We start from the raw sequence: 126,765 nt of genomic DNA, 5'->3' as shown, positions 1-126,765 counted from the left end.
GAGAGGGAGAGCCAAGCAGGCTCCATTCACTCAGCACAGAGCCCAATGTAGGGCTTGATTGCACAACCCCAGGATCATGACCTGAGCCAAAATCAAGAGGCGGATGCTCAACTGACTGAGCCACCCAGGTGCCCCTAAAATCGATTACTGACGTAAATGTAGAGCTAAAAATATGAAACTCTTAGAAGAAAATGCAGGGTAAGTATTTATAACCTTGAGTTAGGTAATGCTTTCTTAGCTGCAATGTAATAAAAGAGAAGATTAATAAATTGGCCTGAAGTCATTAACACATTAAACACTTCTGTGGTTCAAAGGACATCACCAAGAAAGCAAAAAGATAACTCACAAAATAGGAGAAAATATTTACAAATCATATATTCAATAAAGGATTGTATCTACAGTATGTGAAAGTTTTTTCTTTTTTTTTTTTACATGAAAAAATTTCTTATAACTCAATAGTAAGAAGACAAATGGGGCGCCTGGGTGGCTTAGTCGGTTAAGCGTCCGACTTCGGCTTAGGTCATGATCTCGCGGTTCGTGGGTTCGAGCCCTGCGTCGGGCTCTGTGCTGACTGCCAGCTCAGAGCCTGGAGCGTTTCAGTCTGTGACTCCCTCTCTCTCTGACCCTCCCCTGCTCACGCTGTCTCTCTCTCTCTCTCTCTCTCCTAGAAATAAATAAAACATTTAAAAAAAATAGTAAGAAGACAACTCAGTTTTTAAAAGGGCAAAAAATGTGAACAGACATTATTTTTATTTTTATTCTTATTTATTTATTTTTCAGACATTATTTTTAAAAAGATTTACAGGTGGTTAGTAAGTACAGGATAATAAGCTCAACATTATTAGTCAGAAATGCAAATCAAAACTACAGTGAGATACCACTTTGCCACCTACTAGAATGACTAAAATTAAAAAGACAGTAACCAGTGTTGATAAACATATGAAGAAACTGTACACTTTATATACTGCTAGTAAGGTTGTCAATGGTACAGTCACTTTGGAATACAGTTTGACAGTTCATCAATCGATTAAACATATAGTTACCATATGTCCCAGCAATTCTACTCCTCGTCATAGATCCAAGAAAAATAAAAACATATATCCACATACAAATGTGTATATTTATTTTTATTTTTTAAAAGATTTTATTTTTAAGTAATCTCTACACCCAACATGGGGCTTGAACCTACACCCCCAAGATCAAGAGTCACATATTCTACTGAGTCAGCCAGCCCCCTCCCCCCAAAATGTGTACATTTATGCTAAGTGAACGAAGCCAGTCACAAAAGACCACTTATTGTATGATTTGATTTGTATGAAATGTCCAGACTGTGCAAATCTACAGGTTAATATTTGCCTAGGGCAAGAGGTAGGGAGGAGAAGGGGAGGATAGAGAGTGATTCCTAATGGTACAAGATTTTTTTTTGAGATGACAAAAATGTTCTAAAATTAGGTTCTGGTGATGGTTGCGTAGCCCTGTGAATGGGCTTAAAACCACTGAACTGTACACTTTAGACAGGTGAAACTTGTGGTATATATACAAATCTGGCTTCTGACACCTACCTAAAGGAACCCAATAGCCATGCACGGGCAAGTTGGCTTAGGCCTGTGTACAATGCAAACCACCTAGCTTAGTGCTGTCCGCCATTTTTTTCTTCTTCCCCTTTTTTAAAAAAATTTATTTTTGAGACAGAGAGAGACAGAGCACGAGTGGGGGAAGGGCAGAGAGAGAGGGAGACACAGAATCTGAAACAGGTTCCAGGCTCTAGGCTGTCAGCACAGAACCCGATGCAGGGTGGAACCCACGAATTGTGAGATCATGACTTGAACCGAAGTCGGATGCTTAACCAACTGAGCCACCCAGGTACCCCATCTTCCTTTTTTTTTTAAGCGATGAATTAAAAAAATTTTTTTAATGTTTATTTATTTTTGAGAGAGAGAGAGAGAGAGAGAAAGAGACACAGTGCAAGCAGAGGAAGGACAGAGAGAGAGGGAGACACAAAATCTAAAGCAGGCCCCAGGCTCTGACCTGTCAGCATAGAGCCTGATGCGGGCCTCGATCATGACCTGAGCCGAAGTTGGATGTTAACCGACTGAGCCATCAGGCACCCCTGATGATTCATTTCTGATGATTCTTTTGTCTCTTGACTGTGACCCTTAGAAAGGAAAAGATGGTGTGTTATATTTTGTCATCTGGCCACCTCTGATACATTCAACACGTCACAAAAAGTGACAGAACCAGAAGAATTCTTTGTCAAAGTAAAGCTTTCTGTGCAAGTCTGTTGCAGGCTTTGTCACCTGCTATTAAACACGCTAGGGGGCATGACTACTCTCTTGACTCACAGCAACATCTTTCTCTTCGCTTGGTAGCAGCCACAGAGAAGGGAGAAAGCTCCTCAGCAATGGAGGTGGCTTCCTCTCTGGTTATAGATTATCTGTTATAGAATTCCCTATCCTCCGCTGGGAACTCCCCGTGGCTTCTGCGAAGAAAAAAAAGTTAACATAGCAGTCCTGAGATTGCATCCCCTGATGCTTGTAGATGCAGCAGTAGAAAGACCTGCTGACAAGATTGGCCCTTGGCTGGGAATTGGATTTGGGGAGAGTTTATTTATTCCCAGGATTGATGAGACTGGTCCACTGTGCCTAAATTGTAGAAACAATGTAGTTTACACTGAATACCTGTTTTTCCTTCTGGGAGTCCGGAATTCTGGCACATGCTAGGCAAACAGTGCTCATGTGACCAGTGTTCAAGAAATAGTCTGGGTCCAGAGTCTCTAATGAGCTTCCCTTGGAGATGACATTTTCACAGAGGTTGTCACAGCTTGTTACTGGTGGAATGAGCATACCCTGTGTGACTCCCTGGGGGAGGACCCCTAAAAGCCTGTGCCTGGTTGCCACTGGACTTCATCCCATGTGTCTTTTCCCTTTGTTGAGCTAGCTTTTGATCCTTTCATTGTAATACATCATAGCCATGAGGACAATATACCAAGTCCTGTGAGATTTCCTAGAGAGTCACTGAACCAGGGGTGGGGGGTGGGTCTTGGGGACACCTGACACAGCTTTGCCTTGCCCGTCTGGACTCTACTCCCCTCTTCCCTGAAATCTTCCTACCTGAGAGCCATCCCTCCCTATGCCCAGTGAAGCTGTATGTGCAGGCCTTGGAAATAGGGGACTTGGGTCAAGTCCTGCTTCTGTTTGGCATGATGTGGGCCCTGGCAAATGGCCTCTGGTGTACAAAGTGTTTAATCTTCTTGGCCGGTACTTAATCTGGTGCTGCCTGAGAGCACAGGCTTAGGTAGACATGGGTTTGAATCCTAGTGCTTGACTCTCTTATCTTCTGGGAGCTTGTTTCTTCATCTGTGAAATGAGTTGAATTGGGTGTAATTTGATGGATTCATGCAAAATATTATACATAGTAACTGGAGCAAATGCGAACTTTTTTTTTTTTGCTGATTTTTTAAAAGTAATCTCTGCACCTAATACAAGGCTCAAACTCATCATCCCAAGATCAAGAGTCACATGGTCTACTGACTGAGCCAACTAGTCTCCCCGGCAAATGGGAACTTTTATTATTGTTTTGATTATTGGTATAATCCCCAAATAAACAGGAAGCATCTGTTTATGCATTTCTTCCAGGGCTGAACATTCTCTTGCACAAAGTAGGTGCTTGAAACTCTGCTAAAAGGGTATTGTTTACTCTGATGTGGAAAGACATGACTTTGTTGCCAAAGTAAAAATAAAAACAGTCATTATAATTCTATTTATTCATTTATTTTTGTTTATTTAATTTTGAGAGAGAGACAGAGTGAGCACAGGGGAGGGGCAGAGAGAGAGGGAGACAAAGAATCTGAAGCAGGCTCCAGGCTCTGAGCTGTCAGCACAGAGCCCAACACGGGGCTAGAACTCACAGACTGCGAGATCATGACCCTGAGCTAGCCGGTTACCTAACTAACAGCCACCCAGGTGCCCCAGTAGGTATTATAATTTTAAAAATCGCATTTGAGTGCTTTCCGTGTGCCATGCGCTGGGCTAAGCAATTTGTTTAGATAATGTACTTCATTTGATACTTACAACAACTCTGTGAAATAGGTATTATTATTATTAGCATTATAAAGATAGAAAATGAAGCTTAGCATAATTGTGGACTCACGTAAATGGGTGGCAGAGCTAGGATTCAAATCCAGGTGTGTCAGTCAGGCCAGGCCGCCATAACAAAATACCACAGGCTGGGTGACTTCAACAATAGAAGTTAACTTTCTCATGGTCTGGAGGCTGGAAACCCAAGATCAAGGTGGCAGCCTGGTTAGTTTCTATTTCCGGTGAGGAGTCTGTTCCCGGCTGTCTTCCCTCTGGCTTTCTCACAAGATTTTTCCCTAGTGCATAAGTGTAGTGAGGAAGTGTCTTTTCTCATAAGGACATGAATCCTGCCTGATGAGAGCCTTATCCTTATGACCTCATTTAACCTTAATTCCTTAGAGGTACCATCTTTGAGTATAGCCACACTAGGGGTTAGGGCTTTACCATATGAATTTTGGGGAAGACCCATCCAATCTATAAGATCGGGACTGTCTGAACAGCAGAGTCTGAGAAGAAATATTCACAAATTAATCAAAACCTCTTGTTTGTTCTGATAAATTTTTTCTATACTGGAAACAATGTGGGGAGGAAGGTGAGTGCTTCATTTGCTTCACTTGGTCAGAAACTTTAATACAGGGGCAGCTGGCTGGTTCAGTCAGAAGAGTATGTGACTCGTCGTCTTGGGGTCATGAGTTCTAGCCCCACATTGGGTGCTATTACTTAAATAAATAACCTTAAAAAAAAGGGAGGCACCTGGGTGGCTTAGTCAGTCAGTTAAGTGTCTGACTTTATCTCAGGTCATTATCTCATGGTCTGTGAGTTTGAGCCCCATGTCAGGCTCTGTGCTGACAGCTCGGAGCCTGGAGCCTGCTTCAGATTCTGTCTCCATCTCTCTCTGCCCTTCCCCCGCTTGTACTCTGTCTCTCTCTCTCTCTCAAATATAAATAAACATTAAAAAAATTAAAAAAAAAAAAAGAAAATTTAATCCAAATAGGGCTACTAAACTTGCAGATGTCTGGAAGTATACTTCCCATTGGGCTTTGTCAGGGAATATGTGCAAGGGTTCCTGGATTTAGAAGTCCTGCTAAACTTGGACTTTACACTAACAGGGAAAGAATTTGGAAGAGTGAAGGGAAAAAAAAGTAATCCTACTGACCCAGAAATAAAATCTTTTTTCTTTTAATTTAGCCCCTAAGTCAGAAGTGGTTTATTGGGAGGCACAGTGGTCTTTCTAGCTAATGGCAACAGGTAAGGGAAAAGTTTCTTTGAAGTTCCTCCAAAGATGTTTATCTGGTTTCTTTTTGTGGTCAGATTGTTTTGGTCCTGATCATTGTTCTGAAGAAGGAATGAAGACTGTCTGCAGAAGTATTTCAAACACTACTTTCATCTCCTATTTCTTTGGAGAAGCACCTAACTTAATCAGCACATTTGCTTGCATTGTAATTGTTTACGTAAAGACTCCCTGTGTGTTTTTAGACAAGTAACTCATTCTCCTTTTTTTTTTTTTTTTAAATTTTTTTTTAATGTTTTATTTATTTCTAGGAGAGAGAGAGAGAGAGAGAGAGAGACAGCGTGAGCAGGGAGGGTCAGAGAGAGAGGGAGTCACAGACTGAAACAGGCTCCAGGCTCTGAGCTGGCAGTCAGCACAGAGCCTGACGTGGGGCTCGAACCCACGAACCGCGAGATCATGACCCAAGCGAAAGTCGGACGCTTAACCGACTAAGCCACCCAGGCGCCCCTCATTCTCCTTCTAAAATGTGAGACGGTTGGTGATTGTACTGATATTCCTAAATACCATTAAGCCAGACAGCTGCTATGGTTAATTTGCCTTCAGAAGGTCCATAAATCCTAAAATGTTAACAAACTCAGTATAACAGGATTAGGATTCATGAGATACAAATTCTTGGACAAGGATGAGGGGGAATGCAAAGAAGCCACAGTTTTAAGCTCTAGGAGTTAAACCTTGGTTCTGACTTTTCAATTATAAACAAGTAATTCTCTCCAAGAGTTGTCATTTCTTTTTTTTTTTTTTAAATGTTTTTATTCATTTCTAGGAGAGAGAGAGAGAGACAGCGTGAGCAGGGGAGGGTCAGAGAGAGAGGGAGTCACAGACTGAAACAGGCTCCAGGCTCTGAGCTGGCAGTCAGCACAGAGCCCGACGCGGGGCTCGAACCCACAAACCGCGAGATCATGACCTAAGCGAAAGTCGGACGCTTAACTGACTAAGCCACCCAGGCGCCCCAAGAGTTGTCATTTCTTGAGATTCCTTACTTCCTTTCTTTTTCTTTCCTTCTCTCCTCCCCTCCCCTCCCCTCCTCCTCTCCTTTTCTGTCTTTCAAGTTTATTTTTTAGTAATCTCTATACCCAATGTGGGCCTCAAACTCATAACTCTGAGATCGAGAGTCACATGCCCCTCTGACTGAGACAGCCAGGTGCCTATCTTGGAATTTCTTTTTTATTTCTTCTTCTTATTTTTATTTGAGAGAGAGAGAGAGAGAGAGAGCGAGCGCACGAGCACACCAGTGGGGACAAAGGCAGAGGGAGAGAGAGAGAAAATCTTAAGCAGGCTCCAGGCTCAGTGCAGAGCCCGATGTGGGGCTTGATCCCATGATCCTGGGATCATGATCTAGGCCAAAATCAAGAGTCAAATGCTGGGGCGCCTGGGTGGCTCAATTGGTTAAGTTTCTGATTTCAGCTTAGGTCATGATCTCGCGGTTTGTGGGTTTGAGCCCTGCGTTGGGCTCTGTGCTACCAGCTCAGAGCCTGAAGCCTGCTTTGGATTCTGTGTCTCCCTCTTTCTATGCCCTTACCCTGCTAGTGTTCTGTCTCTCTGTCTTTCAAAAATGAATAAAAATGTTAAAAAAAAAAAAAAAAAAAAGAGAGTCAGATGCTTAAATGACTGAGCCACCCAGTCAGTTCCTCTTGGATTTTTTTAAACAAAATTATCTATTTTAATCTTCCTTAATCCAGAGACTTAAAAAAGGGGTGGTGGCGGCATTTTTTTCCTTCTGGAAATGAATCAAGAACTTAATCTGAATTTCCAAGGATCCAAAAGGGTAAGCAGGAGTTGTTCTTGGGGCTGGAATAGAGGAGCAAGGAAATCGAGAAGAGAGTGTCAACTATCCAGAGAGACACTGAAAGTGCTCTAACCGCACCAAGGTGGGGCTGGAAATGGGGTTGGTGTAAAATACCAGACTAATTCTTAATAAGCATAATCTACATTCTGAAATGTAGGCCTATTTCTTAGGCAGCTCTGCATGGTTACCAAACTGAGAGCCCTGAAGACTCCACTAACAAGGGCACTACTAGTGAAGGGCACGCCGTTAGAAAGAGATGTGGTTCTAGGGCAGAAGTTGGGAAACCTTGGGCCAAATCTAACTCCCTGCCTGTTTTGTAGACAAAAAGCAATAATGACAGAGTTGAGTACTTATAACAGAGGCCGTATAGGCCACAAAGCCTACAGTATTTGCTACCTGGCCCTTTGCAGTAAAAATGTGCTGACCCCTTCTCTAGGGCCTCACGCTGGCCACATCCCTACTTCCCCACTTACCGGCCTAGATGGGAAGCATGCGTTTCAAGTATCACACAAAGAATGGACCACCCAAGCTCTGGCTACACTGTTTCCTCCCGCATGACAAACTTTGACATTCAGTGATGTTTGAGCCACAGGTTTAACTAAGATGCTATAAGCCGTGAAAGCATTTCTAGTCTCAATTAGCAGAAGCCAGAAAAGAAATATACAAGAACTTTATTTTGAAAACTTTTAAACTAGTAATCATTTGAGAGGAATCTTCTTTAACTTGATCTTTTCTTCTACATTTGAAAAGTATCTCATCTTTGTTAAAATTTCCTTGGCTTTTTCAAAATCATCTGAAATAGACAGAGACACTGATGTGAGCCTTCATTTCAAAGAAGAATAAAACCAACTCTGTTGATGAGGGTAGCCGGTCTGACTTACAGATAAAATTTAAAAATGAAAACTGTAAGATCTGTATTTGTGTCTGTCTGTATGTTTATGTATGTATGATATATATATATATATACATACTTTTTTACATGTATAAGATATATATATATGAATTCTATTTCTCTATTTACAGATAGGATTACCAAATTAACTTATAAAATCCCTTAAGGGAGTTGTATCTTAATTGTCCTAGAGAAATAATTTCTTATGTAAACGAAGTCTTCTAAAACTTCCAGAAATATAGGGACCAACTCAAATACTTTTCATTGCCATGTAATTTGTGTAAGTCTTTGGCAAATAAGACTAACCTAATATTGTTGGGCTTAATCAAATAGGCATGTTTATAGAGATGTTAACATTAAATTATAATGCAAACACATATATTAATTCTACTTGGATTTGCTAGTCAAATAACAGTATTATATTCACTAGATGTTTAAGATTACAGAGATGGTAAACTTGATATTACTCAAGTCATTCTGATAAGCTTTATCTCACAAAAAAATATATTTTATAATATGCTGCCTAAAATAATTTCCAAAACCTTTCTGGCAACTTGAAACCTTAGAGTCTTGCTAAGCTAAGTTAAATAATGGATATTCAATGGGGTGCCTGAGTGGCTCAGTCGGTTAAGCGTCCGACTTCGGCTCAGGTCATGATCTCATGGTTCGTTGGTTGGAGTCCCGCGTCAGGTTCCGTGCTGACAGCTCCGAGCCTGGAGCCTGCTTCAGATTCTGTGTCTCCCTCTCTCTCTGACCCTCCCCTGTTCATGGTATCTCTTTCTCTCTCAGAAATAAATTAAAAAAAAAGAAAAAAGAATGGATATTAAATATCCAAATAATTTCTAGGTAAGATAAAGTGATAAAACATTTATTATTTTTAAACATTTATTTTTGAGAGAGAAAGAGAGTAGAGGAGGAGCAGAGAGAGGGGGACAGAGGATTGCAAGCAGGCTCTGCACTGACAGCAGAGAGCCAATGCGTGGGACTCGAACTCACCAACTCTGAGATCATGAGCCAAAGTCTGATGCTTAACTGTCTGAACCACCCAGGAGCCACTAAAACCTTTGCTATTAAGCAAAAGGTTTAAGTTTATACACTTTTTTAAAAAGTTTATTTATTTATTTTGAGAGAGAGATAGAGGGGGGAGGGGCAGAGAAACAGGCAGAATCTCAAGCAGGCTCTCTGCTGTCGGCACCGAGCCCATGCCTGGCTCACAAAATTGAAAACTGAAACTGTGAGATCATGACCTGACCTGAAATCAAGAGTTGGATGCTTAACTGACTGAGCCACCTAGATGCCCTGAAGTTTATATACTTTTGGCTATTTATTTATTTATATATTTAAATGTTTATTTATTTTGAAAGAGAGAGAGAAAGTGTGTGAGGTGGAGAGGGGCAGAGAGAGAGACAGAATCCCAAGCAGGCTCCATGCTGTCAGTGCAGAGCCCAACTTGGGGCTCAATCCCATGACCTGAGTGGAAATCAAGAGTTGGATGCCCGGGGCGCCTGGGTGGCTTAGTCGGTTAGGCGTCCGACTTTCGCTTAGGTCATGATCTCGCGGGTCGTGGGTTCGAGCCCCGCGTCGGGCTCTGTGCTGACTGCCAGCTCGGAGCCTGGAGCCTGTTTCAGTCTGTGACTCCCTCTCTCTCTGACCCTCCCCTGCGCACGCTCTCTCTCTCTCTCTCTCCTAGAAATAAATAAAACATTAAAAAAAAATGAAAAAAAAAAAAGAGTTGGATGCCTAACTGAGCCACCCAGGTGCTCCTTGGCTATTTATTTTTACATGGTCCACAGAGGCCAAGCATTTTGAGTCTTAATAAACATTCTTGCCATATTAAAAAAATGTATTATAGGAAGCATATACCTCTACAGCTTATGAGATGGTATAGTCATAAAATTTGCTTATCTACTACAGAATACTGGCATATTGTAATTCTCAATTGTCTACTTTCTAGTAAAATAAAGCTTACTAATGGTTAAAATTTATAATCAATATATAAAAAAATAAGACTACAACTAAGAGGACTGCAGGATACAAAGACTGGAAGAAAAGTAGGGTATGATTTTATATGAAAAGTACACAAAGAATGAAGATTGTTTCTGTTAAGATAAAAAAGAGTAATTTTGTCCTAAAGGAGAATGTGAAAGAGGGAAAGAATAGAACAAAGTATGAATGGATATTGAAAGTTGTAGAAGGTTTGTGGAAAAGGAATTTTATGCTGTGAGGTCAAAGCTGCTGAAGATTAAGTGGACTTAAACATTATTTCTTTTTTTAAATAATTTTATTTTTTTAGTTTTTTAAAAAGATTTTATTACTACTATTTTTTTTTTATTACTACTATTTTTCTTAAGTAATCTCTACACCCAATGTGGGGCTCAAACTCACAGCCCTAAGATCAAGAGTCACACACTCTACTGACTGAGCCAGCCAGGCGGTCCTTGAAATGAACTTTAACATCAATAGTGTACTGATAGAAAACCAGAGTTTGGTTTTTGTTCTGTTAAAATGACAAAGTTTCTTGGGTCATTGGTCTGCACTTAATAAAAGACTGAAAAAGATTTTTCTTTACCTTTTGAGTAATCTTGGCTAGGAAACATACATTCTGTGTCTTATCAAAGACATTTCTGGGGCACCAGGGTGGCTTAGTTGGTTAAGCGTCTGACCTTGACTCAGGTCATGACCTCGCGGTCCGTGAGTTTGAGCCTCGTGTCAGGCTCTGTGCTGACAGCCTGGAGCCTGGAGCCTGCTTTGGATTCTGTGTCTCCCCTTTCTCTGCCCTTCCCTGACTTGTGCTCTGTCTCTCTCTTAAAAATAAGTAAACATTAAAAGAATGAAAAAAAAAAGTAATTTCCAGTATTTGTCTTCATCACATCCTTCATTACTTCAGAGAATAGAATCTTCTCCCTATTTGGAGCTAAGGTTCTTTATTTTTCATGTTACTGCTTAGATTTACCTTAGAAATATTTTATCATCACATTGTTAAATGGGTAACTAAGTATTGTTTCACAATGACCTATGATCCTAAAATATTTGAAGCATTTGACATTTTAGACAACTTCCCCAAATCAAATTCTAAATAAAGTCTTCCTGATCTAAAATTAAGTTTGAATTTTCTGAGGGTCCTTGGAGAACCTCAAAGGATTTGTTCTCTCACCTTCTAAAAGGAGAGATGTTAAATTAATTAGGTTTATTTGATGAAATTATATTACATGGGAAGCACTGTCAAAGAAGTGATACTTTACCTTCTGGAGGTTATATTTGTTTGGGTAAAATGTTATTATTTCTGAAATTTTATAAAGTTCCCAGAAATTTGTCAATACTCTATCTATAATATGTTCTTGCATAAGGTGATCAGTCTAGTTATTTTATTTATTTACTTATAATTTTTTAATGTTTATTTTTGAGAGACAGAGAGAGAGAGAGAGAGAGAGAGAGAGAGAGCGCGAGCGAGGATGAGTGGGGGAGGGGCAGAGCGAAAGAGAGACACAGAATCTGAAGCAGGCTCCATCAGCACAGAGCCCGATGTGGGGCTCGAAACCATAAGCTGTGAGATCATGACCTGACCTGAAGTCAGATGCTTAACCGACTGAGCCATCTAGGCGTCCCTCTAGTTATTATTTTAAAATGTTCTGGGGCGCCTGGGTGGCTTAGTCGGTTAAGCGTCTGACTTTCGCTTAGGTCATGATCTCGTGGTTCATGGGTTCGAGCCCCACGTCGGGCTCTTGCTGACTGCCAGCTTGGAGCCTGGAGCCTGTTTCAGAGTCTGTGACTCCCTCTCTCTCTGACCCTCCCCTGCTCACGCTGTCTCTCTCTCTCTCTCCTAGAAATAAATAAAAACATTTAAAAAAAAATTAAAATGTTCTGTGTTACAGAAACAACCACATTTCCTTGTCAACTGTAGTATTTTAATAAGATCTTTCATCAGGTCTTTAACTGTGGTCACGTTTAGTCTTCTGCTATCCAGAGAGTTGTTGCTTTACTCTGATGCTTTCCTGCAAGCTCCTGCAACCACTACATGGCAGACTACTCGCGGTTAACAAAAAGGGACTGTCTCAGAGATCCTTGAAAAAGGATTATATCAGGCAGTCCCAAGGTACGGCCTTCTGATGGCATTGCTTAAATAACCCTAAGATTAAAACGATAAACTAGGTTAGGATTTCCAAAACTCTAATGAAAAAGCCACCGGGGGTATGTGTCTGGGTGGCTCGGTTGGTTGAGCGACTGACTTGATTTTGGCTCAGGTTGTGATCCTGGGGTCACGGGATCGGGCCCTGTGTTGGGCTCCATACTTATGGTGGAGCCTGCTTAAGATTCCCTCTCTCTGCTTCTCTTCCCACTCGTGCTCTCTCTAAAATAAAAATACATACATACATACATATATAAGTAATAAAAAAAAAACCCCAAAAGCCCATGGGTTTATGACATAACAAGCTAGGAAGTTTTACTTTTGTTTTTTAAAAAATATTTAGGGGCGCCTGGGTGGCTCAGTTGATTGAGTACAGACTCTTGATGTTGGCTCAGGCCATGATCTCATGGTTCGTGGGTTAGAGCCCCACATGGAGCTTTGTGCTGACAGCAAGCTTGCTTGGGATTCTCTGTCTCCCTTTCCCTCTGCTCCTCCCCTGCTTGTGTACATGGTCTGTCAAAAATAAATAAATGAGCATTTAAAAAGCATTTATGTATTTATTTAAGCTTTTATTTAAATTCCGGGACACCTGGGAATTGGTTAAGCGTCTGACTCTTGATCTTGGCCCAGGTCATGATTTCACGGTTTGTGAATTTGAGTCCCACATCGGCCTCTGTAATGACGGCATGGAGCCTGCTTGGAATTCTCTTACTCTGTCTCTCCTCAGCTCGTTCTCTCTCTCTCTCAAAAAGTAAACTTTTTTTTTTTTTTTTTTAAATGTTTTATTTATTTCTAGGAGAGAGACAGCGTGAGCAGGGGAAGGTCAAAGAGAGAGGGAGTCACAGACTGAAACAGGCTCCAGGCTCTGAGCTGGCAGCCAGCACAGAGCCCGACGCGGGGCTCGAACCCACAAACCGCGAGATCATGACCTAAGCGAAAGTCGGACGCTCAACCGACTAAGCCACCCAGGCGCCCCTCAAAAAGTAAACTTTAATAAAAAAAAAAATTCCAGTTAGCTAACATACATGTCATATTAGTTTTAGGTGTACAATTTAGTGATTCAACACTTGAATAAAACACCCAGTGCTCATTTCCTTAATCCCCATCACCTATTTAACCCATCTGCCCACCTACCTTCCCTTTGGTAACCATCAGTTTGTTCTTTATAGTTAGGAGTGTGTTTCTTGATTTGTCTCCCTCTTTTTTTTCCCCAAATGATAATTTATTCCATCTATTAAAAATATTCTTTAATGTTGATTAATTTATTATTTTTTTAATGTTTATTTTACTTTTGTGAGAGACAGAGACAGAGCCTGAGCAGGGGAGGGGCAGAGAGAGAGGGAGACACAGAATCAGAAGCAGGCTCTAGATTCTGAGCTGTCAGCACAGAGCCCGACAGTTTGTGAGGCTCAAACTCATGAACTCACGAACCGTGAGATCATGACCTGAGCTGAAGTAAGACGTTCAACCGACTGAGCCACCTAGTCGCCCTACGTTTATTTTTGAGACAGTGCATGTACCCACACACAAATGTGCAAGCAGTGGAGGGGCAGAGAGTGGGGGAACAGAGGATCCCAAATGGGCTCTGCTCTGAACCTCTCTCTGGGGTTCAAACTCAGGAACCATGAAATCATGAACTGAGCTGAAGTCAGATGCTTAACTGACTGAGCCCCCCAGATACGCCTCATTTGTTTTGTTTCTTAAATGCAAACTGGTGCAGCTACCCTGGAAAACAGTATGGAGGCTCCTCAAAAAGTTAAAAATAGAACTACCTAATGGACCCAGCAATTGCACACTACAAGGTATTAACCCAAAGAATACAAAAATACTAATTCGAAGGGAGACATCCACCCTGATGTTTATAGCAGTATTATCTACATAATAGCCAAATTATGGAAAATGCCACAGAGTCCATTGGCTGATGAATGGGTAAATAAGTGGTATACATATCATATATACACAATGGGATATTACTCAGCCATAAAAAAATAATGAAATCTTGACTTTGCAACAACATGGATAGAGCTAGTGAGTATAATGCAAAGCAAAATAAGTCAGAGAAAGACAAATACCATGTGATTTCACTCATATGTAGAATTTAAGAAATAAGTTTTACTTTTGTAAACAAAAATATTTATCTTTTCTCCTTGCCTGATTCTTCAAAAAATTATGAAACTATTATTGAATATTCTTATTTTCATGATACTGTAAGTGTTAGCTAGGCTCAATCAATAGAATAGGACATAATTTAAAACACTAGTTTTATGACCAAAGCTTTGATTGGAATGTCACATTTGAAAATGATGCATAAAATCAGACAGAATGGACAATTTAAAGGAGGTAAGGTTGACTTTATGGAGCCAAGGTTTACAAAGCTCTCTAGGAAAAAACTGGGCTTACATGGTTCCCAGCCTTACAGTAGGTCAGTAAAGTAGGTTACTTCCCACTAGGCCCAGGAAACTTAGGATGTTTTGGGAAACCTCGAGAAAAGAGGAATTCACCCAAATCCATAGGTAGTGCAGGTGATGTCTGACAGTGAATTCTCTTGAATTCCTAGGATTGAGAGGCTTTTAAAGTCCAATCTGAGATTCCTTATAACGAGTTCAATAAAGTAAACTTAAAAATATCTGTAAGGGGGTGCCTGGTTGGCTCAGTTAGTTAAGTGTCCGACTTCAGTTCAGGTCATGATCTCACGGTCCATCAGTTCGAGCCCCACATCGGGGTCTGTGCTGACAGTTCAGAGCCTGAAGCCTGCTTCGGATTCTGCGTCTCCCTCTGTCTGCCTCTCCCAGCTTACACTCTGTCTCTCTCTCTTTCTCAAAAATAAACAAACATTAAAAAAAATTAAAGAAAAATGTCTGTATGGTTGATTACCATTCTCATTGCACTCACGTAAATAATGAAGCCAACTTTAATGAAACTAAAATTATTTTGTTAACAAAATTATTCTTATTTTGATAACCTTTTTTTTTTAAAGTTTATTTATTTATTTTAGGGGGGAGGGGCAGAGAACGAGGGAGAGAGAGAATTCCAAGCAGTCTTCACACTGCCAGCACAGAGCCCAATGTGGGAGTTGAACTCACAAACAGCGAGATCATGACCTGAGCTGAAATCAAGAATCAGGAGCTTAACTGAGCCACCCAGGTACCCCATTGATAACCTTTGATTAAAAAGGGGGGATGACTGTAGACAGAAATTTTATGACAACGAAAAAGTATATCACACCCAGAATCTACTCCTCATTGTCTCTGAGGTTTTATTATCTTCCTGAAAACCAAACTGGATCCTGCCATCTTACATATTTGTCAGCCTTAGCAAACTCTTTCTTTCTTTTTTTCAGCCCTTAGCAAAGCTTAATTCCCCTAGTTTCCTTCAATATCTGCCTACAGCTCTCCAAATTGCTGTTTCCCATTTTTCTCCTTCTCTCCTAACTTGGCATCACTGAGAACTAAAACCTGACTGCCCTTCTTGGTCCTTACTGGGACTCAGCTTGTCCTGTGGTTGCCCTTTCCTCCAGGATCTGAAAAAGCCCTGTAAGCTGATGCCTGACAACTTGATGTAAACGTCAAAGAACTTGTCAGTACAAATCACGTGTGGGTCACCATTGCTGTCACTTGGGCCACCCAGAAGACCCACCAGAACTCCTGCGTCTTCCATGCTCTGCTCTGGGAAGTAGCCATGACTGTGACATTGATGTCTATGGCATCACTACCAACATTCGAACTATAAACCAAGATATCTATCAGACTGTCACTGCCATCCTCAAACTACCGTGTAAAGATGCTTAAGAGTTTTGTGTCTTAAGTGATCTTCTACCCTCTGGACTCAGAAACTAGCTTTATAGTCTGCTCCCACCATTAATCCTTGTTTTCTTTCTGTTTCCATAGAGATGCACCTCACTAAATGCCTGACTGCTCATGTCATCCAGTAAATACCTTCTCCTACCAAGTAGCAACAGATGGTTCAGTTAGTCCTTAATTAACAGAGGGAGATCGAATGAGAAATGGACTTCCATTGCTCCAAGAAAGAAGAATGTCTCTTACTGTCTCTTTCTTACTGTTTGTGGCAGCCAACACCGGAAGACAGGGCCTGTCTCCTAGTGTGTGAGCCCCAGTTTTATAAAGCCCCAGTTAGCAACCCAGATCAGTTTCACATGGACCAACCCCCACTACCTTCCCATTTTTGTAATTTCTGTTTCCCAGATTCTACTGAGATCATGCTCATCTCACTCCCTCCTCCCTCAGTCTCCCTTTAAAACACGCAGTAACCTCTGTACAAATTGGAGTTCAGTTACATCACACTCATTTCCCTACAGCAAGTTATTGATTAAAACCTATCCTTACTACTTTAACTAGTACATGGCTTTATTTTTGACAATATGCAAGTACTTCTGAGTCCCTGCTGTTAATTCTTCAGGTGTATACTCAGAAGTGAAATTGCTGGGAGCGCCTGGGTGGCTCAGTTAAGCCTCTAACTCTTGATTTTGGCTCAGGTCATGATCTCACAGTTGGTGAGTTCGACCTCTGCATCGGGCTCTGTGCAGAGCCTTCTTTGGATTTTCTCTCTCTCCCCTCCATCCCCCCAAAAAAAGTGGAATTGCTGGATTGTATACTAATTCTATTTTTAACTTTTTGAGGAAATACCACACTGTTTTCCACGGTGGCTGCATCCCCTCCAGCAGTGCATACGGGTTTCAATGTCTCCAGACCGTCACCAATACTTGTTATTTTCTGGGTTTTCTAATAGTAGCCATCCTAATGAGTAGGATGAAGTAGCATCTCACTGTGGTTTTGATTTCCATCTGCCTAATCATTACTGATGTTGCACATCTTCCCATGTGCTTATTGACCATTTGCATATCTTCTGTGCATGTTCTATTTCTTAAGCTGAGTGGTGGGGACACGGGTATTTTTCTGGCTTTATTCCTTAACTTGTACTTATGTAGTATGTATTCTTCTTAAAAATTATATTTCATAATTAAAAACATAAAAATCTTCCAGTGTGTGCTAGGAGATGGTGGGATACCTGAACATCTTAGCCAGTGGGTTGGGTTCATGGATTTCAGGTAGATGTATCAGGCTAGGTTCCAGTCTTTTCTGCTGTTAATCTAGATTTCTGACATCTTTTTAGAGACATTCCCTCTGCCTAACCTCAGAATGGGCTCCTACAGTCCCTGCAAACTGGGCGGCACACTGTGTAAGCCTATGCCCTCAGCACTAGCTGGACTGGAGTGGACATCTGACTCCATCAAATCCCCTCTCTCAGGAATCTAGAGTTGGGTCTAGGGGACTCTAATCAGATGGTCCAAGTCTTTGTTCTTAGAAGTTAATAGCCCAAGGAGGACGAAGGAGTCATCCCATGGGGGAGGGCATTTTGGAGTACTGTACACTAATAAGGAAGCCGATGAAACTGGCTTACAGATGGAATGGAATTGCCAGAGGCAATGAGTCTATGAGCACAGCTTTGGTTCCAGACTGCTTTCTGGTCCCCAGGCTTTGCCCCAGAAGAGCTCTTATCACACTATGTACTGTAATCATCACAGGGACTTTCTCTTTGGATTCTGGGAGATAGGCCCAATTCCTTATAATAATCTCCTTTAGATCTGGGCTAGCTTGAGTGGCCTTTTGCTTCCCACAATCAAATGATCTCTCAGGTAAAGGGCTATATTCTCTTATTTAAGGGGTAGCACAAGTCTGGGATGGAGAGTAAGACTGTTCTTGCTTCAAAATAGCTAGAAATAGACTCCATCTCTTCAACCTGAGAGCCAGGAGCAATGGGGAACAGGATGAACAGCCCACATTTGTCATTTGGGCACAGCTCTGCCACAGGCTTCTGCTCCTAAGCTTTGCAGAGGAAAGGGGTGGGCAGGCTTTTCCAAATGTTGACTTTGCAGCCTTGCCCTCAGGATTTGTCTCTGTTGGCTTCAGCCTATATCCCTCACCTTAATTTCTCCTACTTGCTAAAGGGGAATAGAAGCAATTTCATCTCATCTTTCTCTGGCATATCACTGTTTTGGGAACACAGCTTGTTTCTTCAGCAAGGCTGTGCATCCTTGAAGGGAGAAATGTAGACTTGCCTATATTTTATAGCTCTTCACGTACCTATCCTAGGATGGATATGAAATAGCTACTTATTGAATGGATAGTTATATCTCAGTGCTTACAATTTCTTTCCATATTTAAGAAAGAAATGAAGAAAGTACCTTGTTCAAAAGCTCTGCTCACACTGTCAGTCAATTCCTTCTGTTTAGCTGAAAGAGAAAATCACTATCTTAATTTTCCTATTCAAATAAACTAATGATATCAGGGTAACATTTTGTAGCTGGTTACAACACAATACAACACGTTATACCACACAATACTACACAACATAACACTACACAACATGGGGCTTAGATTCCAGGGTAAGGCCTCATAAGCTCTGTCTCCACATGTCCCATGACGGCAGCTCCTGTTTGGTGCGGCTCACCCTAGTTACATTATGGTTTTCCACTTATGAAGGGCCTGAGAGGTGCGGTGCCTTGGTGGCTCACTTGGTTAAGCAACAGACTTTGGCTTAGGTCATGATCTCACAGTTCATGAGTTCAAGCACCACACTGGGTTCCCTGCTGTCAGCGTGGAGTCCTCTAGGGGATCCTCTGTCTTCCTTTCTCTGTCCCCGCCTCCACTCAAAAATAAATAAACATTAAAAAAAAAAAAAGTTCTGAGGGGCAATCACCAAGTCTTGTAAAATGGCTATAGAATCTTAAATAAAGTAAAATAAAATAAAATAGAACAAGGAAATGCTTTGATTACCTCCATCAAGTAGGATGAATTTTCCAGATTTCAAGCAGGAGAAAATGAACAAGCTGGGATTGCCTACGGGCAGGGCATTGGGCAGGGCATTACAGTGTTTCAAGCAACCACTCGCAACTTCTACAGCCTCCCAGGAAACTGAAACATTTAGATAATATTGTACCACAGTAGAGAAGATGCCAATCGAGGTAGAGAAGTAGCCACCTTATGTTTCTGCTGGTTCTTCATTAGAAAATGAAGAATTTTACTGTGTGTTTCCCAGATATAAATAGTATTGATCATTTATATGGTGCCTGCTTTCAAAGCATTTTCAAATATGTTACATTCAGATTGTAGGCACTTACAGGTATTGGGAGATGGCTTTATTGTCACATAGTTGGTTGAGTGGAGGAGCTGGGAACAGACCCCATGTGTCCAGACTCTTAGGCAGTGGCAGAAAACTGGCAATGTGGTATTGACAAAAGAACACTGGAGTAGAAGTCTAGAGGTTCTGAAGTCCTGCCCCAAATCTAACTAGCCCTATGCCCTTGAATACTCACTCACTTACCTTGGGCCTTAGCAGGTGCCTATAGGGAAAGAAGCCTAGGAATTAATCTAAATGAAGGTCAGTGACCTGTTCAAAACCAGACATTTACTATAGGGCTAGAATAACCCCCACCAATGACTGAGCACCTGCTGTGGTCTGAGCACTGTTAAGTGTTTTACATGTTTTACTTCATTTACTTTAATCCTTGCAACAACCAGTGCTAATGTCATCTCCGTTTTACAGATAAGGAATCTGAGGCTCAGAGGGGTGAAGTCACTGGCTCAAGGTCACAAATAAATTCAATGACAGTGTTGACAGTGCACCCAAGACCCCTTACAGTACAGTGTCATTCCTTCCAAAGCCGTGCAGATGGGGCTTCTGATTGTATGCGCTGAGTTCTTCTTCCAACACCCAGCCGTAAGGCCATTGGTACACACCTGGCTGATAGACCCTCCCTTCACCAATTGCCATTTTGTTGCTTTTAACTTCTTAAAAGTTAAAAGTTCATTATTTATTCACTCAATATTTATTGAGCCCCTGTTATATATCAAATAATATTCCATGGGCAGAGCATATGAGGGGACCAAAAAGCAGACACAATTTCTGCCTCTGCAGAACTTCTAGTCCAAGGAGGGAGGGGGGCTGAGATTGGTCAAATAATCTCACATAGAACAGTAAGGTTATAACTGTGATTGGTCCTACAAGGGAGGCATGCCCACTGCCAAATGGTATAGATAAAGAGGTTCTCTGAGGGTTCTCTGAGGAAGTGATGATTGCCCCCAGATCTGGAGGGGGAAGAGTTAACTGGAAGTAGAAGAGGGTTTTAAGCAAAAGAACAGCTTGTGCAAAGGCCCTAGGGTAGAATGCTTGGTACAGATGAAGAACTAGAAATCGCCTGTGTGCCTAAGGTAGAGGGGCAACTGGGAGGAGGCAGAGGTCAGATCATACAGGTCCCTATAATCCCATAAGACACTGATCTTTAACCTGAGAGCAGTGAGAAGCCAGTTAAAGTTGTAAAGCAAGACCAAGGGTAATATGATTAGATTTGGGTTTCAAAAGATCATACAAATCACAGTGTAGGAATGTATTTGATTGAGGGTACAGCTAGACCAGTCTAGAGGTATCACACTTGTCCCAGTGAGAAAGAATGGTAGCTTGGAATAGGGTGCCGGCAGTGAAACCTCAGATATGGGTCACTTTTAGAAGGGTGGCATTTCAAGATTTGGTGATGACTGTCTATGGGGGTAAGGGAGGATAAGTTAAGAATGCCTCCTCAGTGCTTTTCTTTTTTTTTTTTAATGTTTCTTTATTTTCGAGAGACAGGGAGAGCATTAACAGGAGAGGAGCAGAGAGAGAAGGAGACACAGAATCTGAAGCAGGCTGCAGGCTCTGAGCTAGCTGTCAGCACAGAGCCCAATGCGGGGCTCATTCTCATGAACTGCGAGACCATGACCTGAGCTGAAGTTGGCCGCCTGAGGCCCCAGGCGCCCCAGCCTCCTCAGTGCTTTGGACTTGTGCAACTGGATTTACCTAGGGAACATCAGCAGTAGTTTGTTTTTTTAGGAGGTCGGGGAGAGGCTCATGAACTCCATTTTGGACACGGTGAGTTGAAATACATAAACTCCATGAAGACACGGGGCGCGTCTTTCTTGTTCACTGTGTCATGCACAATGCTTGATACATAGTAGGCATGCCACAAACATTTGTCAGAGTACATACGTGCATACAATTGGAGAATTTGGAACTTTTTGTACATGGCATGGTTACCTTTGTGTTACCTTGGTTGGGCTATGGCCCAGTCGTTTGGTCAAATGCTAGTCTAGATGTTGCTGTGAAGGTATTTTGTAGATGTGATTAACATTAATAGCCAGTTGACTTTAAGTAAAGATTAGCTTCGATAATGTGGGCATAGAGGTCCTGCCTGAGTTTCCAGCCATAGAGGTCTGCCCTACATATTTCAGACTTGCTAGCTCTCACAATTATGTGAGTCAATTCCTTAAAATAGGTTTCTCTCTCTTGCTCTCCATGTGTATATATATATTATTGGTTTTATTTCTCTGGAGACCTGACTGATACACTATGCAATAAAGTGGAAAGCAAACCAATTTGTGATCAGAAGTCAGTTTTTCAATCTTTGCTCTGCAAGGTGACTTTGGGCATTTCCATGAACTTTTAAGGCCTATTTCTTCTTCTTCTTCTTTTTTTTTAAATGTTTATTTATTTTTGAGAGAGAGAGAGAAAGAGAGAGGGAAAGCACGCAAGTAAGCACAAGCTGGGAGGAGGCAGAGAGAGAGGGAGACACAGAATCTGAAGCAGGCTCCAGGCTCTGAGTTGTCATTGTAGAGCCTGACACAGGGCTCGAACCCACGAACCATGAGATCATGACCTGAGCAGAAGTTGGACGTTTAACTAACTGAGCCACCCAGGCTCTCTCTCTCTCTCTTTTTTTTTTAAATTTTTATTTATTTATTTTGGATGGGGGAAGGAGAAGAGAGGGAGAGAAAGAGAATCCCAAGCAGGTTCCGTGCTGTCAGTGCACAGAAAGCTCTATTTTTGTCAGAGACAATAATAACATCTAAATGATGTCACGGGTAGGAAGGAGGCTTGCAATCTGCAAAATACTATTACATTCTTGGTTTAAGGCTGCCTTCCAGCAAGCTAGGGATGTTGCAAGTCTAAACTCCAGACAAAATTGCTTTCAGTATTATCGAGAAAAAAAAAACTCTCCCTGAATCATTATGACAACCAATATGTAGTCTTCATACTCGCTTTTCACTTAACCTTGGACATGTACTCATAACAGCTATAAAATGTGTTCAGTGGTATTTTATCTTTTACCTCTGACAATAGATTCAATCTCTTTCATAGCAGCTTCACTTTCAGCTTCTGCAAGTTTTTCGTTGATTTCCATTATTTCCATGAGGAATTGCTGGTCCATTTCATAATCTGTCCCTTCGGGAATCTCTACTCCATGGAGCTTTAGCTATTGGGACATGACGCAGAGAAAGTAAGGTTGGTTGAAGAAACTGTGGCCAGAGTCATAAATCCTACTCATCCTTCAGAACAGAATATGATTCATAAAAAACTGTCTTAATAGTGAGAGTGTGAAGGTAGGGTATGAGCAAGTCAGACTGATATAGGGTAGCTGGGACAGGATTCCTCTCTGCTACCTGGGACTGCGTAGCCCTGGGGGAGTCGTTCTTCCACTCAGGAGACTGAACTAGGTATTTGTAAAGGTTCTATTAAATCCTAAAATTCTAAGGTGCTAAACTCTTCCCTCCACCTCCCCCCCCAACCCCAAATTACTCTTCTGTAAATGCAATCACCATCCAATGGTTGAAATTTAGAGAAAAATGATAAAAACAAACATGCAGTCAGGCAAGCAGATTTACAAGTATTCAGAGAAAACTATCTTCACTCAGTATCTTTGAGGCTAAAAAATATTTTTGGGTCCCTAGACTAGCTCAGGTCTCAAGCACTCTTCTGCTGAATACAGGGGAGCAGCTGTCCCACAGCACAATGAACACCATGTGGCCACGCATAGAAGGGTTGGGAAATCACCTTACAAGGTATAGTCCCCTGCTCAGTGGGGCCAGAAGGGTCTTATAGGCATCATTCACCAGGGTCGAATGCTTCTCTGAGAAGTCTTTTTCAGTCTGTTAGTGGAGATGAAGAAAATCTTATTATTGTCCAGATCAGCCACATTACATTCACAAACTGTTTCATGAAATACTGATGGGGGGCACCTAAGGAAGCCACAAAGGAGAACCGGTGTGGGATGGGCTGTCTTTATTTTCAACAGATGGGTTCTAACTCTTCTGGGAAATCAGGTAAAAGCTGTGAGTGCAGGGTAGATCCAGGGCCTGGCAATCCGGGGTCAGGCTGTCCTTGGGCAGAGCTGGCTGTTTAGCTCGGTCTCTGATAATCACATCACCCCAAGGCCACTGTTACCCGCCCCACCATGCACTCATGTTTGGGTGTGATTAGGGGTGGCCCACAGGCTACCTGGGACCTCTGGCTGAAGAAATCCGGGTGGACCAGGCGCTGTAGTTGCTGGTACCTGTTCTGGAGCTTTGCCGTGTCCACTCTGAAGGCACGGTTGCTGTAAGGAATTTGGGAGATAAAATGCATGCGTCAAATATTTTTAGATTTTTATACTGTGGGCCTGGTTCCTGCTTTCATGGGGGAAGATGAAAATAAACACGTAGAGAGAGAGATAACTTTAAAAAGTGGTAGGTGCTATTAAAGAGAAGAGAATAGGGTCAGAGAAAGTGGTAGATGTGGTGGACAAAGAGATGACCTTTGAGCTGAGACCTGAATGATGATGAAAAATAATCAGGGGCACCTGCTTGGCACAGTTAGGTGACCCGCTCTGGTCATTATCTGAGGGTTCATGAGTTTGAGCCCTGTGTTCTGGAGCCTGTTTGGGATCCTCTATCTCTGCCCACCCCCCCCCCCCAAATAAATAAATACACTTATAATAATCAAAGATGAGAGGAAAAACTTATGCTGAGGCAGAAGGAAGATGCAAAGGCTCTGAGGTAGGAATGAGTTGGACGCGCTCCAAGAACTTATAGGATAGTGTTACTGCAGCTCATCATAAGCGCGCAGTGCCTGGCAGGGGGCACATCCCAGAGTTAAGGGGACCGACCATTTCGAATCCCACCCGAGCTTTTGAAGGCCCAGGTCCCTCCATCTTCGTCTCCCACTGTATTTTAACCCAGTCTCTTTCACTTTCTATTGGTGGGCGTCTGCTCTGTCATAACAGGTTTGCTCTGCCCAAACTTCACCACCTCTCCAACCTCCTCGACCATCGGAGGAAAACAGGAAAAACAGTCATTTCTCAGCCTCTCTCCTTCCAGTCCTCACTTCTCCCTTAGACTCAGCCCACGGTGTTGAGGTTTTTGGTGCTTTTACACCCTATTTTGCTTGTTTTTTTTCCTAGATTACCCATTTATTATAAAGGGGTGTAACTCAGGAAGAGCCAGATGGCAGAGACGCATAGGTGAAAAGTGCCTCAGTATCCCTTTCTGAAAATACTCAGTCCAACTTTAACCATTCTGACCCTGTCCCTCAAGTCTCCTTTCTCCCGCACCCCAGTACACTTCCCTCAGGCCCCGCCCCTCGGCTTCCCTTCTCGGGTCCCACCCCTCGCGTCTCCATCCACAGAGCCTCCTTCAATTCCCCCTAACTTCCTTCCCCGCCCTTCCAGGGCTCGCTCCGTTCCGGTCGCTGTCCGTCAAAGGCCCTATCCTCAGGCCCACCCCTCAATTTCCTCTCTCACCGGCCACAATCCCACCCTCCCTGGCCCCACTCCCAGTTCTCTAGGGCCCCGCCTTCTCCTTCCCAAGCATGAGCGGCCCTCCCCGCTAGTTCGCCAGCCCCGGACGTGTCTCTGCCGCCGCATTTCCTGAAACCGCCTTTCGTACCAGTCCATGAGGCTGAAGTAATCTCGAGTGGGGTCAGGTGGCTGCAGCGCGCGGCACTGTGGGCAAAAGAACCCGTCTCCCCGCATGAGGCCCCCTGGGCCGCCGCACTTCCAACACTTGGGAGAATTGTTTCCTGCCACAGACGCAGCACTGCAGCCTAGCGGTCTCCGCCCGAGGACCCCTGCGGGCCACAGCCCCCGCACGCGGGGCAAGACGCTGGTCTTCCCGACCCACATCTGGCGCCGCCTGTTTCGCCGCGGTCACCTGTGGGGGGAAACCGGGAGAGAGCGCTCGACCAGACTAGTGCTGCTGATTGGCTGGGGAGCTGAGGAGGCGGGATAACTCGGGGGAAACCTGGATTCTGGGAGTCCCGCTCTGCATTTTAAACTACAACTCCCAGAAAACATTGAGGCTACGCGTAGAAGACCACATCGGCTGCTCTTCATTGGTCTGGCGGAGGCGGAGGGGTGTTTTGATTGGCTGAGGGAGGAGTTCGTATGTGCTTGTTTAGCGCCACAGTGCTGGCTGCGGCTTGCTGTGTGTTGTGTGGCTACAGGTGGGCTCACGCGGTGAGTCGTAGCGGGGAACTTTCTCTTGGGTGTTTAGGGGGTTCGATTCCCATCCTTGGGGTCTTAATGCGAGCTGAATCTCCCAGATTTTCACTTTGGTTTTTCAGCTTTGTTTGGGGGAAGAGAGGAACGCGTGGGCAACTTGTCTTCCTTAGCAGATGAACTTCGAGGTGAAGTTCACTTCCCCTGTTACTTACAAGCTGAAACTGGCCTAGACGTGCATGGTAAGAAAGAACAAAATTGTGTTCTTCAAAATCAGAGGCAAATTGCTTTGTAAAGAGTTACATAAATGTTACTAATTATTACCATATTTTAGATTCAGTTTAAAAAAAAAAGCCTGTTGAGAACCCCACTCTTAGCTGCTAGGCGATGTAGAAACAGGAAACACATTGACCTGTGTGAAGGATGCCCTGCGAGTGTCCATAAGTGTGCGGGATGGCGTGGCGAGGAGAAGGTAGGAGGGCACCAGTCCACCTTGGGACTCAGTTTCTCAATTTGAAAAAAAAATGTTGCACTTGAAAGCCCTTTTCTGATCGTTTGATTGTTTGGAACTGGAGTTCTGTTCTGTCAATTATCATGCATTGCTGGGAATGGAACGTTCATGTATCATCTCATTTAATCCTCAAGATCTATCTACTCAGGTTGTGATCCGCTTGAAGGTCATGCAACGATTTGACTCAGGCATCTGACTCCAGATCTTTTGCCTCTAACCTTTCCATATACTTCCTCCTCATGGCTGAGAGTAATGTGTTTTCTGTCTGGTGGACCTTTACTGTAAGCAAGGATAGCAGCCACTTCTTGACACAGTCTTTCCCCAGTTTTCAGGACAGAGAAGTCTTGCTCAAAAAGCTGAAACGGTTGCAGCCTTGATCTAGATAGCAGCTGCTGTATTCAGCTCTGGCATCATCTTACTGGTGTGGCTTAAGTAGAAGTCATCAGGATCTTTGAATTTGGAAAGCTATATAAATGCAGTCAGTGTGAGTGATGTTTACTATGTTTTCCTGGAGGAATACCTGAGTATGGGTATCTGGGGAGAAGAGAGAATGCTTCTCCTCCCCCTTTATAAAAATCAGATTAGGGATTTAAAGTTAGGGATTGATTTTATTGTAGTTTCTGTTATCAGAGTTTAACTGTCCATTGAGTTAATTCTAAACAAGGGTGGGAACCTTTTAAGGTCTCCTGTGACTCAGAATGGTTTCTGGAGGATTCTGTTGGGCTGGAAGGCCTTTTAGGATGCTGAAAAGATGAGCCCTTCATAGTAACTTAGCATCACAAAGTGCTAGGTGGAGTTGTTTAGAGCAGTCTTTTTTGTGATTTGTCTCATTAAGTAGTCTGGCCCTTAGTTAGGAGTCAGAGTATCTAGAATGAACAAACAGGATGTGGTCTTCACGGGCTAGGGGCAAGTTTGGTGGGGGAGGGGCTTCAGTGACATTTTATGTAGATGGTCACCCCTGGAGTGGTGTGGTGAGTTAGTATAGTTTCTTTTTGCTCATAGAAGATTCTAATCTTCCTAATCCATGAACATTCCCTTTCTTGTTCCAAAATATGAAATTTAAGTTTAGTGTTGATTATATTAATGAATACCTTTTAGGTTATATTTCTAATTTTTAAAACAAAAATTTAAAAAAATTTTTAAAAATTAGATGAATGTAAGCTGTTATGAGTTTTCCCTCCCACCCCCAATTTAGTTAATTGCTTTTAACTTATTTACAACCTTCAAACAATTCTCTTCTTTCTTTTCCCTGTGGTTTGTGGGTGTTTATACAAAATACTGATCTGGTGAAAGTGATCTGATGACAACCTCAGCCCAGAAGAACTATAGATCTATCTAGATTGTGAAAAAAATTTTTTTAAGTTTGTTTATTTAAAACATTTTTAATGTTTATTTTTGAGAGAGACAGAATGCAAGGGGGGAGGGGCAGAGAGAGAGGGAGACACAGAATCTGAAGCAGGCTCCAGGCTCTGAGCTGTCAGCACAGAGCTCGATGTGGGGCTCGAACCTACCAACCGCCAGATCATGACCTGAGCTGAAGTTGGACACTTAACAGACTGAGCCACCCAGGTGCCCCTTAAGTTTATGTATTTATTTTGAGAGACAGAGGGAGTATGTGTACTCGTGCGTGGAGGGGGAGGGGCAGAGAGAGAGAAGGAGAGAGAGCCAAGCAGTCTCCTCCATGTCAGCACAGAGCACAACTGGGGCTTCATCTCACAAACTGTGAGTTCATGACCTAACCCGAAATCAAGTGTCGCAAGCCCAACTGACTGAGCCACACAGGCTCAGACTGTTAGAATTTTAACACCTGTAGAACATACTCCTTGCTCCGGAGTCCCCCCCCCCCCCCCGATGTAAATATGTTCATCCTTCACCCTTGAATTTCAAGCCTTGTTCCTTGAAACTTACCTTATTACTGGCCACTTATTTTTGAGGTCATAATGTCTCGGGAGACGGATGTGGAGGGTCAACCGTCCCATGGCAGCGGTGCCTGTTCACAGTCCCAAGGTGGCTTCTCGCAGTCTCCAGGCATCTCCTCCCAGACACATGGCTCCTCCTCACACTCGCAGGGCACGTCCAGCTCTTCCACCAACACAGCACCCACGTCCAGCCAGTCCTCTCATTCCAGCTCGGGGACGCTGAGCTCCTTAGACACGGTGTCCACCCAGGAGCTCTGTTCCATTCCTGAGGACCAAGAACCAGAGGAGCCTGTCCCTGCCCCCTGGGCTCGATTATGGGCCCTTCAGGATGGATTCCCCAATCTTGGTAAGATCCTTTGTTATATTGTGTAATATTTTAATTGTTCACAGAAACAGTTGCTGAGAGTTGTAGCAGAAAGCTTAGACACTTCTGGAATGATTTTGGAGTTTGAAGGTGATGAAAGATCGGACCAAGGATGCAGTTTGGGGGGAGTTTACTGACTCTCACCTGCTGCGGATCTCCCTTCATTTATTCTTTCTGCAAGTATTAATCGGGCATCTGTAATGTTCTGTGTGTCTGAGCATCTGAAGAAAGCAGTGGGCCCTTTCTCTAAAAAAATGCTGATTCACGCAAACTTGCAAATGGCTTTGGACTCCTCACAGAAACCTCACCACTCAACCCCTTCTGTGGCAGCTTTAGAACATCCCTCTTACAGTTTCACAATAGGGAAGGCTGTTTATTGACTGTTATTTGATTTTATCTCACAATAGCCAACCCTGCAATTTAAATACATTCATCCTCCCTGACACTTCCTGATTCCAGTAGGAAGGCCTTGCTATGTGTGTGTTTGAAATAGCAGTTTAATATTAAAAATGAATGATTAATGTAGTATTTGTACCTTATCACTCTTTATCTCATGTCCAACTTTGATGACCTGAAAAACAGTAGAAAATGGAGAAATGATATAGGAATGTTTATAGGTACAACTTTGAATTTTGAAGTAAGTACTTGAAACTATTTTGTACTCATTTAAGCCATAGTTTTAAGATAGGCTTAGGGCTGATGTATGGTGAGTGGGAAACAGAGATAAGGGGAGAAAGGGTGAAATGGGCTGCATTGCTTTTATTTTATTTATTTTTTATTTTTATTTTTCTAATTAGTTAATTAAGTAATTTTTAAATTTACACCCAAGTTAGTTAGCATGTAGTGCAACAATGATTTCAGGAGTTGATTCCTTAATGCCCTTTTCCCATTTAGCCCGTCCCCCTCCCTCCACATCCCCTCCAGTAACTGTTTGTTTATTCTCTATATTTAAGAGTCTCTTATTTATTTATTTTTTAAATGTTCTATTTCTTTCTGAGAGAGAGAGAGACAGAGACAGTGTGAGCAGGGGAGGGTCAGAGAGAGAGGGAAACACAGAATCTGAAGAATATATATATATACTTCAGGTGTGTGTGTATACACATATGGATAGACATAGTGTAGGTTTTCAGCTCTAACATACTAGTTAGGTAACCTTGAACAAGTTACTTAACCTCTCTGAGCCTCAGATTCCTTGTCAGTAAAATGAGACTCAAGTAATTTTTTTTATTCTATTTTATTTTATTATTTTTTAAATGTTTTTATTTATTTCTGAGAGAGACAGCATGAGCGGGGGAGGGTCAGAGAGATGGAGATACAGAATCTGAAACAGGCTCCAGGCTCTGAGCTGGCCGTCTGCGCAGAGCCCGACATGGGGCTCGAGCCCACAAACCATGAGATCATGACCTGAGCCGAAGTTGGATGCTCACCCCACTGAGCCACCCAGGCGCCCCTGAGTCTCTTATGTTTTGTCCCCCTCCCTGTTCTTGTATTCTTATTGTTTACTTTCCCTTATGTTCATCTGTTTTGTGTCTTAAATTCCTCATATGAGTGAAGGCATATGATATTTGTCTTTCTCTGACTATTTTCACTTAGCATAATACCCTCTAATTCCATCCACGTAGTTGCAAATGTCCATCACTTTTAGAAGCGAGAGTACATATATCTGAGGATCCTGATAGGATGAACAGTGTAAAGTATATGATGCTTAATAAGGAAGCTATCGTTATTAGTTATTGATTCACACCTGCTTTCTTCTAAATGTTTTATATGTTTAGACTTTAATCTGTTCCATTTTGAGTTGATTTTTGTTTATGTTATGAGATAGAGGTCCACATTTATTCTTTTGCATGTGAATATCCTGGTTGTTTGAGAATTTCCTTTTTTTAAATCTTATTTTGTTTCTTATTTTGAGAGAGAGAGAGACTGTGAGCAGGGTGGTGGCAAAGAGAAAGGGGGAGAGAATTCCAAGCAGGCTTCTCACTGTCAGCACAGAGCCTGACATAGGGATCGAACTCACAAACCGTGAGATCCTGACCTGAGCCAAGATCAAGAGTCAGTTGCCCAACCGACTGAGCCACCCAGGCACCCCCTGTTTGAGCACTTTCTTGAAGAGACTATTCTTTTTCTGTTGAATGATCTTGGCACCCTTGTCAAAATTATTTGGCCATAAATCTGAGGGTCTATTTCTGGACTTTCAATAACATTTTATTGGTCTATGTGTCTATCCTTTTCTGCAAGTGCCGCAAAAATCTTGATTACTGTAGCTTTGTAGTAAGTTGTGAAATCCGGAGTGTGAACCCTGATTTGTTCCTCTTTTTCAAGATTGTTTTGACTATTCTGGTTCCCTTTCATTTCCATATGAATTTTAGGACAAACTTGTCACTTCCTGCAGAGAAGGTAGCTTGGATTTTGATAGCGATTACATTGAATTTATAGATTAATTTGGGGAGTATTGACATCTAATATTAAGTCTTCCAATCCACGAACACGCGATGTTTTTCCATTTATGTAGGTATTCTTTAATTTCTCTCAATGATGTTTTATAGTTTTCAGTATCAAGTCTTGTACTTAAAAAAAGTACTCCTAAGTATTTTTAATATTGCTTATTATTATTATTGTTATTATTAAAGTGAGCTCTGTGCTCAATATGGGGCTTGAACTCATGGCCTGATGTCAAGAGTTGCATGCTTTACTGATAGAGCCAGTGAGCACCTGGTGCCTTATTTTTATTGTGGGAAAATAGATACAACAAAAAGTTTTGTCACTGTAACCATTAAGTATACATTTTAATGGCATTAAGTACATTCATAAAATGTTGTGCAACTTTCACCATTATCTATTTATAAAATTGTTCCTCTGGTAATTGTCCTCTTCCCCTCCCCTATCCAAACTTTATATATAATTGACATATAACATTGTGTAGATTTAAGGTGTACAATGTGCTAATTTGATATACTTATAAATTGCACAATGATTACCACCATCGTGTTTACTAACACTTCCATCAGATCTCATAATTACCATTTCTTTTTTGTGGTGAGAGCATTTAAGAACTATGCTCTTAGCAAGTTTCAAGTATATATTATTTTTAACTTAATACTAATCATGTAATCAGTATGCTGTACATTAGATCCCCAGAACTTATCCATCTGATAGTTGGAAGTTTGTACTCTGTCATGAATATCTCCCCATTTCCCATACTCTCCATTCCCTGGTAACCACCACTCTGTTTATATGAGTTTAGGCTTTTTATTTTTATTTTATTTATTTAAAAAATTTTAATGTTTATTTTTGAGACACACACACATACACACACACACACACACACACACACACACACACACACAGAGCATGAGCAGGGGAGGGGCAGAGAGAGAGGGAGACAGAATCGGAAGCAGGCTCCAGGCTCTGAGCTGTCAGCAAAGAGCCCTATGTGGGGCTTGAACTCATGAGCCTTCAAGCTGTGAGATCATGACCTGAGCTGAAGTTGGCCACTCAACTGACTGAGCCACCCAGGAACCCCAAGTTTAGTTTTTTTTAGATTCTACATAAAAGGCATGTAAGTGAGATTATACTGTGTTTGTCTTTCTTCGACTTACTTCACTTAACAGTGCCTTCAAAGTCCATCCATGTTGTTGCAAATGGCAAGATATCATACTTTTTTAATGGCTAAGTAATGTTCCATTGTGTGTATTTGTGTGTGTGTGTGTATGTGTGTGCGTATACACACTTAACTGACTGAGCCACCTGGGCGCCCCCCTGAATTTTATCTTTTTTTTTTTATGTTTATTTTATTTTATTTTATTTTTTAATGTTTTTTATTTATTTATTTATTTATTTATTTATTTATTTTAATTTCTAGGAGAGAGAGAGAGAGACAGCGTGAGCAGGGGAGGGTCAGAGAGAGAGGGAGTCACAGACTAAAACAGGCTCCAGGCTCTGAGCTGGCAGTCAGCACAGAGCCCGACGCGGGGCTCGAACCCACGAACCGCGAGATCATGACCTAAGTGAAAGTCGGACGCTTAACCGACTAAGCCACCCAGGCGCCCCGCTGTTTATTTTATTTTTGTGTGAGAGAGAGAGACAGAGCACGAATGGGGTAGGAGCAGAGAGAGAGGGAGACACAGAATTCAAAGCGGGCTGCAGGCTCTGAGCTGTCAGCACAGAGCCTGACGCGGGGCTTGAACCCATGAACTGTGAGATTGTGACCTGAGCCAAAGTCGGACACTTAACCAACTGAGCCACCTAGGCACCCCTGATTTTAATCAATAAACAGGAGAACCTTGGTTTGCGAGCCTAATTCGTACCAGAAGCATGCTTGTAACCCAGAGCACTCATTTATCAAAGCAAATTTCAAGAACCATTGGCTCAGTTGTTATCATGTGACATTTGGTGTCAACATACTACTCATATTGCAAGACATCACTCATTTATCAAGTTTAAATTTATTAGAAATGTTGGCTCGTTTTGCGGAACACTCAGAACAAGTTACTTGCAATTCAAGATTTTACTGTACTTAATTTTACTGCTTTTGTACTTCCTACTTTTCTTACTGCTGCTTATGATCTTTCCTTTCTACTCAGAGTTCTTCAACTTTTCTTGGGGCTCATTTAATGGTCATGTATTCCTTTAACTTTTGTTTGAGAAACTCTTTATTTCTTCTTCTATTCTGAATCCTAGCCTTGTTGGAGAGAATATTCTTTGCTGCAGGTGTTCTTCTTTTAGCACTTTGAATATGTCATGGCATTCCCCTCTGGCCTGTGAGGTTTCTGGTGAAAAATCAACTGTTAGCCTTACGGGGTTTCTGTTGTATGTAACTGTTTTCTTCTTTCTTACTGCTTTTAAAATTCTCTGGTTGGGGCGCCTGGGTGGCTCAGTCCGTTAAGCGTCCGACTTCAGCTCAGGTCATGATCTCGCAGTTCATGGGTTCGAGCCCCACGTCGGGCTCTGTGCTGACAGCTAGCTTAGAGCCTGGTGCCTGTCTTCAAATTCTGTGTCTCCCTCTCTCTCTGACCCTGCCCTGCTCATACACATACACACTCTCTCTCAATCTCTCTCAAAAATAAATAAAACATAAAAAAAATTCTCTGGGTATCACTACTTCTTGCCATTTATTTTTTTAAATGTTTATTTATTTATTTTGAGAGAGAAAGAGCTTGTGTGCACAAGTGGGTAAGGGGCAGAGGGAGAGGGAGAGAATCCCAAGCAGGTTTTGCTGTGTCAGCTCACAGCCTGACATAGTGCTCGATCTCATAAACCATGAAATCATGACCTGAGCTAAAATTAAGAGTTGGATGCTTAATCTACTGAGCCATCCGTGTGCCCCACTACTTTTCGTCCTTATAGTTGCTGTGTCTTGGTGAGGATGTCCATGGGTTGATTTTATTGGTGGATCTTTGTGCCTCCTTCATCTGGGTGTCTGTTTCCTTCCCCGGATTAGAGAAGTTTTCAGCTATTAATTTTTCAAATAAATTTTCTGCCCTGTTTCCTCTCTCTTGTACTTCTGGGATCCCTATAACATGAATGTTATTACACTTGATTGTCTTGCTGAGTTCCTTAAGTCATTTTTCATTTATTATTTTTCTCTCTCCTGTGCAGCTTGATTGCTTTCCATTACACTGTCCTCCAAGTCGCTGATCCATTTTTCTGCTTCCTCTAGTCTGCTATTCATTCCCTCTAGTGTATTCTTAATTTCAGTTATTGAGGTATTCATCTCTGATTGGATCTTTTTTTAATATTTTCTATATCTTTGTTAAGGGTCGCATGAGGTCCTCCACTCTTTTCTTACGTCCAGTGAGTATCTCTTTGATCATTATCTTATTATTATTTTCTTTTAGGTTTATTTATTCTGAGAGAGTGTGTGTAAGCAGGGCAAGTGCAGAGAGAGAGGGAGAGAGAGAATTCCCCAGCAGGCTCCATGCTGTCAGCACAGAGCCCTATGTGGGGCTCAACCTCATTAACCATGAGATCTTGACCTGAGCTGAAATCAAGAGGCAGATGCTTAATCGACTGAGCCACCCAAGTGCCCCGATCATTCCTTTAAATTCTCTATTAAGCATATTACTTATCTTTGTTGCAGTTAGCTCTTTTGCTGTGAATTTGTCCTATTATTTCATTTGGAAAGTATTCATCAGTCTCCTCATTTTGTTTGACTCTGTGTTTCTATGTATTAGGAAAGTCAAATACAATTACTTCTGCTCTTGGAAGTAATGGGTTTAGGAAGAAGAGGTCATGTAGTGCTCTGCAAAACAGTGTTCCTTGTTCACCAGAACCTGGAGCTTCAGGGTGTCTCAAATTTGTGTTTCCTGTACCCTACTGTTGTGGTTGAGCTAATTTTTCCTTCACTCCAGTCATCTGTATGTAATGGCGGTCTTTGCCTGTTGTGGGCAGGGATTGGTCCCTGTGTTGTTAGTGGGCCAATTTGAGGGCTTCAGTTGAGTCAGACCAGCCGCTTGCCAGAAATGAGGTAGCATCAGACTGCAGGGCACATTCTGTGTGTTGTCTCCGGAGAATCTTTCATTGGTGGGTGGGGCCTGCAGTCAGACCAGATGTCTGCTCCTCGCCCACTGCTGAGGCCCTAGTTGGACTGGTGTGTATGGTTATTATCTTTCCCTCCCCACAGTGCGGGGAGTCACTTTGGAGTGGCGCTGGCCCTTGTCAGGGCCGCTTGCACACTGCTAGGCTTGTGGCACCACTTTGAATGGGCTCCAGCCAAGGCCTATTAGAGGGTGGCAGGTGTACAGGGGAACATGGGTGCATGGTGTTAGCAAATCGTAGGTCTGCTATGGGAGGGGACCTCGAGCCTGGACCTGGCTGGAGCAGGCGCATCCACAGGAGAACTTGGGGCAGTGTGGTGCTGTTAATAACTAGGTACCAAGTGTCGGTGCTGCACGGATTCCTGTAGGTGTAGATGTTTTTGTGTGTAGGCTGAGGGGTGGGGGAGGAAAGTGGTGCCTGTCAGTTCCTCTCTTCCCGGAGAGAAGGCTTCCAAACATCCCTGCCCCTCCAGTGTTTGCTCTGAGATTAGTAGAAGTCCTTCCTGTGTGACTCAGGGACTTTTCAGTTTGCTGCTTCTGCGCCATATCTCTGCGGTGCTCTTTGTTGTACTGTCTCCTTAAGGGTAAGGACTCAGTTTCCTCTCAACCCTCCCAGCAAGACTGCTGAGTTTTAAAGTTCCAGGTGTTAATCCCTACTGATTGTAACAACTTGGGAAATTACACCCCTCTGTTTTCAAAGCCATATGTTAGAGGGATTCGTCTTCCCTATGCATGCTCCCCAGTGTGAAGGTCTGTTTCTTTCCTTTCTTTGTGCCACAGTGTCCCTACCTTGTGGACAGTCCTGTGAGTCTGGCTCCCTTCCGCATCTCTGCCCTTCCTCCTCTCATTGATATGACTTCTTTTCTACATTTAGCTGGGGAGGGTCTGTTCTGCCAATCTTTGGGCTGTTTTCTGAGTTATTTACACTAATGTGGGTTATCTAGTTGTATCTGCTATGAGGGAAGCTTAGGGGACTCCTACTTCAGCAGCTTCCCATGGAAGTCTCTATGATTAATGTTTTAAGGAGCCACTAAACTGTTTTCCTCAGCAGCTGCATCGTTCTGTATTCCCACCAGCAATGTGTGAAGGTTCCAACTTCTCTACATTTTGCCCTGACTTAATACGTGTCATTTTAATTATAGTCATTCTAGTAAGTGTGAAATGATATCTCATTGTTGGTTTTTTAAAATTTGTTTTTGTTTTTAAGTGTTTATTTTTAAGAGAGAGATTGTGTGTGTGCACGAGTGGGTAAAGGGGCAGAGAGGGAGAGAGGCAGAGGATCTGAAATGGACTCTGCACTGCTATCACAAAGCCCCATGCGGGGCTTGAACTCATGAACCATGAGATCATGACCTGCGCTGAAGTCAAATCTTTAACCGAGTCACCCAGGCAACCCCTCATTGTGGTTTTGATTTGCATTTTTCTGATGACTAATGATAATTAAAAAAAATTTTTTTTAATGTTTATTTTTGAGAGGGAGAGAGACAGAATGTGAGTGGGGGAGGGGCAGAGAGAGAGGGAGACAGAATCCAAAGCAGGCTCCGGGCTCTGAGCTGTCAGACCAGAGCCCAACGTGGGGCTCGAACTCATAGACTGCGAGATCATGACCTGAGCTGAAGTCAGACACTTAACTGACTGAGCCACCCAGACGCCCCTGACTAATGATAACTGAACATCTTTTCATGAGTTTATTGGCTATTTTATATCATCTTTGGGGAAATTTCTATTCAGAGCCTTTGTTAATTTTAATTGGATTGTTTATCTTTATAGCTGATCTGTAAGTATTCTTTATATATTCTAGATATAAGTGCCTTATCAGATACATGTTTTGCAAATATTACTTCCATTCTTTGAGTTTCTTTTTTGCTTTCTTTTTTTCTTTGTCTTTTAAAAAAAATTTTTTTTTAATGTTTTATTTATTTCTAGGAGAGAGAGAGACAGCGTGAGCAGGGGAGGGTCAGAGAGAGAGGGAGTCACAGACTGAAACAGGCTCCAGGCTCTGAGCTGGCAGTCAGCACAGAGCCCGATGCAGGGCTCGAACCCACGAACTGCTAGATCATGACCCAAACGAAAGTCGGACGCTTAACCGACTAAGCCACCCAGGCACCCCTTTCTTTGTCTTTTTTAAAGTTTATTTATTTTAAGAGAGAGAGAGAATTTCAAGTAGACTCTGCACAGTGCAGAGTCTGATGTGGGGCTTGAACTCATGAACTGCGAGATCATGACCTGAGCTGAAACCAAGAGCCAGGCACTCAACTGACTGAGCCACCCAGGTGCTCTTCTTTTTCATTTTCTTGGTGATGTTCTTTGATACACTACTTTAAACTTGAATTGTGGCCAATTTCTCTCTTGTCACTTGCGCTTTTAGTATCATATCTAAGAAGGCATTGCTTAACTCAAGATTACAAGGCTGCATTATTCTTCTTTCTACTTTGAGTTTTATAATTATGCTTCCTACTATAGTTAGCCTTTGATTATGGGTGAGTTTATTTATTTTTTTTACTATTTTTATTTATTTCTAAGGGAGAGAGAGAGAGAGAGACAGCATGAGCCGGGGAGGGTCAGAGAGAGAGAGGGAGATACAGACTCTGAAATAGGCTCCAGGCTCTGAGCTGGCAGTCAGCACAGAGCCCGACGCGGGGCTCGAACCCACGAACCGCGAGATCATGACCTAAGCGAAAGTCAGACGCTTAACCGACTAAGCCACTCTGGCACCTCTGAGTTGATTTTTGTATATGGTGTTAAGTAAGAGTTCTAACTATTGTTTTGAATGTGGATATCTACTTGTCCTAATACCATTTCTTGAAAGACTATTCTTTTCCCAGTGAATTGTGTTGGCACTCTTTTTCAAAATTAGTTGACTGTAAATCTGATTTATTTTTGCTCCTTCCTTTCTTCCCCATTCATCTATTGTTTGTCCTTATGCTAGTACCATAACACCTTGATGATGGTAGCTTTGGAGTAAGTTTTTCTTTTTCTTTTTTAAAATGTTTTTTATTTATTTTTGAGAGTCAGAGATAGCATGAGCAGGGGAAGGTCAGAGAGAGAGGGAGATACAGAATCTGAAGAGAGGCTCCAGGCTCTGAGCTAGCTGTCAGCACAGAGCCCGATGTGGGGCTCGAATCCATGAACTGTGAGATCATGACCTGAGCCAAGGTTGGACGCTTAATGGACTGAGCCACCCAGGTGCCCCTGGAGTAAGTTTTGAAGTTGCAAAAAATTAGTAAGTCTTTTAACTTTGTACTTCATTTTCGCGATTATTTTGGATATTCTCATCTTCATATTAACATAAGAATTTTAGTTTCAGCTTGTTAATTTCTTCAAAGAAGGCAGCTGGGATTTTGACAGGGATTGTTGTGTACATCAATAGTTTGGGCATTTTGCTATCTTTGCAACAGTATGATTTATTTATTTAATTAAAAAATATTTTTAATGTTTAATTTTGAGAGAGAGAGTGCAAGCGAGAGAGAGCCAGAGAGGGAGACACAGAATCTGAAGCAAGGTCCAGGCTCTGAGCTGTCAGCACAGAGTCCAACGTGGGGCTTGAACTCATGAACTATGAGATCATGACCTGAGCCAAAGTCATCGCTTAACTGTCTGAGCCACCTGGGTGCGCCATCTGTGAACATTTATAAAAGTCTTTCAAATTCTTTCTCAGCAATATTTTATAGTTTTTAGAGTATTAGACTTGTACTTTTCTTTGTTAAATTTATTCCTAAGTATTTTATTCTTTTTATGCTATCATAAATGTACTTATTATTATTTTTAAATAATTTAAATATGTTTTTCAACTCTACATCCAATATGGGGTTTGAACTCATGACCCCACATCTAAAGAGTCACATGCTCTACTGACTAAGCCAGTTAGCTACCCCAAAAGGAAATATTTTTAGATTTCATTTTAGGTTTGTTCATTGCTTGTGTATAGAAGTACAAGTGGGTTTTTTTGTTTTTTGTTTTTTTTATATTGATCGTGTATTCTCTAATGTTGCTGAACTTGTTAATTAGATCCAATAGTTTTTAGTGGGTTATTTATTTATTTATTTAATTTCTGAGAGAGAGACACACACACACACACACAATGTGAGCAGGGGAGGGTCAGAGAGAGAGGGAGACGCAGAATCTGAAACAGGCTTCAGGCTCTAAGCTGGCAACTCAGAACCCGACGTGGGGCTCGAACCCACGAACCGTGAGATCATGACCTGAGCCGAAGTTGGACGCTTAATCGACTGAGCCACCCAGGTGCCCCAGTGGGTTCTTTAGTATTTTCTGCGTAATTTGTTATTTGTGAATAGAGATAAACTTGCTCCTTCTTTCCTTTCAGTGCCCTGATTTGAACCTCTAATACAATGAAATGAGGCAGCTGGATTGCTCAATTGGTTAAGCATCTGACCCTTGGTTTCGGCTCATGTCATGATCTCTTGGTTCATGGGATTGAGCCCCCATGTTGGGCTCTGTGCTGACAGTTTGAATCCTGCTTGGGATTTTCTCCCTCTCTCTCTGTCTCTCCCCCATGCTCTCTCTCAAAAATAAATAAATAAACATTTAAATAAACATTGTAAGAGCAGATATTCTTGTCTTGTTTCTAATGTTAGGGGAAAGCTTTCACTATGATTTTAGCTGTGAGTAGTTCAATGAATGCTTTTTCTCAGGGTGAAGAAAGAAGTTCCCTCCTATTCCCAGTTTATTGAACGGTTGTCATTGTGGTTTTTAATTGTGAAGGATATTGGATTTTGTCAAAACCTTTTTCTGTCTACTGAGATGGTCTTGTGGTTTTTCTGTATTGTACTGTGATTGTGTGTTACATTCATTATTTTTCAGATGCTAACCCAACCATATTTTCCTGGGTTAATTCTCACTTGGTCATATCTAACCCTTTTTACATGTTGCTGGATTTGGTTTGCTGAGACACGTCGGTCTATAGTTGTCTTCTGATATCTTTGCTTTTGGTGTAAGAGTATTGTATTGGTAGCCTCAGAATGAGTTGAGAAGGTTCCCACCTCCTGTATTTCTTGGAAGAGTTTAGAAATTGATGTTCTTTTTTTTTTTTTCAAAAATTTTAATGTTTATTTAATTTTGAGAGAGAGAGAAGGAGAGACAGAGCATGAGCGGGGGAGGGGCAGAGAGATAGGGAGACAGAATCCAAAATAGGATCCAGGCTCTGAGCTGTCAGCACAGAGCCCGACTCGGAACTCAAGAACTGTGAGATCGTGACCTGATCCTAAGTTGGACACCCAACCGACTGAGCCACCCAGGTGCCCTGGTATTAGTTCTTTAAATGTTTGGTAGAATTTAAAATGAAGCTATCTTTTAGACTGCCTGGCTCAGTTGGTGGAGCATGTGACTCTTGATCTTAGGATTGTGGGTTCCAGCCCCACACTTGGTGCAGAGATTACTTAAAAATAAAATATTAAAAAAAAAAACCCAGCTTTTGGTTTCATTCTTTTTTTTTTTAATTAAAGTTTATGTATTTATTTTGAGAGAGCGTGAGTGGGGAGAGGAGCAGAGAGAGAAGGAGAGAATCCAAGCAGGTTCTGCTCAGTGTGGAGCCTGACACAGGGCTCAATCCTCTGATTGTGAGATCATGACCTGAGCTGAAACCAAGAATTGGACACTCAACTGACTGAGCCACCCAGGCACCCTAGTTTCATTGATTTTCTTAATTTTCTTTGTATTTTCTTTTTTTTTAGTTTTTAAAAATGTTTTATTTATTTCTGAGAGAAAGAGAGGCAGCTTGAGCAGGGAAGGGCCAAAGAGAGAGGGAGACACAGAATCCGAAGCAGGCTCCAGGCTCCGAGCTAGCTGTCAGCACAGAGCCCGACATGGGGCTCAAGCCCACAAACCGTGAGATCATAACATGAGCTGAAGTCGGACGCTTAACCGACTGAGCCACCCAGACGCCCCAGTATTTTCTATTTCATTTACTTTTGCTCTGATGTTTTAGAGAGGGAGAGTGTGCAAATGTGCATGGGGCAGAGGGGAGAGAATCTTAAGCAGAATCCACAGACTGTACAATCAGTGTACAGTCTGATGCGGAGCTCAGTCTCAACAACTGTGAGATCATGACCTGAGCTGAAATTAAAAATTGGATGCTTAACCTACTGAGCCACTCAGGTGCCCCTCTGCTTTGACTTTTATTATTTTTCCCTCTGTTTTAGATTTTATTTGCTTCTCTTTTCCAGTATCTTAAGGAAGGTTAGTGTATTGACATAAAATCTTTATTTTGTAACTTAGACATTAACAACTATAAATTTCCCTAAGAAATGCTTAAGCTGCATCTCATAAGTTTTGGTATGTTGTTTTCTCATTTCATTCATTTCAAAGTATTTCCTAATTTTCCTTAATGATTTTTTTCTTTGTCCCTTTGGTGTTTTTAGTTAATTCTGCTTAAATGGGAATTTACTAAATTTCTTTGTATTTTTGAGCTCTAATTTCATTACATTGTTATTGAAGAACATACTTTGTGTGATTTCTGTATTTTTATGTTCATTAAGTGGGTTTCTTGCTCTAGTTTATGTTCTGTCTTGGAGAATATTTTTCATGTGCATTTGAGAAGAATGCATATTTTCTTTTTGTTGGCTGGAGTGTTGGGACTATATTTAAATTTCAAAATAATCCTCTTGGAGACTATTTTTATTCTTACCCCCATTTTACAGAAGAGCAAGGCTCTAAGCCTCAGTTGATTGATTAACTTGTCTACAGTCTTATATAGCCCAGAGTTGGCAGAGACAAGATTTAATCCTACACCTTTTCAGACTTTAAACCTATGTTCTTAACCTGCCATTGAGAAAGAAGTTAAGTGTGCAGTAAGAAAAGTGATGAAAGCTAGCAACCAAAGGAAACTGTGGAGCCCAAGGGAAGCTTGTTCCTGTTTGAACTGAGTGTGAGAGAAATTGGTAGAGGTAGAGATTAAAAATACTTGAGTAGGAAGAAAATAAGGGCGAGAGTGTAGCTTAAGGGCTGGGGCTGGGAAAGTGAGAGTGCTGTAGTCAGAAAGACATGGATGGGTTCAAGTCCTAGCTCTGTCGCTATCTAGTGGTGTGACCTCAGGCAAGTGATGCTACCTATCTGAGCCTCACCATCCTCATCTGTAAAATGGGGAGGCAGGGGAAATATTAAAGCAAAGGTGAAGATGAGAGGCCAAAGATCAGAACTGAATGGGGATCAAAGGGAGAGATGGGTTAACTTTTCCAGATGGCTTTAATTTTCTTGTCTGTGATATAGGATCCTCTGAGAGGGAAGACAGGGAATTTGAACTTCAGAGAGATCTAGAATCCCTAGTAAAAGAAAAACACTTACCTAAATTTTCTTTTTCTTTCTTTCTTTCTTTCTTTTTTTTTTTAAACTTGCCTAATTTTCAGTTCACTTGCCAAAACCGATGTATCTGTTGCTCTCCCTACACACTCTCTCGCCTGCACCCCTTTCTTCTCTCCTGGGAAGATGGACTCGTCCTTCCCTGGGTTCATACCCCTCATTACCTTACTGAGAGATTCTGGTCCCCTCGCCTCCTCCCTTGTTCTCCCTGCCCTCCTCCTGGAGGGCACACATCTGCCTGGGGGTCTCCTGATCAGCAAAGGTCAGAACAGGCCCTTCTGTAGGTGGCCACTTCTTAGAGTCTCTGTCCGCCATCCTTGGACTGTTAGTGTCCTGGTGAATTCTCCATGCCTTTCCTTTTCCCAGCTGGTGCAGAAGTTCCACACATCTAGTAGAAATACGTGGTTCATTTATTCCTTCCCCTATTAACAGATACTTAGGTTGTTGCCAGTTTTTGTTCCTGTAAGCAAGACTCCAGTGAACATCCTGGTGGTTATCTCTTGGGTCAATTGGCAAACCAGCCTCTAGAGTAGAGACTGAGTTGAATTGCTGGGTCTTCGAGTCGGCATGGCTTTATTCTGTAATGGGTAATGCCATATTGCAAAGTGTCTATATATTCTTTTCCTTTTATTTTTATATTAATTGTAATTCACAACACATTACTTGCAACTTGCTTTTCATACTAAGCATTGTATCTTAGATATACTTATCTCAGAATGTAAAGATTCTCATTCCTTTTTATAGATATGTAAGTTGTTTTTAAAGTTATCCCTTACTAATGGGGATTTAAGATGTTTGTAATCTTTTGCTATAAAAATAATGCTAAAGTGAATAACCTGTTAGTTTTTTCCTTTTATCTTTTCATAATACAGATGCTTCTATCAATGGGATAAATCCCTAGGAGTGGAGTTTCTGGGCTAGTATGTGTGTTTATGTAATTTTTAAAAATAGATGTGTGGCATGCCTGGGTGGCTCAGTAGGTTAGGCGTTCAAGTCTTGATTTCAGCTCAGGTTATGATCTCACAGTTCGTAAGTGTGTGTGCATACTCTCTCAAAATAAATAAAGAAATAAAAAAAAAAAACATATATTATGGTGAAATGCACATGACATAAAATTAACCACTTTATTTTTCTTTAACTTTTTTTTCTGAGTTTATTTATTTGATTGATCTCTGCACCCAGTGTGGAGCTCAAATTCGTGAGCCTTCAGTCAAGAATTACACGCTCTTCTGACTGAGCCAGCCAGGTGCCCCAAATTAACCATTTTAAAGTGAACAGTTCAGTGCCATCACAACTTTGTCTAGTTCTGAAATACCTCTATTACTCCAAAATAAAATCCTGTACGTATTAAGCAGTTACTTACCTTTCCTTTCTCTTCCTGCCCTTGGCAACCAGCAATCTGTATTTCATTTCTATGGATTTAACAATTCTGAATATTTCATATAAATGGAATCATACAACTCATGTTTTTTTTGTGTGTGTGTCTCGCTTCTTCTAATGTTTTCAAGGTTTATACATATTGTGGCATATATGAGTTGTAGCATTTTTTTAATGGCTGAATAATATTCCATTATTGGGGCACCTAGTTAACTCAGTCAGTAGAGCATGAGACTCTTGATATCAGGGTCGTGAGTTCAATCTCCGCGTCAGGTTTGGAGCCTACTTAAATATATATATATGTATGTATGTATGTATGTATATATTTTTAGAATATACGTATTCTATTGTATGTAAATACAATTGTTTAATCCGTTCATCCATCAAGAGACATTTGGGTTGTTTCTATGACTTGGCTATTGTGAATGGTACTGGTATGTACCTGGTGTGTACAAGGATTTATTAGGGTACCTGTTTTCAGTTCTTTTGGGTATATACTGAGGAGTGGAAATGCTGAGTTGTAAGGCAATTCTATGTTTAACTTTTTAAGGAACCACAAACTGTTTTCCACAGTGGCTGTATCGTTTTACATTCTCACCAGCAGTGTAATTCTCACCAGCAGTGTATGAGGGTTCTGATTTCCTTGCGTCCCTGCCAACACTTACTATTTTCTTTCTTTCTTTCTTTCTTTCTTTCTTTTTTTTTTTTTAAGGTAGGCTCCACACTCATCGCAGAGCTCAATGCAGGGCCTGAACCCATGACCCTAAAATCAAGACCTGAACTGAGATTGAGAGTCAGATGCTCAACCGATTGAGCCATCCACGCACCCCTATTTTCCTTTTTTAAAAATATATAGCCATCTTCATCCATGTGACGTGGTTGCATATGTAATTTTGATAGATCTTGCCAAATTATCATCCTTGGACTACAAATTATATTTGGTATATAAATTACATTCTTACTGGCAATGTAACAGTTTCTTCATAACTCTTGCCAACATAGAATAATATGTAACTCTTTGATTTTTGTTAATCTGATAGTTGGAACACGAAATCTTTTGTGTGTGTGTTTATTTTGAGAGAGAGAGAAAGCACAAGCAGGGGAGGGTCTTCTCGGCCCTACTCCACTTGTGCTCTGTCCATCACTCTCTCAAAAAATAAACATTAAAAAAAAATAGTTGCATGCTCTACCAGGTGCCCCTGGTTTTTAAAGTTTAAAAAAATTTTTTACCTTGGCCATTTTTTCTTATGTTTGAACCATTTCTATTTCTGTCTCTTGTAAATTGTCTCTTCATATCCTTTACCCATTTTTACTGGATTATCTTTTTTTTTTAATTTGTAGGAACTTGACACATTTCTGGGAAATTAGTACTTTGTGATATGAGTTGCTTATACTTTGCCTGGTCTGTCTTTATCAATCTTTACTTGCCTACTATATTCATTGTCCTCGGTGCTCGAACCCTAGCACAGGAGACCCAAGGCTGCCCTCCTGGAGTTTGTTCTGCAAGGGGTGTGCGGGGAGAAGATATGTAAATAATCAAGATAACTTCTGATTACGGTCTATACTTAGAGGGAAACAAAACCAGATGTCATTATGATATTGGGTGATGTGGTAGGAGGCTGCTAATACAGAAAGCCGAGTGGAAGATGATAGTTTGACTCCAGACACAAAGGCAAGATAGCTATACAAGTAGCTGGGAACAGAGAATGCAAAGGCCACAGGGTGGGGGGTTGAACCCGACATATTTGGGCAGTGGAAGGCGCCAGAGGGACTAAGTAGGGTGATCAAGGGGAGAGGTGCAAGGTGAGGCTGGGAGGGGAGCAGGGGCTAGATCCTGAGCATCTAGCCTGGCATAGGGAGGAGTGCACATTTTATACTAAGTACCATGGGAAGCCTCAGGAGGGTCATGAGTAGGAAGTTACTCGATTTTAAGTGTTTTTTGAAATCATTAATAATTGCTTGAGAACTTTTAATGACTGCTCGTTATTTCATAGGTATGTATAAGTCACGGTTTATTGAACTCATTGGAAAATTGTTCTTTTCCTCCTCCCTCATTTTTATTCCTATACCATTTTGGTAAAGGTATCTGTAAGCTTGATTGCTTTCTTAGGTTATTGTCCTACAATTACATTTTATGGGCAGTTTTTGAAGGTGTTTGGTGCATGAAATTTGACAGCACTCCAGTGTGTACTTTTGTGTTACAGAGTGTGTTAATGACAGCTACTGGTTTGGGAGAGACAGAAGCTGCGAATACTGCTTTGATGAGCCACTGCTGAGAAGAACGGATAAATACCGGACTTATAGCAAGAAGCACTTTCGGATTTTCAGAGTAGGTGACAGAAATCCGTCTGTTTGGGAGAATTGGTAATCTCGTCCTTAACCCTGAGATATCTTAGCACTGTCACTCCCCACTGTTAAAACTTTGAAATAAAATGTTCTCTATTTTAGGAAATGGGTCCCAAAAACTCTTACATCGCATACATAGAAGATCACAGTGGGAATGGAACCTTTGTAAATAGAGAGCTTGTAGGGAAAGGAAGACGCCTTCCTTTGAATAACAATTCTGAAATTGCACTTTCAGTGTGGAGTAATAAAGGTAACATTACTCTCTTCTGGTTACTGGATCTTTCTTTCCTCTCACGTAAAGAGAAGGTTGACATTGTGCCCTTTGCCAAGTATGTTTTAGGTAAATAAAGAAGGATGGTTAGTATTCAGGATTCAACTCAGTCTGGATGCATTCTTAAATTTGGAAAGATTTCTATCAAGACTAACTTTTTAAAGTGTAACTGCTTTGATAAATTTTATTTAAGGGTATATGTTGTCAATGGGATGATATTGCTTAAGATGGTTCATTGTTCACTGATTGATGCAGTTTGTACCACATCAGTCTTAGATGTGAGTGAGCTGTTCTAGGCCATTAATTCTTCTCCCTCCCTCCCTCTTTCCTTCTTCCCTTCCTTTCTTCATTCTTCTCTTTCATTCTTTCCATTCATTAATTGCGTATGTATTTATTGAAGTTTGTTTATATGCCAGGCATTAATTAGGGTTTTTCTGTAAGAATCTCAGTTTAAACCTTCTGGCTTCATGGGGCGCCTGGGTGGCTCAGTTGGTTGAGTGTCTGACACTCCATTTTGGCTCAGGTCATCATCTCACTGCTAGTGAGATGGAGCCCCGTGTCGGGCTCTGTGCTGACAGCACAGAGCTTGGGATTCTCTCTCTCCCTGTCTCTCTGCCCCTTCCCTTTGTGCACATATGTGCTCTCTCTCTCTCAAAATAAATAAACGTTTAAAAAAACCCAAATGATTGATTGTCTGAAAGTTTTTATGTTTATTATCATCATCGGGCAGCATTTTATGAACAGCCACTCCTAAAACTTTACTAATATCACATCTAAAATGAGCAGTTGTCATTCAGCACAGAAAGAATTAAAGCCACTTGAAGAGTTAAATGTAATCTCACAGTAATTTTAAATCTTGGACAAAAGGAATACTTTTGTTTCTCTGATTAAAAAAAGACCAAACAAACCTGCAGAACTTCACAAAACTATCTGAGGGTTGAATGAATGGGAAGAAAGTGTGTGTGTGGGTAATACCTTAAAAATAATAGATGTCTACGGGGTGCCAAGGTGGCTCAGTTGGTTAAGTGTCCGACTTCGGCTCAGGTCACGATCTGGTTTGTGGGTTCAAGTCCCACTTTGGGCTCTGCACTGACAGTGTGGAGCCTGCCTTGGATTCTCTTTCCCTCTCTCTCTGCCCCTCTCCCGCTCATGTGTGTGTGCTTTCTCCCTTTCTCAAAAAAAAAAAAAAAAAAATGATGTCCACAAATGCTGTCCCACAGATCCTGGTCCCGTGGTTCCAGAGATTTAAAAAATCTTGCCTAGGGGAGCCTGGGTGGCTCAGTCGGTTAAGTGTCTGACTTTAGCTCAGGTCATGATCTCACGGTTCGTGGGTTCGAGCCCTGCGTCGGGGTCTGTGCTGACAGCCAGTTCAGAGCCTGGAGCCCGTTTTGGATTCTGTGTCTCCCTCTCTCTCTGACCTTCCCCTGCTCACGCTGTCTCTCTCTCTGTCTCTCAGAAATAAATAAAAAACATTAAAAAAATTTTTAAAAATTTTGCTTAGGCATTTCTTATGCAGTCTTCAGACTGGCATCTGGGAATGATGGCCATACTGGACATCCTAAAGTGCATTTTATGACAGTTTTCCCTGTTTCTATTTTGTTTTCAATCTGATAATTGTAGTCAGGGCAGCTGCATAGGGTTTTGCTGTTTGAGAGCACCTTGTGCAGGCGACATCTGAATGCTGAAATTTGGCCCGTCTTACTTGACAAGCTGTGTGCCACCTTTTCCTAGTTGGTCTATCTACAGGGCAACTTTTCTGCTTTGAACAGATGTGTTGTATGGGCTAAAGGAGGCCTTCATTGAAATAGATCAGACTCGCACTCTGCAGATGGCATTCAGTTTATTGACATTTTATTAGGCATTTGCTATTTGTACTTTAATGTAAAAATCCAGATTGCTTTGAAAAAGGTGGACTGTCTGGCCATACTGAGCCTAATTCCATAACTGGAGGACTTGCCAGTGCTCAGTAGAGCCCGTCTGTTTTAGATGGGCAGTGTGTTTTCCCCATTCAGGTGCTCACTGCTCCATGTTGTCTTACATCCAACCCAGCCTTCCCTGTGTATGTGACCTTGGCTTATGTGGATAACTGGGTTTGCAGCTCTTGAAGTAGACCTTGACGTTTGCGTGATGTAGCCTTCCAGAGCCCCTCAAATTCCTGGGTTCTCAGATGCCACGGGAACATCTAGGTTCATAAATATCCCTGAACATAGAGAAACTGTTGAGTCTTGGTTTGCTGGCAGGTTTCATTAAGCACGCATGTGTCTGTCTTGAGCGGACCAGCCTGGAATGAAGCACACTCAGGCGGCTCAGATTTGTGCCAGAGACTGGAACTCTGGGTCACTCCAGGGAGGTCAAAACCTGTCGCCTGAATTCTGAGAAACTCAAGGGTCTTAACAAATTTCACTTTCAGGATATTGCAGGCAGCTGCAAATTTACAATTGATTTTGTATAGAATTGAAATACTGATAATTGATTGCAGCCTTGGCTCACGTGGATGGCTAAATTTTTAAATGAGTGGGGTTACTTTTTTCTTTTTTTGTCTGGAATACAGCCCAGATAATGGAGGAAAAGGGGATTTGGGGGAAAACACTATTTATTTAACTTTACAAGCAGTTTCAAGATGGTTTGCATTATAAAATGCCAGACATGTAAAGAGAAAATAATGCTCGTATGATGACGTATGGTCTAATTTTGGGGGGATGTTTATATGCCTAGAACATTTTTTTCTAAGCTCAAACTGATTGGTTTTTGGTTCTGGGTTTATGCTAATCTGCATGGATATTTTGTATTAGTTGAAATTGATGAATGTTCTGAGGCTGAGAAATAGGAGTAGCATATATATATGGATTTCCTATACTAACATGAGATGATGCTGTGTATTTCTACTGAAGAATGAGATTTGACTGTCATCGTCCATGGGTTTCATAATGTGTGATAGCCTGGCTAACTAATTCCTTTATGGTTAGGTGTTAAATGTAATCGAAAACAGTTGTCTTATGTTCTATATGTTTACTAAATTTTAGGACCATTTTATCTTTAGCAAATGAATTAATGAGACCTATTTCTGCCCTTTTCCTCTTAGTTTTTGTATTTTTTGACCTGACTGTAGATGATCAGTCAGTTTATCCTAAGGAATTAAGAGATGAATACATCATGTCAAAGACTCTTGGAAGGTAAATTGTTTTTTGTTGTTATGGAAATTGCAGTTCATTTTATTCTAAACATTTGTCATTGATTAGGTTCTTGTTCCTGGTTTTATAACATTCATATTTGTAGAACAACTGTTTGTGATAGGCATGTTATTGATTTATTTGATTATGATCAATTGAAATGAATAGTTTTCCTTATAAATTTTATCTTTGATAGCTCAATAAAGTGGCTTTAAAAAACTTGGTATTCACAGGGGTGCCTGGCTTTTACTCAGTTGGAAGAGCATGCAACTTGATCTCAGGGTTGTGAATTGGAGCCCCATGTTGGGTGTAGAGTTACTTAAAAATAAATAATAACATTTAAAAAAGTTATTACTCACATACCATACAATTCACCCATATAAAGGTGTACAATTTAGTGATTTTTAATTTTTTTAATGTTTATTATTTTTTAGAGAGAGAGAGAAAGAGAGAGTGGGAAAGGGGCAGAGAGAGAGGGAGACACAGAATCTGAAGCAGGCTCCAGGCTCTGAGCCCTCAGCCCAGAGCCAGATGTGGGGCTCAAACTCCTGAACCGCGAGATCATGCCCTGAGCCAAAGTCGGATGTTAAACCGACTGCGCCACCCAGGTGCCCCAAAATAAATAATGTTTTTAATGCAGAATAATTATTTAAGTAAAGATTAGTGAGAAGAGAGGTGCTGTTTCACATTTTTGCATATCTCTTTGATATCTGGCTTACTAGAAAATGGCTAGATCCTGATATTTGCTTCTTTGTTCAGTCTCTTGTAATGTCACATGTCATGGAGCCTTTGGAAAACTCTGTATGCTCGTGAGAGAATAAGGATGAAAAAGGCAATTAGTGTCTTAGTATTACTCTGCACATAGTTTGACTTTGTGAACACCCTGAAAGTGTCCTGGGGTTCCTTAGTGGTTACCTGATCCTACTTTGAGAACCACATCCTTAGGGACACCTTTACTGCATTGCACCACGTCCTTCACTCTCCCACCCCTCCCCCACTCCCAGGGGCCTTTCTCTATTGACATTTTTGGAAACATCAAAGTACAAATTAATAGAAGGAAATAGTCACCCATAAACTCAGACTCAAACACAGTGTACTCTTTATAACCATCTATGGGTGATATTTTAGTTTATGGATATTAAATTCAGTAACTCACTCTGTTTTCACATTTGCATTGGTGCTTGGAAGTTTATAGCCAGATTTGTGCCCACCCCTAAGAAATGTATAGGACTCTGATTTTTTCTAAGGGAGGATTCAACACAAATCTAACTTCTATCAGGTGACAGAAACAACTCACATGAGTCAGGTAAGAAGAGAAATTTACTGGCTCTTGTAACTAGGAGACACATGGGCATGGCTGATTTCAGGTGCGACTGGACCAGGTGGACTTTAGGGCTTTCTGTCATTGAATTCTGATGACCTGTGTGGCTGTATCTGTGGCTGGATTTAAGGGTCCTCCAGTGTTGCCAGGGCACTGGCTTCATCTTTTAATTTAGCTACTATCAATTGTCTTCCTATAGATTTGCTTTCTCCATGTGGCAGAAAAAATGGCTTCCAGAAGCCCCACATTCATATTTTCTACCTTGTAGAAACCACTGCAGAGAGAACTTCCCCAACATTAGCATTTGATTCCAGGGGAAACGTTGTTTGGCTCCATTTTGGTTACATGGTCCATCCCGTGGTACTCTTATAGGCTCTCCATTAGAGCTATATTGATTCAGGGAAGGTTTCTCAGGCAAAAGGTGACTGTTTTAGAAGGGGAATTAGAAAGTGTTTTGAACAGATTTTAAAAAATAATAGTTACAGGGACCATTATGTCACACCATATACAAAAATTAACTCAAAAGGAAAAATAAAACTAAGTGTAAGAGATAAAGCTATAAAGCTGTAAAAAGAAAACAGGGGTAACTCTGATCATGAGGTGAAGTCGAACATTTAACTGACTGAGCCACCCAGGTGCCCTGGCAGTGGTTTTTTAATTATGGCATCAGAGGCACAAGCAACAAAGGGAAGAAAAATAGATAAATTAGACTCCATCAAATTTAAAAACTTTAGTGCATCAAGACATCATCAGAGGAGTGAAATACAACCCATGGAATGAGAGAAAATATTTGCAGATCATTTATCTGATAAGGATCTAGTACTCATAAAAAAGAACTATTATAACTCAACAATAAAAACAACCCAATTTACAAATGGGCACAGGATTTAAATAGACTTCTCCAAAGATCTACAAATGAGCAAAAACCATGTGAGAAGATGCTCAGCATCATTTATCATGAGGGAAATGCAAATCAGAACCACAGAGGATACTACTTCACAGCCCCTAGGATGACCATGGTAAAGAAGTGCAAGGTAGCAAGTGTTTGTGAGGATGTAGAGAAATCAGATCCCCTATACACTACTGGTGGGAAGGTAAGATGGTGTAGCCACTGTGGAAAATAGTTTCTTGGTTTCTCGAAAAGTTAAGCATAGAATTACCCTATGACCCATGATTCCCCTTGTGGGTATATAATACCCCTCCCCAGGTTGACAATAGGTGTTCAAGTAAAAATTTATGCATATATGTTCACAGCATGTACCCAAAAGGTGGAAACACCCCAAATAAATAGGTAAACAACATGTGATTTATTCATACAATGAGATATTACTTAGTTATAAAAAAGAATGAACTACCGACCCACGCATGGGTAAACCTTGAAAACATGCTGAGTGGAAGGAGCCAGATACAAAGGGCCACATATTGTGTGATTTCATTGATATGGGATATTCAGAACAGGCAAATCTATTGAGACAAAGCAGATTAGTGGCTCCTAGCATCTGGGGGAAGAGTAGAATGGGGGTGGGGTTTCCATTTAGTCTCATGAAAAAATTCTGGAGCAAGATGAGGGTGATGTTGCATAGCACTGTGGATGGACTTAATGCTACCAGTTAATCTACCCCAGTTGTAGATTTTAAAATGATAACAGTGATAAATTTTACGTATATACAAAATACACGATAAAAAGGATGTCTTGACGAACTCATCGTCCCACCCCAAACTCCCAAATAGTTATAGTCTACTTGGGACATGTAATGAATGGTTGATACTTGAGTAGCCATTGGGCTGACCCAAGCTTTGGAGAGCAGAGCCCATTGGGTTACCTGTATCCTGGATATTATTCCTCTTCCATTATGGTGTCCCAATTAATTGCAAGTCTTTAAGAGTTTGCTGCAATTAGGTTAATTGTGTAATACTTTTGGTTCTTAGTTATTGTGATTTTATTTAGGGTGCAGTTCATGGCATCAACTATGACACTTCGTTTGAATAAGAAAGAACGTATCAATGAAAATAATTCATTTGCAGTTACAGCTATCTGCTGTAACTTGTGTCAGGCACTCATTTTTTTTCTAGGACTTTGTTCTATGTGATGTTTCTCTACTTCTAGGATAAGTAACTTCCGTCTTATTTGTTCTTAGTGTCTTTCTGAGGATTTCACATTCTGGGGTGCCAGTAGTACTTAAGTCTGTATCACTCAGCTCAAAAAGTGGAATTTGGAGCTGACTCAGTGCTTTTGGATGGTCCATGTTCACTTATGCCCTTGACATTTTACATTGGTGAGGTTTCATTGTGTTGTTTGAAAACAGGGACAATGGAAGGGTTGTATGTGGACAGTGTTTAACTTATAAACTGATCTGGGCTAAAGTGTTAAGCCCAGTTCAGGAGTGATGAACCATTCTGACAACTGATCATTTCATGTTTCTGTCTGTAGTGGTGCCTGTGGTGAGGTGAAGCTAGCTTTTGAAAGGAAAACATGTAAGAAAGTAGCCATAAAAATCATCAGCAAGAGGAAGTTTGCTGTTGGCCCTGAGAGAGAGGCAGTAAGTACCCGTGTTTGTGATGCTCACCTGATTTTTAACACTTCTGAACTTACCCAAATAATTTTACGGTGGTGCTTTTCTTTTTTCTTTTTTTAATTAAGTTTTTATTTATTTTGAGAAAAAGGGAGAGCAAGCAGGGGAGGGGCAGAGAGAGAGGGAAAGAGGGAAATCCCAAGCAAGCTTTGCACTGTGCAGAGCCTGATGCCAGGCTCAAATGCACAAACAGTGAGATCACAACCTGAGCTGAAGTCAAATGCTTAACTGACTGAGCCACCAACGTGCCCCTAGAATGGTGATTTTCAGTGTCAGGAAGGATTCATTGTTTACGTATGTGAATTTGTATTAAATAGCATTGAAATATTTTGAATATATTCAGTTAACCTAGAAAGTTACTTATCCATAGTTTGGTTCGAAAAATATATTGTTGTACATAATAATGTACCAGCAGGAAGTTTTTTTTTTTTCCCCCCAGGTTGTTAGAAGTTTTTACAGTACATGAAAGGAAATTGGGGGATGTCTGGGTGGCTCCGTCAGTTAAGTGTCCGACTCTTGATTTCAGCTCAGGCCATGAGTTCGAGCCCCATGTGGGGCTCTGCACTGGTAGCACAGAACCTGCTTGGGATTCTCTCTTTCCTCTCTCTGCCCCTCCCCTGCTCGTTCTCTCTCTTTCTCTCTCTCTCTCCCTCTTGCTCTCTATTTCTCTCAAAAAAAAAAAATTAAAAAAAAAAGAAAGGAAACGTAGGGGAAAAAACAACCCAGCTATAGCCCACCATTGTAACTCCACAGCTGTTTCCAGTTTTCTTTTTCCTCCTAGTCCTTGTTCATACAAATTTGCATTTTTAGATGGTTGAAATCATACTGTATATACAATTTTGTGTTCTACTTTTCCACATAAGCATTAATGCATAAACTTTCCCCAAATTGATGCTTTTGGATAATTAAGCCTCTATTTCATGAACTTTATTGTAATTCACCCTTTTCTCTGTTTGATCATTTATGTAATTTCTAATCCTTTGTTCTTTCCAATAATGAAGCGGTGAATACCTTGGCATCAATAGATTTTTAAAAATCCTAATTATTTAATAGTCTCTGTATAGTAGCTGTTCATTATATTGCATTCTCTGTAATATACATTTAGCGCATTGGTGAAATAGTCAAATGTGTTGGTCTTTCAACACCCCCGCCCAACAGAGTAATGTAAAATGAGGTCTCTAATCACATTTTCCTTTGTGGCCAGCTGTTTCTGGCCATTATACTCTAACATTCTTTAAAGATCAATTCCCCCTGCCCCCAAGACAATGCCATTTTCACATGGCAAGAGGAATTTCCTTTCTGTGTTCACTTTGCTACAGATCTTTTTCCCCTGTGATTCTGGATTTGTTTCCTGTTGGGGAGGGGGGTGTGGTGGGGAAGAAAATACCTACCATTCTTGAAGACTTGGAGCAAAATTTTACCTCTTAATTTCATCTTTCAAATCAGATTGGACTCTTTTAGACCTCTCTATCATCAGAGTATGCCCTGACTAATGAGTTTAACAGCTTACAGGAAGAGGCAGGCTTTTAAAATTAAACATCTGGGTTTCTTAGCCGAAGTCCATTTTACATAAATATGTAATTCTATATCCTCTTTGCTTTGGAGGGTGTAGCCCTTGAGGTTGAGTAACTTGATTCATCCTTTTCGAATTGGAACAGAGAGCAACATCGGTCCCCTGATGCTTCCTCTTGTTGGTGTCTCCGTAGATATGTTAGCCTGCAGTAAATTGGAACCTGTGTCTGCTCTATTATTAGAAATTTGGCTTGACATTTTCTTTATATAATTTAATTAAATACCTCTTGTCTGTGGTGTTTATTGTTGTATCACTTTTACGAGTATAAATTCCACAGCCAGAGAGACCGAGCTTACAACTAATATTACACTGTATGTTAACTAATCGGAATTCCAATAAAAACTTAAAAAAAAGAAGAGAGAGGCAGAGACAGAACTTACCAGGTTTAAGCATGAGAACAGTGGAAACACACTTGTTTCTGGCTGTGAGAACTAGAGCAAGTGGCTTCCTTTCTCTGAGCCTCAGTTACTCCATCTGTGAAATGGGGATAATTCTAGAACCCAGTTCACTTTGAGACTATGAGACTTATTAAGTAAAATGATTTTTTTTCTTTTTTAAATGATAAGTTTATTTATTTATTTTGAGAGAGAGCATGAGAAGGGGAGGGGAGAGAGAGGGGGAGAGAGAGAGAGAGAGAGAGAGAGAGAGCATCCCAAGCAGGCTCTGCAGGGTTTGTGCAGAGCCCGACGTGGGGCTCAGACTCACAAACCATGAGATGATGACCTGAGCCAAAATCAAGAGTCTGATGCTTAACTGACTGAGCCACCCAGGTGCACCCCAAAATGACTCTTAAATAAAGACGTTGACATAGGGCCTTGTTGTTTACTGAATGCTTACTATTTGCCAAGCACTTTTCAGTGATTTTATAGGGGGAGTTATTTAATTGATCGACCTCTAATCCTTGATTAGTAGGGCTGAGTGTGGAACTCAGACAGCTTTTACTCTAATAAGTTTTAAATAAGTATTTTCCAAGTATTGACTATTATAATATGTAGTAAACTTTAATGTTATTTTTTTTATCAAAGGATCCAGCTCTCAATGTTGAAACAGAAATAGAAATTTTGAAAAAACTAAATCATGTAAGTATTGCTGTAAAATATGACCCAGACTTACTTACATTCATTCCTCTCAAAATATGGGTGGAGTACAAAGTATTTCAGTGTAATCAAGTTAATCAAGTTAGTTATTAACTTGGGTTACTTAAATGTATGTGTGTGTGTGTACATGTGTACACATGTGTGGGTACACATGTATGGGTGTATGTGCTTATCTATAATTTAGCTGGGAAAAGCTTTGCCCTGAAATTTGAGAGGACAATACTGTATAAAGATTTCATGATTAAATAACTATTGTATTTCCACTGAGTGATTTTTTTTTTGTCTCAAACACATGGTAAATTTCCTTAATATTTTATCTCATATTGTTTATGGGAAGACAGTATCAATTTGGTAAATTTGGTTTAATTATACTGGAAGTTTCAGTACCTCTAGATACCTTTTGGTTGTGCTGATTTCTGTTTACCTCAGTGGGTGTAAATAGTTCCTATCTTTTTTGTGCAATGATGACCTTGTCTCACTGGAAAGTGAGTCTGCCTTTTTTTTTTTTTTTTTTTTTTGGTAATGTTTATTTTTGAGAGAGAGAGAGAATAAGTGGGGTCGGTAGGGACAGAGAGAGAAGGAGACACAGAATTCAAAGCAAGCTCCAGGCTATGAGCTGTCAGCACAGGGCCAGATGTGGGGTTCAAACCCATGAACCATGAGATCATGACCTGAGCTGAAGTTGGATGCTCACTGACTGAGACACCCATGCACCCCCTGAATTAGCCTTCCTGTCCCCCCAAGGGATCTGGAATCTTTTGTTAAAGAGAGGAGCCCTCTAATTTTCTGGGGTGGGGTTGCTTCAAACATACTCCTAAGATAAACACTTAGAATCCTCAGAGAGTTTTTTTCTGATATCAGAGGATCCCCAAACATAACATTTACACAAATCCAATGTCCAGTGCAGTCGAGAGGAATTGAGAACCCTCAAAAAAGATCTCTGGAGCTAATTTCTTGGCAGTTTACAAGGGCATGTGGAAAGCTCTTGGAAATGAAATACAGGCTTATGAGTGCATTTGAGGGATAATGAGTAGAGCCTGGTAGCCTAGCAGAGCCTGGCATTTGGAGCCAGGCATTGATTCAGTCTGTTGTTAAACATGTACCGTGCCAGCCTGTCTTCTAGCCCGGGGGGGAGAAGGGGAATGGCGAGCACAAATGGACTTGGCCATCCCTCCCCTCCTCCAGTTTCAGCCTAATGGGGAGACAGACCTGGGTTCCCATGCCCATCTTGCTGGCCTCCTGGCTCTAAGAAAGTCATTTCACTTTTCAACATCTCTGTTTCCTTATCTGTGCAGTGGAGACAATACAGATACATACCTTAAAGGTCAGTGTGGGAATTCGATGAGATGTGCTTGCCAAGCCTTGCACATGGAGAACATGCTTGGGGGAATGTTTTGCGGTCTGGAGAGATCACTGTCATTCCCTAAACTTCTCCCTGTATGATCTAAGTGGAGGGCTTAGGGTAGTAGCCTCTCATTCATGAGAGACCCCTTCAGCTGCAATGCTGCAGCCAATGAACGGCCCTAGAGATGGTGGCGTCTTAGAGGAGGCAGCTCCCGCAGGCTCTGACTGTTGGGTACCTCCTCATGCTCTGCCAGCTCCCAGACCAGGCCATGCCCAAGTGGGCACCGGCCCTGTCTCATGATGCCAGACAGAACCAAGCAGCTCTCATCTGTTGCTCTGATCTCCTATTCCTTTTCCATGTGTGCCTTTTTTTCTGCTTCTTTATTATATGAAGATATCACATGCATATGATCTAGAGAGAATCCCAAGCAGGCTCAAACTCACGAACCATGGGATCATAACCTGAGCTGAAATTGGACTCTTAACTGACTGAGCATCCCAGGACCCCCTATCAATGTTAGATAGGCTGTAGCCTTCTTGTGACAGTATATGAGAATTTTAGTTCCCCTTTGCATTCCTTTTAATGTAATATTACAGCGCATATCCAGTGTCTTCATTCTTGTGGCAGGAACAACTAGTGATGCAGAGCCAAGTATGTTATGATCTTAGGTAAGGAGTGGTGTTGCTGGTTTGCTCTCAGCCTCACTCTCACGGTGTGTGTGCCACAACTAAAATGTGGTGGCAGAGTCCACCCTCAGTGGGTCATGTTTCTATTAGTGCTGCTGTTCGTATTAGTCTGTGCAGCACATGAATGTCTCCTGTGTGCCAGCTGCTGCGCTCAATGTTGGTGTTAGAAAGAGAAATAAGACTTGACTCAGCCTGCCAAGGACCTGATGAAAGGAGACCCATGGTGGGAGTTAGTTTCCCGTTTCTGCGTTCCTGGAGCTCGCAGTCTGATGGGGAGACAGATCTTGAAGATGCAGCATGAGGCCACAAAGATGAGAACCAATGCGGGGCACTGTGGATGCATTCCAAGGGTGACATTTGAGCGAGGGCCTGATGCTGGAGGCCAGGTGTGCCGAGAGGGCTGGATCAGCAGGTGGGAGCGCAGCAACCACAGGTGTGACATTGGGAAAGAACACAGGGAGTCTGGGGCAGGCGGGGTGTTTTATGGCCTGGAGAGGAGGATGCCTGGGCCCAGGTGCAGGAGATCTGGCCGTGGTGGGGGGCAGGGGCAGGACATGGCTGGGTCTCCAGGGTTTGCTAATCCTGCTGAAAGTTAGTTTTCCAAAGGTTTTCTTTCCTCTTGTCTTACTTTCTGCCTTTCTTATCTTTCCTTCCATCTCCCCCTCCTGATTGGTTTCCTTTCCTTCCTTTAAATATGTTTAAATTATATAACATTTGGCACATGTAAAACAATAAATTATGAAGCAAAATGATGAAACAAATACCTTAGAACTCACCATTCAACTTAAGAATGAAAACTTGAGGGGCACCTGGGTGGCTCAGTTGGTTAAGTGTCCAACTCTTCATTTTGCCTTAGGCCATGATCTCACTGTTAGTGGGTTTGAGCCCCACTCTGGGCTCTGAGCTGTCACTGCTGAGCCTGCTTGGGATTCTCTCTCTCTCTGTTCCTCCCCTGCTCATGCTTTCTCTCTCCCTCTCTCTCTCTCTCTCTCTCTCTCTCAAAAAAAAAAGTAAAATAAAATAAAAAATATAAAAGAATGAAAACTTGACCATGCAATTGAAGCTACTTCCTATACTCTGAAGTATTTCCTGACTTGTCTTTTCCACTTGGCATTATGTTTCCAGGATCCCTTGTGCTGGAGGAAGCAGTGGGGCATCTGTTCACTGTTGTTTAATGGTTCATTATGGGAAGCTACTACTTGGAAGATTTTAACGTTTATTTATTTTAAGAGATAGAGAGCAGGGGAGGGGCAGAGAGAGAGGGAGAGAGAGAATCTTAAGCAACTTTATGTTGTCAGAACAGATGGATGCAGGGCTCAATCGCATGAACCATGAGATCATGACCTGAGCTGAAAGCAACAATTGGATGCTTAACAGACTTAGCCACCCAGGTACCGCATACTACTTGGAGGATTTTAACCAGAGCAGTGGATGTGATGAAATTTGCTTTGTAGGACAGTCACTCTGGCCAGTTTTGCTACTCTTTTTACTGTAAAATCTAGAAATCGTGTAACTCTCTTCCCTTTACTAAAAAAAATTTTTTTTTCTCCTGGGTGGCTCAGTAGGTTAAGCTTCTGACTTTGGCTCAGGTCATGATCTCATTGTTTGTGGGTTTGAGCCCCATGTCGGGCTCTGTGCTGACAGCCAGCTCAGAGCCTGGAGCCTGCTCTGGATTCTGTGACTCCCTCTCTCTCTGACCCTCTCCTGCTCACGTTCTCTCTCTCTTTCAGAAATAAATAAAACATTAAAAAAATTTTTTTTTAATGTTTATTCATTTTTGAGAGAAAGAGTATGAGCAGGGGAGGGACAGAGAGAGGGGGAGACACAGAATCCAAAGCAGGCTCCAGGCTCTGAGCTGTCAGCACAGATCCTGACTCAGGGCTCGAACTCATGAACCATGAACCGCGAGATCATGACCTGAGGTTAGGCCCTTAACCGACTGAGCCACCCAGGTGTCCCTTCCCTTTAATTTTGATAAACTACAAGCCTTCTCTCTGCTTGGGGGTGGGGTATGTCCCTGATAGATACTTACCACATCTTTGACCACTCAACTCTACTGTCTATTCTTCATATTGTAAAAACAATAAGTGTGCTTTCTAAGTATAAAATCATATTAGGGGTACCTGGGTGGCTCATTTGGCTAAGTGTCCAACTCTTGATTTTGGCTCAGGTCATGATCTCAGGGATCATGAGTTTGAGCTCTTCATCAGGCTCTGTGCAGACAGGCTGTTTTGCCTTTTCTGCTATGTGAACTTCAGAGTGCCTTGAGGCAGGGGGCAAATGCCTCCATTCTGCTCCTGGGTTTTCCTCTTGGGACTTTGTTGCTACTTTTCTTCTTTTTTTCCCCTCTTAGCCTTGTATCATCAAGATCAAAGACTTTTTTGAGGCTGAAGATTATTACATTGTTTTGGAATTGTAAGTAATAAACTTTTCTATTTGTTTCCATTCAAGTGGTTGTAAACCACCAAAGAATCTAATGCTGGATCGCATTTCTCATCGTGGGGACCCTCGTCATATGTATGGGGGGGTGGGGCCCACAAAGTGTGCGTGTGGGGTTAGTACTGATTCTAAAATCCCTCCAGTGTTTAAGGCACATGGCGTAGAGGTTCCAGGCCCTGGGTCTGAGGCCTGGGTTTGAATCCCACTTGCAGGTGACTGTGAGTTAGTTTACTTCATGTTCCCCAGTCTTATTTTTGTAGTGTTGGTGGCGGGAGGGGAGTGGTGGTGATGGTAATAATAATACCCCCATATGCAGAGTCATAAGGATTAAATACTATGAAGGATGGAAAGTGCCCAGCAGAGTACCTGGCACACAAAGTTGTTCAACCACTGGTGGATATTATACTTTGACATACCTGCCTGGGTGGATATCTCTGCTCTCGATCACAGTGCTTAGCGGCATGGTGACACCTGATTATCTTTTCGCTGCTGGTTTACTTGCTAGTTTTCTCGGTAACCACAAAGTCCTGTCTTCTGTGGTGTGACCAAAATAATTTCCTGGCTCATTTCTGGAAGGGGCCTGTCTTGATGTTCATTCCTGCATAAATATATAGTGGCTGTTGAAGCAGACCAGCAAGGCTTTGCTCCTGAGTGGTACCAGGCTAAAGAGGATGACCAGTAAGATTTTATAGTAAACAGCTTCAATCATAGCACTAGGAAAGACTGGATGGTCCCTGTGGTGCTTAAGGAAATATTTGTTGCTGTCTAACTGGATGTAGTTTTTTTTTTATTAAACTTTTTAATGTTTATTTTTGAGAGACAGAGACAGATTGTGAGTGGGGGAGGAGCAGAGAGAGAGAAAGACACAGAATCTGAAGCAGGCTCCAGGCTCTGAGCTGTCAGCACAGAACCCGACATAGGGCTTGAACTCATGAACCATGAGATCATGACCTGAGCCGAAGTCGACCGCTTAACCAACTGAGCCACCCAGGTGCCCCTAACTGGGCCTAGTTAAAAGAGTAACAGTACAATAATAGTCACTGATTACTAATTACTTACTATGAGCCAATTGCTGCTCTAAACATTTCACATGGATTGACCCATTTACCCTTCATAACAGTCATCCATGTTACTTACAGGTTACTGATGGGTGAGGGTCTTTAGCCCCACTTTACAGAAAAGGAAACTGAAATTCAGAGGGATTGGATAACCCCACCAAGCAGCCACTTATGCCTTACCTACCTGAATTCTCTTAATTTTTACCACAGCCATCAAGGTAGGGGAAGGATTGTCCCTATTTTTTTTAGGAGGCAGAAACAAGCTCTGAGAGGGTATGTAACTTGCCCAAAGCTACAGAGCTAGGAATGGGGGGTGGGGGACTGGGGTCTGTTGTCTGTGGGCTCCTGTTTGCTGCTCTGTCCCAGTCTCAGAATCACCTGGGGTGTGTGATGAAAATGCAGACTCTTAGGCTCCACCTCCCCTCTACTGAGTCAGATTCTTTTTTTTTTTTTTAAATTTATTCCTTGGAGAGAGACAGAGAGACAGCGCCAGCAGGGGAGGGTCAGAGAGAGAGGGAGTCACAGACTGAAACAGGCTCCAGGCTCTGAGCTGGCAGTCAGCACAGAGCCCGACGCGGGGCCCGAACCCACGAACCGCGAGATCATGACCTAAGCGAAAGTCGGACGCTCAACCGACTAAGCCACCCAGGCGCCCCTACTGAGTCAGATTCTTAAAAGCTTCCAAGTGCCTACCGCCCACTGCCCATTCCTTCCATCTTTCCCCATTCCTTAGTTTCCAATGAGGACATCTTCATTGTGGAGAGGAGACTTACTACCTCATTGCTTGTCCTCATGAGTGAATAAAAAAGGCAGCTCTTTGCCTGTCTGCATGAGTTTGCTTTGTTTGTGTTATTATCTTCCCTCCAAGTGAGTTTCCATCCAGGAACCACCCCCCTGCTTTGCCTGTTTGTTTCAGGATGGAAGGAGGAGAGCTGTTTGACAGGGTGGTGGGGAATAAACGCCTGAAAGAAGCTACGTGCAAGCTCTATTTTTATCAGATGCTCCTGGCTGTACAGGTAAGAGAAGCCCTCACTCAGTTCTTTTTTTTTTTTTTTTAAGTTTATTTATTTTGAGAGAGAGCAAAAGCAAGCACATGTGCAGGGAGGGACAGAGAGAGAAGGAGAAGGAATCGTAAGCAGACTCCATGCTGTCAGCACAGAGCCTGACATGGGGCTCAGTCTCACAAAATATGAGATCTGGGTGCCTGGTGGCTCAGTTGGTTGAGCGTCCGACTTTGACTCAGGTCATGATCTCATAGCGTGTGAGTTTAAGCCCCGTGTTCGGCTCTGCACTGAAAGCTCAGAGCCTGGAGCCTCTTTTGGGTTCTGTGTCTCCCTCTCTCTCTGCCCCTTCCCTGCTCACGCTCTGTCTCTGTCTCTCTATTTTTATTTATTAAAAATAAATAAACATTAATTTTTTTTTTAAATTCTCAGGAAGAGAATGATCAAATACATTATTTCAGTGGAATTTTTATGGTTTACTTTAATAAATTCTCAAAATACTTTAATCACCCATTTACATTTTTATTATTGATATTGACACCTTAGATTTCTGCCTTTGCAAAGGGATATTTATTATTCTGAAGAGTGAAATGGTCTGTTGTCATAAGCTGCAGTTTTCATTTTTCCTACTTTTTAAAGATTTAAAAAAAAATAGTCTCCAATGTGGGGCTCAAGCTCACAACCCCAAGATCAAGAGTGGTATGATCTACTACTGACTGAGCCAGCCAGGTGCCCCCAAAGATTTTCCTGAAAACAAATTTATAAACACTAAGCCTATTACTCAGTAGTTTCCTATGATTTGGCGTAATATGGTTGTGAGTAACCTGGCTTATACAATTTCAATCTAGCTGTAAGGGGTGTTTGTGTGTGTGTGTGGGGGGGGGTGTCTTGTCTGTCTGTCTTTACTCACATACCTACTCCATAAACCCGTGGGTCATGCCTTCCTTTCTGTACAGTATCTTCATGAAAATGGCATTATACATCGGGACTTAAAGCCAGAGAATGTTTTACTCTCATCTCAAAAAGAGGACTGTCTTATAAAGGTAAGAAAATTCTTTTTGGCCAGCCCAGATATCTGTTCATAAACTTTAAAAATTCATCAAGTAAAAAGTGGGAACATAAAAAGGTAGAGAATTTGACCTTTCCATTATTAGCAGTTATTTTAGAGATCAGGTGGTATTGCTCTGATCCAGATTCTAATGGGCATTTGCTGAGCTCCACTGTATATGAGCCACTTTTGTTCAGAAAATGGAAGGAGGGGTCTAGATGGATGAGAGAATCATATCTCCTAGCTTCCCCTGCTTTCTAAGGTGGTGCTTCCCAATCCTGGCTTCACTATAGAATCTCCTATTGATTGAAAGAATAAAGAAAAGTCACAACACCCAGGCTTCATCTCAACCACTGAAGGTGGCATCCAGGTACCAAGTATTTTTTCCAAGCTCCTTAGGTAATTCAATGTTGGAATATTGAAGAAAAATCATGAATAACTCATTAGGACCCTAGAGTCTGTGATAAGGGTTACAAACTTTTTATAAGATTACAGAGAACCACAGATAAATTGGAGAAAAAGCCTTGAGCATCCTTGGCTTGGAAATTTTAGTTTAAACAAAATTCCGGAATAACAATAGGCATGGACTGTCTAGGATAGGAACTGATCTAGCCTGCATGGCTTTTGGGACTGGCAGACTATGCTAATCTTTAAATTTATTTCACCATTAAAAATGATTCCCTTTTGTCCTTAATTTTAGATTACTGATTTTGGGCAGTCTAAGATTTTGGGGGAGACCTCTCTCATGAGAACATTATGTGGTACCCCTACCTACCTGGCTCCTGAGGTTCTTAATTCCTTTGGGACTGCCGGATATAACCGAGCTGTGGATTGCTGGAGTTTAGGAGTTATTCTTTTTATTTGGTAAGAAAAGTTTCATTGCTTCAGAGTCTGGTTGGAGGTAATTAGGTGAAATCAGAAACGTGTCCAGGTAGATAGCTTGTGTTTAATTTGGGTGACTTTTTTTGACCATTGATTTAAAGAAAAATCTAATCTATATGTCCAAATCGCCACTGAGAATGCTACTTGATTTCTTTTCCCTTCTCTCTCTACCAATGTTAAGCCTTAGTGGGTATCCACCTTTCTCGGAGCATAAGACTCAAGTGTCCTTGAAGGATCAGATCACCAGTGGAAAATTCAACTTCATTCCTGAAGTCTGGGCAGAGGTCTCAGAGAAGGGTATGGATATGAAAAGGTTACAAATTTGTCATTTGGTAAAATATGTGTGTACCATGGTGGGAATTTCTTTTCAAATTATTATGTTTCTCCTGTTACTTCTTATTTTCTGTTGTTTGTTTTGCACCTTTGGAGGGGCAAAGGAAGTTATTGGAACATGGGCTCCACAAGCAAGCTGAGTGAGGCTCATGTTTTGGGTTGGCTACTTCCTAGCTATGTGACCTTAGGCAAGATACATAACCTCTCTGAGTCACCCTTTCCTTTATATGTAAAGCGGGTACATTAAACTCTTAAAGGGTTTTTGTGGGGGTAAATGGAATACAAGGAAGTGCCTGGTACCTATTTAAACATACAAAATCATAAGTTACAAAGTCTCCTGTGAGTGAGCATGTAAGAGCTAAAGTAATTACTCTGTGTTTTAGGATGTAAAAGTGTAACTTTGTAATTCTCAAAAGGAAAAGTAGAAAACTGAAGCTAAATGTCAAGTAATACAGGTGATTCTATTAAATCTTAGAATGTCAAAGGAATAATATTGTTGCAATATAAAAGCCAGCCCTGGTATGTTGCTTGCCGTCAGGCTTTGTTTTTGCCAAGCCTGCAGTTGCAAGGAACCTGCTGCTGGCTGAGAAACTCTCACTGTCAGTCCATGGGAGGAGAGTTGGCCGAATGTCCTGGGCATCTTAGAACTAGGTAGAAGTTCAGATTTAATTAGCTTGAACTGGAATCCAGCAACGAGTTGCGGGAACAGGGGGTGAAGAGGTCGTGATGTGCAAGCAAGGAGAGATGGGGGGCATCAAGGTCATTCCTGGTGTTCTCTGAGAGCTCTGAATACAGAGAATGGGGTGGCCTGGGGGCCCTGCCCACCACACCTGCTGGCTTACAATGACCTTGGCCCCCCTCTCTCTTTCTGAATGTTGGCCTGTGATTCTGGCGTACTTTAATTTTGCTGATTTACTGGATCTACCTTTTTCACTGTGATGTGATAAATGATCCTATTGCTTTAGCTCTGGACCTTGTCAAGAAGTTGTTGATAGTGGATCCAAAGGTGCGTTTTACGACGGAAGAAGCTTTAAGACACCCGTGGCTTCAGGTGGGTATAGGGCAGTGCTTGCTAGCATAAACTATATAGGCAGCTCTCAGCTGTGCCTGAGGGACGAGGAAGAAGATGGAAACAGATTTGCTTTGTTGAGTCTGTTTAATGCGCTTGCTTGAGATTGAGTTTTAAGTGTGTCGGGTATGTTTATGTGTGCATATGGGCTGTGAGTATAGGTGTGTCTTTGGGTACAACCTTCTCAACCTAACTTGTGGCTCTTGGGTTGGACAGGCTCACTTTAGGGTCTGTCCTAGTTCGGGTTCCCTGAATGTGCAGTTTGGCTGTGGTACTTTGAGAGGTTGTTCTAAAGCTGGAAACCTCCAACCCCCACCCCCACCCCCCTGGGGTTTTCCAACCTCTTTCCTCAAACCTCCCACCCTGAACAGGTGGGATTGGCCGCATTCCAGCTGCCTTACCTCATGGGAACAGGGGAGGGAGGAGCAGGAGGGCAAATTCTCTGGGGGAGGATCTGGCTATTTGTTTAAGCCTAAGTAATTGGGCATACAGGGTCCCATTTCTTTTTTGGGGGGGGTAGGGGAGGGGCGGGAGGGGCAAGAGGAGCATCTTAAGCAGTCATGAGACTGTGAGGTCATGACCTGAGCCAAAATCAAGTGTCGGATGCTCGACAGACTGAGCCACCCAGGTGCCACTAAGGGTCCCGCTTCTTAGTCATGGTGAATAAACGTGCCATTACTGAAAAGTCACCTGCACCTTTGAAGTCTTTATTACCTAGGTGTCCCTCCAAGGGGTTGTGGCTGCTGTTAGATTATACCCCAACCTCATTCTAGCTGCCAGACGTGGAAGTCCTTTGTGGCTTTGCTGGACTAATCTTTGGTTTTAGAGTTAGCTCCAGCGTGGGGCAGGTTTTCTGATGGATGTCAGACCTTCTGTTAAGTGCGTTCCATTCAAGCGCAGCCATACCCATTTTTGTTAACTTCCATTTGGTCTGTTTCCCATGGGGATGGGGGACTTGACCAGCTAGCCTGAGCTAGAGGCTCAAGTACTGTGGGGATCTCCTGGTGCAAAGAGATCCTTGGGACCATCGATCCTCAGCACTGTGCTTCCGGAACTCCAGGAAGACTGCCTCTATTCTTGCTCTGTTCCAGCCCTCCGCACCTAACAATTTTGCTCAGGCTAGCTCAGGTTGAGAACAACAAAATCCTTAAAAGAAAAAAAAAAGTAGATACATTTGTTTGGGCGATTGCCCTGGAAACAGCAGTCTCCCCCCCCCCCCCCCAGAAGAAATCTGTCAGATGATTTAGCACTTAATAGACCACACAGATTTGAAACAGCAGGACCCTGGAGAAAAGGAATTTGGAAACAAAGGGTGCCTTTGCATGTGGGGATTTAATTTTGATGAAAAAGAGAAACATGCCTCTTGGCTCTTTTTATGTGCCCTAATAGGGAAACTCTTGGGGCCAGATGTGGAGGTGGAGGGGCTGTGTTTGCCTTGAAGCAAATGGAGCTTGCCAGTTAGGCCAGGGAACAGGGTCTGTAGCCGCCTGAAATTTACGAATGAGCATAGCCTATTTTTTCTTGTTTGTCTCCAAAGAAAACTGTGACCAACAACTGAGGACAAGGTGAAGTTCAGTCCTGCCACAGGGTCTCACTTGAATACTCTCTTGTCCACATTGTGTTTCTGCTGCAAAAGGTAGAACGAACACTGAGTGAGGACCAGAGTGCAGATACTGCCCACATAAATCATCTGCTAGTGTTAGTGTAGGTTTTATTTTGGGAAAATCCAGTGTTTTTGAAGAAGCCAAATGGTTTTGTGGGTCTGGCCCTGGACCGAGTGTTTGGAATGTGAGTTCCAGTCTCTCTTGTTACTAACAGTTCAGTTTGTGGAACATCCTTTACATCCATTTTCTTGGCCTCCTATTTACTTCTTGAAATAGAGAATTCCTTCCTCCTTGTCTTTGAGGCATATTACAGTAATATTTTTGAATAGATTGTAGAGGTCTCAAAGGAAGGGTATTTACAGTACAGATAGCCCATTATTACCTGTCATCTTTAATGAGCTCCTTTTCCATGTTATTGTTAATTGATGACTTGTTTAAGTACAGGCCAAAATAGGCTTGTGGTCAGTTCTGTTTGTCTGTACTGAAGGGCTGTCATCTGGGGCATTGGGGTGTGACTTCATCTCCTCATGCATGCATTCTTTCAGAGGATAGTTAATGAGTTCATGTGCCAGCACTTACTGGGGATGCAGAGAAGAGTAAGTTAGGTCCTTGACTTGGGGAGCTGATGGTCTGGGTGGGGGCCCACCCCGACTGCAGTCACAACAGAGCAGTGGGATACAAGGGTAGGTGCAGAGTGTGGGGGGATCCTCAGGATGAAACAGGGCCACCGTCTGTGGGGCTTCAGGTGCTCACAGGTTCACACAATATGAAGAGCATCTAAAGGCCCACTGGCCTGGGGATGACATGGGTGTATCAGTTTGCTGAGGCTGCTGTAACAAAATAACACAGACTGGGTGGCTTCCACGACAGGAATTCATATCCTCACAGTTCAAGAGGCTAGAAGACCCAATTTCAAGGTGTTGGCAGATCTGGTTTCTCCTGAGGCCTCTCTCCTTGCCTTGTAGGTGGCTGTCTTCTCTCTGTCCTCACATGGTCTTTTTTCTGTGCTTAAATCCCTGGTGTCTCTTTCTCTTCTTTTTTTATAAATTTTTTAAAAATTTATTTGTTTTTAAATGTTTTATTTCTGAGAGAGAGAGAGACAGAGAGAGAGACAGTGTGAGCAGGGGAGGGACAGAGAGGGAGACAGATTCTGAAGCAGGCTCCAAGACTCTGAGCTAGCTGTCAGCACAGAGCCTGAGGCGGGGCTTGAACCATGAACCGTGAGATCATGACCTGAGCCAAAGTCGGACACTTAACTGACTGAGCCACCCAGGTGCCTCCAAAATTTATTTATTTTTGAGAGAGAGAGAGACACCAAAAGCGCGAGAGCGCACGCAAGCACGAGCAGGGGAGGGGCAGAGAGAGAGAGAGGGAGACACAGAATCTCCCAGGAGATTCTTCTCCCTGGAGAAGCAGCTCCAGGCTTTGAGTTGTCAGCACAGAGCCCTATGCGGGGCTCGAACCCACGAACCGCGAGATCATGCTCTGAGCCAAGGTCAGGTGCTTTAACCGACAGAGCCACCCAGGCGCCCCTCATTCTCTTATGAGGACATCAATCATATTGGATTGTGACCCCACTCTAATGGCCTCATTTTAACTTAATTACCTTTTTAAAGGTCCTGTCTCCAAATAGTCACTGGAGGTTAGGGCTTTAGCACATAAACTTAGGGGATGGAGGTGGAGATAATTTAGTCCATAACACTGGGGGGCAGCATTTTCAGTGTTGGTTTTGTCCCTCTGACATGGCGACACCTGTGTCTTTTCTGGCGCCTGGCACCTGTGGCTGCTCAGGAAGTATTTGTTTACTGGGTGAATGAGAAGGGGGTGAGTTGGATGGGCAGGAAGGCAGGGAGGGCGTTGCTGGTGAAGGCTGTGAGCAGGTATGGGAGGAAATAAGGGAAGGAATTTTGAGAGTGGCATTATGTAGCAGGTGAGATCCTAAGGGAGATTGTAGAATCCGGGTGAACACGGTGTTCTCACAATGGGGAGTGGGGCGCTACACGGAGTGATGCAGCAAACCGTGTGATGGAAGCAGGCGATTCAGCTCCTAGATACAGAACAGGTGACCTAATCCCTGAACACTGCAGTTCTAAATGCATCAAACTGCTGAATGGTGGAGGCCTTCAGCCCTAGGTCCTCTGCTCCCCACTACCTCCACCCCGTGTTGCTCTTGGCTCAGTGCGGGGAGTGGGAATCACGGGGCTTCGGAATCAGGCAGCTGTGGGTCCGTATTGTGCACATGCTTGTGAGGGGCTGAGCCAGGCTTTCAGCTGGCCCCGTCCTAACCCTGGATGTTCACCTTTCTGAAGGGAGGGAGAGCTGCAGGTTACCTTTCAGGGTTCCCAGACGCCAATCCTTGGGCTTTGCAGAAGTGAACATTCCCGGAGGTGGGAATTACCCTCCCTGACAGCAGGGCAGGATTTCCATGTGTGCACATGCCTCCCTTTCCCCGCTTCTCCTTCTAGCAGCACAGAACCCCTGAAATGCTATGGTGTGTTCATCTGTCTTCCTTTGTCATTAGGATATTGTGAAGTCCTAGTGAGTCGTGTAGCACTCGCTGGGAGAATTTTCAGGGGGGGCCAGTAAATGACCTTATTGTTGGCATGGGGAGGGGGCACCTCCTGGAAAGATTTGGAGAGCTGCAGGGAGTCAGCCCTCAGGGAACTGATCCAGTCCCAGCCTCTGGCTTCCCCATTGCCATCTCTCAGGTTCTGGGATGCTGGTCCTGAAGGTCTGTTGACTGCTGATGTCTGTGGTTGTCTCTGCACCAATGACAACTCTGAGGCATGTGTGTTTGATGGAGCCAGTGTTGATTGATCATTGACTGCTGATTAGAATCCTCAGGGAAGGCAGAGGTGAGGAGGTGAGGTTCTTTCCCTCCTGGAGCCTCAGCGAGAGCTTGCCTTTTGGTGGATGGACTGGGTGTCCTTCCCCACCTTCCTCTTTCTAGGGGCAGCCTAGCTCTGTCTTTCTAGGAACTTTCTTTTCTTCATACACAGCCCACTTAAGTTTTTGTCATTTCTTCACAGGACGAGGACATGAAGAGAAAATTTCAGAATTTGCTTTTTGAAGAAAATAAGTCGCCAGCTCCATCCCAAGTCCCAGCCCAGGTATTCTGGATGATGGTCATTAAATGTAGCCTCAGTTAAAAATTTTTTTTTTAATATTTATTTATTTTTGAGACAGTGAGCAAGGAGTGGCAGAGAGAGAAGGAGACACAGAATCTGAAACAGGCTTCTGTCTCTGTGCTGTCAGTGCAGAACCTGCCATGGGCCTCCAACCCACAAACCATGAGATCATGACCTGAGCCAAAGTCGGATGCTTAATTGACTGAGCCACCCAGGTGCCCCATTGTAGCCTCAGTTTTATTTATTTATTTAAAAAAAAATTTTTTTTAAATGTTTTATTTCTGAGAGAGAAAGAGAGAGAGACAGCAACAGCGTGAGCAGGGGAGGGTCAGGGAGAGAGGGAGATACAGAATCTGAAACAGGCTCCAGGCTCTGAGCAGCTGTCAGCACAGAGCCCGACATGGGGCTCGAACCCACGAACCGTGAGATCATGACCTGAGCTGGAATCAGACACTTACCCAACTGAGCCACCCAGGCACCCCTGTAGCCTCAGTTTTAAAGAGCTAATGAGCAAGGATGAGGAGCTTGAAAGGTCTCCTTAGTAGCAATTGCTTAATATTTTTTGGAATAACATAGTAGCAATTCTGTTTCAACTTGATTGGCCCTAGCACCCTTAGAAGATTTAATAATGAAGAGTAAGTTTAATGCATTAGAGAAGCACAGCTAGGGATTGTCATTCAAGAGGTATCCTGCAAGGCAGAATTGGAAGACTCTATTAGGAGTTCAAATATAAACCTGTTGAAAATTTAAAATCTGGGTGAGCGGTTACTTACTGATTACAGTTTTATTCCTCTAAAGTTCTTTGTTAGTATAATTTAATGTCTATTCATTCCTATTCTGCCTTCTGTTGGTGAATAACATTCCCCCTTCCTACTTTCCCTGGGCATTTTATCAATGGTAAAACAAAGATACACACACACAAAGGTGGTCTTCCCACAAAAGAGCAAGACTTGGGGTTCCCAGCAAGAGGTATTGTGGTCCCTTTAAACTTCATAATTTAGGAGAATGATGGAGAGGAGGGAGGGCGGTTATGCTGCCTACTTTTAGTATTACATCAAGTGGTCAGAAGCCACAAGGAGAGAGAAGTGTCCATTTGACAAACATGTCTGAGCCCAGAGATGCGTGGTGAGGACTCAGATGTCCAGGGGACGACTCATAATTCTTGGTACCAGAAGTTTCACATGAAATGCTTCAAACTTACGGGAAGCATTAGTGGGGTACTTTGATAATCTTAAGCCAATGGTTTTCTTTGAACATTCCTCCCTTTTTATTTCCAGCCTTCCACCAGTCGAAAGCGGCTTCTTGAAGGGGAAGCAGAGGACGCGGACACCACAAAGCGTCTGGCTGTGTGCGCTGCTGTGTCGTGACACTGGTTGAATGAACGCAACCCGCCTTCTTTAACTCTGCTGCCATTTTCTTTAAGTCTGTGTTTTGTAATTATGGGGATGGTACCTTTTCCACGATCGTCAGTACACAATTCTAAACCCTTTGGGACCTGGGCTTTGTGCTTCTGCTTGATGATGAGCTCTTTAGTTGCACTGCCTTTTTTGTGTATTTGGAGTTGTGTGCTTTCTTTCTGAAACGTTTATCCATTTTTGAGAGAGAGTGAGCAAGTGCATGAGCAGGGGAGAGGCAGAGAGAGAGGAAGAGAGAGAATCCCGAACAGGCTCCAGGCACACTGTCAGCGTAGAGCCCAGTGCGGGGCCTGAACTCTCAAACCCAAGATCGTGACCAGAGCCAAAATCAAGAGTCAGACGTTTAACTGACTGAGCCATGCAGGTGGCCCTGAAGTTGTGTGCTTTTTGTCTGGTGATCTATGTTGGTTGGAACCTGTTGGGTTTCTCAGAACGTATCCCTGGCATCAGCCTGGGTGAGCTGCGTACAGATTTGCAAAGCCCCTTAGGAAGTTGCAGGGAAAGTGGCGCAGCAAGGTTGGGGTTGAGTTAGTAGAGACTGGCTGGTTGTGAGCCCTTGTGAGATGGGAGGTATCTTGCTACCATATCCCATGGACCAGTTTTAAATTCTCACCCTCACTGCATGAAGATACAGGTCCATAGTCCCTGAAACAAGGGGACAAGAAAAGTTGCAAAATTTGAAATTTTCCTCATTTTAGGAAGAATTCATTGACTCTATTATGTGTAACGCTCAGCAGAGTCCTAAAACTAAACATTGAAGTATTTTTGCAACAAATATTCACAATAAAAGGATTGGAGAAAACTTATGTCAGTTCAAGTTCATTTTTTTCTGTTGAATGAGTTATGGATTACTCTCAGGTTTCAGAACTGTTTGGATTTTTTTTTTTTTTTAATTTATTTTGAAAGATAGCATGTGCAAGCTGGGGAGGGACCAAGAGAGGGAGAGAGAATCCCAAGCAGGCTCCACACTGTCTGTGTGGAGCCCGATGTAGGGCTCAAACCCACAAAGAGCGAGATCCTGACGTGAGCTGAAGCCAGAGTCAGACGCATAACTGATTGAGCTACCCAGATACCTCAAAGTGGCTTGGATTTTGGAAATGCAAATAAGGCATGTGGGCATGTCATGTTGACCCAACAATGACCAAGGAGGCCCTGTGTAAAGCCCCTCCCTTGGCTGTCTTTTTCTAGTCCTCACAGTGATTCTTTGGGCTAAGTCCTCCGACTGCCCACATGTTGTAGGTGAAGAACCCAGGCTGAAGGAGTAAAGTGAATTGTCCACTGTCACACAGCAAATGGCAGAGGTGGAACCCAGTCCAGATCTTCCTGATTCTCAAACTAATATTCCTCATCTCCTCAGTCCCATATACAATCAGACTCAGGGATGTTGACTCACACTGGCAAAACTCACAAGAGACTGATATCTAAATCCTGAATGGCAGTGTATTCAATTAGTATGAGTGGGTACAGCCCCATGACCTGTGAAAGTTGGGGCACCTTGGTGGCAAGGAACAGAAGCCCATTCAGGGCTGGGCCTGGAACCCACCAGGAGCTCAGCCACTTGTAATGCCTGGTTCCTCTTGTGTCTTTCTGACCCACTGATCTTTCCTTCTCTTCTAACTGGCTGGTTGGCTACATTGTAGCTCACCTGCCTCACCATGAATTGTCTTGTAACTTTGGCTTACTAGCTACATTGTAGCTCACTGGCCATATCAAGAGTTGAATGCCTTGGTTCAGGTGCTGGTGATAAGCTGGCCAGGGCATCAGGGGCACACAGCTGTTGCCTTGGGCATTTGGGTAGTGGTTGGTAATTTCCATGAGAAGGGTGTGTAGGCATTCTGAGGCTTGGCTGGCCTGGGGTGTTGGTGCGGGGGGGGGGGGGGGGGGGGCGGTAAATGGGGATTTAAGTGGTTTGCATATTTAAAGGAATGAGGCTGAGATTGCCAAGTTAGATGGGGTTTTAGCTCATTTGAATATTTAATATGAAGGCTGTGGTTTCTTAGGGCCTTTTTTCCCTCTTGGGGCAGTTAGCCATCCCTTCTGTGTTTCCAGAGCACTTTATATTAGCTCCCTCTGATTACACCTGCCAGAGTAGACAGAATATGGCTCCCATATTCTGAGCCTAAGTCCCAGAATGTATGAATTTTGTTCCTTTATGTGGCAAAAGAGATTTCACAGATAAGATTGAGTTAAGGATCCTCAGATGGGAAGATTATCCTGTCGTTTCTGGGTGGGCATAATGTCCTCACAATGTTCCTTTTAAAGAGGACACAGGAGTCAGAAGAGATGAGTGAGCCCCTTAAAAGGAGGAGAAAGGGGCCACAAGCCAAGGGATACAGGCAGCCATTAGAAGCTGAAAAAATGGAAGGAAATGGATTCTCCCCTCAGTCTCTCCTGAAGGAACCAGTCCTTTACTTGACTTTTGCTGGTGGAAATGATATCAGACTTCTGAACTACAAAACTATATGAGAGTAAGCTTGTGTATGTGTGTGTTTTTAAATGTTTATTTTTGAGAGAGCACGCGCGTGTATGCGAGTGGGGGAGGGGCAGAAAGAGGGAGACAGAATCTGAAGCAGGCTCCAGGCTCTGAGCTGTCAGCACAGAGCCTGAGCGGGGCTCAAACCCACGAACTGTGAGATCAGGACCTGAGCCAAAGTTGGACAACTGAGCCACCCAGGTGCCCCAATTTATGTTGTTTCAAGGCACCCAGTTTGTGGTAATTTGTTACAGAGACCATCAGAAGCTAATAGATTCATCAATGAGGAGATTTCTGCTGCTTTTTTGGGGCCACCACCTGGCATCCACTTCCTCTTCCTGATGCCACACTAGTTTTTTTTTGAGGGAATTCTTTTTCCTTTCCCCATGAAGTTATGGGAGGAAAGGAGGAGATGGTAAAGCTAAGGATTTGCCTGCCTCCCCATTATGGAAGCTGACGGGGTATCAAGAATTTCCTTCCCTGGTGAATCTGCTCCCACTAGTCTCCCACCTGGAAGTGGGCCCAGGGCTTTACAAAGAGCAAGTGGACCTGGGGTGGCAACATTAATGGTAGGAGCAGTATTGTGCCAATCTGAGCTCTGTACTTCCTGACTTTGGCTTTGAAGTTGCCGAGCTTTCATTTCCTTATCTATAAGGTGGGTGCACGAGCAGTACCAATCTCATGGCGTTTGTGAGGATTCAGCGGAGTGGGGAGGTCCATTTGAAGTGCCTGGCATGTCATAAGCGATCTTTTCTTGCTGGCTTCCATCATTAAAGATGGAAGGACCACATGCGTGGCTGTGAGGGAGCCATAGAAAGTTCTTGAGCAGGAAAGTAACAATCTCTTTGGCTTTTTGGGGGTGGGGAAGGCCCACAAGATGGGCAGATGATTGAGATGCCTTTGACAAAACATTTGGGAAATGTCAGGACTGGGTGGATGGTGGGAGCAGAGGCGGAGGGGCATTTCCCAGAGTGTGAGTAACTGCCACTCCCTTGTAATGTTGCCCCGTGGTGGACCTGCTGCATGCCTGGGTAATGGTGCAGGAGACAGACAGCTCCTGTTTGTGCCTGTCCGCGCCTGATGCCTCTTGTGGTAACTGGGTTGCTATTTTTCTGGGAGAGGTATCTCTCCTCCCACTTGCCCTCACCCCACGTCCTTCTGGAGGGGCTCACCCCATCCTCTCCCTAGAGGGGCTCAATCTGGCCAGGTTTAGCCAATCTTGCTGTGATTGGCTTAGGTAAAGCCTGAACGATCCAAATGAGTACAATGAAAGTCAGCCCTGAGAGTGGCTGAAGTTGTTGGCAAACAGCTCCTGCTTTCCTGATCACATGTAAGCTTGGTGCTGCCCTGGACACTGGAGAGAGTTGCACGAGAAAGAAATCATCCAAGGGAAAAGCAGAGCTGAACACGATTCAAGATTTAGGTCATTGCTTGAGCACCTGGGTCTGGCTTTGCCTGAAGGGTGGTACCACTCCAGGGCTTTGCAGTAGGCCTCCCTCTTTGTTCTACTCCAGGTTGAATTATTGTCACTTGTATCTGGAAAAGGTCAGACTAATAAATTCAAGAATTTACAAACTCCAAGAAACCCTTGGAGACTTTTATTCTAGTAGGGAAAACATTCGCTGCTGTTGTTGTTCTGCCAACTTTAGGGTTTTCAGAGAGGTTTGGGGCAGAGGATGGAAAGCGAAGACGTGGGAAGTAACAGTCCCTCCAGCTCCAAGGTTGAGTGAACCCCTCCCAGCTAATTATACCACAGAGTTTGGGAGCAGAGCCCCTTTCATTAAACTTTTAGGAGTCCTGGAAGGATAGGGCCAGAATCATACCAGCGAAGCCTGGAAAGCTTGGTGCTGCCAGGCGTTATGCTCAGGGAGGGACCTGCATCGTCTGAGAGCTCACCTCAACTGTGTGAGGTATTACTGCCACTCTCCCTGTTTGCTGATCTAGAAATCCAGGCTTTCTGGTTCAATCAAGTGACCTGTTAAAGGTTTCTCTTTGTAAGAGGTTAAGGCCAGATTTGAACTAAGGTTTCCTTTCTCTAGTACATAAAACTACTTAGGTCTTGTCACCCGACTATCAGTTGGTAAGTAGTAGGCTCGGTGCCGGCATCACCTGGATTGTTTCCTGAAGTTCTCGCAACATGCCTTCGTTGTTGGCCTTACTGATTAAGGAGAAACAGGCCTCCAGAGACCTTACCCTAATCACTCAAATGTTGGTGCGGTGGGACTGGAACTCAGGTGCTCCATTGAGTCTGGCTGTCCCAGGGACATGGGCACTCACTGTACCACTTATCTCTCGCGCACGTGCTTGCACACTCCCATGACGGGGATCTCATCACCTTAGCGGTGTTCTTCCCCCCCACCCGGCATATATTAGGGCTAATTCCCCCCTGGCTCAGACCCTAGCCCAAGCCCGGCGTGATGGGTGAAGCAGAAGGGGCGGTGCAGGGAAGGCGCCCGGGGGCCTGGCCGGGGGTCGTCTGCAGTGCGGCAGGCGGCGGCGCTGAGTGCAGAACGGCGAGCGCTCCAGCCCGGCCGGACGGGTGCGGAGGGGGTGGGCTCGACGCCGGGAACAGCGGCCGGCTCTGGAGGGCGCAAGGCGGGGCGCGCAGGGAAGGGGCGCGGCGANGGGGGGGGGGGGGGGGGGGCGGTAAATGGGGATTTAAGTGGTTTGCATATTTAAAGGAATGAGGCTGAGATTGCCAAGTTAGATGGGGTTTTAGCTCATTTGAATATTTAATATGAAGGCTGTGGTTTCTTAGGGCCTTTTTTCCCTCTTGGGGCAGTTAGCCATCCCTTCTGTGTTTCCAGAGCACTTTATATTAGCTCCCTCTGATTACACCTGCCAGAGTAGACAGAATATGGCTCCCATATTCTGAGCCTAAGTCCCAGAATGTATGAATTTTGTTCCTTTATGTGGCAAAAGAGATTTCACAGATAAGATTGAGTTAAGGATCCTCAGATGGGAAGATTATCCTGTCGTTTCTGGGTGGGCATAATGTCCTCACAATGTTCCTTTTAAAGAGGACACAGGAGTCAGAAGAGATGAGTGAGCCCCTTAAAAGGAGGAGAAAGGGGCCACAAGCCAAGGGATACAGGCAGCCATTAGAAGCTGAAAAAATGGAAGGAAATGGATTCTCCCCTCAGTCTCTCCTGAAGGAACCAGTCCTTTACTTGACTTTTGCTGGTGGAAATGATATCAGACTTCTGAACTACAAAACTATATGAGAGTAAGCTTGTGTATGTGTGTGTTTTTAAATGTTTATTTTTGAGAGAGCACGCGCGTGTATGCGAGTGGGGGAGGGGCAGAAAGAGGGAGACAGAATCTGAAGCAGGCTCCAGGCTCTGAGCTGTCAGCACAGAGCCTGAGCGGGGCTCAAACCCACGAACTGTGAGATCAGGACCTGAGCCAAAGTTGGACAACTGAGCCACCCAGGTGCCCCAATTTATGTTGTTTCAAGGCACCCAGTTTGTGGTAATTTGTTACAGAGACCATCAGAAGCTAATAGATTCATCAATGAGGAGATTTCTGCTGCTTTTTTGGGGCCACCACCTGGCATCCACTTCCTCTTCCTGATGCCACACTAGTTTTTTTTTGAGGGAATTCTTTTTCCTTTCCCCATGAAGTTATGGGAGGAAAGGAGGAGATGGTAAAGCTAAGGATTTGCCTGCCTCCCCATTATGGAAGCTGACGGGGTATCAAGAATTTCCTTCCCTGGTGAATCTGCTCCCACTAGTCTCCCACCTGGAAGTGGGCCCAGGGCTTTACAAAGAGCAAGTGGACCTGGGGTGGCAACATTAATGGTAGGAGCAGTATTGTGCCAATCTGAGCTCTGTACTTCCTGACTTTGGCTTTGAAGTTGCCGAGCTTTCATTTCCTTATCTATAAGGTGGGTGCACGAGCAGTACCAATCTCATGGCGTTTGTGAGGATTCAGCGGAGTGGGGAGGTCCATTTGAAGTGCCTGGCATGTCATAAGCGATCTTTTCTTGCTGGCTTCCATCATTAAAGATGGAAGGACCACATGCGTGGCTGTGAGGGAGCCATAGAAAGTTCTTGAGCAGGAAAGTAACAATCTCTTTGGCTTTTTGGGGGTGGGGAAGGCCCACAAGATGGGCAGATGATTGAGATGCCTTTGACAAAACATTTGGGAAATGTCAGGACTGGGTGGATGGTGGGAGCAGAGGCGGAGGGGCATTTCCCAGAGTGTGAGTAACTGCCACTCCCTTGTAATGTTGCCCCGTGGTGGACCTGCTGCATGCCTGGGTAATGGTGCAGGAGACAGACAGCTCCTGTTTGTGCCTGTCCGCGCCTGATGCCTCTTGTGGTAACTGGGTTGCTATTTTTCTGGGAGAGGTATCTCTCCTCCCACTTGCCCTCACCCCACGTCCTTCTGGAGGGGCTCACCCCATCCTCTCCCTAGAGGGGCTCAATCTGGCCAGGTTTAGCCAATCTTGCTGTGATTGGCTTAGGTAAAGCCTGAACGATCCAAATGAGTACAATGAAAGTCAGCCCTGAGAGTGGCTGAAGTTGTTGGCAAACAGCTCCTGCTTTCCTGATCACATGTAAGCTTGGTGCTGCCCTGGACACTGGAGAGAGTTGCACGAGAAAGAAATCATCCAAGGGAAAAGCAGAGCTGAACACGATTCAAGATTTAGGTCATTGCTTGAGCACCTGGGTCTGGCTTTGCCTGAAGGGTGGTACCACTCCAGGGCTTTGCAGTAGGCCTCCCTCTTTGTTCTACTCCAGGTTGAATTATTGTCACTTGTATCTGGAAAAGGTCAGACTAATAAATTCAAGAATTTACAAACTCCAAGAAACCCTTGGAGACTTTTATTCTAGTAGGGAAAACATTCGCTGCTGTTGTTGTTCTGCCAACTTTAGGGTTTTCAGAGAGGTTTGGGGCAGAGGATGGAAAGCGAAGACGTGGGAAGTAACAGTCCCTCCAGCTCCAAGGTTGAGTGAACCCCTCCCAGCTAATTATACCACAGAGTTTGGGAGCAGAGCCCCTTTCATTAAACTTTTAGGAGTCCTGGAAGGATAGGGCCAGAATCATACCAGCGAAGCCTGGAAAGCTTGGTGCTGCCAGGCGTTATGCTCAGGGAGGGACCTGCATCGTCTGAGAGCTCACCTCAACTGTGTGAGGTATTACTGCCACTCTCCCTGTTTGCTGATCTAGAAATCCAGGCTTTCTGGTTCAATCAAGTGACCTGTTAAAGGTTTCTCTTTGTAAGAGGTTAAGGCCAGATTTGAACTAAGGTTTCCTTTCTCTAGTACATAAAACTACTTAGGTCTTGTCACCCGACTATCAGTTGGTAAGTAGTAGGCTCGGTGCCGGCATCACCTGGATTGTTTCCTGAAGTTCTCGCAACATGCCTTCGTTGTTGGCCTTACTGATTAAGGAGAAACAGGCCTCCAGAGACCTTACCCTAATCACTCAAATGTTGGTGCGGTGGGACTGGAACTCAGGTGCTCCATTGAGTCTGGCTGTCCCAGGGACATGGGCACTCACTGTACCACTTATCTCTCGCGCACGTGCTTGCACACTCCCATGACGGGGATCTCATCACCTTAGCGGTGTTCTTCCCCCCCACCCGGCATATATTAGGGCTAATTCCCCCCTGGCTCAGACCCTAGCCCAAGCCCGGCGTGATGGGTGAAGCAGAAGGGGCGGTGCAGGGAAGGCGCCCGGGGGCCTGGCCGGGGGTCGTCTGCAGTGCGGCAGGCGGCGGCGCTGAGTGCAGAACGGCGAGCGCTCCAGCCCGGCCGGACGGGTGCGGAGGGGGTGGGCTCGACGCCGGGAACAGCGGCCGGCTCTGGAGGGCGCAAGGCGGGGCGCGCAGGGAAGGGGCGCGGCGAGTGCGCGCTTGCGCGGTTGGGGGGACCCACGGAGGCGCGCGGGGAGCTTGTGCGGCGAGTGCGCGCGTGCGCGGTTGTTGGGGGGGGGGGCGTGTGGGTTGCCGCGGCGGCGCGCGGTACGGCGGGAACATGGCGCGCGGGGCCGGCGCGCGCGCCTAGCTGGCGGGACCGTTAGCTCGAGGCGGACGCGGCCCGGGCCCCGCCGGGATGGAGCAGTCGCCGCCGCCGGCTCCCGAGCCAACACCGGGGCCGACCCCGGCACGGAGCCGTAGACGGCGGGAGCCGGAGTCGCCGCCGGCGCCGGCGCCGGTGAGTGCGTGAGGGGCGCGGGCCGGGAGACTTTCTTTGTGAAACTCCGTCGGTGCGAGCCGGGCCGGGCCTCGGCGACTGACGAGCGCCAGCGAGGTGGAACCCGCCCCGCCGTGCGGGTTCGAGTTGTCCCGCCTCGCGCCGCTCTGCGGCGGGATTCGGTCTGCCGCCTGCCCAGCTCGGTTTCTAAAGAGAGAGAGAAAGAGAGAGTGTGTATTCGCGCGCCCGGGGGGGGGTATACAGTTGGCGCCTAATGCGCACCACGTCTCCCTTGTTGCCTCCGCACCCGCAGGGCAGTGGCTGCCCGGGCCCAGGGCCCACTGGAGAGGTAGATGGCAGCCGCTCGGAGACAGGTGTCGGTGCAGCCCTGGGAGATTCAGGTGCTGACAGACCCAGGTGGAATCATAGGGAGTAAGCGGTCCATTCCTGGAAGCAACCAAGTCGGTCGGTGGCTCAGCACAGAGTGATTTTGGAATGTTTGACACCCTTCTCAGCTTCATTGTGCCTTTAGGGTTATCGGTCGGGACGAAGGATGCTGAGCAAAATGGGGTTTGGAGGTGTGGCTCTCAGAGGCTGGGATGGCCCTGAGGACTTGGCTTCCCAAACCGCCCAGGCATAGGAAAAATCTGTAGCTTGGTGAAAATCCTGGCGTCACAACGCTTCACAGGGCCATGGACTCAGCCTCTCCAAGCAGAGGAGCAGATTTTGAATTTTTAACACACTCCCAAGTTGTTAGTATCAGGCAGATTCAACAGGCACTGTTTCAGAGGAAGCTTCCAGCCATCAGGGACCTGCTCTGTTTATAGCTCACCATGGCATCCTGGTACCCGGCGCAGTGCTTGGCACATGGTAGATGGTCATTCGTTATTTGTAGAAAGACTGCATAACTTAGAGAGTTTCCAGAATAGGAGTTCTTGAGGCATTTTCAGGAGCTTGAGATTAATATCTCTGTCAGATTTATTGTAAAATGTGATTTTTCTCAGGTCCCAGCTTATGTGACTGTTTATGTTGTAGGCAAAATCAGAGTATACATTGCTTAGTGTAAACCATCAACTTTGTATATCCTAGCTGAGTTAAAATTAATTCCAAAACAAAACCTGAATAAAAAAATGCATGCTTCTTTCTCTTCATCATTTGGGAACACTAGACTTAAAGGGTTTTGTTCCTTTGAGGCAGGTAAATATTTACATTTTATCAAAGCAAATCTGAATTACTGTTTATTCAGAGAAGTTGGCTGTTTGCTTAGAACTTCTGAGCATTTGTAATTTTTATGTAATATTTTGAAATTGAGATTTATGTTTAGTTCAGAGTTAATGCTCAAATAGAATTGTTTGAAAGTGATTTGATAGTTCAGGGCCCTTTTTTTTTTTTAAATTTCAGTAGTTGATTTCATTCTCTTTTTTTGACTGGAAAAAATATGAATATATAGGAAGACAGGACTTTAGGAGTTGAGATTGCATCTGAAGAAGAAAAATAGAAAAATTAGATTCTTTATTCTGTGTCATTTTTGCAGTTTATGTGGATTTTTTAAAATTCTTTTTTTATTGAGATACAGTTGACTTGTAATGTTAGTTTCGGGTGTATAACATAATGATTTAATTTCTCCATGTATTGCAAAATGATCAACACAATAAGTCTAGTTAACATATATCACCATACATAGTCACATTTTTTTTTCTTGTGATGAGAACTTTTAATTTTTTTTAACGTTTTACTTATTTTTGAAAGAGAGACAGAGCATGAGCAGGGGAGGGGCAGAGAAAGAGGGAGACACCGAATCTGAAGCAGGCTCCAGGCTCTAAGCCGTCAGCACTGCAGCCGATGCGGGGGCTCAAACTCAACAAACATCAAGATCATGACCTGAGCTGAAGTCGGACGCTTAACCAACTGACTACCCAGGTGCCCCCAAAACTTTTACGATCTACTCTCTTAGCAACTTTCAAATATACAGTTCAGTATTATTAACCATAGTCACCATGTTGTACATCACATCCCCTCTCATTGCCTTTTTTTTAAGTGTCTTAAATAAAACCCAAACTCAACTTTGTTGAGGTATAATTCACCTACCCTAAAACAACCTTTTCAGTGTACAATTTCATGGTTTATAGTATGTTCACTGTATGCCTGTCATCACCATTATCTGCTTTTAGAGCATTTTCATCATAATTCAAAGACATTTCATGCACATTAGCATTCCATATTCGCCTTTTGACCTGCTGGCATTGATCTATTCTGGACATCTCACAGGATGTAATCTTATAGTAGTCTGGCTTCTTGCACTCAGCATCATCCTTTTGAGGTTCATCCATGTTGTAGCATGTATAAATATTTCACTCCTTTTTATTACCGGATAATAGTCCATTGAATGGATATACCACATTTTGTTTATCCATTTATCCATCAGTAGACATGTGGGTTTTTTCCATTTTTTGGTTATTATGAATAATGCTCTGAACATTTATAAGTTTTAGTGTAGATATATGTTTTATTTTCTCTTGGGCATATTCTAATTGCTGGATCATATGGTAATTCTATTTTAACCTTTTGAGGAGCTGACAAACTGTTCCTAAGGCACTACATTGTTCTACATTCCCACCAGCAAAGTATGAGGGTTCATTTCTCTACATCCTTGCCAATACTTGTTATTGTCTCTCTCTTTATTTTTTTAATTTTAGCTATCCTAGTAGATATAAAATAGTATCTCATTGCCATTTTGCTTTACATTTCCTTGATGACTTCTGATGTTGAAAATTTTGTGTGTGTGCTTATTGGCCATTTGTATATCTTCTTTGGAGAAATGACTATTCAAATTGTTGGTGCATTTTTTTAGTTGGGTTATTTGTATTGAGTTGTAGGAGTTATTTAAATATTCTGGATACTAAATCCTAATCAGATATATGACTTACAAATACTTTCTCCCATTCTATAGGTTGTCTTTTCACTTTTTTGGTAATGTCCTTTATTGCAAAAAAAAAAAAAGTTTTATGATGAAATCCAACTTATATATTTTTTCTTTTGCTGCTCGTACTTTTGGTGTCATATCTAAGAATTCATTGCCAAATCCAAGGTCATGAAGATTTACCCCTGTGCTTTCTTCTAAGAGTTTTATGTTTTTAGCCCTTATACTTAGGGTGTTGATCCACTTTGAGTTAATTTTTGTGTGTGGTATAAGGTAGTGATCCAAATTCATTCTTTTGCATTTGGTGATCCAGTTGTCCCAGGACTATATATTGAAAGGATTGTTTTTAAGCCCTTTGAATGGTCTATGTAACCTATTGAAACCCAGCTAATTGTATGTTAGCTTTTATTATTATTATTATGTTTTTTTTGCTGTAGGGTGTGTGAGTTCCCTATATATTTTGAAGATTAACTCATTATCAGATAAATGGCTTGCAAATATTTTCAGGTCCAAGACTTTAACTTCTTTCAAAAATTTATTCCTATTTTATTTGATGCTTATTTATACATGGAACTGTTTTTTAAAATTTCATATTGTCATTGTTTATCACTAGTTCATTGCTGGTGTACAGAAGAAATACAGTTGAGCTTTGGATAAATCTTTTAATCTCATCATTTGGTAGTAGACTGCTCACATTTTCTAGGTTTTGGTTCTGCTACTTACCAGTTATATGTGTTTTGACAATTCTTTTTTTTTTTTTTTTAATGTTTTATTTATTTCTAGGAGAGAGAGAGAGAGACAGCGTGAGCAGGGGAGGGTCAGAGAGAGAGGGAGTCACAGACTGAAACAGGCTCCAGGCTCTGAGCTGGCAGTCAGCACAGAGCCCGATGCGGGGCTCGAACCCACGAACCGCGAGATCATGACCTAAGCGAAAGTCGGACGCTTAACCGACTAAGCCCACCCAGGCGCCCCTGTTTTGACAATTCTTATCTGTTATATATTTCAGTGTTCTCATTCGTATAATGGGACAGTAATATCCATCTGGAAGAAGTGTTAAGTAAAAAAAAAGTGTTGACCTACTAAGAACAATACCTCACGTGTGGTTGGAATTTGATATTTGTTATCTTCTGTTAAATAACTCCATTTAAAAGCAAGCCAAGAAACAAAAAAACAAACAAAACACCAAACCCAAACAAACAACCAAAACCAAAAAAAGTCCCCAAACAAACCCAAAACCATACACACACACACACACACACACACACACACACACTCTCCCCCGTAGACCCAAAAACCCACAAAGAAAAGCCACAGGCAAAAACCTCAGACCTCTTCCTGTACCCATTACTTTTCTGTGATATAAGACATCTCTGTGAGTGCTTGAGGAATAGTGAAAGATAAAGTCTCTTGCACAATTGTATTGTAAAAGCAGTTATCTAAATCTAGGCTGTATATAGGGTATTTGAGAATGCATTTTTTTGGTAAGTATTATTAAAAATAATAAAAGTGTAACTCAAAGCTGTTTCTTTTTACACCACAGTTCTTTTAATGTGCTGTTCTTTTATTACCTTTTTTTCCTAAAAGCAGAAGCAATATATTTTTCATTGAATTTGATGGTTACAATTCTTGTTTATTTTGAGTGATTGCTATTTAAAAAAAATAAAACAAAACCCTTTTAGAGCTGGGGCATCTGGGTGGCTCAGTAGGTTAAGGGTCCCAACTTGTGATTTTGGTTCATGTCGTCATCTCATGGTTTCAAGAGTTGGAGCCCCACGTCTGGCTGTCTATGCCCCTCCCCCCATTGCATTGTCTCTCTCTCATAAATAAATAAACATTTGGGATAAAACAAAACAAAACTCTGTTAGAGCCAAACCTGATGTTTAAACTTAATATTACTCTTATTTTGGTGTTTTTTCATTGGCCAGAATAGATTGCTATTTGGGAAGAAACCAGAGACCTAGTATAATCCAAATATGATGCTGGAACATATCCTATTTATTGAATGAGTATTCACTATGATCCAAAGAAAATTATTTACCTTGAAAATAATATTTTCACAATAAAACTTACCTCCAAATTCACAACTATAATTAAATTTATAACCCACAAACCCACAGATTGGTAACTCAGACATGTCTATGAGAAAATTTTAAATCAAAATTGATCTTTGTTTAAAAAAATCCCTTTTATTATTATGAGAGTTGTACATAAACATTGCATAAAATTAAAAAAACAATTTAAAACAATTTATAAGATAAGCCAAAAAAAAAGGTATAACATTACCAATATGGGGATTACTACTATTGATATTTAAATACATCTTTCTCAACTTTTTTTGTGCATCTTTCTATCCAATATTTACATACATATACAGAAATATATATAGGCATTTCAAGTAAGACAAGATAAAAATACACAAAATATCTATAAATGTCAGCTTTATGGGGCCTCTGGGTGGCTCAGTCAGTTAAACATTTGACTCTTGATTTTGGCTTAGTTCATGATTTCATGGTTCATGGGATCAAGCCCTGCCATGGGCTGCAGGTTGCCAGCATGGAGCTTGCTTGGTATTTTCTCCCTCTTTCTCTGCCCTTCCCCTGCTCAGACATATACACATTCTCTCTCAAAGTAAATAAACTTAAAAATTTAAATAAATTAAAAAATTAAATTTAAAATTTTAAACTTAAAAATTGGCTTTATTTAGGTATAATTTGCATACAATAAAATTTAATTATAAGTGTATACTTGTGTGAGGTTTTTTTCTCCAAGAATCATTCTTCATTTTTAATTCAAAACAATAACAATGAGAATAATGAAGGAGTTACAACTTCACTGAGAGGACATTGAGGGACATTCATGATCAATTTGCAAATGACTTGAGTTTGTATATCCCAGATATGTTGAATTTTAACACCACTGAGCTAAAGTCAGCAAACCCTTTCATTTTTTATTTATTTATTTATTTATTTATTTATTTATTTTTTTAATGTTTTATTTATTTCTAGGAGAGAGAGAGAGACAGCATGAGCAGGGGGAGGGTCAGAGAGAGAGGGAGTCACAGACTCTGAAACAGGCTCCAGGCTCTGAGCTGGCAGTCAGCACAGAGCCCGATGCGGGGCTCGAACCAATGAACCGCGAGATCATGACCCAAGCGAAAGTCGGACGCTTAACCGACTAAGCCACCCAGGCGCCCCAAACCCTTTCATTTTTTAAAGATCTAGTCCTCAGAGGTCCAAGGCAATATAGAAATTGTGACTACAAATATATATATCAATATTTGGCCTTAGACTTTGCCCATACTTTTCTGTTATAGTTATGTGAATTCTGACAAATATATACAGTTGTGAAGTCACCACCTCAGTCAGTAGAAGTAATAGAAGATTGTTCCTTGTTATTACTGCATACTACTCTGTTTTATGTGTCCTGCGATTTGTTATCCATTTACCAATTGATGGACATTTGTGTTTCCAGTTTTTGGTGGTTGTGAATAGAGCTACTATGAGCATTCACATACAAGTCTTTGTGTGTTTAATATGTATATAAATAGTAAGTATTTAACAGTGGCATTGCTGGTTTTTGTGATAAACCTATATAGATACTGTTTTGAAACGTTTTTTCTTCAGTTAACGATTCACCCCCCATTTTCCATTTAAGTATTTCCTCTACGTGCTTTTGCAATATTCAATTATTGTTTTCCCAATCTGTCCCAAAATATTCTTGAAAGATGTTGTGTCAAAATCAGTATCTACTCCAGGATCATGTCTTAGTTATTGTCACTTAAGTCTCTCTTAATCTCACATGGTCCCTTTTTTTCATGACCCTGACTCATCAAAGAGACCAAAACAGTTGTCTTAAAGAATATCCTATTTTCTGTTTTTTTTTTTTTTTTTTTCTGGTGGCTTACATGTGGTGTCATTTATCTTGTTCCTCTGTTTACTACAAATTAGGAGCTATATAAAAAGACTTCATGTATACAAGTAAATTCTTTGGCTAGATTATACATTGGTAATGTCTGCTTAATGTTTTAATAATATAAGGCTTGTTTTACCACTAGTATTTTCTTGCTGTTGAGGATGAGAAAGCAGTGGTAGTACAGTAAAACCTTGGATTGTGAGTAACTTGTTCTGCAAGTGTTCCGCAAGACGAGCAAACATTTCTAATAAGTGGTAACTTCATAAACAAGGGATGTCTTGCAATATGAGTACTATGTGATGCGGAATGTCACATGATCACAACTGAGCCAGTGGTTCTTCTCTCTTTCTCTGTCTCACTGTGGGATTGTGGGTGATGGTCTTCCATGCTCAGATGCTCAGCCTCAGGCTGTGGTATTTGGCAGAATTTGTGATTTTTCAGAATGTTGGAAGGTGCCCACAACGGGCACTACCATATTTTTTGTCACTTCAAAGCACCTGTGGACAGTCCTTTGCTTTTCCATCCAAGAGTAAGCTTAGGAATGCTTTGCTTCATTCTAGTTCAGGCTGTCTGCAGAAAAAGACTGTTTCCTCTGCTGCCTTATTGTCAGTTCCATTAAGTACAGTATATGACAAGAGATTATTAATACTATTCTGTAGCTAACATGTGTTAGTGATAGAGGAAGTCATTCTATACAATAACCCTCCTCTCTCTTCTCTCCCTCACATTGGCCATGGAGGCTTTCAAAGGTAAGTGCAGGTTAATTTATTTTTCTTTATATTTTGTATTTGTAATACAGTATTTTGTATTGTATTACAGTATTCATTTTTATATGAATATTTTTGGGTTGTGGAAGAAATCATCTGCGTTTCCATTATTTCTTATGGGGAAATTTGCTTTGATCTACAAGTGCTTTGGATTACAAGCATGTTTCTGGAATGAATTATGCTTGCAAACCAAGGTTTTACTGTAGTGTCCTTTTATCCATTAACTAGTCCCTTTTACTAGAGATCATAAATGGTATTAGGAGATTGATAAGGCAGTAATAGTAACTAGAGAGTAGATCAGAAAAAGGGGGGGGGAATAGATGTGATAGTGTGGCTCTAATTGCCTTATTTTTCATCTTGTGGTTATATTACCTCTAAGGGAGGATATTTCAGTCTGAAGAACGTGGATTATTTTAGTGGGTCTTTTTTTAAATTAAGTAAGCTCTATGTCGTATGTGGGGTTAAACTCACGACCCTGAGATCAAGAGTTACATGCTCTAATGAGCTAGTCAGGTGTTTGTAACGTGCATTATTTTAAATGATTAATAGGGAAAAGATAACTTGTAGCAATCGACAGGTAACTTGTTGAGATTCTGTTTGACAAATGATGATTTATAATAAGGATATGGTATTATTTTGTGGATAAAGTGCAGAATTGCCAAGAAATAGCAGGTATTCGGGGCATCTGGGTGGCTCAGTGGGTTATGCGTTTGACTTCAGCTCAGGTCATGATCTCACAGCTTGTGGATTTGAGCCCCGCATTGAGCTCTGTGCTGACAGCTCAGAGCCTGGAGCCTGGTTTGGATTCTGTATCTCCCTCTCTGTACCTCCCCTGCTTACACTCTGTCACTCTGTCTCTCTCTCTCAAAAATAAACATTTTTAAAAATTAAAAAAAAAAAATAGGTGGTCTAAGTAACAGCAAACCTGACTTTGTGTTGTAATTTTGCAAGAGTAAAAAATAGGTTAGCTTTTAAAAATAGTCACTGTTAAATAAGGGAAGGCATATTATTGTATGTGGCTTCTCATTCCATGGTTATACATTTGGCATTTCTATGCTATCATTGGCTAAGTTTGCCATAGTGGAATTTTAAAAATTGCCATGGTAATGTTTTAACTTTCTATAACTTAGTTCAGCAAAGGGTAGGAAAAGTTTATCATGTCCATTGCACTTGTAGAATTGCATAAAAAATATCACTTTGATGATGGTGAAAATTACTAAGATTGTTGTCCTCTAATGTTAGTCCTCATAGGAATCATGAACCCCAGATGTATTCTTATTTTAAAACTACATTCCTTGGGGGTGCCTGAGTGGCTCAGTTGGTTAGGCGTTTGACTTTGGCTCAGGTCATGATCTCACGGTTCGTGAGGTTGAGCCCCACATTGGGATCTGTGCTGACAGCTCAGAGCTTGGAGTATGCGTCAGATTCTGCGACTCCCTCTCTCTCTGCCCCTCCCCCGCTCGTGCTCTGTCTCTCTTTCTCTCTCAAAAATAAATAAACGTTAAAAAAGATAAAAATAAAAATATGTCTAATCTTGACATCCCATGTTCATGGATCAGAGACCTAACATCACTAATTTAACATGGCAGTATTTCCCCAAGTGATGTACAGAGTCTGTGCGTTCCCTATCAAAATCTCATCTGCCTTTTTTGCAGAAATCTACAAGCTGATCCTAAAATCCAGATGGAAGTGTCGGGTACTCAGAATAGTCAAGACAATCTTGAAAAAGAACAAACTTAGAGGACTCACATTTCCCTGTTATAAAATCTATAAAACTATAGTCATTAAGTCAGTGTGGTACTGACATTAGAATAACATTGATCAATGTAATTGAGAGTCCATTGTGGAAATTGTGGAAATTTCCCACATTTGTGGTTAGTTGATTCTCAACAATGGTGTGAAGACCACTCAGTGGGGGAAAGAATGGTCTCATCAACAAATGGTGATGGACAACTAAATTTTCAGCTGCAAAAGAATAAATTTGAACCCCTGCCTCGTACTCTACACTAGAATGAACTGAAAATGCATCAAAGACCCAAACATAAGGGCAAATCAATGAAACTCTTAATTAGAAAACAAAGGAGTTAGGGGCTCCTAGGTGGCTCAGTTGTTTAAGCATTTGACTTCAGCTCAGGTCATGATCTCACAGTTCCTGAGTTTGAGCCCTGCAGTGGGCTCTCTGCTGTCAGCACAGATTCTGCTTCGGATCCTCTCTCCCCATCTTTTTCTGCCCCTCTCCCGCTTGTGCTCATGCTCTCTCTCTCAAAAATAAACATTTAAAAAATTGAAAAATTAAAAAAGAAAACACAGGAATAAATTTTTGTGACCTTGAGTTAGGCAGTGATTTTTATTTTATTTTTCTTGAGAAATAGCTGTGCCCAACATGGGACTTGAACTCACAACCCAGAATAAGCAATAGTTGCATGCTCTACTGACTGAGCCAGCCAGGTCCACCATAGGCAGTGATTTCTTAAATACCCAAAAGACCAGTAATGAAAGAAAAAGTAGGTAAATTGGAGTTAATTAAAATTTGACACTTTTGTGTGTCAAAGAACAGCATCTAGAAAGTGAAAAGAGGCCTTCTACCAGAGGCTACATGCTGCCTTTTGAGCCACGCTATGTGTCTAATGATCCCTGAGAGTCCCAGCACATCTTGCAAGTACTCAACACCAGTATTGATGGGCAGTGGAAAATAGACTTTGCCATCACTGCAGTTAAGGTTGTGGGGTAAAGATATGCGCATGTGGTGTTGAGGAAAGCAGAGACATCTACCTTACCAAGAGGGCAGGAGTGCTCTTTGAGGATGAGGTGGAATGTGTGATCACCATTATGCAGAATTCACACGAGTGAGATCTTATCTCAGACTGGTTCTGGAACAGACAAAGGGATGTGAAGGATGGAAAATACAAGTAGATCCTGACCAATGGTCTGGGCAGCAAACTTCACGAGTACTTAGTATGAAGAAAACTTGAGCCCACAAAGGGCTGTGTCACTTCTAGGGACTTGGTGTCCCAGGCCAGCACACTAAGGCCACAGGCTACTGAGGCTTCACTGTGGATGTGTCCAAGAAGAAATAAATCTATAGGCCTTGTCTGCTAATCTGTTAAGTTTATGCACCAAGTTTATGCTTCTTTATTAAAAAAAAATAAAGGAACGTGAAAAAATCCTACATAATCGAAGAAAATATTTGCAAATCAGTACGTGATAACGGACTTGTGTTAAGAATACATGAAGAACTCTGGGGCACCTGGGTCCCTCAGTCTGTTAAGCATCCAACTCTTGATTTTGGCTCAGGTCATGATCTCACATTCATGGGATTGAGCCCTGTGTCCAGCTGTGTGCTGACTATGCAGGGTCTGCTTGGGATTCTCTCTGTCTCTGTCCCTGTCCTGCTTGCATGTGCCCTCTCAAAATAAATAAACATTAAAAAATATATATATAAAGAACTCTTACAACTCATGATAAAAAGACAATCCAATTAAAAAATGAACAAAGTATTCAAATAGATATTTCTCAAAGAATATGTACAAATGACCAATAAACACATGAAAAGGTATTAGTCATCAGGGCAATAAGGTCAAAACCATAGTGAAATACCACTTCATACCTACTAAGATGCCTTAAAAGTAAAAATGATAAATGTTGGTGAGGATGTGGAGAAATTGGAGCCCCCTCATACATTGCTGGTGAGAATGTAAAATGGTGCAGCCATTGAGGAAAACCATTTAGCATTTTTTTAGAATGCTAAATATGGAGCTTCTATATGGTACAGTAATTCTACTCCTATTATATATGTAGGAGAGAAATGAAAAAATTTGTCCACACAAATCTTGTACGTAAATGTTCATGGCAGATGAACATTTAGTTGATACAACCTGTAAGTATATCAATTAACTCTTGAGTGGATAAACAGAATGTGGTATGTTCATACAGGGAAATATTCAGCCATACAAAAGGAAGAAGTATTAACACATGATAAAAACCTTGAAAATATTCTGAATGAAAGAAGCCAGTTACAAGAGATCACATATTGTATGATTCCATTTATGTGAAACTTTCAGGATAGGCAAATCCACAGAGACAGAAAGTAGATTACTACTTGCCAAGTACTTGGGGAGAAGGAGTGGGAATGACTGTTAATGGTATGGGACTTCTTTTGTGGGTGATAGAAATATTAAAATCGTGGAATGGTTACAAAACTCTGTGAATAAATAAAAAACCACTGAGCTTCATAGTTTAATAGGATAAATTTGGAGTACCTGGGTGGCTCAGTTGGTTAAGCATCTGACTTTTAGTTTTGGCACAGGTCATGATCTCATGGTTTGGTGAGTTTGGGCCCTGTGTTGGGTTCTCTGCGGGTGGTGCAGAGCCTGCTTGGGATTCTCTCCCCCCCTTCTCTTTGCCCCTCCCCTACTTGCGCTGTCTCTTTTCTCTCTGAAAATAAATAAACTTTAAGAAAATAGGATGACTTTTATCATATGTGAAATCTATCTTACTAGAGGTATAAAGAAAATCAACCAGAAAATGAAAGGAATGTCTAATCTTTTAAAATGCCATGAAAAGTATTCTCCTAAAAGAAACAAAAAAGATATTCTCCTACAGACTTTAGCTGCCCCTCTCTCATTATTGTTTTCCCTTGTACATGATAAATGAGCAGGATTATACCTGTCATCTAATATGATCCTGTCATCTAAAGCTGCCTTATGGAGTGACAAACTAAACCCAAAAGTAATAGTTTAAAAATAGGCTATATATGTATAAGTAATTTCAAGCATATGGGAAAGTAGATTGATTCTAATAATAAACCTTTATATTCTTTCATTATTTTGATTTAGGTTATTAATACTTTGTAATAACTAGATATATTTTGAGAAATAGTTGAGGTTTGTAGAATCTGTCTTTACATTATCTACAATAAAATGTTCACTAAGCATTTATATAGAGAACACCCGAAATAAAGAGGAATGAAAGAGTTTCTGTGGATTAAATGTTGCATGGACATATTAGATGTGTGTCTGAACTTTGAAATAATCAGGTCTGTAAGTGACAGCATTTTTATTTTTATTTTTTTAATGTTTTATTTATTTCTGAGAGAGAGAGACAACGTGAGCAGGGGAGAGTCAGAGAGAGAGGGAGAGGGTCGTCAGACAGAGAGAGGTCAGAATCCGAAGCAGGCTCCAGGCTCTGAGCTAGCTGTCAGCACAGAGCCTGATGCGGGGCTCAGACCCATGAACCATGAGATCGTGACCTGAGCCAAGTTGGATGCTTAACCAACTGAGCCACTGAGGCACCCCATGACAGCATTTTTAATGCTAGCATATTGACCCTCATGTGCTTATAAGATTACTGTGCCAAGTTGTAGAACAGAGGAAACCGTCAACTTCATAAGACTTTCCCCGTGACCTGTTCTCTGAGACTAGCAGCTAAGGTTCCTGATATTTTGTTAGTGCAATTTGATATTGAAGAGTACGTATATTAAATACAGCTAAGCACTTGGGTTGGCATAGTACTTTTTATTTTTGAGTTAACTGGTTACATATCTGGGTATGTTCTCCTCTCAGGAATTTGCATGTTTGTAATATGATTTTGTAATTCAGGTACCTTCGTTGGGCATTTGGCCTTGTGTGTAGTTTCTTATCATTAGGAAAAGTGTATTACAGCAGATTGCACAATTTCCTGAGAAAGTACTAAAAACACTGCCACAATTCCTTTTGTTCTGTGTGTAATGTTTTTGTACTGAGTGCTGTCTTGGATCCTTATGGTTTTAGCTTATGTAGATCCAGGAGTTTTGAAAGGTGTTCCACTGTCAAATAATGCTTTCGTTAAATTCAAAAGCATCCTAATCTTCACAAAGATTTATGAAAACCACTTATAAAAATTATTCAGGAAATTGTCCATAAATTCCAAGTATATTAAAAAAATAAAATTTCCATCAGGCATATTTGGAAGAACCATGTAAATTACAGAGTAGTTGTATGGAGGCAGTGTTCCTTTCATAGGTTAAGAGTCTGTCTCTTTGTCCCTGGGAAATGGGATGTGGCCGGAAAGGGGGCAGCCCCCTCAACCCTCAAACAATGCTTGTTCTTGTTTGTGGGGAACCTGGTGCTAGCCCGTTCCTGGATGACCTGCTTCTGGGTTGGGGTTTCGTTGGTAGCAGAACAGCTCCCTTGCTATGATATGTTGAAAGTCAACCCTCCACACAAGGGTTTGTTTAAAAAAAAAAAGAAAAAGAAAAAAAGTTAGAGTCTGTTGGTTTCAGATTATTATAGCTAATGTATTGTGCTTATTATGTGTCTGACACTGTTTTTAGTCTTCTTTGTATATTAACTCATTTAGTCCTCCTAACTACCTACCTTCTGAGGTAGGTGCTGTTGTTTACTATTTGACATGTGAGGAAACTGAGGTACAGTGAGGTTATTAAGTAACTTGCTCAAGATCACACAGGGAGGAAGCTGAGTTATCCTGGACTGTGATTTAGTACTCTGGCTCTAGAATCTATATTCTTAAACATTGTACTAGTCGGTCTTTGATTTGAATGATCATTAAGCAAATAGGATCAATTATAACTATCTTTTGCTATTGAATGTTAGAGTTATTGCCACAGTAATATAGGCAATTCCCTGAATATCTTGTTAAAAACTAGATTTTACTGTGAGGTTTAAAGTTATATTGCCATAGTATTCTGTAATTTAATTTCTTTTTTTTCCTGTAATTTAATTTCTCTAATAATAGAGCAAAGGGATAAATAGTCAATACTAAGTTTATTCTTGAATTTTATTATCTAGTAACTTTTTATCAGTCAAAAGTTAAAATGTACTGCAATGTAAATGGTTTAATTCTTTAAGTAGTTGAAGTTACAAAATGGTTATTAAACTAATAATGTAGTACCTAAAATAAATGCTTCTGGAATAAAGCATGGGAATTAAACCAGACAAGGAAGAAAAGCAGTAAATGAAATGAAGCTATAAATAAAAACAACAATTTTTGGGGAGCCTGGGTGGCTCAGTCAGTTAAGCATCCGACTTTGGCTCAAGTCATGCTCTCTGCTCTCATGGGTTCAAGCCCCGCATTGGGCTCTGTGCTGACAGCTCAGAGCCTGGAGTCTGCTTCGGATTCTGTGTCTCCCTCTCTCTCTGCCCCTCCCCTGCTTATGCTCTGTATCTCAGAAATAAATAAATGTTAAAAAAATTAAAAATAAAAACGATTTTTAAAATAGTAAAGGAATGATTCTAATTTTGTATGTATCTCTGAAATAGAAAGAATTAGAAAATAAAATCACTTTCTTTTGAGATTGTCTTCATTTATTATTGGTGAGGAAAATCCTCATGAGTTAATACAGTGTCCACTTTCCCCAGAGGTGTGTGCTGAGGAAGGGGACCCTATAGCACCCCAGAGATAGCTTTTAGCAGTAGTGCTTTGACCAGGACCTGCTGGACACATTCTCTGGGGAAAAGGCAGGTGTCCGCATTGGCTTCTCCTCTCCCATGGCCAAGTCAGACGGGTAAGTGGTCATCAGTCTTTGAAGGAGGCAGGCTGGCAGAGAACAGACAGTAGTTGAGTGTGAGAGGACAGGAGGACAGAAGTGATGACCACATGCAGGGAGGGGCCCGCCATCCCCCAGCCCTGGGGTCCAAATGCGGGGTCAGACTGTACAGTATGTTATGGAACCAGGAGAAAATCACTGCTTGTATCTTCCTTTTTTAATGTTGAGAAGGAATCAGTCTTTATAGTGCAAACTAAAAATGGTTAACTAAAGACATCACATGTTAATACTGTGAATCATTTATTGATTCAGGATTTTAGTCCAAGGTAGGTTTGCGAAACAGAAAATTCTAATTTCCTGAAATAAATTTTTTTCTTGTTAAAAATTAGATTCTAGAATGGGGTGCCTGGGTGGCTTAGTCGGTTCAGTGTCCAACTTTCGCTTAGGTCATGATCTTACGGTTCGTGGGTTTGAGCCCCGTGTCGGGCTCTGTGCTGACTGCCAGCTCAGAGCCTGGAGCCTGTTTCAGTCTGTGACTCCCTCTCTCTCTGACCCTCCCCTGCTCATGCTGTCTCTCTCTCTCTCTCTCCCCTAAAAATAAATAAAAACATTAAAAAAAATAGATTCTAGAAATTAATTCTTCTTTGGAGTATATTATTTGAATTTCCTGTGAGGCTAAAATGTGGGTATTTACTTAATGAATATTAATTTTTGAGCTTATTTATTAAAGTAAAGAGAGTTGAAATAGCTGACTGGAGACATTTTACACAGTTACATTTTTTAAATTAATTGGTTTAATGTTTATTTTTGAGAGAAAGAGTGCAAATGGGGGATGGGTAGAGAGAGAGGGGGATGGAGAATCCAAAGCTCTGTGTTGTCAGTGCAAAGCCAGATGTGAGGCTTGAACTTTCTAACCATTAGATCATGACCCGAGTTGAAGTCAAACAACCAACTGAGCCACCCAGTTGATCCCCCTTTTTTTGGTTTATTTTGAGAGAAGGAAAGAGAGAACGAGAGAGAGAGCGAGAGCGAGAGAGAGAGAGAGAGAGACTCTAGCAGGCTCTGTGCTGTCAGCAGCGCAGAGCCCAATGCAGGGCCCTTTATAAGATGGGTAAACAGGGCAGCAGGTGTATAGACATATGGCTACTCTTATACTTTGCAGTACATAATTTATTTCTTATTGAGGTTGGAAGAGCTGGAATTATCATGTGTTTACATAGTGAGAAAGTTTTAAACTGTGCTTGTTTTCCTACCATTGTCATAGTATTTTGATTGGTTTTACAGAGGGAGTTGTGAAATTTGTATTGATTTGACTGAAAAAAAAATTGTTTTAAGATTATTTTGAAAGAGGGAGAGTACACACTAGTGCAAGTAGGGGAGGGGCAGAGAGAGAGAGGGAGAAAGAGAATCCCAAACAGGCCTCACACTGTCAGCATGGAGCCTCATGCAGGGCTCGATCTCACAGATTGTGAGATTATGACCTGAGCTGAAATCAAGAGTTGGTCGCTTAACTGACTGAGCCACTCAGGTGCCTCTAAAATTTTTTTTAAAAATTTTGTTTCTTGGATAGTATTTTATTACTTTTTGTACATAGTAACTTTAGATGCAGCAGTGTTTTAACATCAGCTTTTTGTAATGCTGAATCCTCAGTCATGACACGAAGCACACATATAATTATGATTAGCAGTACTGCAAGAAAGTAAAAAATATTTTATTAAATTTACATTTACACAGATTGCATATAAGACATGTATTTAGTGTTAATGATCAGAGATTATTTTATATTCTCATCCCAGGATATTTGTGAGAATATCCCAGTCTATCAGAATAACAATTTATAAAGTAAATTGTACATATCTACCACGAATTAACTTCTGAGTTCTGAGTGTGACAATAGTGAAGGTAGTTGTTTTATTTTGCAGTGTGGAAGATCATTTCATTGCTTAATTTTCTGCCCATTTTATCCTTTATTGTTCAGGGTACCAGGAGTTTGTTTCCAGGTTGGATGTTCTCAGCATAGAGTCTTGAAAAATATTCCACATGTGAGAAAATGATATTCTATCTAGCTACACATCCATATATAAACTTTAAAAAGCGTGTAAGCAAGTTTTGTTCAACCAGTGTTGCACTTCAAAGGCTGACTTCAGTTTAGAGGAAGTTGTGTGTATGGCACGGTAGCGTATGTAGGGATCAAAAGCATAAAGTCTGTACCCCCTTGTCCTGTCTATAAAGTGAGACTACTGTCATCGCCTACTTCACAGGGCTGCTGCTAGGATTAAATGAACTAATACATATATGCTATTCAAAACAGTTCCAGGAATGTAGTAACTGCTAAATAAATGTTAGATGTGGTTTTTGTTGTTGCTATTATTACTACCATTATTTTATGACTCCTTGGGAGTAGGAGATCATTAAGTGTTGGATACAGATCAATATCATTTTGATGCCCTGCATGAAGTTGTATATTATTTTAAACAGATTATGTGACCTTAGGACAGAAAGTATTTTGTCAATTAAGTTATATCTTAGCTCCAAATCTATCTTGTTTTTCTGCTTTGTGAACCTGGGGCCTGGGACACCAAAGCCACATTTTTGCACTGTCTGCCGCTCCCTGTGACTGGCAGATTGGGGGCAGTAAAGGGCTGGACGGGCAGGCAGGGAGGGACTTGGTCTTTCTCCTTTGCTTCCTGTGGCCTTCCTCTCCACTGTTCTCGTGAGTGACACCCTAACAACACTTCTTCATCCTGGCAACAGCAGGACCGGCCTGTGACCGGATCCTGTTTGTAGTTTTTCCAGCACTTGAGGACTGGTTTCATCAAGCTTTCTTCAGAGACCGCTAGCACCAGCAACTAATGCTCCTCTTTAGAGTTTGGAGTCCCAGGCCCGTGGGTTCTGTCTGTGGAATTCTGAGACACCAGCCCCAGCTGAGTGGCGCCTTCTCTTCAGAAGTCTGACTTTATGTGGCCTGGACCCCTCTCTAAGCTTTTGTTAGCTGTGCCCTGAGCATGCATGATAGCTGCTTTCTGTAGCTGCTACCTCTGATTCCTTGGAGTTCTCTTTTTGCTCCTTCAGCCATTTACCTAGAAACTTCCTACTCGTTAACAACTCTTATATTAAGTTCTGTCTTTTTAAATAACAGGTATGATTCCTGTCTTCTGACTGATCCTGGCTATTACAGATAGAGGGGATAAAGGCTAGTAGCCAACATGGGTTTGCTTAAGAACTTGTCATTACCTTTTTTTTTTAAGGATTCTAAGATGACTAGTAGATCTTGATTTTCTTATAAAGTATCCCGTGATAATCTTATGGACATGACTCTTGTAGATTTAAAGATAATAAACTTTTTGAATTAGAGAATCATAGAGGTGATTAAAAAAACCCTGCAGGAAGTCTGTACCAAAACACAGGACTCTAGTAGAGACTAGTTTTTAAATCTAGTCTCATGGCAGTAATATTATTTTTTGGATGAAGGCATGAGAGTTTCACAGATATTAGATGGGTAGCTACTACACTGAAAGAAGTAGAATTCAAAAGGATAGTGATATACTAGAACAATAAAATGAAAGTATATATTCTGTAATCTTGCGGGCAGGAGCCATGTCTGCTTTCTTTTCTTTTTTTATGTCCAATCCTTAGTAAATGCCTGGCAAGAGTACGTGCTCCATAAGTGAATATGTTGATAAACCAAGGTAAAACTCATCAATTATAAGTGAGTTTTCCATTTAGGTTAGAAAACACATGAGGGATTCCTGGGTGTTTCACTTGGTTAAGCATCTGACTCTTTAAAAATTAAAAAAAAAAATTTATTTTTGAGAGAGCGGAGTGTGTGCACATGAGCAGGAGAGGGGCACAGAGGGGGCAGAGGATCCAAAGTGCGCTCTGCGCTGACAGATATGGGGCTCACGAACTGTGAAATCATGACCTGAGCTGAAGTTGGACACGCAACTGACTTAAGTATCCAGGTGCCCCACATCTGACTCTTGATTTCAGTTCATGAGATCAAGCCCTGAGTTGGGCTCTGAGCTGACAGCATGGAGCCTTCTTGGGATTCTCTCTCTCCCTCTCTTTCTCTGCCCCTTCCTTGCTCACACTCTCTCAATAAACATTAAAACAACAACAACTATGAACAAACCTTACTTATCAGCATAATATGGGAAGAAGCTTTGGGTTACATATAAGCTCAGCATGAACTATCTTCAATCACTAAGTTAATGAATGCAGTCTTAGTATTCATTAATGAAAATAGTGTTATAGTCTTAAAAGCCACTGGGCAGTTATTCCTGTATAGTTTCTGTCCATACCTTTAGCAGCCTCTCAGTTCTGCGAAGGCATTAACTGGCTTAGGTGTACATAGTCCTTAATTAAAGATTTACAACATTGCTGCTTTTCAGCCCTTACAAATTACTGAGGGCACTTGGGCTTTTAAATGGGGAAGTGGTGGGAGAGCTATAGCTTATCAAATAGAAATGAACAGGCACCCTAACTTATCCAGCCTGCCCTTTTATAATGTACTCATTCCTTCTCATCTCCTCTCCCTTGCTCTTTCTCCCAAGTGAAAAGGAAATGTTGCAGGGACAGAAGTTCAGCACACAATGGTCTTAAATACACATACTGTAAGAAGCATATAAAAGAGGTGAGAGTTGGGAATAATATCTGAAGGCAGAACACTTAATGTGTCGTTTAGGGCAGAAAACTCAGACCAATGGGTGGAAATGATCAGGAGGCAGATTTAAGCTAATGAAAGTGTAACTGAACCAACATGGGTTTCCTCCTTGGTGGGTCATAGAAACTGTACCAGGTGAGTTGTTGCACAAAGACAGAGTTTATTTGTAGCAAATAAGGAGATTATGGGGAATAGCTTCCAAAGCTGCAACTCCCTGAATGAGAGAGAAAGAGAGAAAAGAGAAGGGATTGGAAGGAGGGAGAGAGAATGGGTCCCTTTTGTTTAGGATTAGGATGAATATTTAGATAGTGAAGCCTTGTTATCCTGTGTTGAGGTGGGAATAAGGTCACACATGGCGCCATAAGGAAACATGTCTATACAGACACTGTATGTTATGTAAATGAGGCTTGTGCTCCTCCTTGGATGGGGATTTTAGTATTATAATGAGCTAAGGGTAATTACCATTCTTTCTGGGGATCACTCCATGGTCATCTCTGTAGGTGAACAAACGTTAGGGGGTTTAGCTCAGGTGGTCTAGGTCTGGGTGGTCTGAGCCAGTGGGAGGTCTTGTCAAGATGGTTGCTGTCACCTGAGGGGTGGTTTTGGGTTTCCTTCCTCTTAGTTCAGAGGTAGGCTGGAAAGAAAGAAGGAAGAGCTCAAGAAAAAAATGTAGACAAAGGTTAGTGAGTACAAGCAGGTGGGCAGTGAAGGTCAGGTCTTAAGATCCAGCTGGTAACAAAGGGAAAAAAACCTTTCTACACAGCAAACAATAAGAAGTTGTATTTTCTGATGAAGGCTTGGGACAGGGTGTACCCTGAGGGCATATGTATACACTAGGGATCAAATGGGCAAATGGTAAAGATGCAGTCAGTTTCCTTTTTGCAATATTGAGATGCTTAACCTGGTGTCTCATCTGATTGAAGGACCATTCTGTTGCCTGAGGAAGTATTTGTCTGTTTCAGTCCTGGAACAAATGATAATCTCAATTCTGCAATTAAATCATGGCTTAGAAGATTTTGATCTGAAAAATTTCTAAGCAGACATTCACATAAACTATAGAACAAAATCTCACAAATGTTTCTATAAACTTTCAGTTCTGTGTAATATAACTCCCCTTTGAATTCTCCAGGTCAGATTACTACAAAATATTCCCTTAACTAACTAAATAAACCAAGATTACTGAGGTTTTTTACATTTTGAAAAATGTCTGGTAAAAACAAGAGTGTAGTTGGTATCAATGATAAGGTTTTGCAGTGGTGGGGGTTTGGAGCTAACAGCCAACAAAGAATTCTTAAGATGTCTTTGGTGCAAAAAGGTGACTTTATTAAAGCACAGGGACCAGATCCATGGGCAGAAAGAGCTGAACAGGGGTGCCTGGGTGGCTTAGTCGGTTAAGCGTCCAACTTTCGCTTAGGTCATGATCTCACGGTTTGTGGGTTCGAGCCCCGCGTCGGGCTCTGTGCTGACTGCCAGCTCAGAGCCTGGAGCCTGTTTCAGTCTGTGTCTCCCTCTCTCTCTGACCCTCCCCTGCTCATGCTGTCTCTCTCTCTCTCCTAGAAATAAATAAATCATTAAAAAAAAATTAAAAAAAAAAAGAGCTGAACAAGGGGTGTGAAGAGTGACTGTTAGACACTATGGATTTGAGGAAGTAAAGGCAAAAAGGAAGGTCTCCAAGAGGAATTTAATATGCTAAAGAGGACTTCTAAGATACCTGAGGCCTTGCTATCATCAAGCTAAGGTTGTTTTTCCTCTAATGAGGCATTAACATTAGGACAGTGAGAGGTTCCTGGAGAAATGTTATACTCTGTAGTTACCTCAAGTATTTGTCAATGGGCTGCAGGTTGTAAAGAAATTTAATTTCACTTGCCGTTTCCTCCTTGCTTTTGTTCCCCACATCACTGTGGAGAGGAGGGTGATATTAGGGGCTCCAAGAAACTGAGTCTATAAGTTTCTGGACATGAGGCTGTTGATAAGTTTGCCTTTTTCTTGCAATTTACTAAGATACTTGTAAACTAATGTTCTGTATGACTGTGAGCTCTATCAGTTAACCAGTTGTTTTCTTTCCTTTGTTCTCGGGCAGCCAGGAGTGCCTGAGGAATATCCCACATATCCCACGGGGGTGTTTGTGTGGGGGTTTAGGGGGGTGGGTTGTAAACTTGTGCTTTGTCCTCAGCTTGCCTTATGTTACTCATCATCAAGATATTTCTGGTGACAGTTAGATAGCAGCGTTGATTAGGCATCAAAGCCTTTTATTCTCTGTAGCTAGGACACTTCTATAAGTTCACTGTTTCCAACTGTTTTGTGGACTCCAAGTAAAAGAGCACTTAAACAATCTCCATTTGGACCTCAAACTTTTTAATTTTCTTCTTTGTAACTGCATCTCTTAACTTAGGCAAGAAACTCTGAGGGCAATGCATCTACCGAGGGGGATGAAAACTACCCTCCTTAAGCCATAAGGACTGCTCTCAGCCAGCAAGACCCCTCTTGATGGACCCCCTGACAATGACTTGATCTTTATTGCCCACCTGCACACACCCACCGACCTTTGTCCCACATGTTCCTTATATAAACCTGGAAGTATTTTTTGGCACTTTGGAGACAGTCTTTGAAACTCTAGTCCCCTGTCTTCCCAGTGTTGGCCTTGCTGAAATAAATTCCTTGTTTGTTTCACCACTGTTGTCTCTCTGGCTTTGGATTTTGTCAGCTGCAAGAGGCGAAACCTGGTCTGCATGGGACCCGTGGAGTCAGGTGCTCTTTCATCCCAGCACCCCAGCTATACAAGGGAGGTCCATGGTTCAGTTCACATGTATACCAAGAATTACCTGTAGACTGAGTAAATAAAATAATTTGTTTACATGCATGCTTCTTCCCCCCCATTTGTATAGATACTGTTTGATTTATAAAATATACATTTATTAAAAGACAATACTGAATTCAGAGTAGACTTTGCTGTTTGTATTTTCTCAATTAGTGGTCTTAAAATGTACAATTAAGAAATCGGAAAAAGTGTTGTTAGTGTCTTAAACTTAACTCCTTAAGTAAAATATCTGGCTGCATTTTTCCAAAAAAAAAATAAAAAAAATTAAAAAAAAATCGGAAAAAGGTTTTGATGTCTAAAAAGAGTCAAGAGAGGAGAAAGTATTGGCAGTGATTGATCTAGATCAGAGGGTGGCAAACTTTATATGAAGGGCCTAATAGTAAATACTTTAGGCTTTATGGGCTGCAGTCTTTGTTGTGGTACTAAAATCTGCCATTGTAACACAGAAGCACACTTGAACAATGTATAAATAAATGGATGTGGTTATGTTCCAATAAAACTTTATTTCTAAGAAGAGGCAGTTGAAGTTTGCTGAGCCCTGATCTAGATTTTGTTAAAGTGATTTCAAATTCTTTTTTTTTTTAATGCTTTATTTATTTCTGAGAGAGAGAGAGAGAGAGAGAGAGCGAGAGCGAGCGAGCGTGAGCCAGGGAAGGTCACAGAGAGAGGGAGACACAGAATCTGAAACAGGCTCCAGGCTCCGAGCTGGCAGTCAGCATAGAGCCCGACGCGGGGCTCGAACCCATGAACCGTGAGATCATAACCTGAGCTGAAGTCGGAGGCCCAATCGACGAGCCACCCAGGCGCCCCAAGTGATTTCAAATTCTAAAACTTAACTTTAAAAAGATGGAAGTGGAGGAGGGGTTAGACTATAATCATGTTTTATACCTTACACAACATTTGTCAGGTTGATCAGGACAAAGGCAAAAGAAATCGATAAAGTTCAATTTCCTTACAGTTTGCAGCCCATTGACAAATACCTGAAACAGGCAGAGTAGGACATTTCTCAAAGAATTCACAACTGCTTTAATGTTAATGCTTTGCTAAAGGCAAAAATCACTCTTATCTTGACAGTAGCCAGACCTCCAGGATCCTGTAAGTCTTCTTTAACAGATGAAAATTCCTTTAGAAACTTCCTTTATCTCTTATCTGTACCCCCCATTAAAAGTATATAATCCATCTTTCCTCACAGGTACAGTGCAGCTCCTCCTGCCCATGAGTCCTGTGCCCATGCTTTCATAAAAACACCTTTTTGCACCATATATGCCTCAAGAATTCTTTCTTGGCTGTTTGCCCCTGGCCTGTATCACATCAGGGTGATCAAGGACCTTTCCTGCCAACCATGACCCTTATTAAAATATCGACTTAGTAAGAGTATTGGTAACTGTCAAGTTTAGAGTCCTATATTTCTATACTTTGACCTAGGTTTCATTCTCCTCTGATTGATGTTGAATACGCAGAGAATTATATATTCATCAATTATGCATTTCTAGGTTCTGGATTGAGTCTGTTTATTTGCAGCACCCTCTCCTAATTATCTCATGGTAGGCTTTTTAAAAATCATATTTATTTCAGTAAAAGATAGTTCCTTTTTCTTGATCCCAGTGCATTTCACTTTGGGACTTCCTGGCAAAATTGTGAAAGATTTGAAATGGATTTGGAAAAAGATTACTTGGGTGTCTTCAGTGGAAAAGTAGGTTGCCCGGAATGTTATCAGATTCTATGAAGTTTGTACCTTTCATGGTCTTTGAACTACTTTATACTTCTGTTCATTGTAGATAACTGATAGCAGTACAAATTATTCTTGTCCATAAATATGCAAATGACTATTTCTAGGTGGGGGGCAATTGATTTCACTTTCTTCCTCCCCTGGAAAGGCCAGTTTGCATCTATTTAGAAATTCATTTCAGCATTTTTTTTTCTTATTTATTTCTAGGAGAGAGAGAGAGACTGCGTGAGCAGGGGAGGGTCAGAGAGAGAGGGAGTCACAGACTGAAACAGGCTCCAGGCTCTGAGCTGGCAGTCAGCACAGAGCCCGACGCGGGGCTTGAACCTACGAACCGCGAGATCATGACCTAAGCGAAAGTCGAAAGTCGGACGCTTAACCAACTAAGCCACCCAGGCGCCCCTCATTTCAGCATTTCTGATTGCCTATACATGTGGGGTACTTTGAATTCTCCTCTGAATTGATTGTAACATTTTACTGGGTCACTCATTAATTAGTCTTTGATGTGTGTTTATTTCATATTTGTATGAGTCATTGTTTTACAAAAATGGATATTGTAACAGGAACAAAGGCTATTTAGTGGTTTTTATTCACTAGTTCACTTCTCATAAAATGCATTTCAAAAAAGAAGAGCACGAAAGTACTAGTAAGTTCAGAGATAAGTAATACCCTTAGGAATTTTTATTATTTGTCATAATTGCTGAAAAATGGTACTTTAACATTTTAATGGCGTGACATATAAATTATGCTTATGTGTTTAAGTTGTGTGTATTCAACTTGGTTGAATTTGACATTTTGATAACTAATTTTTTTTTTAAATGTTTTATTTATTTCTGAGAGAGAGAAAAAACGGGAGCAGGGGAGGGTCAGAGAGAGAGGGAGATACAGAATATGAAACAGGCTCCAGGCTTTGAGCTGGCTGTCAGCACAGAGCGTGACACGGGGCTCGAACCCATGAACTGCGAGATCATGACCTGAGCCGAAGTCGGACGCTCAACCGACTGAGCCACCTAGGCACCCCTTTTGATAACTAATTTTGACCTGTGTGTTTTGAGTGTCTGTTGTTATGATGGGCTGGAGGGAGCAAACACAGACCTCCTGGGCATGGGATGGGCCTGCTATTTTCCGCATTAGTCTTCAAAGAGGGGGGTTGGTTGTTTACCTAATAAAATGGTATCAACTTATTTATAATCATCTCAAACTAATAGAACAGTGTAGAAACACACAGTCATGAATATCAGACTTATGTTTTTTAGAAACAATTGATATGAGTAGATGTGAAGATCTAATGGCTTTATTCAGTGATTCTTGAATGAGGCAGATTCTGACCATCAAGTAGAAAAGAGCTCTGGGGAGCCACGGAATGGAGTTCTTTTATAGGCAGAAGGGGGCAGAAAAAGGAAGTTTCTAACAAAGAGTGGATTGTTTCAGGCAAGGTCATCTTCCTTTGGGGGAAGGGTGGGGAGTGGGAGGGTCTGTCCTGCAAATTACCTCACTAGTGCTGATCAGGTAATTTCAGACTGAGTTGTTAAAGTCTGAGAGGTTGAAACTACAGTTAGGTAGATGATAAGTCTCGGTTTGCTGTCATGGGGCAAATGAACTCCATTTTGGGCCTGTTGTTCCCTTTTTTTTAAGCAATTCATTTATTTTTATTTTTATTTTTTTACTTTTTTTAATGTTTTTTATTTATTTCTGAGAGAGAGACACACACACAGCGAGAGCAGAGGAGGGTCAGAGAGAGAGGGAGACACAGAATCGGAAACAGGCTCCAGGCTCTGAGCTGTCAGTACAGAGCCCAATGCGGGGCTCAAACCCACGAACCGCGAGATCATGACCTGAGCTGAAGTCGGCCGCTCAACTGACTGAGCCACCATAACAATTCATTTTTTTAAAAAGCTTATTTATTTATTTTGGAGGTAGGAGGATGTAAGCAAGGAAGGGTCAGAGAGGGAGGGAATCCCAAGCAGCCTCCGTGCCACCAGTGCCAGCTCAGCCTGATGTTGGGCCTGAGCTGAAATCAAGAGTTGGATGCTTAACCAGCTGAGCCACCCAGGCACCCCTAATTCATCCCTTTTGATCAGAGTCTCAGGTTAACTGAAAGACAGGATAAAAGTTTAAATCATTGATGTCACTTCCACCTATTGTTTGGAAGTTCTTGAAGTTTTTGTGGGTCCTTTGTGTGATATTCATAGGTCATGACATTGGTTGCTTCATCTCATTTATATTTACAGGGCACAACTTCAGGTTAATACTTTTTTTAAAGTTAGTCATTCTCTTTGTTCCTTTTCTGATGTTCCAATCTTAGGAAGATCATTTGCTTGGTGGTAAGTGTCAATAAACATGCATTTAAAGCCTTTGAGAGAATATAGCATACTAGGGAGACTGCTATGACCGATAAGCAGGATAATTCCCAACATTTGGAGTTCACTTCAGAGCCATGGTCCCTAAGACCCAAACCAATCAAAATCGGGTAAGTCAAAGAAAGACCTCATTCAAGGAGTCACTTAAAAACAACTCTTTTTTAAACCCAATTTTTTTTTCACATTTTTTATTTATTTTTGAGAGACAGAGACAGAGCACAAACAGGGGAGGAGGGACAGAGAGAGAGGGAGACACAGAATCTGAAGCAGGCTCCAGGCTCAGCACAGGTGTGTCAGCGCAGAGCCTGACGTGGGGCTCAAACTCATGGACCGTGAGATCATGACCTGAGCTGAAGTCAGATGCTTAACTGACTGAGCCACCCAGGCACCCCAAAAACAATTTTTTTTAATGTTTATTTGAGAGAGAGAGAGCGCGCGCGAGTGAGCAGGGGAAGAGGGGCAAAGAGAGAGGGAGATACAGAATCCAAAGCAGGCTGCAGTTCTCAGCTGTCAGCACAGAGCCTGATGAGGGGCTTGAACTCACAAACCTTAAGATCATGACCGGAAGTGAAGTTGGATGCTTAAGCAACTGAGCCACCCAGGCACCTTGAAGGTGTCACTTTTTTAAGCCAAGTGCCTTGCTCAGTGATCTTATGTAACTGAGTTTCAACTTCTCCATGAGTGTTAATCCAGGTGCAGCAGGTGGTGTTGGCCGGGGAAGTAGGGCCCTGCCAAAGGAAGCAAATCTTGAATCATGAATGCCTCCTGGTAATTCCCATTTCAATCCGTGGCTCAGTACTGGAAAGGTGACAGCTACGGAAGCCAGTAAAATTTTAAGGGTTTAGAGACCACACAGGCTGTTTTTATTCTTGTTATCCTTGCCTATGTCCCTTTCTTTGTATAGAGCTTGTACATAAAGTTCCCCAACATTGGGGTTATTAACCAGAGACAGAGAAAGATGGGGGAGGGGAGGTCTCTAGCATCATGGACAGATCAGAGCTCTTGATGAAAAATCCAGCAGTTGAAAGTTTGCTACCCTTAACAGTGGTCTGGGAGACATGAATGATGGCATGTTTCCAGGCCAATGCTAGAGTAAAGGAAAGAAAGAGAAGAGAGGATTTCATGTTTAAAGTATGAAGTCTTGATGTTGCATCAGGAGATGTCAGCTTCTACTTTTTTAGTTAATTTGATTTTGAGGCCTCCAGTTGGTGTATAGATGTCAGGTGGAGACTTACTCAGCTGTAAGATATATACCCAGGATTCAAGGGTATATCCCACAGACCCAACTCTCTGATGTTTGCTTGCCGACTAGGTAGTGAGGAAGCCCTGGTATAGTCCTTTTTAGGGAGATTCATGGGGAGTCTTTGTTCTTAAGGAGACTAAATTAGAAGGGTGGGAGAAAATTGGAAATATTAATTTGGAGAGTTGTAGTCAGAAATTTGAGGAAACTAGAACTCAGGATCTAGTCCATTAATATGTATATATTAAAACCTTAAAGGCAATTGACAGTATTAGAGGCTAATATAGGCAGAGGTACACAAACATAATTTTTCTCTCTACAGTTACCCCCATTTTTTTCTTCCTCAGAAGATAATCATAATAAAACTAATTTGTTTGCATCTAACTTGGCTTGATTACTAAACATTAAAAAAAGCCGGGGGGGGGGGCACCTGGGTGGCTCAGTCGGTTGGGTGTCTGGTTTTGGCTTAGGTCATGATCTCATGGGTTATGAGTTCAAGCCCCGTGTCGGACTCTGTGCTGACAGCTCAGAGCCTGGAGCCTGCTTTGGATTCTGGTTTCCCTCTCTCTCTGCTCTTCCCCCACTCATTCTTTGCCTCTCTATCTCCTTCAAAAATAAAATTAAAAAATTAAAAAAAAACCCTAAAGTGCTATGAAAAGAATATTCAGGAATTTCTAAATTATGGATGGATCAAATGAGGAGAACAAGTAAATCTTTTATCTTTGTTTACAACAGGGTACTTTACCAAATTGTAAGTCATAGGTACCTAAGAGAAAAAGTATATTTAAAGCTGGGAAAAATCTGAAAACATTAAGAAGTCAGCAACGTTTCAAACAAAAGTCATACAAATTTATAATATTCCTCCTTAGTTAATTCAGTCCCATGTAGATAGTACTTGTTTTGCTTGAATCCAGTTTACTTTATTTTTATTTATTTATTTATTCTTTCATAGTTTATTGTCAAGTTGGTTTCCATATAACGCCCAGTGCTCATCACCACAGGTGCCCTCCTCCATGCCCATCACCCCTTTTCCCTTCTCCCCCACCCACATCATCCCTCAGTTTGTTCTCAGTATTCAAGAATACTTTACGATTTTAAAGCTGTCAGAACCTTGTATTTGTCAAAGTCCTTTCCATGAATCTTCTTTTTTTTTTCAAGTTTATTTATTTTGAGAGAGAGAGAGAGAGAGCGAGAGAGAAGGAGCGAGGGAGAGAGAGAACATGCATGAGCAGGGGAGGGGCAGAGAGAAAAGGAGAGAGATCCTAAGCAGGTCCTGTACTGTCAGTGCAGAGCCTGATGCCTGGCTTGAACGTACGAGTCATGAGGTCATGACCTGAAATCAAGAATTGGACACCGAACTGGCTGAGCCACTCAGGTACCCCTCCATGAGTCTTCTTGACAATGAAACACTTTTGCAGAAACTGTTTTGCAAAACATTTGAGTGAAACAATAACTCTGTAAATGACAAAAGATTTAAAATGCCCATTGTTAAAGATCTGATGAGAGTTCATTACAATGGAATCAACAAGGAAATTTGGTTATTTCTGTGATACACAATATTTAAAAATAACTGGAATTATGACTGATAACATTAGGTACCAGAGCATATCAGATTTCTAAGCATTTTATACAATTTCTAACATACTTATAAGGTATACGTATACAAATATAACATAAAGAAGGCTTAGAATTATTTTTTGATAATGCTTCCAATATAATGTAACATCAAATAGCCCTAATTATTTTAACATTTCCATTTTTGGAAGGTGAGAGAGAATAAATCTTTTGAGATGTTTCAGAGACACTCTGAAACATCCCAACGTTAAAATAACTCCATTTAGGATTTGATTTGGGGAAGTTTGTCAAAAATATCCAAGGTTTTACAATACTTGGTCAAATAGGTTATTGTGAAACAACAGCCATTCATTTAACCATTGTGGCAGTCAAAGACTTTGTAGGCAAATACAGAAAGTTATATCATTGTAAAGAAACCCAACTAACAAAAGCTAAAAAACCATAGCTCCCATAGCTCTTTTAATAGAGAAGATTCAGGGACGTCTGGGTGGTTCAGTTGGTTAAGCGCCGGACTTCAGCTCAGGTCATGATCCCGTGATTTGTCAGTTTGAGCCCTGCGTCGGGCTCTGCGCTGTCAGCACAGAGCCTGGAGCCTGCTTCAGATTGTGTGTCTCCCTCTCTCTCTACTCCTCCCTGACTCATGCTCTGCCTCTCTGTCTCTCAAAAATAAACATTAAAACAAAGTTAAAAAAAAAAGATTCAGTTTTCTTAAGTAATTAAACACCTGATAAAGTCAGCACAGGAAATTATTTTGCCAAAACACACAATCTTTGTTTTCTATGAAGATTATGTTAAAAGATGAAGAAAAATCTTTCATACTTTCTTAGCAAGAGCAGAGAGAGAGTCACATTCTAATTTTGCACCAACTTAATTTTGATTTTAAAGCTTATTTGCTTGGGGTGCCTGGGTGGCTCAGTTGGTTGAACATCAACTCTTGATTTCTCCTCAGGTCATGATCCAAGGGTTGTGGGATTGAGTGCTGTGTTGGGTTCTGTGCTGAGCTTACGATTCTCTCTCTCCCTCAGCATCTCTCCCCCTCTTGTGTGCTCTCTCTCTCTCAAATAAAAAAAAATGTATAAAAAATAAGGTTTGCTTAATTATATTTATTTTAATCATAGCCAGTCATCAGCTTAAAATTCTTTTCTAAAGAATTCTTTTCCTTTTCTGCAAAATTTAGTGGCTTTAATTGCATATGTTGAAATTTAAAACCTTAAAAATGCCTGAATTTTTAGTGAGAATAGAGAAGTAAACAATTATGAATTGTCTCTTACGTTAGCATTTTGTGGATTGACAAGCTTATACATTTTTTTAAAAATATTTTTATTTATTTCTAGGAGAGAGAGAGAGAGACAGCATGAGCAGGGGAGGGTCGGAGAGAGAGGAAGATACAGACTCTGAAATAGGGTCCAGGCCCTGAGCTGGCAGTCAGCACAGTGCCCGACGCGGGGCTTGAACCCACGAACCACGAGATCATGACCTAAGCGAAAGTCAGACGCTTAACCGACTAAGCCACCCAGGCGCCCCAGCAAGCTTATACATTTTATAATTTCTAGAAATACATGCTTTCTTCTAGTGACTTTCTCAGTCTGACATAAAACATGTTTACTAATTGATCTCCATTTATTAATTACCTCCTATATTTTGTGTTATCTATTTATCTATCTTAAATTTTACAAATGATTATAGTTAAAATAATAATTATATTTATTTATAATTATAATATTATTATTACTTTCTTACTACATTTCTATGTTTCCTAGCTTGTTTTCCTTCAATATTTCTTTTAGTGAAGGCCTGTTGTTGATGGATTCCCTTGGTTTTGGTTTGTTTAAAAAAAAAAAAAACAACAAATACTTATTTTACCTTTTGAAAAATTGAGATATATTAACATACCATAAAATTTACCATTTAAAAGTGTGCAACTCAGTGTTTTTTAGTATATTCACAACCATCACCACTAATTCCAGAACATTTCCATCACCTTCAAAAAAAAAGCCTCATTGAGTCAACCATTTTCCCCTGCCTCTAGCCCCCTGGCAACCAGTGATTTGCTTTCTGTCTCAATGGGCACGCCTTTCACAGACATTTAATATAAGTGGAATCACACAAAGTGTGGCCCATGTCTGGCTTCTTTCTCTTAACATAGTGTTTTAAAGATTCATCCATGTGCTCATGTGTATCAGTAGTTTATTCCTTTTCATTGTTCCATTGTCTGGTTATGCTACATTTTGTGTATTCATTCATTTGAGTTGTTGGCTTTTATAAATGGTGCTGCTATAAATACTTGCGTACCAGGTGTTGTGTGGAACACAATAATTCATTTGGGTAGATGCTTTGGAGTGGAATTGCTGGGTCATATTATAACTCCATGTTTAACTTTTTGAGGATGTGACAAACTTTTCCACAATAGCTTTACCATTTAAAGTTCTACCAGCAATGTATGATGGCTCCTGTTTCAACTTCATTTTTGAACGATATTTTCTCTGGGTATAGACTTCTAGGTTAGAAAATAATGTGCCTTTTCCCTTCCTCTGTTTTAACATTTCCTCTTTGTTTTTGGTTTTTAGGAGTTTGACCATGATGTGTATAGGTCTAGTTTTCTTTGTGATATTATCTTGGGGTTGGATGAAGTTCTTAAAGCAGTTGGTTCAGTATTCTTTGTGTTGATGTCTTTCATCAGTTTTAGAAAATTCTTGTTCATGAGGTATTCAAATATTGCTTCTTTCTTCTCTTTCTTCTGGGATTTCACTATAGGTGTGTTAGACTTCTTGGGCATGTTTCTTATTATGTCTCTTATGTACCTACTTTCTCTCCCACCCCTTTCTTTTTGGGTGTATTTCATTTTGGGTATTTTCTGTGGACTTTTCCCCCAGTTTATTAATCCTGCCATTTGTTATGTCACATCTTGTAAACCCATCCACAAAGTTGTTAATTTGAGGTATTACATAGTTTAGTTTTGGAATGTACTTTGAATTCTTTATTATAAAGTCAATTCTCTAGTAAGATTTTGTCTTACCTGTTTTATTTTTTAAAATACACGACTAATATGTGTTATCCATATGGGACTTTGGTATAAATTCAAAAAAGTTCCTACTCTCTAAGCATAATAATAACTTGGTGAGTGGAGAATGACTTTGTAAGACTTAAAAAGTGGTAGCCCTCTTCCTGTAGGCTGTGCAGCTCTGGGACAGGTGACAAAGACTTGTTTTGTATCTCTCTTTTGTCTTCTCAGGCAGACACATTTAGAAAGTGAACAGATTCTACAACTATATATGTGTGCCCTGATATATAAAAGTAAGCTATGCTCTGTTTTGAGACTTTTTTTTTCATATTTAAAAAAAAATAGCTAATGTATACATATAGTAAAATATCAGACAGTATAAAATGGAAATGTTAGATACTTTCCTAATCCTAGTTTCCAGTCCTGAAATAATATTCTATTGAGGCAGTTACTCTGCTGGTTTATCTATAGTTTCTGGAATAATTAATCCATATATATTTAAGCATGTAAGAGTGTATATGTTTATGTATTATTTCCTTCCCCCCTTTTTTCATGGAATATAACATATTCTGAATCTCATTTCTGCATCTTGTGTTTTTCTGTCTTTCCATATCAGTATATAAAAGCTGCCTCATTCTTTTGGCTGGATTTGTAGTATCAATTATTGATCTAATTATATTGATCTAATGAAAACTAATTTATCTGTTTTCCTGTTGTCTAACAATTAGATTACTTCTAACCTCATGCTAATACAAATGATGCTGTTACAAATATCTTGTATATGTGACTTTGCTTACATAGGTAAATGTATCTGCAGGATAAATTACCAGAAGTGGAAAAAATTTCTAGAATTCAAAGGATATGTACCATTTGTAGCTATTCCTTAGTTCTATAATGAAATCATATCAGTTTCCACTTCTATCAGCAATGTATGAATGTAAATTTTTCTTTATCCCCCTTACCATGAAAACGTACTGATAATTTTTTTTTCCGTTAGTATGAGAGAAGAAAAATAATATTTTAAGGTTTAATTTTTTTTTTTAAAGAACTGAAGTCATGGGTACCTGGCTGGTTCTGTTGGTAGAGCATGTGACTCTTGATCTCAAGGTCGTGAGTTCAAGCTCCATGTTGGGCCTAGAGCTTACTTAAAAAAAAAAAAAGTCACACATTAAAAAATGTGCTTAAAAGCCATGTGGATCTCCTTTCTTATGATCTGCTTGTGCATATTCTTTGTTCATTGGATTTTTTTATTTGTAGAGTTTTATGTAGTAAGAAAATTAGCGTTTTTAAAAAAAATTTTTTTTAAAATATTTTATTCATTTCTAGGAGAGAGAGAGAGAGAGAGAGAGAGACAGCATGAGCAGGGGAGGGTCAGAGAGAGAGGGAGACACAGACTCCGAAACAGGCTTCAGGCTCTGAGCTGGCAGTCAGCACAGAGCCCGATGCGGGACTCGAACCTATGAACCACGAGATCATGACCTAAGTGAAAGTTGAACGCCTAACTGACTAAGCCACCCAGGCGCCCCAGAAAATTAGCTTTTTATTAGATGTTGCAAAGAGCTTTAAAATTGATTTATTACTCATCTTTTCACTTTGTTTAAATTTATTTTTTTCCACTAAGATATTTAAAACTTTTATGTTGTCAGATTTGTCAGTCTTTTCTGTTATGTCTTTAGGTTGTGTTGTAATTAAAAAGGCCTTCCTCAGCTTATATGATAAAAAAATTGTTCTGTTTCATTTTAATAATTTAATAGTTTTATTTTAAACATTTAATTCTTTGATTCATGTATCATTTTTTGATATAAAGGATAAGAATTTTTCTATTTCATTTGAATAGTCAAAATTTATAACTCGTCTGGAACTACTACAGTGTGGTAATTGTGTGTGGCTGAATATTCTGAGCCTGTTTCATCTGTGTTATTGCCACTGTCATTTCAAGATGAGTTTGTCAGAGGGTCAGAGAAAATATTTGTTGACATCCATAAACTGTAAATATGGGAAATATATGAGGAAAGAAAGAATAGCATAATCAGTTAACCTAATTAAATTAGTGATTCAAAATTTAATTTAATTTCATTTAATTTATTTTTTTGAGAGAGAGCACAACTGAGTGAGGGTCAGAGAGAGAGAATCCCAGGAGGGATAGAGAGAGAGAGAGGGAGAGAGAGAGAGGGAGAAAGAAGCGGGGTTCACCCGAAGTGGGCTCATGTTTTTACTTGAAGTGGGGCTAGAGCTCACCCAAAGTGGGACTCTTGTTCACCTGAAGCAGGGCATGAGCTCACCTGATGTGGGACTTGAACTCAGGAATGTGAGATCATGATCTGAGCCAAAGTCAGATGCTTAACAACTGAGCCACCCAGGTGCCCTGAAATTTCATTTTATTTTTTAAAATATCCATGGTACAATCCACTCTAATTGTTTCTGAATTTAATATGGCCAGTTATTCCAAATACTGTATATATAATCTGAAAATACATGCAAAGGCCTTTTTTCCCCCCTCTCTGTCATGCCATATTTATTGATAGCAGAGAAGATAAAGAGGGACTAGGTAAATTATATTCCTTTTTTGAAACTGTACACAAAATGCTATTAGCCTCCTAAGAACAACACTGTAACTAGCTTATTAGAAACAGACGTAGTTTGACACATTAGAAGCTTCTGTGGACACTTACTAGAGTGCCTTTTTCTTTTAAATTTATGGACATATGGTGGTGATGATGTTGGAATTCTCTAGTATTTATGATCTTTCTGCACTAGTGCTTTTCCATGGGGTTTTACTTTGCTCTCAGAGGCTTTATTTAGTAATTTATATCAGAGGGTTTTTGTTTGTTTGCTTTTTGTTTTTAAGTAGGTTCTACACCCAACATGGGGCTTGAACTCATGACCCTGAGATCAAGGGTCACATACTCTACCAGCTGGGCCAGCTAGGTGCTCTACTTTATATCAGAGGTTTTAGCAATTTCCTGTCTGGGAAGATACTCTACCAAAAAGATCCTTTGATCCTGTATGTATGGTATCTCCCCTCTCAGATTCACAGTGTGTAGAATAAAAGCTTGGAGGTTGTCCACTAAAACAGAAACTCATTTTACTTTGTTCCTCCAAACATCCTGAGGACCTAGGGTTTGTAGGGGTGTATAATTTGGGAAATGTTATTTTATATTACCGTATATGGAGGTGGTAGAATGCAGAAACTTTCTTTTCTTAATTTGATTCTTATTTGTATTGACAATGAACCAAATTATTACTCTCAGAAGTAGGAAATGCTCTAATAGTAGAATCATGTCTTTTTCACTTTTAAGCTGTATTTGAACCTAATCATTTTACTGTTAAAGGCTGTTATTTATATTTTTATGTCATACCCTTGAGTTTTCAAATACAGAATTGGTTTTCATAATTTATGGCTAGTACTCCCCTTATTTTGGAGTCCTGATGACTTTATTTCCCAAAAGGAAATCAGTTTTGTACATTGTCAATATCTCATACATTGGTTTGATTGATATAGATAAAAAAATAAAAAATCAAGACTCTTTAGGAAAATCCTTGTTGTTTGGTAAATGTTATATAGTCTGTTAATTTTCAAGCAGTATATTTCATGATCATAATTTAAAATATCAATAAAAAACTAATACATACAGAATACATTCTTGGTTTGTCATTTCCAGTATGAGGAAGTTGAGGGATATAATTTTAACACTGATATTTTGGCATTTCTACAGTATTATATTTTATTTTCAAGTTTTATTTTATTTTTTGAGAGTGAGTGTAAGCAGGGGAGGGGCAGAGAGAGAGAGAGGGAGAGAGAGAGAATCCTAACCAGGCATTGCACTGCCAGCACAGAGCCCAATGAGAGGCTTGAATTCTTGAGCTGTAAGATCATGACCTGAGCCGGAAACCAAGAGTTGGACACTCAACTAATTGAGCCACCTGAGCCCCCCAAGAATATTTTTAATGTTTCAAATTGTCATGGAAATCTAGGACATGATATTCCTGTAAATAGGAAAAATAGTGATTGTCTATGTGGGAGATTAGCTCTGCCTTTCTTCTTCCTTTCTGTGGATTTTGTCCTTTGTCCTCTGTGAGGGGTCTGATGCTTTTTAAGTATTGGTGTATTAAATCTCAGATCTGCCCTTTATCTCTCTCTCTCTTTCTCTCTTTTAAGATTTATTTATTTAGTAATATCTCTCTCTGTACCCTGTGTGGGACTCAAACTCATAACCCTGAGATTAAGAGTCATATGTTCTACCACCTGAGCCAGCCAGGTGCCCCTGTCCTCTTTTGAATGGAGGGACTGGACTTAGTCTTAAAGAAAGACATGAGGAAGAAAATTATACTTTACACTTTTTGTTTTAATTTTACTCAGGGCAAGTCTGCTTAGAATTGCAAATGGTCTCTCTGGATACTGATGTCTTAAGTTTCTTCTCTTGGGACTCTGAGGCAGTTCATAATTTTCCTATTTTAAAAATGAGTAATATTTGACTCATTCATTCCCTTTGGTTTTAAGGCCAGTGTTATTAAGTCATAGGAAACTTAATGATTTGGAAGAAATCAACATAAAAAACAGGTCTTAAATTGCCAAGATACAATTTACGGCAGGTGTTTTCTTTTCCTTTTTGGTGATTTCCAAAAACTGGTGTTTGTCTTTGAAATTCCACGGTAGAAGCCAAATTACCAAATTTGCCAGCTAAAAGAGTCATTGGTACATTAAAATTTATGTTTATAAAGTTTAATTTTTAAAAAATTTTAGAACTTAACATATGCTTTTGTATAATGTTTGGATAAGAAAATAAAGATAATCCATAATTTTATTTCCAGAGATAACTTAGCATAGTTAATATTTTGATTGTTTCTTTCATTTTCTGAGTGCAACTGTCTCAATATAGATGAGATCATACTTTCTGTATTGGCTTATATTTGTATTTTCTCCCTTAACGTAAATAAGTTTATGCATGTGTGTATGTATGTAATCTCTGCACCCAACATATGGTTAAACTCAGGTCCTGAGATCAAGAGTTTCATACTCTATTGAGTTAGCCAGCCAGGCTCCTTCCCTTAATATAACTGTAAATTGCCAAGAAAAAGTCTGAGTGTTCTTTTGCATTCATTCATTCATTCTCTCAATCAAAAAAATATAAATATAAATATGTATTGTTTTTAAAGTTTATTTTGAGAGAGAGAGAGGCAGAGAGAGAGGGAGAGAGAGAATCCCAAGCAGCAGGTTCCTCTGTGAGGGTAGAGCCCGATATAGGGCTCGATCTCATAAACCACAAGAACACAAGAACCTGAGCAGAGATCAAGATTAGAATGCTTAACCAATGGAGCCACCCAAGTATCCTTAAATATGTATGTTTTATATATATGTTTGTATAAAAACATATACATATACATACATAAGCATTTAAAGTACTCTGTTGGCTGCTTCTTGGAAAGTTTATTGTCTTTCAGGCTATAAAAGTTTATTGTATAAAGTAGAACATGAAGAATGTCCCTGTTCTTTTATTTATTTATTTTTATTTTTGAAAAAGAGAGCACAAGTGGGGAAGGGGCAGAGAGAGAGGGAGACAGAAGATCTGAAGCGGGCTGTGCGCTAATAGCAGAGAGCCCAGTGTGGAGCTTGAACTCATGAACCATGAAAATGGCCTGAGCCGAAGCTGGACGCTCAACCAACTGAACCACCCAGGCACCCCAGAATGTCCCTGTTCTCTTGAAGTTCAGACAAAGAAACCCTCTGGATTATCTGACAAAGTTTCTTTGTTTGTAGATTCCTCTCTTTGGTGCTAAGACTATTGGTCGGAGAAGTCCTGATGGACCAGTGTTGAGCAAAGCTGAATTTGTTGAGAAAGTTCGTCAGAGTAACCAGGCCTGTCATGATGGAGATTTTCATACAGCTATTGTTCTGTACAATGAAGCCCTGGCTGTTGACCCTCAGAACTGCATCTTATACAGCAATAGATCTGCAGCCTATATGAAAATCCAGCAGTATGACAAGGCACTGGACGATGCAATCAAAGCTCGACTTCTCAATCCAAAATGGCCAAAGGTAGAAATTTCATTTACTTTTACAGACACTTTTGTGCTGACTTCTTATTTTAATGTAACATTTTATTGAATTTGCAGTTATTAATATTTTAATACTCTGTACTTCAGCAAAATGTTGAATGGCCTCATTGAGCTGGTATGCTAGTGAATGGCTTCCCTTTTTATGCTTTAGAACAATGCTCTCCATGTTCAGGTTTAATTCTTTTCCTATATGTTTGAAATTTGAAATTTTTTTCCACTCAGCTTCTTGATAGGATACATTTTAGTCATTTATATAGGTTTCCACATCTCCTTTTTACACAGATGTTTTAGATGGAGATTTTTTCTTTGAATTTAAAAGAATTAATTTTATTTCCTGTCATTCACTGCTTGTTTTCAGAATGGTCTTTAATCAGAAAAACATTTTTTCCTAATACATCATTTTAATTATCTATGTTCCCTTGAATACATTAAGGTTTGAATGATCCTTGTTTTCTAAATACTTTATTTTCAGTGTGCCTGTTCACTGTCTAAACCCTATTTCATTTTAGAAAAGATTTCTTAAGATGTACCGACGTGTTTATGAGATATTTTTTATTGACCCACAAAACCATTTGATCCCATTCTTGGCTTTCAATTGTATTAACAAAGGTTAATGGATATTTGCTAGAGATTTAAAAAATATTCTTACTGTCTTATTAATGCTGTAGTCATATTAATTTATACTCTAACTGTGGTAGGTGCTTTTGGCCTCCTTCAGTGGAATTTCCAGTATTGCTGCTGCCTCATGAATTGTTTAGTATTTTGTAATTCCCTAGAGGAGTTCTTTTGTAACTATAATTACTGTTAATTAAACAAAATCTATTTTTAAAATTGTTATATGACACCACTTGGGAGTTAGAATGCTGTTTTCAAAGGACAGACCCAGGTTCAAATTCCTTCTCTTTGGTTAATGGCTTTTTCTTGTATGGCTTTCCAAAAATTTCTTAACCTCTCTAGGGTTAAGAAAGATAAATGGGATAATAATACCGACCTTGTGAGGCTATTTAAGAGTCAGAGATAATTTGCTACTTGTACATAGTATGTGTTTGATAGATAATAGCTATGATTGTGACATTTTTATTCAAGATACAAATAAGTAAATTATTCTAGCAAAGCTTGGCATGTGTCTTCTCTTTCTCTTTTGCTTCTTCTTTTAAACCTGTGGTTGATTGCAGTGAGCCTGATAAGTAGCTTAATATTCAAATTAAGTATCTCTATTCTTCCTTTTTTGGATTCACTTATTTTGTGTCCTTCCCTATATTTGTGAACATTTTTAAACTTTTATCTTCTTCCTTTTTCTATCATTCTGCTTTCTTTTGTCAACCTCTTGGATTTAGCGTGCGCACGTACACACACACACACACACTAGCTGAAAAAGGTGCATTATTATGAATAGAAAAGAAAAAAATCAACATTTTAAGGTAATTTTATAAAGTTTTAGTCTAATGTTTTTCCCTTTATGATAAGTAAACTTGTATTTTTACCATTTGCATTAATATTTCAGCTCCATATTTGGCTTCAAGAAGAACTAAGGAATATTTAGAATTATATAAAATGTAAATTAGTTTTTATTTTTGAAATCTTATACAATGTGATTCATAATAAAATTAACTTATAAAGAAATTTCCACTACTGTATAAATTCTTTCCATTTCATAAAACTTTATTTTATACTTATTTTTTCTAGGAATATACTTAAAATATAAAAGAAGGCTCAGTTGTGTTGTTTTGTTGTGAAGATATATCTATTTAAATTTTATCAATTTGTTTTTCTTTGTTGAAAAGACTATCCTTTCTCCATTGAATCATCTTTGGTGCCTTTGTCATAAATCATTTGAGCATAAAAGTGTGAGGCTATTATTGGTCTATTTTGACTTTTCTAACTTTTTTATTAAAATCTTTTTGACTTTCAAAGTCTTTTTCTGAAATGTCATTATTGTCTAGTTTGATTAGGGAAAACATAAATTCCAATTTCTTTTCTTAATTATTTTTAAAAAATTTATTTTAATGTTTTATATATTTCTGAGAGAGAGAGAGACAGCGTGAGCAGGGGAGGATCAGAGAGAAAGTGAGACACAGAATCTAAAACAGGCTCCAAGCTCTGAACTGTCAGCACAGAGCCTGATGCTGGGCTTGAACCCACGAACCGTGAGATCATGACCCAAGCCGAAGTTGGACACTTAACCAACTGAGCCACCCAGGCTCCCCATCCAATTTCTATCTGTCTCTATGGTAGTTAAAAAAAGTTTTTTTTTGGTTTATTTTTTAGAGCGAGTATGAGAGCTCTAGAGTGAGAGAGAGAGCATGAGCAGGGGAGGGTCAGAGAAAGAGGGAGACACAGAAACCAAAACAGGCTCCAGGCTCTGACCCAGCTGTCAGCTCAGAGCCTGACACGGGGCTCGAACCCATGAACCGTGAGCTCATGACCTGAGCTGAAGTCGTACACTTAACCGACTGAGGCACCGTGGCGCCCCTCTATGGTAATTTTTTATGTAAACATCCCAGGACTCCAGAGATTGAGTAGTCTTTTTATTTATCTCTATTTTGTCTGAATGAGAAATGATTTTGGTGTGTTATGGAGTGCAAAAGGGATATAAACAAAGCACTATAAAAGCCTCCCAAAAAGAATAAACCCAGTGTTATTACCAAATGATAGTTATCCCTAACTGCCTCTTAGCTGTTGTCTGTTTATATTCATTCCTTTTTTTTTAAATGTTTTATTTATTTCTAGGAGAGAGAGAGAGAGACAGCGTGATCAGGGGAGGGTCAGAGAGAGAGAGGGAGTCACAGACTGAAACAGGCTCCAGGCTCTGAGCTGGCAGTCAGCACAGAGCCCGACGCGGGGCCCAAACCCACGAACCGCGAGATCATGACCTAAGCGAAAGTCGGACGCTTAACCGACTAAGCCACCCAGGCGCCCCTATATTCATTCTTTTTGTGTCCTGTTTAAGAAATATTTATCTGACTCAGGATTATAAAGTTTTTCTTAGGTTTTCTTCTAGAATTTTTATAGTTTTTACCTTCAGGTCTTTGATTCATATCAAGTAAATTTTGCAGTATGTTGTGAGGTAGGGGTCAAGATTTATTATTATCTTTTTCAATACAGATAACCATGTTCCAGCAACATTTGTTGAAAAGACTATCCTTTCCTCATTGAATTAACTTTGATGCCTTTGTCACAAATCATTTGACCATAAAAATACGGTGCTATTATTGGTCTCTCTATTTTGTTCCATTGACCTGTCTATCCATCCTATGCCTTAACTGCACTGTCTTGATTACTATAGCTTCATTGTAAGTCTTGACATCAGATATTGTGAGTTTTCCATCTTTTTTTTTTATGTTGATTTAATTTGAGAGAGAGAGAGAATGCATGTTTGAGTTGGGGAGGTGTAGAGAGAGAGGGAGAAAGAATCCCAAGCAAGTTCCTTGCTGTCAGCTTGTAGCCCCATGCAGGGCTTGATCTCATGAACTGTGAGATCATGACATGAGCCAAAATCAAAAGTCAGACGTTTAAGCAACTAAGCCATCTGGGCTCCCCTGAGTCTTTCATCTTTCTTCTTTTTCTAGGTTGTTTTTGCTGTTGTCTTTGTTTTTTGTTGTCTTTGCATTTTTATATAAGTTATGAAATCAGATTATCAATTTCTTCACAAAGCCTCCTGGGAAATTAATTGGATTGTATTGAACTTTTAGAGCAGTTTGGAGAGAATTGCCATCTTAACTTTGTTCAGTCTTCAAATCCGTAAACATGGTGTCTGTTCCCATTTCTTTAGTCCTTTCATTTTTCCTTTGCAGTCTTTTGTAGTTTTTAGTGTTCAGTTCTTGTACATATTTTATTAAATTTATTCCTAAGTGTTTTGTTTTTTGATGCTCTTGTAAATTGATTTAAAATTTTTTATTTTCTATTTTTTCATTGGTAGTCTATAGAAATGGAATGTATTTTTGTATTTTGTGTCATGTGACCCTGTTGAATTCACTATTAAGTTCTAGTGGGGATTTTTGCAGATGTCTTAGGATGTTTTCTGCACACGATCATATAACCTGTAAGTAATGACAGTTTTTTGTTTTTTTTTTTTGCATATGCTTTTTATTTCTTTCTCATGATCCATTGTACCTGTTAGGGTATCCAGTCTAATTCTGAATAGAAATGTTGAGAGGAAACTTCCTTTAGTCATTCTTAATCTTAATGGGAAGACATTGAACTTTTTTTTGTTGAGAATGATGTCCTTAATCTGGTGGAGGATGTTCCGTTCAATTTCTTTTATGTCTGAGTGTTGGCTTTTGTCATTTTTCTTCAATTATTGAAATTATAAAATTATAATTTTTTCTCATTTAGTCTGTTAATATGGTAAATTAAATTGATTTTGTTTTTGGAATATTAAGCCAAGATTGCATTCCATGGGATAAATACCACCTAGTTATTATGTCTTAATCCCTTTATATATTGTTGGTTTGCTAAAATTTTGTTAAGAGTTTTCATCTTTATGAAGGACATTGATCTATGTTTTTTTTTTCTGATGATGTCTTTGATTTTGGTATCAGAGTGATACTGGCTTCATACAATGAGTTGTGAAGTGTTCTTTTTTTTTAATATTTAAACATTTTTTTAATGTTTTATTTATTTTTGAGAGAGAGAGAGAGATTGAGAGAGACAGTGTGAGCAGGGGAGGGTCAGAGAGAGAGAGGGACACAGAATCCAAAGCAGGCTTCAGGCTCTGAGCTGCCAGCACAGAGCCCAACGCGGGACTCGAACCACGAACCATGAGAGCATGACCTGAGCCGAAGCCGGATGCTCAACCAACTGAGCCACCCAGGCACCCTGTAGTGTTCTCTCTTCTTGTATTTTTTGAAAGAGTTTTTGTTGGATTGTCATTATTTCTTCCTTAAATATTTGGTAGAATTTATCAATTAAGCCATAATTGCATGGGGTTTTCTTTGTGGGAAGGTTTTATTTTTATTTATTTTTAATTTAAAGTTTATTTATTTTGAGAGGTGGGGAGGGGGAGAGAAAGGGAAAGAAAGAATCCCAAGCAGGCTGCACGCTATGAGCACAGAGCCTGATGCCAGTCCTGACCCCATGGACCTCAAGATCAATACCTTAGCCGAGATCAGGAGTCAGACACCCAACTCACTGAGCCACCCAGATGCCTGTGTGGGAAAGTTTTAATTATGCATTCAGTTTCTGTGATTGATAAAAGACCATTCAAGTTTTCTGGATTCTTCTTAGTTTGGTATTTTGTTTGTCTAACTTAATTTTTACATTTAATTTGGGTTGCATATTTATTGGTATAAATTTATTGATAACAGTCCCTTACTATTCTTTTAATTTCTGTAGGATATTTAGTGATGTCCTTTCTTTCATTCTGGATATTAATTTGATATTAATTAATTTCTCTCTTTTATCTCATTAGTCTGCTTAGAGATTTATCAATTTTATTCATCTTTCTAATCAGCTATTAATTTGATTATCAATATTATTGTACATTTTCTCTTCATCAATTTCTGCCCTTTATTATTTCCTTCTAATTATCTTACATTTAATTTGCTCTCTTTCTTCCTTTTTTCTATTTTTAAATGTATTATTTATTTTTGAGAGGGAGACCGAGTGTGAGTGTTGGAGGGTCAGAGAGAGCAGGAGACACAGAATTTGAAGCAGGCTCCACGCTTTGAGCTGTCAGCACAGAGCCTGATGCGGGGTGCGAACCCAAGAACAGTGAGATCATGACCTAAGGCTAAGTGTTGTTTTATTTATTTTTGAGAGAGAGCTAGGGAGTGAGCCGGGGAGGGGCAGAGAGAGAGAGAGAGGGAGACACAGAATCCAAAGCGGGCTCCAGGCCCCAAGGTTTCAGCACAGAGTCTGACAAGGGGCTCAAACTCTATTCACTCTCCAGTGCTTTCAGATAGGTTCTTTTTTTATCTCCATTTTATCTCCATTTTGTAGTTGTTTTCTGTGTGGGAGTGGCTTCACTAGAATCTTGCTCAGTAGTTAGTGGAAACAGAAGTGATGTCCTCACAGTGATCTAAGGTTCCTCATGTTCAGTGGATCCCAACCAAGTCATCTTGCCTCCTTAGGCCAAGTGGCTTTCTTGATGTTCTCGAGTTTTCTTTTTAGGGTCATTGTTCCTAGTTACTAGTCTTATTCATTTACAATATTTATTTGTTTCCTTTTTCATTTATTCATCAAATCGGTCAATAACCCTTCTGCATTCTTTCTTATATGTATTCCGTATATATCTTAGTCCAGGTTATTATAGTTTCATTCTTATTTTGTTGTGAATTTTTTCATTGTAACAATATTCTAATGAAAAACTTTCTGTTATTCCATATTTCCAAGTGATCTGATATTCAATACTCAGTACAAGTGGTTATATTTCCCCCTTTATTACTTTCTACTGTGATGACAAACCTCTTCTTCTTATTGGTCCAGTCTTTTCCTTTTTCTTCTTCCTTCCTGTTTATGCCAAGGGCTAAGTTTGTCTAGTTCCATTCTCATCTTTCCTAAAAGCTGAATTGAGTTTCTGTGAATATGATAGTCATTTTGCTAATTTCCATTAATTATTTATATCTTTATATACATGTTACTTGAGTGTATCTGAGTCTTTTTTTTTTTTTTTTAATTTTTTAATGTTTTATTTATTTCTAGGAGAGAGAGACAGCGTGAGCAGGGGAGGGTCAGAGAGAGAGGNTTTAATGTTTTATTTATTTCTAGGAGAGAGAGACAGCGTGAGCAGGGGAGGGTCAGAGAGAGAGGGAGTCACAGACTGAAACAGGCTCCAGGCTCTGAGCTGGCAGTCAGCACAGAGCCCGACGCGGGGCTCGAACCCATGAACCGTAAGATCATGACCTAAGCGAAAGTCGGACGCTTAACCGACTAAGCCACCCAGGCGCCCCAGTACACTGTGATTTAAAATGTTAGAAACACTGAGAATTTGTTTTGTGTTTTTGTAAAAAAAATTATTGTAGTTATTTGAATAGTTCTTGTTGCTTTCTTCTTGTCCTGTAACTTACAATACAGAGTATCTTATCTGTGCCTTGGCGAATTGTCATACTACTTTCTAGTTTGGGTCAGCTTCTAAAACGTTAATCTTTACTGTGAAGTATCTCTGAGCATTTCTGCAGTTACAGTAATTTTGCCAGCATCATATTCTCTGGAACATTTGTAGCCTTTTGGTCACAACCACTTTCCTCATTTATGTTGACAAGTTCATCCTCACTAAGTTCTTCCAACTGGACCTCTTCAACAGTGGCTGTGTCAACATCCCATGGTCCACTGTTTCTTCTATAACTCCCTTTGTGTTTGAGCTTAATTTTACCTCCAGCATTATCACTCTTTATTTCTTTGCTGCACTCATTTTTGTTCCTCAATTCTCCTTTTCCAAAACACAATTTTAGAAAATGTCCACATGGGTTTGTCACTGGGAGATAAAGTGGTGATACAACCACCTTTTTGCCGTTTCTGTGTAAGCTGAATAACAGATGTGCAGTGACCAGTCATCATACACTTTGAAACGAGTGATGTGATTGGTCACTAATCATGATACATATCTCTTAATTATATGTAGCAGTTGTAGACTGAAGAGCCAGTAGCGGAATTTGTACTTTATGCATTTACTCACAGTTAATATGCCATAGCAATTGAGGTTTAAATTGTGGTATTAGGGAATTGGTGTCATTTAACTGTGGTAACTGAAATTCATGTATATTGAAACAATACATATGTGAAGCAAGAACTGCTGGGTCTTTGGAGCTAAGTTTTTCTCTCCTTACACGTGGCTTC

General features: G+C 41.1%; 3 protein-coding genes and 1 pseudogene across 8 annotated transcripts in view; 3 read left to right on the top strand and 1 right to left on the bottom strand.

The window, feature by feature from the left end:
* Positions 1 to 7,808: 7,808 nt before the first annotated feature.
* Positions 7,809 to 25,226, bottom strand: HSCB (HscB mitochondrial iron-sulfur cluster cochaperone). Of its 4 annotated transcripts, XM_039225144.1 has the most exons (6): positions 24,921 to 25,222; positions 23,497 to 23,593; positions 23,058 to 23,147; positions 22,330 to 22,474; positions 18,374 to 18,421; positions 7,809 to 7,946 (listed from the first exon to the last, which is right to left on the bottom strand). In XM_039225144.1, the coding sequence occupies exons 1-6, from the start codon at positions 25,154 to 25,156 to the stop codon at positions 7,852 to 7,854; spliced, it is 711 nt and encodes a 236-aa protein (XP_039081075.1). In that variant the 5' UTR covers positions 25,157 to 25,222; the 3' UTR covers positions 7,809 to 7,851. The 4 variants fall into 4 exon arrangements, with proteins under 4 accessions (XP_039081075.1, XP_039081077.1, XP_039081073.1 ...); XM_039225146.1 differs by lacking the exon at positions 18,374 to 18,421 and having other exon boundaries at positions 24,921 to 25,223; XM_039225142.1 differs by lacking the exons at positions 7,809 to 7,946; positions 18,374 to 18,421 and adding an exon at positions 18,896 to 19,103 and having other exon boundaries at positions 24,921 to 25,226.
* Positions 25,227 to 25,434: 208 nt separating this feature from the next.
* Positions 25,435 to 72,091, top strand: CHEK2 (checkpoint kinase 2). 3 transcript variants are annotated; one of them, XM_039225163.1, is made up of 16 exons: positions 25,435 to 25,476; positions 25,597 to 25,713; positions 27,917 to 28,247; positions 45,697 to 45,821; positions 45,941 to 46,088; positions 49,192 to 49,282; positions 53,032 to 53,140; positions 55,772 to 55,825; positions 60,228 to 60,289; positions 62,288 to 62,387; positions 63,329 to 63,415; positions 64,121 to 64,284; positions 64,484 to 64,599; positions 65,601 to 65,686; positions 70,338 to 70,418; positions 71,714 to 72,091. In XM_039225163.1, exons 2-16 carry the CDS (start codon positions 25,711 to 25,713, stop codon positions 71,801 to 71,803), a joined length of 1,647 nt encoding a protein of 548 aa, XP_039081094.1. In that variant the 5' UTR covers positions 25,435 to 25,476; positions 25,597 to 25,710; the 3' UTR covers positions 71,804 to 72,091. The 3 variants fall into 3 exon arrangements, with proteins under 3 accessions (XP_039081094.1, XP_039081102.1, XP_039081099.1); XM_039225168.1 differs by lacking the exon at positions 25,597 to 25,713 and having other exon boundaries at positions 25,452 to 25,489; XM_039225171.1 differs by lacking the exons at positions 45,697 to 45,821; positions 45,941 to 46,088.
* An 18,593-nt stretch (positions 72,092 to 90,684) lies between these two features.
* LOC120227907 lies at positions 90,685 to 91,143 on the top strand (annotated as a pseudogene).
* Positions 91,144 to 118,404: 27,261 nt separating this feature from the next.
* The window catches only part of TTC28 (tetratricopeptide repeat domain 28), a 607,700-nt gene continuing 599,339 nt past the window's right edge, over positions 118,405 to 126,765 (top strand). Inside the window, exons 1-2 of the mRNA XM_039225918.1 lie at positions 118,405 to 118,419; positions 118,691 to 118,969. Coding sequence (XP_039081849.1) covers positions 118,405 to 118,419; positions 118,691 to 118,969 — 294 coding nt within the window. The remainder of the gene's footprint in view (positions 118,420 to 118,690; positions 118,970 to 126,765) is intronic.

This window comes from Hyaena hyaena, unplaced genomic scaffold, assembly GCF_003009895.1.
Source record: "Hyaena hyaena isolate Hyena2069 unplaced genomic scaffold, ASM300989v1 scaffold_19, whole genome shotgun sequence".
NCBI classification, from domain to species: domain Eukaryota; kingdom Metazoa; phylum Chordata; class Mammalia; order Carnivora; family Hyaenidae; genus Hyaena; species Hyaena hyaena.
This window is presented reverse-complemented; position numbering and strand designations above follow the sequence as displayed.

What these genes read in the sequence shown, in the direction of transcription:
- HSCB (XM_039225142.1), bottom strand. Translation starts at nt 25,156, where the DNA reads ATGTGGGTCGGGAAGACCAGCGTCTTGCCCCGCGTGCGGGGGCTGTGG. An exon ending in TCTTCAGCCAGAGGTCCCAG is followed by an intron (nt 23,148 to 23,496) that starts GTAGCCTGTGGG and finishes CTCCACTAACAG; the next exon opens with ACTGAAAAAGACTTCTCAGA. An exon ending in TGAGCAGGGGACTATACCTT is followed by an intron (nt 22,475 to 23,057) that starts GTAAGGTGATTT and finishes ATGTCCCAATAG; the next exon opens with CTAAAGCTCCATGGAGTAGA.
- CHEK2 (XM_039225163.1), top strand. An exon ending in GGATGGATTCCCCAATCTTG is followed by an intron (nt 28,248 to 45,696) that starts GTAAGATCCTTT and finishes TTTGTGTTACAG; the next exon opens with AGTGTGTTAATGACAGCTAC. An exon ending in TTTTGAAAAAACTAAATCAT is followed by an intron (nt 55,826 to 60,227) that starts GTAAGTATTGCT and finishes TTCCCCTCTTAG; the next exon opens with CCTTGTATCATCAAGATCAA.